We start from the raw sequence: 144,179 nt of genomic DNA, 5'->3' as shown, positions 1-144,179 counted from the left end.
TCAGTCCCTATAAAACAAAAGAGAGCGTGGGGGGAGATTGCGCAAAATTGAGGACAGAACAAGGATTTGTAAAAATGTAACAATACCAATTTATTTAAACATATAATACTTTGAAAAATGGTGCAATTGCATCAGGGGGTTTAAAATGGAAATAAAGGAAAATTGAAAAAGCTGAGTCCAGTATTGGATGTTATCACCTTATTCTCTGGCAAGTGAAGATGGGAGATGGGGACGGTGGAATTGTCCTCCAGACACTGGGACAGGAATCCCTTTGCAGAGTGTCCTCCAAATCTGAACTGTGGTGGTAGATGTCCTTGATTTGGATTCTCTGTAGTGTTGGGTTCCACTTATGACCATGTGTAGGTACCTTAGATAGGTGGCATTCCTTCAGAAGTTGGTACCACAATTGAGTGGTTGGTAGGTAGATGTCCCGGTCTGGTTCTCCACTGATGAATGGAATATTGTAATTTTCTTTGCCAAGGTGATGTCTGGAACAGCAGCAAGGTGGGGGGGGTGGCTGGGTTGCCTGTGCCAACGCGTTTCACTGCTTGAGAGCAGCTTTTTCAAGGTAGCTTTATCAGGCTGAGGGTGGGGGTATATATACACATATCAATTAGGAAAGCATATGCACCTGTGCAAACACAATTATCTAAAAACGATTATATACGGACCTTGGTAGGAGCAGGAGACAGATTTCATTTAAAATACAATCATAACATTAAAAACGAGCAGATCAGCCTGTACCATCAGTTCTCAGACCGATCATCAGGTCCCAGTCCGATATCTACCTGTGCCATTGGTACCCAGCACAATGCCAGCCTGTACCATCCGTTCTCAGACCGACCATCGGTAAACAGCCCGATACCAGCCAGTACCATAGGTACCCAGCTCAATACCGCCCAGTGCCAATAATAACCAGTCCGATAATACCTTGTACCATTGGTTCCCAAAATACCAGTATATAACACTCCTAAGAATAAAGGGAGACTGTGGCAGAGGGCTGAGACCTGCGTGTCATATGCAGCAAATTTCAAAGTTCCCAGTGAAGACCACAGGCCGTGTATAAGTTCTCATCTCCAGTATGCACCACTATATCAAGACTCCACAGTTCCATTACTCATCTGTCTCTGCTGATCCACTTTAGTCACAACTGGGAACACAGTTTTTTTTTTTAAGTGTCGGGACACGGAGCATATCTCCGCCCCCGACACCTGTGAAGCCCCGCCCCCATGTTTTGATTGGCCCACAGGCCAATCAATCAAACACAATTGATGACCATCGATATGTAAAAAATATGCATAGTATAGCACTATAGATGGCCAGTTGCAGAATTGCCATCGATGTGGCAGCTGAGATGTACTAACTCCAGAGAGTATTGCATTGGAGCTGCTGAGTGCTGCTGAATAACAGGGCTGCTGCAGAACTGTCTGGAAGCACCACAGGTCCCAGCAGAGAATTTGATGCTGCTCACAGGAGTGTACCCAGTATCAGGAGCAGCATAGTATCACAGAAAGGTGTGTAGCATGACCACACATTCTCACTCACAGACACACAGACTTTGGCTAGGCAGTGACAGTGTTTTTTATTTTTTTTTATTTATTAGATCTGTGTTTGCTGGGCTGTGTAGTACTTTTAACTTTTATTTTAAAGCACCAGATTCATGAAGTAAAAATCATGGGCCAGATGCACTAAGCTTCAAAAGTGATATGACTAACATGTGCATCGCATAGTACAAAAAGTGCGTTGCAATGCAATCTGCCCGATAATGCGTCACATTGCACGCTGCTATCTCAGCGTGTATGGGGACCTTTAGTACACTCAAGCCGTAAATAAGCATTTTTTTTTTTCAAAGAGAGCCAGCGACTCAACCAAAAAAGAACCGGATCTTTTCACTGAACGCTCATTTGATCCCCGCCCTCTTTAGTGAGTCATTTTGCCTATCTCTAACCAAGAACACCACACAATTTTCCAGGAGAGTAGGCAAATATGAATAACAAACATCTCTCAGTCAGGATGGGAACAATAGAGGGAAGCACATTGTAACTGTGTGCATTCTTGCCACATGTGGGCAACGGATTAATTCTTTCTAAATGTGATAGTTCTTTCCATTCCTCTCACAAGTGGGTGGATATATGTCCTTTATAAGGCTTAAGAGCCCAGATTAGAATGTTGAACTAGGGATTGCCTTCAGTGTACTGTAATTGCCATCGATGGTTGACATAGATGGTAGTGACACAAATGGCTATGGATGGCAGCATACAATGTAATGGATAACAACCATCAATGGTGTGACCTCACAATGGTCATCCCTTTTCTCTTTGACTGATAGAACGTAGGGGCAGAGCTTTGCGGTGTAGGGACACCATCTGGTTCTCCCCCATCAAAGACAAAATTATTCTACGACCATGGATGATTATGAATCATTGATTTTTGATGACCATCCCTATGTTGAGGAAAAGAGTGCCTGTGTTAATTTTCTGCAAAACCTTTGCAGGATCTGGTGCTGTTGCCTAGACCCAGGGCCTGATCAACCAATAGTCTGATCTGGCTGCAGCCTGGATCGCTGGGTCCTGGGGTGTGTGCAACGCGATGGGGGTGGGGCAGAGAATCCATTCTCTGCAGATTTCATGGAGACGGCATGCTGTCTGCAAAAACAGCCTCCCAAAAATGGGTGCCACCTTCTAGGAGGCAGACACTAGAGGTCCTACCAGACTCAAAGGAAGGGTTCTGCTATTCGGAACTGCAGATTCCAGGAGTGATGGTGCGCTTTTAGCATGTAGCTCCCTGGCAATGAGCATATAACCCACTGACAATGAGCAATAAACCCCCTGGCAACTAGCATGTAACCCTAGGCAACGAGCATATGTAACCCCGGGAAGCAAGAGACTTTTGGAAACAAGCATGTAACCGCCTGGCAACAAGCACAAAATCCCTGGCAACGAGCATGTAGGTAAAAAATATATATATGTACCTAATGTATTGAGTGGAGGGGCACTTCTATATTAGCCTGGGGTGGCTGGAATTCTTAATCAAGCCCTGGCTAGAACTAGACTTTATAAGGGAAGTTTACTAAAATGGGAGTTCTATTTCAGATGGAATGTTGCTATGGGCAATCAATCAGAAACTAAACTTCTAGAAGGTGCTAAATAAATAAGTAGATTGGTTGCCCATAGCAACATCCTATGTGAAATAGAACTCCAATCTTAGTCAATTTCACACCTAGCTGTTAATTATCTAATGCAGTCACAAAATAAATAGCTAGAGTCAGATTGGTTGCTATGAACAACAGTGCCACACCTCCCAATTTTTACGCCTGTGTTTCCCAACCATGGCCCTTATTCAGATCTGTGCGGCCGGAGCCGCATACGGTGCTCCGGCCGCACAAACCATACCCCGCCCACAATACGGATCGCCACGGCCGTCCGTACACGGACGGCTGGCGATCCGCATGAAAATGGTGGGGCGTACGCCTCCACCATGGTGGGAGCTGCCCCCTGCATTCGATGGTCTGCGACCATCGAAGGCAGGGCCGCACGCCCCACCAGCTCCCGCAAGCTGAGACCACACGGACAATCGTCCGTGTGAAAGCTTGTATGGGGGCGGAGAACTGACATCCGGCGATGTCACCTTTCCGCCCCCATCACTGGCGTCATAGCCTCATTACCATGCATACGCCCCGCGTTTGCATGGGAACGCCCATGAAACGCGGGGCGTATGCATAGGGAAATGAGGGTATGAAGCCCCTCACGCCCCTATACGCCCCCTTTGCGGCGTAGAAACTTTATGTGCGGCGATGTCGCCTGCACATGCGCAGATTGACCTCTGCGCATGTGCAGAGTGAAAACATCGGCGGTACGGCCGCACGCGGGCCGTACCGCTCAGTTCAGAATAAGGGCCCATGTTCTTTTAGTCACAGTATACCTCTCAACTCTCCCTGATTGTTATATATATATATATATATATATATATATATATCAGATTTGGGGTCGGCACTCCTTACAACTGTAGAAACTTTGCCGGTGCCTTCACAAAAGATTGAAGTTTAGTATCCAACGTGGGTGCGGCACTCGCAGCAGAAATAAACACTATACAAACGCCTTAGTGATCAACGTTTCAATTTTTATCAAATTGTCATCAGGATAATGGTGAGCAAATACAAAGCAGTACATATAGAACAAACAGCAAATCAAAAGTGAGTCTGGCAGGGGAGGTTAAACACGCCTCCTGCTGCTGAAAGTGTATGACATCATCATTCTAAGACGTCTCAACAAAATTACATCATAGTAACCATGGTGATATATAAAAAAAGGGGGAATAAATAAAAAAATTCAAGTGACTTTATAGTACATAGAATGACTAGAGTGCAGCAAAAATATATACAGTGATATAGCAGGTAACGGATTAGGAGAACAGGCAGTAAAGAGAAAACAGCAGTAATATTTTGCAAACGTATTAGTGTACATACATACTGTTCAGCGGAAGATTGAGTACGAGATTTGCTCATTCAGGCCACGGGGAGCCACAACACCCAATCTGTAAATCCATCTTGCCTCACATTGGAGCAATTTCAAGCCCCTGTTGCCCCCTCTGATATTTGCTGGTATGCAATCTATCATGCGATAGCGTAAGCTGGCTAGGGGGTGTTTTAGTTCAGCAAAGTGACGTGCAACTACATGATCACTTTTGGCAGTGGCAAGAGCTTGCCGAATGGTGCTTCTGTGCATACACATTCTATCTTTAAATTTGCATTCAGTCTTTCCAATGTATTGGAGACTACACGGGCAGATCAATTGATAAACGACAAAAGTTGAATTACAGGTGAAGTGATGTAAGATTTTAAATTTTTGTCCAGTATGCGGGTGGTGAAATGAGTCTCCTGTCAGCATAAATTGACACGTAACACAGGCACATCTGAAGCAACCTTTACGTGTTGGACCTAGCCAGGATGGTTCACTCAGGGCAGGTTGGTAAATCACATTAGTTTTGACCAGTAGATTTTTAAGGTTGCTACCCCTTGAGTAACATGACATCAGGCGTTTATTGGCAAATGGTAATTTGTTATCTGATTGGATTATTGGCCATTTACTCTTGATTGTTTTATTGATGGCTTCTGAACTGGGGTTATAGCGATTAACCCAGGGGAGGGTATTATCTGATGCTGGGTCTTTAGTTTTGGGAATCAATAAAGTTTCTCTATCAATTCTTAAGACCCTCTCTTTACATTTAAGCAATTCTGACAGATCATAGCCCCGGGCCACCATTCTGGTAATTAATTCATCAATTTGGGTTTTACAAATGGTAATGTCATTGTTGATACGTCGGTATCTTATCATTTGTGAAAATGGCAGGCCTTTTATTAGGGATCGTGGGTGACAGCTACTGGGTTGCAATAAAGTATTTCTGTCTGTGTCTTTAATGAATACACTGGTCAGCAGTCGGTTGTCGACACATTGAATGTCGACGTCGAGGAAGTGCACCATAGATTGACTGATCTCAAAGGTGAATTTAATTGGGCTGTCAGTCTCGTTGTGTGTCAGAATTAATTCAGTTAATTGCTCTTTTGAGCCAGTCCAAATAGCAAACAAGTCATCAATGAAGCGTTTAAACACTAACCAATTGTTATTAGTTTCTGCAATAGACAGGAAAGTATCAATTTCAATAGCAAACATAAAAATGTTGGCATACATTGGAGCTACTGATGAGCCCATAGAACAACCTTTTACTTGTAGGTAATATTCATTGTTGTAAATAAAAAAGTTGTTGTGTAAAATCAAAGACATTAGGGAAACAATAAAGTCAATCATGGGCTCACCGAATTCACTCTTAGTCCTTAGAAAGTTCTCCAGCGCTTTCAGGCCCATAGCATGCGGAATTGTCGTGTATAAGTTAACTACATCAATTGTAACCAACCAGCAGTCTTTAGGTAGAGAATCAAAGTCTTGTAGTTGTTTCAAAAAAGTCATTGTATCCAATAGGAAGGTTGGTTGCGTACGCACCAAAGGCGACGTTTTTTAAAATAATAAAACTATAGGTGTATATATAAAAGATACAAAGATTTATTATGAGGGTTTAGGAGACTGTACATACAAATACAGTGTATACGTATAAAAAAGGAAAGGGGCAAATGCATATAATACTTTAAAAGTACAATAAGAAAAAAGGGAGAAAAAAATACAATAAAAAAGGATATATATGTTACTTGGTGCAAAAAAAGAGGAATAATAAGATCGCTTATCCTGAGATACATGTTTCGTCACAACTGACTTCCTCAGGGGGCCACCCCCTGAGGAAGTCAGTTGTGACTAAACATGTTGGACAGCTTCTGAATCCATCTCACTTTTTACCAAAAAGCTAAGCGATCTTATTATTCCTCTTTTTTTTGCACCAAGTAACATATATATATATATATATATATATATATATATATATATATATATATATATATCTCCTTTTTATTGTATTTTTTTCTCCCTTTTTACTTATTGTACTTTTTTATTAAGTATTATATGCATTCCCCCCTTTCCTTTTCTATACGTATACACAGTATTTGTATGTACAGTCTCCTACACCCTCATAATAAATCTTTGTATCTTTTATATATACACCTATAGTTTTATTCTTTTTAAAAACTTAAACACAGGTCGCCAAGGTCAAAACCCTTCTTTTACCAATATATATATATATATATATATATATATATATATAATCGGTACATCTGTCATTAGGTCGACCCCGGAAGGTCGACTGGCCCCAAGGTAGACAGGGTTAAAGGTCGACATGACCCAAGGTGGACATGGGTTTAGGTTGACAGTCATTAGGTCGACATGAGTTTTTCACTGTTTTTTTACCCAAATGTCGACACAGCGAATACACTGAGACGCGCGTGCGTCTCACGCGCACGCGCGTCTCAGTCTCCGTCGCCAGCGCGACGGAAACCCTGTCCGTCTCCGCCTCAGGGAGACGGACAGGGTTAGGGGGGTTAGGGGGGGATGCGGGCAGGCGGCGGGGACCCCGGGTTACCGCCGGATAGTGTGTGCTTTTAAGGACACTGATTTACAGACTGTCTTACAAAGGACTACAGGTGTCAGCGCGCCTATATTTTCCCTGTTATATATATATATATATATATATAGTCGGGCATCGACCGGCACTCCTGTAACCCTTGTAATGCTGATGCCGGGTGCCTTCATGCAGGGATAAGATAGAAGGATAAATATAGCGGCACTCTCGGGCTTAAACAAATAATCACTCTTGAAACGAGTTCAGACCTGATTGTTGGGCTGATCATTTTTGGGGCCCTGTGATCAGGTATACGCCGCTCCCCCAGAGTGAAATCCTGCTCCATGTAAGCCTATGATTTGCTTTTCACGGTTAGCTGGATCGGCGATTAGCAGCAAATCCATTCTCGACTCACCATCAAATGATTTTTTAACTGTGTGCAGTTTGTGCGTATCTCAGGACTTACTCGGTGGCTGCCATAGAAACAGGCTGATTGGGGCCGGAGGTGAGGTCAGAAGACTTCCCCTCAAACGCCTGGTATGCCTGCTTTATTCCCTGACACTCCTGGAACATGGGCGGTTGCCACCCACAAACATCAGCTACTAGTAAATCAACTTACATACGGCCAGCCATAAAAAATAAAATAAAATAAAGGAGCAGGATTTTATGGCAAGATGGCATCGTGCATGTGCATTACAATTAGAGATGTGCGGCGGCCACTTTTTCGGGTTTTGGTTTTGGATCTGGATCTCCCTTCATGTTTTGGATCTGGATTGGTTTTGGCAAAACCACCCTTGTGGGTTTTGGTTTCAGTTTTGGATCTGGATTTTTATGAAAAAATGCTAAAAATGGCTAAAATAACTGAATTTGGCCCTGTTTTTGCCCCTAAAGTATTATTAACCTCAATAACATTAGTTTCCACTCATTTCTAGTCAATTTTGATCACTTCACAGCTTACAAAATTGTTTTCATTTACTGTAGTTGGGCCAAAAGGGTATACCGAGGTAGCTGGATGACTAAGCTAAGCGACAGCAGTCGGCATCACATACATGTGGACCTTACACTTCCAACCTGGCAGAGCGGCACTGCAGGGGCAGACAGGGTGGCAGTTTAATAAACCATCCCAAAAAAAGAGAAATGCTCCAAAGAGCAAATACAAAGAGGTTTTGGCCTTGTCATGACTGGTGGTAGAAGCTTCAGCACTTCTATCAGGTTGCTGATCTCCCACTATTTCCTCCTCCATCATCCTCAAAAAATGTGTTTTTATTTTATTTATTACTTTTATTTATTTTTCTTACTTTACACTGGACACAGCCTGTCACACTGGACACAGCCCCTTGGACACTGGACACTGCCCCTGGACACAGCCCCTGGACACTGGACACAGCCCGTCACCCTGGACACAGCCCCTGGACAATGGACACAGCCTCTGGATACAGCTCTTGTACACTGGACACAGCCCCTGGACAATGGACACAGCCTCTGGACACAGCTCTTGTACACTGGACTCAGCCGTCACACTGGACACAGCCCCTGGACAATGGACACAGCCGTAACACTGGACACAGCCTCTGGACACAGCTCCTGTACACTGGACATAGCCTTCACACTGGACACTGCCCCTGGACACTGGACACAGCCCGTCACCCTGGACACAGCCCCTGGACAATGGACACAGCCCGTTACCCTGGACACAGCCCCTGGACAATGGACACAGCCCGTTACCCTGGACACAGCCCCTGGACACGGCCCCCGGACAATGGACACAGCCTCTGGACACCGCCCCGGGACACAGCTCCTGTACACTGGACACAGCCGTCACACTGGACACTGCCCCTGGACACAGCCCCTGGACACTGGACACAGCTCCTGTACACAGCTCCTGTATACTGGACACAACCCCTGTACACTGGACACAACCCCTGTACACAGCCCCTGTACACTGGACACAGCCCCTGTCACACTGGACACTGGATATATGTCGTCCCACTGGACACTGGATATATGTCGTCACACTGGACACAGGATATATGTCGTCACACTGGACACTGGATATATGTCGTCACACTGGACACTGGATATATGTCGTCACACTGGACACTGGATATATGTCGTCACACTGGACACAGGGTATATGTCGTCACACTGGACACTGGATATATGTCGTCACACTGGACAATGGATATATGTCACGCTGGACACAGGATATATGCCGGCACACATTACATGTCACACTGGACACAGGATATATTGTCGTCACACTGGACACAGGATATATGTCGTCACACTGGACACAGGATATATGTCGTCACACTGGACACAGGATATATGTCGTCACACTGGACAATGGATATATGTCACGCTGGACACAGGATATATGCCGGCACACATTACATGTCACACTGGACACAGGATATATGTTGTGACACTGGACACAGGATATATTGTCGTCACACTGGCCACTGGATATATGTCGTCACACTGGACACAGTATATATGTCGTCACACTGGACACAGGATATATGTCGTCACACTGGAGACTGGATATATGTCGTCACACTGGACACAGGATATATGTCGTCACACTGGACACTGGATATATGTCGTCACACTGGACACTGGATATATGTCGTCACAGTGGACACAGGATATATGTCGTCACACTGGACACTGGATATATGTTGTCACACTGGACAATGGATATATGTCGTCACACTGGACAATGGATATATGTCACGCTGGACACAGGATATATGCCGGCACACATTACATGTCACACTGGACACAGGATATATGTTGTGACTTGTGACACTGGACACAGGATATATTGTCATCACACTGGCCACTGGATATATGTCGTCACAGTGGACACAGGATATATGTCGTCACACTGGACAATGGATATATGTCACGCTGGACACAGGATATATGTCGTCACACTGGACACAGGATATATGTCGTCCCACAGGACAGAAGGATATATGTCGTCACACAGGGCACAGGATATATGTCGTCACACTGGACACAGGATATATGTCGTCACACTGGACACAGGATATATGTCGTCACACTGGACACAGGATATATGTCGTCACAGTGGACACAGGATATATGTCGTCACACTGGACAATGGATATATGTCACGCTGGACAATGGATATATGTCGTCACACTGAACACAGGATATATGTCCGCACACTGGACACAGGATATATGTCGTCACACTGGACACAGGATATATGTCGTCAGACAGGACAGGACACAGGATATATGTCGTGAGTGACTCGTGACACTGGACAATGGATAAGATATAGGCCGTCACACTGGACACAGCCCCTTGTATTACTGCAGCCCCTGTACACAGTGTACTACTCAGCAGCACTGCAGCCCCTGCGTGTGAGCACTGCAGTACTGAGTTAGTTAGTTAAATCACAAAAAATACAGGGTTCAGGGCTAAATAAATCACAACACAGGGCTTAGGGCTAAATAAATCACAACAGGGCACGGGCCACAGGACAGCCCCTGGACAGTGGACACTGCAGCCCCTGCGTGTGAGCACTGCAGCACCTAGTTAGTTAAATCACACTACAGGGCTCAGGCCTATAAACAGTCACTGACTCTCAAGTCTACAACACAGGGCAGTGAGGGCACAGGGCAGGTCACGGAGCACAGCACAGCACGGAGCACATGGCACGGAGCACAGCACAGGGCAGTGAGGGCACAGGTCAGGTCACAGAGCACATGGCACAGAGCACAGCACGGAGCACATGGAGCTTCCCAACCACCCTCTTCCCTCTCCAAGATTGGAGTGAAGATGGCGGGGCGCGCGTGCGTCTTTTATAAGATCCTGCTCCCGCGAGAATCCGACAGCGTGATGATGACGTTCGGCCCGGATCCCCGATATTCGGATCTGTCGGATCTCGGGGATCCGGACCCGCTCATCTCTAATTACAATCCTTACACATGCACAGTCTATCGTTAGCTGCCCAGCCTTCAAATTTGCAGCTGTGCAATCAGGTCTGAATTAGGCCCCCAGTCACAATAGCATACCTCCCAACATGACCCTCTCCAGGAGGGACACAATGCTCTGCTCCTGGACTTCCCTCTTAATGTATGATTGCAATCACCTGTTTTGAACAGGTTATCTAAGAAAGGTGTTTTACCACAGGTGATGGCAATCCCAAATTAAGAGGAAAGTCGAGGAATAGAGCATTGTGTCCCTCCTGGAGAGGGTCATGTTGGAAGGTACTGTATGCTTCACTCACTGCAGAGGAACTTTTCAGATATGTGCACGGCTATGTGTGCTTCCTGGATAGTAATTATGGGACACTGTCTCTTTAAAGGGTTGACCAACTATTAAGTTAGGAATAGAAAGTGAAACTCGAGGCACTGATTTCTGGATTTCTGGGTAGGTTTACTTGTGTTAACACATTATACAGAGGACCGCTCTCTGCTTACCTGCAAACATTCTACTAGTTTCACCAAACTGTAAGTAAGAGGGTAGTTGGGCATCCATTGAACAAGATCCAATCACACAATGTAGTAGTATAATTATACCCCTTTGGCATCAATCTTTAGGTAATTAACATTGTTTTAAATCCTAAACTGACAGAATAAACTACAGTACGTATAACTATATGGGAAAATGACACAGGTGATATACATAACCATTATAAGCAATAACAGGTGCCAGGGTTTTTTTTTTTTTTTTTTATATATTTGGAATAAATGACTTTAACAGCAATGATCAAGAAACATGAGCGGGACACTGATCAGGAGTCAGTCTGAAAAATCCCACTGACAGTACATACAGCTAGTTTACTTTTTGTTAGATATTTACATGAGTGTACATTTTTGGTTTTCATCGTTTTTGTTATATATTATCTTTAATGTCATGTGATCAGTAGATAAACATAGGCGTGGTGAGCACTGAACAGGAAGCCCTCTGCCACTGTATGTCTGTCACTGTACAGAATACTAATGCTGCTTTCACACCGCAAAACCTGCTTAGACCAGGTATTTAAAATGTTTTTTTAAAACGGGTCAGAACAAGTTTAACCCCTTTCACATTGCATCTAAATACCTGGTCTAAAGCAGGTTTGCTGTGTGAAAGCGATAGTGAAAACTGTACATTCTGGGCAGCTTAACCCCCCCTCAGGGCCGTCTTAACATGAGGGCCCCCGGGCTTATTCACTGTGCCCCTCCCTATGAATCCGTTTGCTGGGAGGATCCCCGGGCAGCCCCCCCCCCTATTTACCTGACCTGTTGACAGCATACCTCCCAACTTTGGCAGAGCAGCAGGCGGGACGCTGCCTAATTTGGGGGTGTGGCCTAATTTGGGGCGTGGCCTATACTCGCGGCTCTCCCACGAGGCCACGCCCCCATTTTGCCGCTATGGGGGCATGACCCAGAGGCTCTGTGAGCCTCTAGCCATGCCCCCAGCCCCCTGGCTGCGGGAATAGACGCTGTGCGCATGCGCACAGCGTTTATTCCCCGCTGCTTAGCAGCTGACAGGGGGGACTCCCAACAGCCCCCCCACACCGTGGGACACTGCCGCCCGCGGGTGGGACAGCGGGACAGGCCCTGACAATCGGGACTGTTGGGAGGTATGGGACAGTGATTTTGTGGTAAAAACCTGCTCTTTCAGGGACTTAGGGGGGAATTTACTAAGATCGAATGGGTATGAATGCAGTCACTCATACCATTTGATATGTAATATGGCCGGGTCCCGGTGACCGGCTGATTCAGTCGTATGTAATACGGCCAGGTGAGCTGTACTTCGTTGTTACGAATGGCTACACATCTATAGAACACTGCCATATGTGGCCATAGTGTTCTATGTGATCGACAAATTTACCATCATTCATACTGATGAAGTGGAATATGAATTTACCAGTAAACATAAGTGACAAGTAGAACATCTTTTGCAGCGAGTTTTGCATAAGCCTGCACAGATCAGTCAGATCCGTTCAGACTTATCAGTGCAAAAAATAGAAAAAATAAATAATTAAAAAAAACGATGTGGGGCCCCACAGCCCAGCTATAATGAGCCCCAGGCTCATTGTACCGGTCCTGGTTGTAGAAATTCAGGGGGCCAATAGTCAAATAACTCACAGACACCTTAGAAAAAGAAAACTTTAATTCATACTACAATCCCTCATACATACTTACCTACAGGTTCCACCATAGGCCCGTTGTCTTCTCTAGTAGAATCCATAAGGTACCTGCAGAAGGGAATTATAAACACCATCAAATTCATTGTAGATCATGTCCTCTTCTGTATATGTGGTACCCAGGGGTTAAAAAAAATTTGAACTGGGGGGTTACCCAGGGATTTCCCGGATCCCCCTTCCCCCAGCCAATCAGCAGCTGGCTTCGGCGGATCTCCACATTTGATTGGCTATTCGCAGCTAAATAGGCGCCCATGTTAATCTTTAAGTAAATGTCCCCCTTTATGTCTTAAATGAATTTGCCAGTGCAGTATGTAAGTTCTGTGTCGTGAAATATATTGTTTTATGTATTTTTTACATATAAGCTTTTTAAATAAATCGGTACTTATGTATTATCTGGGCTCCCATGTTAAATGCACCCCATTTTTTCATACCCCTACTATCCAAATACGCATGGAGTTGATTTTATATAGTGTGGCGAGCGCAGCGAGCCACCGTGCCCGAAGCGTGGCGAGCGCAGCGAGCCCCGCGAGGGGATGCGGTCTCATAAGAAAAATGGGAGCCCAGATATTACATAAGTACCAATAAATCATAATACATTTTACTCTGTCTTTGTTGCAGCCTCTTGTGACTTCTGAAGTATGTTTTATCATGCCTATGGAAGTGATAATGTATGGGAGGAAGAGTATGACTCTACATGGGAGGAAGAGTGTGACTCTACATGGGAGGAAGAGAATCCCCCAGAAAATAAAAGGTCTAAAAAACATCATCACCAGGTATAGACCTTGTAAGAAAACACTGTAATATTGACAAATATGACCTGTGTGAATGGGAATTATGGTCTATAATCATACTAAGCACTTAGGGTACTTGTGTACTAGCATGGCGCCCATCGCATCGCAGACCATAAGGCATACGATGGTACGCGATGGCAGGCGATGTTATACAATTTTAAATTGTATACCATCGCATTGTATGCCATTGTATCGCATATACAATGGTATGCGTTTTAAAATTGTATAAGCACCCTAATGGGTTTTTCAATGTTAAAAGTGCCCCCTATAAGATAATTAACCGTGATGGGTGCTTAGTATGTTAAAAGCACCCCCAACGGCACCCCCACTATGAACGCCAACCCGAAGCGTGGCGAGCGGCAGCGGTACGCATCCTCCGACCTTTTCATACCCCCACTATCCACGTTGGCTTGGAGTTGATTATATATAGTGTGGCGAGCCCCGCGAGGGGACGCGGAATACATGTAAAGTAATACGCGGCCGCTCGCCGCGCTTCAGGCTCGGTGGCTCGCTGCGCTCTCCACACTATATAAAGTCAACTCCACGCCGACGTGGATAGTGGGGGTAGGAAAAGGTCGGAGGACGCGTACCGCCGCCCCTCGCGGGCTCGCTTCGCTTGCCACGCTTCGGGTTTGCGTTCATAGTGGGGGTGGCGTGGGGGTGCATTTAACATTGTAAGCCCCCATTAGGGTGTTTATACAATTAAAAATCGTATAGGGGGCTTATACAATTTAAAATCGCATCGCCACAGTGTGCATCGGGTGTATGGCATGCAATTATATGTCGTACGACTTAATATCGTGGGCGCCGGGATAATACACAAGTACCGCACTTAGTAAGAACTCCACGAAGCTCTGTATCATGGCAGTGTTTCTGGGTATGGGTTTGCAGATCAGCAGAAAAAAATAATTCTGCTCCCACCTTGATAAAATAATTCTGCTCAGCGCAGTCTGCACCAGGTATACACACAAATGATGATATCTGGACATGCTTTGTTGTACCCGTTTGTCAGTGATTGGACAAGAACCCTTTAAGTGTTACTACATGCAAGTTGGGTAAATAAAAACCTACATTTTAGGTGGCATTGCCCTGTAACAGGTCTTGTATACTTTTACAAGTTTTCAAATCATAATGTTTCTGCTAAGCTAGCTCTTGTTATCATCTAGGTTCCAGTGAAACATGAGCGTTGTTGCTAAGAGAATGTGAATTGGGGAGATTTGTTCCAGCAGTTGTCCAGACCACCAGATTATAGCCTGGGCCAGTGGTATCTTGCTGAACCCTATATGCCACTATTCCTGGCATTACAATGTTGCAGTCCTGCTCTAAAGCTCTGTGCCAGATCAGATCTCAGAGATTTATGCCCCAAATAGTCAGGAGGGAAGATGTCAGGAGGCAGCGATGAAATGCTATCCAATTAAGTGCAGACTGGACCATCATGCTAGTATGAGCCACGTGGCTCCCCCTATTCATGGTTGCAGAGTAACATGTTTTAGCACATAACAAAATAAATTTCCGGGCCACCAGAGGACCTAAGTGTGCCCCTGTATGACTGTAGTTTAGAAACATGGGCCACACCGCTAGAATGATTACTGGCACGTTCTTCATATTCATATTGTGTAGGTGTAATGTACTGTACAGAGGGCATGAGTCAGAGCTGCAGTTAATGCCGCAAAGTTTCGATGTTTGGTACTTTGTGCATATGCCTGATGCTCAGTATGGGTCTGCAACATCGGTCGCACTACGAGGTGGGGTGATGAGGGCGGGACTTCTATCAGAAGACTGAAATTTCCTGGTGGATTTGTTGGTTCTGTAGCAGCTGGCTTATGTGATCCAATCGGTCATGAAGCCAGGTGATGGTGTTGCAGGTAATCCAGTGCTACGTCCCAGTACACAGTGCAGATCACTAATGTAAGGAGGGATCTACTTGTATCAGACACTGTATCTATAGCATCTCCAACCGCATTAGAATCAGACCCAGAGTGTCATTGAACAGTATTATGATCATGTGCAGTGGTCATGTTGGGTAGGTGTACTATACTAAGGGGCCTATGGGACATATTGTACTTTTTAAGAACTTTTTATCGGGTAGATCACAACATAACACTGTAGCCACAAAATACAAGATTTATAAATACAGTTGCATCAGAACTCTATGCAACAGAACACGAGGACATGCACTGAAACTAACGGGAGGAAGATTCAGGGGAAATTTGAGGAAGAATTACTTCACAGAAAGAGTAGTAGATAAGTGGAATAGCCTCCCATCAAAGGTGGTAGAGGCAAATACAGTAGTTGTAATGTGCGCGGGTGTGAGCATGCAGTGGTGGTGGGCAGAGCCCTCAGCTGAAACCGCTGTTTAGAACGGCCACGGCAAAAACCCTACTCTCACTCTATTGGCCATCCCGGGCTGGTGACCGTAGGCTGCGAGGTGCTAGGCTTCTCCTGTAGTCGCTGCATTCGAAGGAGCGAGTTAAGCCCGCTCTGACCCCGATGCAACCAGGTTTTAGGATGGGACAAACCTACGGCGACCGTCAGGGACAGGACCAAGAGAACGATCTAACTAACAGGGCCTAACTGGAAATAACATCCTATCTAACGGCACCGGGCCAAGGACGGGGAGTGTGACCGAGTCACAGGCACAAGAACCAGAAATACCGGGGTGCCACCAAATAAACAACACGCCAACACAAAATGGTACACTAATAATACCGGTACCCCAAAACAGGCGTGAACCCACAGCCGTGGGCCTCTCCAAAACACGGAGAGCTGGACTTGAACAGTAATAGTACAAACTTAGGATAAAGGGCAGCTTGCCCGCAGAAATAGAAAGATAAGGAACCACTGGAGCACTTGCGTGACCGGACCGAACCCACCGGCAGCACAGGATGGTATCATGCACACCGGGAGCGTCTTGGCCCTGCAGGGTGGAAATAACGCAGACCAAGATGGAGCCGGACGTGAACTGGACCACGACAGGAACGTGACCGGACCAAGACAGGACTAAGACCAGGGCAGGACAGGACACAGACAGCAACAAGATGACAGCTGAGACTGACTGGACCAGGACTGCTTGCAGACTGGACTTCCACTGGACAGGACACAAGGAGACCAGGACAGCAGAGTGTGGCATACACTCTGTATGAAACAATATCACCGGCGGGGCTGAGCTGGGCCAGAGCCCTTAAAAGGGATGTGTTGGCCATTCAGCCGCCGCCACCAGACCAGCCCCCGTAATTACTTATTAAGAACAGCTGTTCGGGCGCGCGCCGCCCAGGAACCCCTGGTTGCTAGACAACCTCCGGACGACGCGGCCCGCTCACTGACAGCGTCTCCCTGTCAATCTCCCTGTCCCTGCTGGGTGGAAGTACTCGGTCCACCCTTCTAGGGGCGCCAGGACCGGTGCCGCAGCAGCGATATTGTCAGCGCAGCTGACAGTTGTACAATTTAAACATGCTTGGGATAGGCATATTGATATCCTCACAATAAAAATAAGGATCAAATATGGTTTGAGGGAACATGTTTACAAAGGGGCAGACTAGATGGGCCAAGTTTTTCTTATCTGCCATCTAATTCTATGTTTCTATGTTCAATCTAATGAGTGATCCAATTTTTTGGAGAATTGGAGAGTGAGGGAGTTTACCTCAACAATAACAGTATAGCGAGACCATTTAGAGAAACAGAAAGAAGGATAGAAAACAAAGAGAAAAATATATAGTACCCTTGGGGTGGGACCTCAGAATGAAGATGGCTAGTAAAAATGTTGGGACATATTTTTCAATTGCAAAAAGCAGTCCCCATAGGCTACTCTGGGTACTGATAAAATGCCCCGTTTTTCGAAGAACAGTCCGGTGTGCTGCCCCAATCCCGCCCCCAAAATGCAGCAGCATGTCAGTCATGTTTTTACTGCAAGCCTTATTGCAAGACCTCTTGTGTACCTGAATATTGTATGTGTATGCAAACCATTGGTTTTGCGTACAAATAGAATTACTGTTGGTGAAGGTGACCGCTGGTGATAGCATTGTTACAACCTGTGTTAACCCTTTTATGCATTGGGACAAAACTATATAAAAATCCTTATCTCTAGCAATAAGGTTATTTGCCTTTTTATGAAGCCTCAAAGTGTGTTTATATATTTGACACAAGGGTCAGGCTATAATATTGTCCGAGTTGGCTGCTGTGTGGGTTGCAAGCTGAACATATGTTTTTTTTAAGGGACAATGGATTACAATGCATTGTTTTGCCTTGTAAATGATTGAGTCTTTAAAAAAAAGTCTTGAGTTTTGCCGGCTTCATGACCGTCTGCTGTTCTATTACATCCCGCCCAAGGAAGTTATTGATTTCTGTCATATATTTGTAGACTAAAAATTCATGGAACAGAGCACCAAGAGACATGCAGAATTACAGACATGGTTATGGAAATAAATTCCTGCTTTCTGCAGATGATCAGGTAATTGTGCCTGCAATAGTTATGTTCTTCGTATTTTGCTGGGAAGAAGTGTAACCATCTTCTGCTCAGAAGTTTTGTGGGCTGAACCAATATTAAGTGAATCATGCCTCCGTGTTATCCATAGTTCCTAGTACATTTTTAGGCTGTGTTATCAGGTATTTTGCTTCAGCCACCACTGTCTATAGATGAAAGATCACTTTAACCCATTGGTTCCCAAACTTTTTTGAATCAAGGCACCCTAGAGTATCCAAATTTTTTCACGGCACTCCTAGTATAAAAGTTTCTTATTGAGAAATGTATAAAAAGAATTACTAAATTAAGTCATTGTGTTTAAATGACATCCTTAAGGCCCCCATACACTATGCGAGTTGGGCACGATTTCACCCGATTCGGATTAATCGGGCCGTGAAATCGGCCCAAATTGCACTTGCAGACATCCCGTCCGATCCGATGTGTGGTCCCGTGCGGGGTCGGGAGGTCAGGCGGGCTGCACATAAGATTTGCTGAATCGTATGTGCAGCCCGGCCTCGGAGCTGTGCGGGGGACGGCAGCGGGAGGGGGATGCCGGCTAATAAAGAGCCGAGCAGGGGGAGGAAGCTGTTACGGTGAGTGACAGCAGGTGCAGGGCGCCGAGCAGGGAGAACCTGAAGACGCTGGCTGCCGGGCAGTGGCGGGAGCCGGGAGGAACAGATAACGTGAAGAAAAAAAAAACCCGCCCATACAGATGACTAGGAAGCCATTGATTGGCTGAGACCTCTCTCAGCCAATCAGCCTAGGACAAGTCGGACTAATGTATGGGGGCCTTTAGGTTCAGTTATGTGCTGAGGGACAAGATTACATTCTGTTTGTGGCTCATTGGAAGCCACAAGCTCAGATATTGGCTATCACAATGACCATAAATAGTTTGCATTGGTCCTGGACCACCAACCCAAGGCACCTAGTGTTCCCTCTAAGCTTCTTTTGCAGGGTGCCATGCTCTACCCGTTTGTAAAACCTCAAAATGCACCCTGATCTTTTTTGTGTGACACTGTGCGCCCTTATGCTGCCCCCTACCACACTAACATGCCGCTGAGAACTTTCGGTGTGTGCCATAATGTATAATGGGTATTACGGTGTATGCCTTCATGTGTAATGGTCATTATGGTGTGTGGTATACTGTGTAAGAAGCAATACAGTGTATGCCATAATGTGTAATTGTCATTACAGCAGAATTTGTGATGGGCATAGCAGAGTATGACAATGTTTAATGGGCGTAATCCTAGTGCAGTGTGCAAATTTTTCATATGTTTTTTTTTTTGTTTCTAATGTAAATTTCTGATGTAAAATATGCCCTCCCGATTGAAAAAAGTGCCTTCCCTGGTGGTCAGCACCCTACCCTAAAAAAAATCCTAGAGTGAACACTAGGCCCTGCAAGTGTCCCAAGGTACCCCAGGGAACCACTGCTTTAACCCTTTAAGTGCCAAGTGAATTTGTCAAAATTAGTGTGAAAATTGCCAGGTAAACATTTTATTCACCATAATGACCTGTAATGTTTACCTTTATATAGGAAATATAATCTTTTATTTTTACACAACATAATAACATTATATTTCAAATGTTAGTGACGCTGGCATGTTTAGCCGATATTTTGCACATCCCTCACAGTGATGTTGGCATGTTTAGCAGATATTTTGCACATCTCTGACAGAGATGTTGGCACTCAAAGGGTTAAGGTGGATGCAAGATTATTATTTTATATATCCATTGCTTATTTTATATTAGAATATGTATATTGTTTACAAATGTCTCTTGATGTGTTTTCTCCGTAGTATGACATGCCAAACCTGGAGTTCTACCAAAACAAGAAAGCATTTGAGCCAAATGGTCAGTTATGTTGCTCTGTCCACTGGTCACTTACAGCAGGGTGAGAGGTGACTGACACAGATGTATGAAGCAGCCCCTGGCAACCAGTCACCTTTTGAAGTGATATTTATTCTATAAAATATTAGGTAGCTGCTGAATAGTTGCCATGGGCAACTCCTCCACCAGCTCACTTCTGCACTCTTTTCACTGCTGCATACATCTCACCCACTGAGAGAAAAACGAACACGAGTGGACGAATATATATTCCTTCTCTCCTGTCTTCTGTTCTTTCATGCAATAAGTCTCGGCACAAGTTGTGACACTTAAGTAATCATTAGAGGTAAAATGTAGACACAGTCAAAATGACAACAACCAAAACATATTCCTAATGTTGCCATAGATAAAATAATAAATAATGGTGACAGTCACAATGGATAAATAGACAGGCTAGTGTCCCACTGGGTGCATCTATGTTATGATTATCTATATTTAGAACATCTAAATAATATAACACACCCTTAGGGAAAAGTCTTTCTGAATACACTTCCATCAATTAAAACATTCAAACCAGTTTTTCCAGTGCTGTGAATTTGTAATTATATATTGAAATCAGATCAAATCATGTTTATGGTAAAAAAAAAAGTGACAATTTCTCTTTATTTAATACAGGAGTTAAAATAGAAACACTGCTTAATAACTGGAGGGAAGACTATTACACATTGGAGTCCAACCATTCTTACATCCAGTGGTGAGTGAAGAAGGATTTAAACTGGGAAATTGTTCTAGCGTGGAGAGGTGACCTAAATAACATACATACAGTTCACAAATCAACAGCCAGACATCACTACTCATTGCTGTTTTAGAAACCTCCCCTTCCCATTTCCAGTATGTGGGTGTATCAGCTTGCATCCATTCCCATCCTGTTACCAATAAACTGCACTTGTTACATGCAGTCCTGTCCCTTTAAATATATCCACCTAAGTCAGGGGTGTCCAAACTTTTTGCGACTAGGGCCAGATTTGGTGAGGTGAAAATGCGGGGGGCCGACCATTCAGCCTGACATTCTTAAAATCTTAATCACATCAGAATGGTCCCCCACCCTGTCCCCATTCACTCTATGTCCCCCAGCCTGCCCCTTCACTGTATTTCCCCCAGCCTGCCCCATTCACTGTATGTCCCCCAGCCTGCCCCTCCTTCACTGTATGTCCCCCATTCACTGTATGTTCCCCACTCCTGCCCCCCTTCTCTTAATGTCCATCAGTGCCTCCATTCATTGTATGTCCCCAAGCCTGACCCTCCTTCACTGTATGTCCCCCACTCTGCCCCCTACCTTCTCTGTATGTTTCAGAACCCCTTGTGTGAGGCAGAGGAAGGAGAGGCAAAGCAGGCACTGCAAGGACAGGAGATGCTTGGGCTCCCGCTGCTGCCCTCCTCCACTCTGCATGTTACGGGAGCAAGCTTCCCCCTTGCTGCCCCCCTCCCCAAACACTGCTGTCACTGTGATTGTGGAGTAGGGTGGTATACGATTGCAACAGCAGGGGTAGGACCCAAACACATCTGACTGTGGCGGCCGGCACCTCCTCACTGCAGCAGACAGCAAGGTAAAGGTGCGCTCGCCGGGGCCCCACCTTTAGTGTCCTTTGCTGTGCTTCCCACATCTGATGATCTGCCCGCTTCCAGCTGGAGGCTGCGGGCCACTTGAAATGACAGCACGGGCCGAAATTGTCCCCCGGGCCTGACTTTGGGCATGCCTGACCTAAGTGGTCTGTTCACTCCATTATCTCCTGGAATATTCTGTCCTGGTGTGAACAATAATCTGATTGATTTATTTTGTAAAAGTATGGAAAATGTATTAAATTTAATAAATTACGTTTAAATTCATGCATTAACAAGCAAATATCAGTTTGATTAAAAAATAAAAAAAAAGTCATGATAAAATGACAAATTTCTGCTTACCCCTACCTATGGTTCTCCACGAAGGCTTTACAGAAGATGGGGCATCTACTGTACCCCTGATTATTGTAAAGAGGTAAATGGCTACAGGAGCATTTGAAAGGACCTTCTAGAGCAGGCATGTCCAACGTTGGCCCTCCAGTTGTTGTGAAACTACACATCCCAGCATGCTCTGCCACAGTTTTGCTATTAGATTTGAGGGAGATGCGGGTGTGGACGAGGTGGCAAGTAAAACACCATAAGGAAATAGGGAGTTTTTAGATTTGTCAGAGCCTCTCTAAACTCCGCAGTCTAAATTCTAGTAGCCAGGGATTCTGTGTCTGAAGTACATATCAGGGGTGACAGCAGGCATCCTGCCTTATGCTGATATTATTGAAAGGCTCAGAGACCACATTGGTACCTGACATTCTAGTAAGGGGAATTGAATACAAACCCTGAACCCCTATAAGGTTCTAATGAGTGTATGAGACTCACGATGCATATAATGTGCCTGTCTCCCTGAAATGAAACTTGCTTAATTGCTTAGTATAAGTTGGGGAGTACTGCAGTATGGTGGGCTGCTATCATTTTTGAAGATCATTTTATATATGCATTTAATAAAGAGATGGGCAGGTAAGGGCTCAAGGAGTAGGGTTCTAACCTTCTCTATGAGTTACTACTCTATACCGTAGCTTTAACTTCTAAAACCTGTTTAGAAAAGGGATTGGTATATAGGGGACCGTTGGAGGAAGAGCACATTTTGGAAGCTTTTGTAATATGAAACTGTGAAGCCGCCCAGGCCTGGAGGTTTGTTGGATTTCAACTGTTTGATAGAGAAGGCAATTTCTAAATCTGTAATCTAACCATCACGGTGACCTCATCAGGCGAGTCCCACACATCCCTAATACTGACATATTACATACCTATCATAATACCTATTGTAATATGTGGACAGCAGGTATAGGGATTAAACACACAGCAAATACTGTTATTAAAATCACCTAGGGGCTGGAGGATGGGGTGATAGTCCTGAAAGAAGGGTCTCAACCTTCAAGCATACATACATACATACATACATACATACATATACAATTATTATAATTATTGTGATTACCAGTATTGTTAGTGCATAGAGTCTGAAGCTACATTTTATGGTACTTATTTCGGAACTCTTTACTTAGCACGGCGCCCACGATTTTGATCGTGGTCATCGCAGGTAAAAAAATCGCGGGCATTGAATGCACTAAAATTCGGGTGCGATGCGACCGACGCGATGCCCGCGATTTCCCATAGGGAACAATGTTAAATGTCTCAATTGACCCGATTTTCCTGTTCAATGCCTCAATTGACCCGATTTTTCCATAGGAAACAATGTTAAATGGCCCACAGAGGCCAAATAGCCACCCTGAAGTGTGAAATGGCCCCCACAATTGTTAACACCACCCCACGATCAACGTCAACCCGAAGCGTAGCGAGCCCGCGAGGGGCGGCGGTACGCATCCTACGACCTTTTCATACCCCCACTATCCACGTCGGCGTGGAGTTGAGAATAGAATAGTGTGGCGAGCACAGCGAGCCACCGAGCCCGAAGCATGGCGAGGGGACGCGGATACCTTCACAGGTAAACGCGTCCCTTCGCGGGCTTCACAGGTATCCGCGTCCCCTCGCCACGCTTCGGGCTCGGTGGCTCGCTGCGCTCGCCACACTATTCTATTCTCAACTCCACGCCGACGTGGATAGTGGGGGTATGAAAAGGTCGTAGGACGCGTACCGCCGCCCCTCGCGGGCTCGCCACGCTTCGGGTTCACGTTGATCGTGGGGTGGCGTTAACAATTGTGGGGGCCATTTCACACTTCAGGGTGCCTATTTGGCCTCTGTGGGCCATTTAACATTGTTTCCTTTGGAAAAATTGGGTCAATTGAGACATTTAACATTGTTCCCTATGGGAAATCGCGGGCATCGCGTCGGTCGCATCGCACCCGATTTTTTTAGTGCATTCAATGCCCGCGATGGGCGCCGTGCTAAGTAAAGAGTACCCTTATTTCCTTGCACGGCGCCCATGGCATAAGATTGTATGCCTTAATTAAGGCATACAATCTATGCAATTGAATAGATTTTTAATTGTATGTACAATATCGCATCTTATGGATCTTATCTTATGGATCTCATGGATCTTATGCATCCATAAGATGCATAAGATCCATAAGAAGCCATAAGATAAAAGATCCATCAACACCAACCCGAAGCGTGGCGAGCGCAGCGAGCCCGTGAGGGGCGGCGGCACGCGTCCTCCGACCTTTTCATACCCCCTCTATCCACGTCGGCGTGGAGTTGATTTTATATAGTGTGACGAGCGCAGCGAGCCACCGAGCCCAAAGCGTGGCGAGCGGACGCAAAGGGGGAAATTTACCAATATGAAAAACCTAGTTTTTCGTATTGGTATTTTCCCTACGACTGCATACGACTGTTTAAGTCGTATGCAAAGTCGTGTTCCGGAGGATCAGTTACAAAGCAGTCATATACGACTGCTTTGTAACCCTCCGATGTCGTAGGAATTCGTATTAGCAGCCGTATATACGGCTGCTAATACGAATTATTTGTAGGCAGTCTGCACGGATCAGTCAGATCCGTGCAGGCTGCAAGGTGTAAAAAAATAAAATAAATAAATAAATAAAAAAACGGCGTGGGGTCCCCCCCACAGCCGAAACCAGCACCAGGCTGACAGAGGCTGGAGCCGGTAATTAAAAATCAGGGAACCCGACAAATAGGGGTTCCCTGATTTTTAACAACCAGCCCCAGGCTCCTGCTCTGGGGCTGGTTCCCAAAATACGGGGGACAAAATGAGTAGGGGTCCCCCGTATTTTAAGAACCAGCCCCAGGCAAAACCAGCCAGCAGGGTAATGCCACCGCCGGGGGGAGACTTTTTATGCAAGTCCCCCCGGCCAAAGCATTAACCCTACCGACCAGTCAGCCTGGCCAGGGGCCCTGGGGGAGTGGGGACCCCCCCAATAAAGGGGTCCCCCCCCTCCAGGACTTACCTGACCAGGCTGAAGCCTGGTGCTGTCCTCGATGCCCCTGGGCGGTGGGCATCGAGCTGATAGTGGTGTAAAAAATAGAACAAACTATTGTTTTTTACTGTGGCACTACAAGTGCCAGCAAGCCTCCCCAGCAAGCTGGGACTTGGAGAACCACAAGTCCCAGTCTGCTGGGCATTAAAGGGCCCGCTGGGTCTTGTAGTGCCACAGTAAAAAAAATAGTTAAATAAAACACACTGACACCCATTTTAAATAAAAGTTTAATACACACATTACATACATACTGATACTTACCTTTCTTGATCCCGTAGGTAGCCCTGGTCCTGATGTCCTGTGTCGTCCTCCAGGTCCATGTCGGCTGTCTGCGTCGTCCTCCAGGTCCATGTCGACGGTCCGTGTCGTCCTCCAGGTCCATGGCGGTGTCCGGGTCCGAAGAAATCCATGTTGGAGCTGTGGAAGGAAATCCTACTCACCTGGTCCTGCGCTGAAGAAGTCTTCTCTTGATCCGACGTAATCCAGGTAATCTTCACAGCTGTCGGCGCTCCCCACTGTCTCCGCTGTCTCTGCATCGCACTGAGGAGAGATGCTGAGATGTTTCATATTCGGCGCCTCTCCTCAGACTGAATGCTATTGGCCGCCTAGCAGGCCAATCAGGAGCCGAGAAAGTCGGCTCCTGATTGGCCTGCTAGGCGGCCAATAGCATTCAGTCTGAGGAGAGGCGCCGAATATGAAACATCTCAGCATCTCTCCTCAGCGCGATGCAGAGACAGCGGAGACAGCGGGGAGCGCCGACAGCTGTGAAGATTACCTGGATTACGTCGGATCAAGAGAAGACTTCTTCAGCGCAGGACCAGGTGAGTAGGATTTCCTTCCACAGCTCCAACATGGATTTCTTCGGACCCGGACACCGCCATGGACCTGGAGGACGACGCAGACAGCCGACATGGACCTGGAGGACGACACAGGACATCAGGACCAGGGCTACCTACGGGATCAAGAAAGGTAAGTATCAGTATGTATGTAATGTGTGTATTAAACTTTTATTTAAAATGGGTGTCAGTGTGTTTTATTTAACTATTTTTTTTACTGTGGCACTACAAGACCCAGCGGGCCCTTTAATGCCCAGCAGGCTGGGACTTGTGGTTCTCCAAGTCCCAGCTTGCTGGGGAGGCTTGCTGGCACTTGTAGTGCCACAGTAAAAAACAATAGTTTGTTCTATTTTTTACACCGCTATCAGCTCGATGCCCACCGCCCAGGGGCATCGAGGACAGCACCAGGCTTCAGCCTGGACAGGTAAGTCCTGGAGGGGGGGACCCCTTTATTGGGGGGGTCCCCACTCCCCCAGGGCCCCTGGCCAGGCTGACTGGTCGGTAGGGTTAATGCTTTGGCCGGGGGGACTTGCATAAAAAGTCTCCCCCCGGCTGTGGCATTACCCTGCTGGCTGGTTTTGCCTGGGGCTGGTTCTTAAAATACGGGGGACCCCTACTCATTTTGTCCCCCGTATTTTGGGAACCAGCCCCAGAGCAGGAGCCTGGGGCTGGTTGTTAAAATATTTAGGGAACCCTTATTTGTCGGGTTCCCTGATTTTTAATTACCGGCTCCAGCCTCTGTCAGCCTGGTGCTGGTTTCGGCTGTGGGGGGGACCCCACGCCGTTTTTTTTTTTATTTATTTAATTTTTCTATTTTTTTACACTGAAGCCTGCACGGATCTGACTGATCCGTGCAGGCTAAAACGCAAATACGACATGAAAATGGTGTTCTATTTTCCTGTCGTATTTGCGTGGGTGTTTTACACCACTAAGCAGCCGTATTATCAGTACAGCTGCTTAGTAAATCAGAAACCACCATTCTTTTGAATGGTGATTTCTGTCGTATTCTATCGATGGTGTAGACATTCGTATTTGTAAATACAAATACGAATATTCCATCTTTAGGACTACGAATTGTTGTATTTTTGGGATTGTAAATCCCGAAAATACAAATTCGGAAAAAAAAGGTGTATTTCTCCCTACGAATACACCTTTTTTCTACGAATCCATTTTGGTAAATGTCCCCCTAAATACCTGTGAAGTAATGCCCGTCCGCTCGCCACTATTCGGGCTCGCTGCGCTCGCCACACTATATAAAATCAACTCCACGCTGACGTGGATAGTGGGGGTATGAAAAGGTCGGAGGACGCGTACCGCCGCCCCTCGCGGGCTCGCTGCTCTCGCAACGCATCGGGTTGGCGTCAATAGTGGGGTGTCGTTAACAATGGGGGGGGGGGCATTTCACCCATGAGGGGGGGTTAGCAATTAAAATTGGGGTTTTGGGGGCTTTTTACATTGGAATCAATGTAAAATTGGGTCTCAGGGACCATTTCACATTGATTCCAATGTAAAAATCTCATCCATCGCATGCATCTTATGCCGCACAAACACATAAGATGCATGCAATGCTTGCGATATCGGCCCGACACATACAATCTAGATCGTGGGCGCTGTGCTAGGAAATAAGTACCCATTTTATTTATTTCTATGGCACTACAAGTCTCAGCTAGGTAGCACCTCATCTTTAAAATGAGTGTGTGCAGTTCAGTCCACCCCTATTCTCCACCCCTATTCCCCTAAAATGATGTATGCACACTTGAAGGTGAAGACCCTTCTACCTGGACTAGAACCCGTGAACCCCACCCATCTGCCTTTAAGTATCTTTCATCAGTATGGATCCTTGCATTTGCAGTCTACATATTAGAATGGGAACTATTAAAGATAAGACCTGAATACATTTCTATCATAACTCAATATAAGAAATGTTAGGTACCCACCTGATGAGGTCATTGTGATGTTGTAGATGGCATGTTGGTAGCATGACTGTACACCAGGGTAGAGCTTTGTAGGGTCATTATCATCAAGTCGCAGATGCAGATACGGCCCCCGCAGCAGCAGCCCTCTCAGAATGCAGACTCTAGCACTTTCAGACTTCAGACTAATTTCTAATCCATCCTGAAAAAAAGCCAAATAATTTTGCCTGCCCATCCCCTCAGAGACAGGACATTGTGATTGGGATGCATAATTGGTTATTTTGCAGCAGACCTGACCAAGATGGTAGAGGCCAGGTCTGTCCCTGCAGCGTTCCCCAGCCACGGTACAAATTGGGCAGTGGGGCCATAATAAAAGTAGCACTATAATCCCTACCACTATGACCTTTACTGCGTCTTTCTAGATCTAAGATTACAAGTTAAAGCTTCCCAATCAAATTAGTAATGCCCCTCAGGTGCGAAAAGGGCCATTTTATTGTCCACTGTAAGGCTACATGATAATAGCATTTACCAATATAATAAAATTGAGAGCCAGGCTATCAGGAGTCACCCCTAGATCCTTCTTTTGGCACTACAGGAACCATTATGCCCTCCAAATGCAGGTCCCATCAATGGCTCTGCTTTCTAGATCTATCATCAGTATGGGCAATAAGGAAAATAAGGGAGCACATGCTGTAGCTGAGAGTGGATGACAGGGATGTTGAATCTATTTCCTTTGTTCTGATATAACTAATGAAAATAAAACTCTTTTATCTTGGTGTTTGAAAATATTGGGCTAAATGTAATGTGGTGCAATTTTTTGTGCTAATCCAACTTATTTTGAAAGTGTGAATTTGTTCCCCAACTTGCCAGTGTAAAAGCCCGTAAATTTACAATTTCAAGACTATGAGTATTAAAATATGCAAATCTATGCGAGTAAACGCTCTCATTGTAATGCAGGTTTCAATTCAAGGTGAAAGTTTGACAGAAGCATTCACATATCAGTGAGATCAGTGCATGCTACTCTCTGTAAAAGTGATATAATAGTAAAATAAAAATAAAAAGTGACAACCAGTATTTTAAGCACCAGCACTGGACTCTTGGACCAGTTCTAAAAATCCAGGGAACAAAATGAGTAGAGGTGCCCTGTATTTTTAGAACCAGCATCAGGCTTCATTAGCATTAGGTAATGCTATAGCCAGGGGACGCACTTCAGGGCCATAACTTGGGTGTGTCCCAGCGGTGCCTTGCCCGCAGGGCATTTGCACTGTAGACGCACAGTTGCCACACACCCTTCAGCCCTGTCAGCACTACAGACAGTGACAGCGCATCCCCTCCACGCAGCACTGTTTACAAGCGCCTCACACACACACACACATTTCCCCCATCATTGACTTCAGTGTAGCAGTTCCCATCATTAACGTCAATGGGGAACCTTTGATTGACAGTATTTTATTTTTCAATACAATCTTTTACATTATTTTAAAAATACGTTCTAAATATAATTCAGTTAAAAATATGACAATTCTGAGCATTTTGTGTGTGTGTGTGTGTGTGGGGGGGGGTGTGATAGGATGTAATAAAGTTGCTTATATGCGCATTGCGATATTTCAGTACTTTTTCTGAAAAATATCCCAAGCATGTTATCCCAAGCATGCCACTGGTTACCCCTATCCCCTGCCAGCTACACAATTTGCATCTTCACACTTCATCCGCATGATCCATTCTTCCATTTGTTCATTTTTCCTTTATTATAAGTAGTTAGTGATATACAATTTTCATTACAGGCTATTTCCACTACAGGAGCGTGGTGTGAACCCATATGCTGCCCCCTTGACAATGAATGAGATTAAGGTACCAGAGTTAACGAAAAACTATTTGCTGATTCTATTATGTTAAACACCAGCTCAATTTATAATATTTGCACCTGTTCTAGATTATGAAGGAAGATAAAGATGTCACAAATAGGTTCCTCCGGTCTTACAAACTTATGTTGGGATTTTACGGCATTGATCTCAAGAATGAGAAGACTGGAAGAGTGGCTCGAGCTGAAAATTGGAAGGAGAGATTTAGTAACCTGGACTAGTGAGTCAAGGGGTTCTGCAGCCATAATGGGAATTGTAAGGACAGAAGTATAAACATGCAGCTTATGTCTAATCTTTTCTGTCATTCTCCACAGTCGCAGCCACAACAACCTCAGGATAACGCGAATACTGAAATGTTTAGGGGAGCTGGGCTATGAACACTTCCAGGCCCCGCTTGTCAGGTTTTTCCTGGAGGAAACCCTGTGTAACGGGCAATTACAGAATGTAAAAGGAAGCGTATTGGACTATTTCATGTTTACTGTGAGAGACAAGATCGCACGCAAGAACCTGGTGCATTTCGCCTGGGTACACTACAAACCGCAAGAGAAGTTTATCTGGGGACCTGTGGAAATAGTAAAAGATTACAAACCGGATGAGATAAAAGAGAATAAATCTGAAGGAAGTCACAATGAAAAGGGAGAATATGATATGAAGTTTGATAAGAGACAGGATGAGGAAGAACCAGCAGTTCTGCAGTCTAGTGGAGTTTCCAACATTGGAAATAACGATTACACATACCTGGAGAAAAACGAGAATAAAAATAATCAGAATGATTTAAAACAGGATTCAGAATCCGGGAATGAGAATGAGGAAAATGATGACACAGAAGGAGAAAATAAGCTAGGAATAAAAAGGGTTGGACAGACATATGATGAGGGTGGGAAGGAAGAGGCTGCAAGTTCAGTTATTAACACAGTGCCCGAACAGTTTGCCAGCTCAGGAATTGAGATGGGGACAGAAGCAGCCATGTCTGCAGTAAATGAAAAACAGGTGATAGAGAAAAGAGAACCAGATATTCATTTGGTTCAAGAGGCTGGAGACAAAGATGATGAGAAAATAGCAAATAAAACTGTGATAAAAGAGCATATTAAACAGCATATATCTGGGAGTAAAAATGAGGAACTTTATGACCAAGAAGGAGATAATAAGTACATGGGGAAAGAGGTTGGGCAGGCAGAAGATGCAAGTGGAAAGGAAGAGGATGTAAGCTCAGGAACTGAGACTGTGCCAGAAGCGCCCACAAATGTAGGAAATGAGACAGGGACAGAAGCTGCCAAATTTGCAGTAAATAACAAACAGGTGATAGAGAAAGGAGAGTCGGAAAATAAGTTAGTAAGAGAGTCTGGTGGCAACGAATATAAGGAAATAGCGAATAAAAATGGTGTAAATGAGTCTAGAAAACAGCATCTATCTGGGAGTAAGAATGAGGAAAATGACGACACAGAGGAAGAAAATAGGTATAGGGTAAAAGATGTTGGACAGACAGAGGGTGAGAGTGAAATGGAAAAGGCTGTAAGCTCAGCAATTATGACAATACCAGAGCAGCCCATCTACGTAAGAATTGACAGAGGGATAGAAGTGGTCAAATCCACAGGAAATTTAGAACAAATTGTAGAGAAAAGAGAGTCAGAAAGTAAGTTAATAACAGAGTCTGTAGAAAACGAATATCAGGAAATAGCAAAAAAAAATGGGGTAAATGAGTCTAGAAAACAGCATCTATCTGGAAGTAAGAATGAGGAAAATGACGACACAGAAGAAGAAAATAGGTATAGGGTAAAAGATGTTGAACAGACAGAGGGTGAGCGTGAAAAGGAAGAGGCTGTAAGCTCAGCAACTACGACAATGCCAGAGCAGCCCATCTACGTAAGAAATGACAGAGGGATAGAAGTGGTCAAATTCACAGTAAATTTAGAACAAGGAGAGTCAGAAAGTAAGTTAATAACGGAGTCTGAAGAAATAAAAGAAAATGAAGAAATAGGAAATAAGGAGCCTCAACACTTAGAAAACAAGAAACTGCTTGAATCAAAAAGCGAGCCAGAACGTAAGAATTGTTGTTCTTTTTTGGACAGATTGTCTTTTGGTGGCATTTGCTGTGCATTTTGTTTATTCTTCAAAAATTAATGGAGCAACACCCACTGGTGGCAAAGAACATAAGAAGGAGATAGAAGATAAACATGGGGAAAAATAGGCAAAAAAGGAGAAACTGCTTAAATATCACAGGTGGACATAACATGAGAATTAATGTTCTTTTATTTGTTGTTTATTTGTTGAAAATTTGTTAGATTTTTCTATTGATGGCTTATGCTGTGATTTATGTTACGTTAACACATTGTACTGCACAACATTCAGCACAAGCTTCCTATGACAATATAATACCCCTTTCACATCGCAAACCCGGGTTGGCCTCGGGATCTAGATTCAAATTAAACTTGGGTTGCCCATTATACAGAGGGCAATAGGGGTTTATCTCTTCTTCTAGCTCGGGTCGAAATGTCGGGTTGGTCACCTTGGACACGTCACCAAACCGTTATTTTTTTGTGATGTGAATTGGGTGTAAGAAACTCCCCCTCTTTATATCTGCAAATAGTAACAGTTCTAAAAGTGTAGCCGCTATTTCTCAAAATGTGTTTAAAAGTTATGCCGACATTTGGTTAAAGCCCTGCTAAATCAATCTTTTTTTTCCAGATCTTTAATTGTTGCAGGTCTCATGGTCTCCATGGGCCTTATTCTGATCGGTGCGGATTTTACCACATGCGGACGTCCCGCCGATGTTGATCGTCTGCGCATGTGCAGAGGTCACTCTGCGCATGTGCAGGCGATTTCGCCGCACGTATTCTTTATACGCCGCACAGGGGGCGTAGAGGGGTGTGAGGGGCTACTTAGCCTCATTACCCTATGCATACGCCCCGCGTTTCATGGGCGTTCCCATGCAAACGCTGGGCGTATGCATGGTAATGAGGCCGTGACGCGTGTGTAGGGGGCGGGCATCTGACATCGCCGGATGTCAGCTGCCCGCCCCCATACATGATTTCACACGGACAAGTGTCCGTGTGGTCTTGTGTGGCGTACGGACGGAGGTGGTGATCCGTATGGAAGGCGGGGATTCGCCTGCACGGAGATGACCGCATATTTCTGATCGGGCCGCACCGATCAGAATAAGGCCCCATATAACTTCAACAGAGCTCTACTTAAGCACTTTGGAATCAATCAACACAACCCAATCAAATATCAGGAAGGTGTCTCTAACCTATGTACCTATGGGGATCACATTGGGACCTCCCTCATTTATTATATTTGAAAGATACAAGACTCTCAAATTCTTCAAAGAAAGCCCTGTAATTGAAGCATGAATCCTTAAAGTATTAATAACCATACACATGGAACGGATTCAGTATTAAATCCCAGCAGTCGGGATCCCGGCGTTCAGAATCCCGACGCTGGAATCCCGACCGCCGAAATCCGGACAAGGGGGGGACGTGGATTGCCCCCCCTTGCGGGCTCGCTGCGCTCGCCACGCAGCGGGCACACTAATTTATTAGGGATTTCAGCGGTCGGGATTTCAGCGGTCGGGATTCTGAATGCCGGGATCCCGACCGCCGGGATTTACACTGCATCCCCATGGAACTACACCCCACAGGAAGAGAGGGAAGTGATTGCTTCTGCATGTGCCTATCTCCCCATAGCAGCACACAGAAGGGTGTTTTGGACTGGGGAGGGATGCTGCCGCTGTAGCAGTAACGGCTGCTTACAAAGGAGCAGAAGGGGGTCACAGTGGGACCCAGGACCCTTTAACAGGCTTGGATGAGTACCCAGCCCCCCGTCCCTACTCTGTGCCAGTGTCTTTCACAATTAAATAACATAATCCTCTCTCATTTATAATAAGTCATACAACACCATATTTGCTGATGAATTATATGGAATCTACCTCAAATTCTGAATATAAAGAATGATTGACATTTTTGATAAGGGCAATTCAATTACTTTATGTGGGCAATTAAATTATACAAAAATTGCATTTATTTGTTTGTATGTTCTTTGATTTCTCAATGGTAGATAGAAATTTATACTAGAGGATAAATCCAACTAATTTATTTGAGTTTATGGTAGAATATAATCAGTTAAACTGAAGTACAAAATAATATATCTCCGGTGATTGACCTAATCTGTCTGGTCCCCCCGTCCCCCCCCCCCCGGTTGTCCTCAGGCATAGCACTAATGTGTCGCTGTAAGCATGGGTGCCTCAAGCCGGCTGATTGTTAGTACAGTGATTCGGTGCTGCATCCTAGGACTCGGATCGCAACTGCTTGCGCATGCATCAAGTGCCAGATCGTAAGCGAGCCTCCCGGAGAGCTGCAGGGGGGCTCTGAAGGGCAAACTGGTCCGACTTGTTCTTAGGACTAGCGTATGGGGGCCTTATCTCAGGAATCCTCTGATCCTGTCAGCCAGAAATCAATTACCTATGCATATCATGGACCTGATTGAGTCCTGACCGCATGGCTGCTAATTTTTGGAGCACAGCGATCAGGTATACGGTGCCCCACCAAAGTGAAATCCCACCCCAGGCAGGCCTACGAATGACTTGGAACGGCTTGTGAAAAGTAGACGAGACGAGAAAGGGTCTGGATAACAACCAGCGGGAGTGTACTTATAGTTTGTACACACTGAATGATATGCACGATACTATCATAAACTATATCGTTATCGTGCATATTGTATGCCTTTATTGCATAGTGGGGGTGATTCTGGTTGGTTTGCAAATGTAAACTCCTTTAATGGACAAAACCATGTGCACTGCAGGTGGTGCAGATGTAAAATGTGCAGAGAGAGTTACATTTGGGCGAGTTATTTTGTTTCTGTGTAGAGTAAATACTGGATGCTTTATTTTTACACTGCAATTTAGATTTCAGTTTGAACACACCCCACTCAAATGTATCTCTCTCTGCACATGTTACATTTGCCCCACCTGCAGTGCACATGGTTTTGTCCATTAACCCCTTCAGTGATGTTTTTGGTACTTGTTTCCTAGCACGCCGCCACCGACTTTGATTGTATCCATCGGGTCGGAAAAATCACGTCAATCGCATCGCATGCCAACCAAATCGCATGCGACGCGATCGACCCGATTTTTACATTGGAATCCATGTAAAATGGTCCCTGAGACCCGATTTTACATTGATTTTAATGTAAAAAGCCCCAAAACCCCCCATTTTAATACCAAACCCCCCCTCATGTTTTAAATGCCCCCCCCCCATTGTTTACGCCACCCCACTATTGACGCTAACCCGAAGCGTGGAGAGCGCAGCGAGCCCGCAAGGGGCGGCGGTACGCGTCCTCCGTCCCTTTTATACCTTTACTATCCACGTCGGCGTGGAGTTGATTTTATAAAGTGTGGCAAGCGCAGTGAGGCACCGAGCCCGAAGCGTGGCGAGCGCAGAAAGCCCCTTGAGGGGACGCGGATACCTTCACAGGTATCCGCGTCCCCTCGCGGGCTTCATATGTACCCGCGTCCTGCCGCCCCTCGCTGCTGTAGCAGTAACTGCTGCTTACAAAGGAGCAGAAGGGGGTAACAGATGTAACTCTCCGATACAATGTTTGTGGTAAACATCTGGATTGCTACAAATTTAAAATGCACATAAAGAAGCAAATTTTACCACAATTGTATCTACCACTGGTGAATAATAATTATGAAGTGTTAACAAGCCTCACCATTGTTGTCTGCTATAAATTAATTAATTATTTAAATGTAATGGATGTAACACCAACTATGTGCCACATGTAACTCTTTCACTAACATAAAACCATATGAAATACTGATTAGCAACATATAGTTTCTGAAAGTACATGTCCTCAACTTGTGTTATATAGTACAATAATCCAAGTTTCTTACCCTTGTTTTCAGAAAACAGCAATAGATAATCAGTGGTCACTATCAGTGTCTATAACCATTACTGAAATAAGCCAATATGGCAGCATGCCATGTGACACACTATTACCAACATTTTTTTTTTTTAATACTATAGACTATGAATGATGCACTGGGAAATTCATATTTTGAAAATCCCAATTTTTTTTTTCATGACCCATTTCCATTTTTGTTGGAATTGCCCATCACTATGATTATACTATACTATAAATGATTGCTAGGAGCAAGGAGAGACAAACTAAGGCCCTTATTCTGGTCGGCGCGGATATATCCGCGTGCGTTCGGCCCGCCGATGTTTCGTGTCTGCGCATGTGCAGAGGCGTCTCTGCGCATGTGCGAGTGGGGCGTACGGCCAAATTCCGCATGAAATGTGAACACTCCGAAAAGGGGGTGGAGAGGGGCGTGAAGGGCTATTTGGGCTCATTACCATATGCATACTCCCCGCGTTTCATGGGCGTTCCCATGCAAACGCTGGGCGTACGTATGGTAATGCAGTCGTGACGCACGTGTAGGGGGCGGACATATGACATCGCCGGATGTCAGCTGCCCACCCAGATCCCTGCTTTTGCACGGAAAAATGTCCGTGTGGTCTGAGGTTGCGGGAGCTGGTGGACCACTCGGTCCTGCATTCGATGGTCTGCGACCATCGAATGATGGGGGAGGTTCCCTAAGATGGAGGAGGCGTATTCCGTGAAAAATACACGTGCGGTCCGTTCGGCCAGCTTCTTACCGCGTACGGACGGAGTTGGCGATCCGTATGGAAGGCGGGGTTTCGCACGCACTGTCCTGGCCGCATATTCGGATCCAGCCGCACCGATCAGAATAAGGCCCCCTGTGAGGACACACAACTTTTAGCATTCCCAAAACTGGGACATGAGGACGTGGATGCACCCATATAATAACTGCGGTGGGGTGTGTGTGTAATGCGCCTGTCATTATTGATGCTGATATGTTAGACAACTTGCCCATGTGCTGGGCAATGTAAGAACAGTCTGTGGCACTGACCATCCTGAAAGCTGCAGGTGTTGCTCATTGATAGTCACTGTCACCTGGCTCCTGCTGCCAACTCCAGGCTGCGCACGAGAGATCTAGCAATAGTAGATCTTGCTCATTCCCACTGGTGTCAGCCGGGAAGAAACACACAGCTGTGTAGGCTGACAGGGATCGCCTGAGGGGGGAGTTTCCACATCTTGTCACTGCTGACACAACCTGAAGTCATTCCATAATGACTCTGCTCCTGAACTTTCCTCTTAATTTGAGATTTCCATCACCTGTGTCAAACTAGTAATTTGATATGAAAGGTGTTTCGACACTGGTGTTAGCAATCATTATTTGGTAGAAAATTGCAGGAACAGAGCATGGAATGGGCCATGTTGCCAGCTATGCTTATGGTCATAAATGTAACTTTTATCACTACTATTAGTGACGAAAGTGATAGTGTGAAGAGCTTATGGGGCAGCTGTGCCTTGTCAGGGCAGTGGCAGTAGAGGCATGGGTCTGATCCTTAATTTGTGTGTGCCCATAATATTTCATAGTAAATAGACCCCCAAATAATACGGCACGTGACTAGGGGCGGCACCTGCTGGGGGCAGCACGGCAGCTTCCTTCCCTGCATGATACAGGGAGAAGCACAGCTGGAATGGGTCAATGCATTAGATATGAAGGCAGTGTGGGGTTCCAATTCTCACTGAAGGAGTAGGGATGGCCTTTGTTGCCATGGCAATAGTGCAACTGGCCATCGATATTGGCATACTATGCAATGGATGACCATTGATGATTTTACATATTAATGGTCATCCATTTTCTTTGACTGACTGGTCTGTAAGCCAATCAAAACATGTGGACAGGGCTTCATGGACGGAGCTATGCTCAGTGTCCTGGCCCCTTGGGGATCAAAGAAAACATTGTTTATGCTACATTGATGGAGGGAATCATCTGGTTTCTCCTCCATCAATGGCAAAAGTATTCTACATCGACCATAAACCATCAGTGATTTTGATGTTCGATGGCCATCCCTATAAAGAAAGGGAGACTAATTATATTCTATTATTATATGGGGCGGCACAATAAAGTCTATACTATAAAGAAGACATTCTATTCTAGCGGTTCTCAAACTGTGGGTCCTGATCCCAAAGTGGGTCCCGACCTTCTCAGTATGGGGTCGCGACCCCATATTGCTGAACACCAGTTTGATGACTTTTTCTAATCACAGTCAGTGATTCAAGGAGTCTGAGAAATCTGTTGAATTGTCTGTTCTATTAGACTCCTCCCATCATTTTGTGCCTCCACAATGCTGCTGCCATGTATGTGCTGTCTGCTGCCTACACATGTGATGTGATGACCTTCTGCAGTAACTTGCTGGGGTCCTGTCATTATTTTTATTGTCTGATGTGGTCCCAGAGCAAAATAGTTTGAGGACCCCTGTTCTATTCAATGGGGGGCACAAAGACAAAACAAATATTATTTTTATTGAAGGTGGGGGCGGCTAATTGTGCCTAGGGGCAGCCAAATTCCTAAATCCGCCTATGACTGTAGGGACGGATGATGCTGGCGGGTCTGTGCAGTGCAGAGTCTCCATGGTGCTGCTGCTACATGACCTGACAGGCGCCATTTTACCCCCTTCCCCCCCAAAGTTACAGTCACACTGAAGAGACGGGGACTCGGGCCTGTGTCCTCCGTATGTGACGCCCTCACCCTGCGTCATGCCCGCCTGTGACGCCAGTGGCTGCCGACGTCGGAGATAACGGAGGCTGCAGGCTCGGCCTCCAGACCGTCACCCGGCACCGTGCTCCCCTGTCTGGTGCTGCCCGGGCCCTGGCTCCGAGGCCCTGCTACCACCATGCTCCGGGACATCGAGGAGAAGTGGAGCTCGGAGTACGACTCCACCTGGGAGGAAGAGGAGGAGGGGGACAGGGAGACAGCCCGGGAGCAGAGAGCACGACAGCAGGTACCCACACCGGAGCTTGTGAGAGCCGGACGGACGCTGCGGCGCCTGGCTGGGTGATGGCGGTAGCTGCTGGTCCTCTGCACGGGCAGTGAGAGGAGGGAGGCACCCATCTGGGCCTGTTCGGATGCTAGCGAGGAGGCGGCTGAGGGAGAGGACATGGGGCTGCTGGAAGGGGACTGTGGGGGCAGATGATCCTGAGAGAGAAGGTGCTGCAGCCTGCTGCTGCTATTGACAGGGAAGGGGCGAGTTATTAGGGAGGGAAGAGGGTGCTAGACCTGTGGAGGGACCTGCATGAGTGTAAACACTGTAAACCCCTGCTCCTGCAGACAGGCCACATTAATAAACAGTTGAAACAACCTCTGACAGTAGAATGCATATATACAGAATGAGTCTGTTCTAGATGCAGAACACCCATGATCCAATGGATCCTTATTGAACCTGTCTTCGGTTGTATAATCTATGGCATCATCCCCATAGTATTTTGTTATCCATATACATTAGGTTAAACTAGTAGGATGTAGAGACTGACGCCCCTCCATATTGCAAATATAGGAGAAATCATTAGATGGTTGTCGACCATCAAATGATTTAACCTGCAGCGGTGGCATACGAAGGGATGTGTGTTTCAAATTCAATTACACGTCCCCTCGCATATTAATGAGGGGGGTTCGGGTAGATGGCGCTCGACAAGGGACAGGCTGTCATGTACATGGTGCACCTAAAGACTATTATTAAATACACTAAGATATTCGAATATATAAAACCAATAAGTGAAAGTAAAGAAAGAAATAAGTGATAAGTGTGTTACTGAATCAGCCCCTAAATGTAAATGATTTTGGAATTGTGTAGTATACCTACTGTATGTGCAAATGTTATGTAATTGTTACCCCTTTTTTTCCCCTGTTTTTACTATGTAGCATCCTTCTCGAAAGTGGTATAAAAGGGCAGCCTGGGACCTGCAGAACTACAGACATGGTTATAGTGAAGACACAAATTCTAGTTCTTATTGGGTAATCTATCACAAAACTGCACCTTCTCTGCTTTCTCCTCTCACTTAATGAGTCTGCTGTAAACTAAGCTTTAGGTGTTGTAATTATAAATTGTGTGTAAGACAGATAGTGTATCATACAGTAACCTCAACATGGAACAAAAAAAAGGAAGGGCCTTTATTTGCTTGCAGCAGACTCCGTTTGAAACTTGCAGGATTTCATTTATTTTTCAAGGTTGAAAACGAGTCTGGGTAAGTGTCAATGTTACTGCCAAAGTTCCTTCCTTGTTTTTTGTTTGTTTTTGTTTGTTTATTTGTTTGTGTGTGTGTGTGTAAAGAGGGCCTGCCGATATATTAATTTTGTAACTATGTAGGGTGCCTGTTTTTTTTTTTTGCATGTGTTTCATATACACTCACTATACTGGTCAGCCAATAATGCGGCAGAAAATTAAAGAATAACCTCATGCAAAAGTGGTCATGCGATTTATTTGTTTATAGGATCAAACAAAAGAATTGGGAAGAAATGTTACCAAGTGGAATGATTGTTATGCCCGGTACACACCAGAATGATGCAGATCGTGAGCGGGTCGTAAGACCGTCGTAGAACCTGTTTACGATCTGGTGGAGCTTACGACCCGCTCACGATCTGCATCAGATCCCGATTTGATTGCAACCTGTACCCACTTGAATGGTCATTTTTCAGATCCTACCTGCAGGTAGGATCTGAAAAACAACCTAATGACCCGCGGGGCTGTGCATCGGATCGGGATCAGATCCGAAATGGCCCAAAACATTCCCAGTTTACATACAATCAGTCGAGATTGTATCTAAATTGGGTCATTTTGGGCCAAATCGTTCTGGTGTGTATCCTACATAAGTATAATTCAAAGTAGTACTGCTGATCTCTTGGGATTTTCAAGTTCCACGGTCTAGCCATTACAGGAGAATGGGTCATAACACAAAAACATCCCATGATCTGTTCTGTGGGGATGCGGTCATTTGGTCTACTGCATTATGGTAGAAAGTCATTAGGTCGAATCCATTAGGTCGACATGCTAAAAGGTCGACATGACTCTAGGTCGACATGGGAAAAGGTCGACATGATTCTAGTTCGAAAGGTCATTAGTTCGACAGGTCATTAGTTCGACAAGGTCATTAGTTCGACATTGTCTATGTCGACATTCACAAGGTCGACATGGAGTTTTTCACTGTTTTTTGAGCCAACATGTGCCGACAGGCGGTATTTCATGCCCTACCATCCACTAGGGCGTGGTGGGAGAATAAAATAGTGTGCCGAGCGTAGCGAGGCACCGTGCCCGACGCATAGCGAGCGCAGCGAGCGATGCGAGGGGATGCAGTGCACTTTAAACTGTGTCCATGTCGACTGTGTTGACATTCAGGTAAAAAAACAGTGAAAACCCCCATGTCGACCTTGTGAATGTCGACATAGACAATGTCGAACTAATGACCTTGTCGAACTAATGACCTGTCGAACTAATGACCTTTCGACCTAGAATCATGTCGACCTAGAATCATGTCGACCTTTTAGCATGTCGACCTAATGACTTTCTACCATAATGCAATAGACCAAATGATCCCAACCCGTTCTGTGAACTAAAAGTTTCTTGTTAATGAGAGGCCCAAGGCTGATTGACAAGCTGGCAGGAAGGCTACAGTAATGAGAATATACGTGTATTATTATTTTATTAACAATTATATAGTGGTAGCATAATCAACTGCTGGTTTCATGAATTTTGTGTTCATAATACCTTGATTAGATGCTCAGTAAAAAGTGCTATTGGTTCACATGTGTGTCAATTTCCATAGATTTCAGTAGTTAACTTGAATAAAATGCAAAAAATCATTAATATATGTATTTTGTGTATGTTAGCCGAATGAAATATTATCCTGCATTTATCTTAACAAATCTCTTTCCTAGGGGGAGGCCTCCAACTTCCAACCGAAACAACCAAACCTGGAGTTCTACCAGAAGAAGAGACCTTTTGAGCCAGATGGTCAGTACAGATATAAAAACAATCAATTATAGCTTTCCAAACCTGTTATGTTTTTTAATTTGAATTATTTGATATTCATGTTGCAGAGATTTTGTAATGCTATGGAAATGTGGCTCAGATGTAGTATACTTGCAAAGATCGTACCAGTATAACTTCTTAACTCCTTTTTAGGGAGGTGACTAATGAAGCACTATGTATTGACATGTCAAAGGGTACTAAATAGAAATTGTCATTAAATTAGCATATTTCTTATTCATTTATGAAATATGTCAGTCAGACCCAATTCCCCTTAAGCTCCCCAGGAGGGCTCACTTACAATTTGTCATTTGATGTGCCATTTTTTCAGTCAATAAATCGCATGTGATTTATCGCATGTACTCTGGGAGCTGCAGGAGGGGGGCATGTGATATATCGCATGTACTCTGGGAGCTGCAGGAGGGGGGCATGTGATATATCGCATGTACTCTGGGAGCTGCAGGAAGGGTGCAGGAGAATAAAATATATATGATATATTCAAATGAATGGACGGCTGACTAATTATTTTTTGTATGCCCAATGCTTCCCCGCTCAGCAGATAGGTGTGCGCCAGAGGGGGGGGGCACCGCTGGCACACACTTACGGACTGTATCGGATGTGATACATTGCCGGTGCTAAAAGCATTGGCAATGTGCTGCTGAATCAGGTGAAATCGGGCCCAAATCTCCTTAAAAGTTCATTATGATTTTGATTTCAGGAGTTTTCACTGGCATGTTAGTACTTACCTCTTTCCTACTTTAGGTTAGGTTGGAAATATAATACCTACAGTATGTATTAATGCACTTGGATTTAGGGCCAGATTCAGACTTGCAGTCAAAATCCCGACGGTCAAAATCCCGACAGGGCCGAAATCCCGACAAGGACAAAATCCCGACACGGTCAAAATACCGACATATAGAATGTACAGGTGAAACAGTCAACATGACTTTCCGTCGACATGGATTTTTTCACTGTTTTTTGACCCGACATGTGCCGACAGGCGGTATTTCATGCCCTACCATCCACTAGGGCGTGGTGGGAGAATAAAATAGTGTGCCAAGTGCGAGCTATGCGAAGGGCTGCGGTTCACCTCCAACTGTGTCCATGTCAACTGTGTCGACATTTGGGTAAAAAAAAACTGTGAAAAAACCCATGTCGACCTCGCGACCTGTCAACGGAAAGTCATGTTGACTGTTTCACCTGTACATTCTATATGTCGAGATTTTGTCCTTGTTGGGTTTTTGTCCTTGTCGGTGTTTTTGTCCTTGTCGGTATTATGACCCATTCGGGATTTTAACCGTCGGGATTTCATACCGAATCCGTGTACGCAGCCGTGCACACGGGGAAAATCATTCACCGTAAAATGATTTTACCCAGATCGCAGATCTGTGAGACAGAATTCACTTGGCGCTGCAAAGGCCGTTGGGAGGAGGCCACGGATGACGTCAGCTGGCCTTCCTCCCAGCAGCTGGGGAATGCCTGCGTTTTCTGGGGCACTCCCAGAATATACCGGCGACACACCACAAATGCCCGCAGGTTAAGTCACAATGTCTTCGTGCAGACTGTTCACGTAAGTGCACTGCATGCATGGTCATTCAGTAATAGCTCGGGCTGCGTATTCGCAGCCTGGTGAATGGGTCTGAATGACCCCCCTTAGTCTAGGCTAATTGAGTGCAACAACACTAAGGAGCCAATGCAATTATTAGATGCGAGTGCATCTGAAGACTTCAGGCAATTGCACAAATCATAGGCTACAAGGCTTGACCTATCGCTTGAAGAGATCAGTCGTGTTGAATTGTCCCTTTAGCGTCATATATATGATTTGTGAGTATGTAGCAATTGCTGAACACTTTATTGATTGGTACCACACTTATTAACTAGCTGAGTCTGTCATATGCAGGACTGTACATAGATGTGCTCCTAAAGGATTGGAAGGACAATTTCAACATTCTCGAGAGAAATCACAACTACATCCAGTGGTAAGTGCACTCCAAATAAAGGCCACGTACCAGGTGATGAATAATAGAGGAAGAAAAAAACAACAGCGATACTGATATCGCGCAATGAACAGTTGAAGTCTTAGCTGTGGGCTACACTCTTCAGACATTTTTGAAAGAGGGATGGGCGTGTTTGTGTGTGTACATACATCAAGTTATTTTACAGAAGATATATATATATATATATATATATATATATATATATATATATATATATATATATATATATATATATATATATATATATATATATATACATACATACATACATACATACATACATACATACATACATACATACATTTATTTTAAACTGGTTGTGGATAAGGTGGCCCTCCACATGCTGGAAATATTGTGCTTCGGTGCCCTCTGCATGTTGTAAGATAAAACGCAAGAGTAACTAAAGGCATTCAGAGACTTTAAGCAAAGTTATGTAACTGTGTTTGCTATTAAATGGCTGATAATTTTATATAGTTTTGCTCAAATGCCTGAGTGACGCTGGTTATTCTTTTGCTATAAAAGTCTGTGTGTGTGTGTGTGTGTGAGGTCAGTGTAACCTGTGTAAAGTGATCATTGTCACTCCTCTAATACACTCAAATTAACAATTTTATGAGACCTGTAATAAAACAATAGGGTGATTCAACACTGCTTGGTAAGCAGCAGTCGCTCGCTGCTTATCGGGCTGCCGAATGCCCCTCCCCTATTGAATCTCCTTGATAACATGTGAGGCGATGTACGTGAACACATCCCACCGAATGCTGCCTTGGGGGAGAGAAATCATTCAATGTACACCAACCATTAAGCCGCACAATCGATCCCCTGCGTGAATATGCCGGGGACCGTTTGAACGTGAATCAGGTTTAATATCCACATTCATCTGCCTCTGAGAACTACGCTTTGTTTTTTGTTTCTTAACGTGATTACATTTTAAATATAACTTCCAACAATAATTCAACTAGTAAGGTATCAATTGGGTAGTATCCACTAAAGAACAAACAACCAATCATCTTTAAGCCTTGACCTCTTCTTGTTTTATTAACAGGCTTTTTCCACTGCGGGAGCGTGGAATGAACTCTTGTGCCAAACCCCTGACGCTGTATGAGATTCAGGTACAGGGAGCTTTGGGAACTATGTTCAGTTGACTGTTCTGTCACAGCCGTCTTACTGTTATTCTGTATTTACCTGTACTAGATGATGAAGAAAGATAAGGAAGTCAGGGAAAGGTTCATTGCCGCATACAAACTTATGTTGGGTTTTTACGGCATCAGACTCCTGAATGAGAAGACTGGAAAAGTGGATCGAGCAGACAATTGGGAAGACAGGTTTAAGAACCTGAACAAGTGAGTGTTGAAATTCTCCAGCAGTCAAGAGAGTTGTAGGTACAAAAGTATTAACATCTGGCACATTTCTGATCTACATCTTCTTTGTACCTCTTTCCATAGTCGCAGCCACAACAACCTGCGGATAACGCGAATATTGAAATGTTTGGGGGAGCTGGGCTATGAACACTTCCAGGCCCCGCTTGTCAGGTTTTTCCTGGAGGAAACCCTGTGTAACGGCCAATTACCGAATGTAAAAAGAAGCGTATTAGACTATTTCATGTTTACTGTGAGAGACAAGATAGCACGCAAGAACTTGGTGCATTTCGCCTGGGTACACTACAAACCACAAGAGAAGTTTATCTGGGGGCCTGTGGCAAAACTGAAAAACTACAAAACCCAGAAGGAAAGTGAGAAAAAAGAGAATGAAACTGAGGGAAATCGGGATGCAAAGGGGACTAATGGAAAACATAAAACTTGTGGTTTGGGTAACTCTGAGAGACCGGTTGAAAGAGAACTAGTTGAAGTCCTGGAGTCTGAAGCCTCTGAAAGTGAAAACACAGCATATCAGAATAAATGTAAGACACAAAAAAGTATTAGAAAGGAGTTAATACCTATGAATGAAAGAGAAGATATGCAGAACAAGGAGAGACATGAGACGCATAATAATTTAGAAGATAGGATGTCAAAGAGCAAATCAGGAGACAGTCCTACCAAAGGAGACATAATCTCTAACGATGTATGTGGCAATATGTGTACAAAACAGAAGTCTGTACAAGATGAGAATGGAACTGTAAATGGAAAGACAAAAAATGACCTGGAACAGGGTGGTAAAGAATCGCACCGGAAAAGAAAGATTTCCAGCAGTGGTTCAATAGATCTTTCCATTGACAGCCCTGTGGCAGTAGATAAGGGAAGTCATCAAGTGGATGGAGTAGAGGATAAAGTGAAGAAACTTAAATTGGTTGAGAATGGAACAGTAATTGGAGAGACAAAAAATGACCTAGAACAGGGTGGTAAAGAATCGCACTGGAAAACAAAGATTTCCAGCAGTGGATCCATAGATCCTTCCATTGACAGCCCTGTGGCAGTAGATAAGGGAAGTCTTCGGGTTGATGGAGTAGAAGATAATAACGTGAAGAAACTTTAATTTGTTGAACAGTCAAATACGGTTTGAAATAACATGGTTCATGATGCATCTGAAGCCATATAAGGAGAGAAAGGAGAGATGGTGGATAATTCATAATTACAGAATGAAGAAGTTTTATTGTTCCAGATAGTGGAAGATATTGTGGTTCAGGTGTTGAGTAATCCATGATCCTGTCATGTTCTAGGAAATGTTCTAGGAAATTGGTCCAAGAATCTAGCTGACAGTTCTGCGGCCTTAATTCCACATCCAGCAGGGCACCGTAAATGTATTTTTTGTAATACAATTGATGTTTCTCGATGGAGGAAAGATTAGCTTTTATTAATCGCATTCCTGAATTTACGGACTGGAAAAAAAAGTGTGATTCTTCTTCCTCCTATATTGGTGCTAGTTGATGAATCTGTACCCTTATTCCTTTTCTGTAAAAAAAAAACAAAAAAACTTTGCTACACATCAAAGCTTTTGAATTTATAGTATCCTTGTTTAGTTAGGAAATGAATGTGCCCAAAATAAATCTTCATTAATGTTTGGTTGGAGTTACATTGACCAGCCTTGTTAAGGCCTAACCTGCTGGGAAATGCATGGTTTAAAGATGGAGGCAGTTATGCTTCTTACAATATTTCTTGACTACTCTTGCTGGGTTCTTAATTAAAGTTGACCTTTTTTACTTGTCCATTGTTCTGTACATTTTGGGCAGCATTTGTAAAAAAAATTTGCAATCCACAAAAATATTCTATCAGTTTAACAGCCCTAAAGCTTTGCAAGGAAAAACACATATGACACTAAGGCCCCTCTGACACACACCGTCAGCCGCCGGGAGGTGAAACCCTGCACGGCCAAGAAGCCGTGCTGTACACGAGTATACAATGGTCTAGATGGCCACAGCCCAGCAGCCGTCCTTTCCAGTGGGGACTTCCGGCTGCAACTTTATTGTGAATGGACACATTCCTGTCCATTATTAACTACTGTGCACGGCATGGCTTTTGGCCGTGTGTGGTTTCGCCGTCCGATGTCAGCCGGAGCGCGTGAAACCTCCCTTAAGGTCTTTCAGCAGTGTACAGCCACCCAATACCCCACGAGCTGCCCAGGACCTTCCCGGATGGCAGGGACGCATGCAATGCATCACAATTTGTTGTGATGGATCGATTGCATCCCAGCTTGCCGCCAGGAGGGAGGTCGTAGGTCAGCAGGTCCGATGTGCACGGGATCTCGCATATGTGCCGGAATTGGACCAAATTTGCTCAGTGTTTAGACTGCAATGAGTGTGTGTGTAGATAAATGTCCTTTGACGTTGGAGTCCTCTCATAAAGTGCATGAAGTCTCCTAGGTAAATTACCCTGGGTTTGTTTCCATAATTGGCATAAGAAGTAGATATTTTTTCAGATGAACAATAGAACACCTTCATTTCTTTAAGTGGAGAAAGAAAGCAAATAGTGCAAAACCTTGTTTGTAACCGCAGGATTTTTTTTACATTGCACTCACATTCTAGAGATCAAAACCAGCATATCATCATCACGTGATAGGAAAAGGCTCTACTGTGGATCATTCTCACCTGGACTAACCAAGTTATCCTTCCAAGTTTTGGATTCTTAGAGGCGGGTGCACCAGGGCATGAGTTTGGCTTCACATAGCTTCTCGTCAATCCTGCCACAGGTACACCGGCTTAATGCATTTTGGACTTTATAGTCCTTCCTTAGAAGCCTAGTGTACTGTGTGGCAGAAGGTACTTTTATACTACCTTATTTGAGCAAAAGATGGCACCGGAAAGACTCCGAGGACAGCACTTCTGTATACTACTAAAAACGGAAGTACGTCATTAATTTGCCGGAAGTGAGTTGGCCGCCGACTGTATGCGTTCTACCGTGTGTTCCATCACCTGGTTGGTTGGTCCGGGTGAGAATGATCATGCAGCAGAGCCATTTTCTTTCTTTGCTTAGAGAAATTAAGGTGTTCTATTATCCTTCTGAAAGAATATATACTTCTTATGATGGCAATTATGGTAATTTAACCCAGGGAAATTAAACTGTTGGAATATTTTTGTGGTCTGTTATACTATAGGTTGTGATGAAGCCTAAAACATCAATATTATCTGCTGAGGTATTTTTGTGCAACGACTATATTGTTCTTTCTTTATTGAATTATTTTGACAATGTCAGTGATCTGAGAGAAATGGCAAAAATTAAAAAAAGGACTATTTATTATATTTATTTACAGTTTCTTATATAGCGTAGCACATTGTATATTAATAACTGCAGCAGAAAATGAGTGCGATTGAGGGCTGTCCCAAAGGATCTCTGGCGCACACATGAATTTTTTGGTAACTCCTTTTTAATGGAAACAAATCTGCCTTGTTCGATATCTACATAGATTTGTATCGTGTTCAAATAGCGTCACACTTTTGTTTGTAAATGCAACTAAAAATAAACTGCATTTTATTTGTGTCGTGTTCTTTATTGCATTTATTTGTGCATGTTGTTTTTGAAAGCTAACAATTGGTGTGGAATTTGTATTGAATGTTTATAAATAAATAACCTTGAACATTGTCAGCCCACAGTCAGAAAAGAGAAGAATATAGAACAGAAAAGCCAATATGTGCGAATGACAGGAGGAGGGAAATGGCAGTGTATGCCCAAGTGCGGTATGGGTGTGTCTGCGCAAGAGTGGTCCGATGCAGAGCTGTTGCTGATGACGATGCTCATGGCCATTTCCATGCATATAATTGTGTGTGCCCCCCCCCCCTCTAATCTGCCTCACAAAAAAGTATCCTTCATTATTGTTCCCATCATTGAAGGCTGGTACTGGGAAAGTGGGAGATTTTGTGGGGAGGAGGGTAAGACATGCCAGGGTTTTCCTGGAAAAGTGCTATCTGTACGATTACCTGTGTGGTGTTGTATAGAGTGTATTTCACTTCATTTCTTTTTTTTATTCTGAAAACTGAATTTTTATTAATAATAAAAGAGAATAGACTATATACAGTGGCATGTAGTATCTTGATTACAACATTATCTTTCTAGCATTGTAGTCCCAATAAAATGCTAGTTTTGCAGCCCGTTACACAAAGTGTCCAAAAGGACAATTCAAGTCAGCAGGATTGTCCCATAGTAAAGATAAGGTATAGCCATCATCCAGTCTTTTTCATTTAGCATAATGGTCAAGGGATACGATCACTAAGTCGCCCCTATGAAGGTCGCAATGAGTTTTTCACTTTTTTGGGGGTGTGCCGACAGGTGCTATTTCATACCTTATAGTAAAAAAATATTGTCTTATGTGTACCAAGCTTTAAGCCAGTGAGGCAGGGATGTGCGGCTTTTCTGGGAACAATGTTTCTTTTTTTGATGAATGTTTAGGCCTGCGGTTGTTGGGGAAAAAAATGCACGGTCATGTGATCTAGTGTGTATGGCGGCTGCTGCCCATGATCTATAGCACATACCACAGTTTGCATGGTAGAGACGGTGGTTAGCACATAAAAAAAATGTAATATATGCATTAGCTGCCTATCCTCTGGGATCAACCGCGCTGTGCATTTTACAACCACGGTGGCACCAGGGATCCAACATTTGGCTTTACTTCTCCTTCTAAGCCTGCTTAAAGACTCCTGTGAAACAAGCCAATAGGAGTCTAGGGGACGGATTACAAAACATACAGCCACTTTCTGCTGCATCCTGGGTCCAGTGGTGGCTTTGAAAAGATAGCCAGCACATACATATATTACATACCACATTGCATGTACTTTTATATGTGCTAACCACCCCCCCGCCATGCAAAGTGTGGTATGCTCTTAAGCCCATGGGCAGCAGCTGCCAATGGTAAATATAATTCCAAAGCACATTAAACAAAGTAGCAAGCAATGTCATTTATGTATGGTGAAAGTAGCTCAGCCATTTTATTGGCTGAATTAGTGTTTTGGAGCTCATGCGGATATGGATGTAAACTTATTGTGGTCCTTCATAAAATGTGTCTTTTCAAACTGTGTGCATACCAAATAGCAAGTTAAGGTCTGATGGGTACGAATGTACTCCTTCATACCCATCCAAATGTCATACACGGCCGGGCCCGGCAAATTTACAATTAAGCAGTAAATATGAATGACAAATAGACCACATTTTTGCAGCGTATTTGCCTGAAGCCTGCACGGATCAGTCAGCTCTGTGCAGGCTTCTCTGTGTAATAAAATAAATATATATATATATATATACACACAAAGTAGTACCCGCACTCGCACTTACCGGTGGTCAGCGTGAGGGGTGCCCAAATGGTCACACCGCAGTGTGCCAACTATAGTTCAAGTCTCCAATGAAGGAAATGAGCACTCGCCACCAAGTTTTTATCTAAAAAACTTTTACATTTATTGCAAAATAAAGGATTGAAAAAAAGGTTTTTAACATACCAAGTGAAGCTGTCAGTTTTTTCAAACTGTCCCGACGTTTCGATCCCAGTGCGGGATCTTTATCAAGGGGGTTCACCATAGGTAAAACAGCTCTAGGAGAGAAAAAAGCCAGCTGTCCTGAGGTCCTTCTGCCACAGCGCACAGAGACCTGGTCTCTGATTTTTCCGACCCAATGTCATATAATTGAAATCGATGGCGCCGTGCTAGGAAACAAGTACCAGGCTTTTTTCTCCTGCCAAAGTCAGTCACTCGTACTTTTTTTTTTTTTTTTTACTATGCTAAAGTATATTAATAAACCACTCTAAGACATCTTGACATAATTTGAACTAGATCGAAGCTTCTTCATAGGTTTCGTTGTTTTCACCTAAAATGAAACTTTAGGCCTCTTACCAGAACAGATGATGTTGACTCAGATCAAAATGCATTTGCACGTTTCTTATTCAGGTCAAGTCACAACTTTTCCAGACTAGCCAATTTTGAATTTCTCAATTTCAATTTTTTCACTCCGCCCTAGTGTATAATGCTCATAGTAGTGCCTCTTAAGCTGCCCATACACTGAGCCGTTCACCGGCATCCGTTCTGTACTATGCGAAGCGCGCTCCCGCGCATCACATAGTATGGTACAAAAAGTATGAGCTGCACATACTTTTTGTACTAGGCACACTGCATGCACAAGGGATGCGATCCGATCCGATGTGTGCTGTTTAAGTCCCAAACGGATCCGTTAAACGGACCGTGTATGGGCAGCTTTATACACATAGGGGCCAATTCTGGTTCACTTTTAGTGAACCGAATTCAGCCCCTGCCTTGTTGGTCGGGGTTTGCTCATACGCATTTCTGCACATGTGCAAACCCTGATTCGAAACGGCCAGGGTGCTCATGCGTTGGCCGGGGGACCTTATGTAACTATCCCTGGTTGTGGCATGACACCGCTGGCTGTTTAATGACAGGAGGGTCAAAGGGGACACTCGTACTGGGCCTCAAGGCTCTGGGAGGCTCAATGGCTGTAAGCATGGCTGCGGCAGCCCCAACCATGGTTTATAAAGGTGATGCCTGCCCGCCTGTGTTCCTGGAAGGAAACTTACATGGACCCCAATCCAGTAACCCCCTCGGTCTGGTCACCTGTCCGGCTAACAGTACTAATGCGTTAAGTGACATCACACAACACAATACTGCCCCCTCCCATCTGCCGTGCCCTATTATGTTGCATAGTGAATATTAATTTTTCCCAATAATAAAAACACATTCATTGTAAAAAAAAATATGGGGGGGGGGGGGGGGGCAGAGATATCAGTATAATGGGCCCCAAGATTTCTGATGACGGCCCTGTTTATAGGGACCCCAGTTTTTTTTTTCCCTGTATTTCTGCAAACAGGACCAGCTGAATGAGCCCAGGCTGATAATTGCTGGGCAGAGGTGACGACATGCCGGTTTTTAAAATGATTTATTTATCCTATCTTTTACACAGGGCAGCTTCAAATGTATCTGACTGATTTGTGCGATGCTGACTTTGACATTGGAAAGTACGAATCCTGAGAATACAGCATCTTTCTTTTTCTGTATTCTCCGCTCGTATTTTTGGGACAATCTCTGCCAATCCGGTCATACAGCGGATTGGCTGCAATCGTCACTCTTACTAAATTTATACCCTTGTTCGTAGGAGGCCACAATGGAGGTGTGTGTAGGAGTGTAGACGATTCCAAAATATAAAAGGTATGTATTCAGTCACAATGTATTTTTTGGATGGTGTATCACTTGGGATATCTGGATGGCTCACAGACTGGTGCCGGACGGGGTCCTGACTGTCAGAACACAGACAGCAGGGTTCCCGACGGCCGCCTGCTATTTTCCCTTGTGGGGGTCCACGACCCCCATAGAGGGAGAATAGAATAGGTGGCAATCGTAGCGAGCCACCGTGCCCGCAGTGTGGCGAGCGCAGTGAGCCCGCAAGGGGCTTAGTTGCGCTCACCATGCTGTCTGGGTCCGGACAGTCGGGATAATGACTGTCGGGATCCCGACTGTCGGACCCCTGTACCACACCCTCACAGACATTGGGCGGTATTCAATGAGCCTGATTCGCCATGTTTTTATGGCGAATTTGTGCTGTTTGGCGAATTTTTGACTAAAACGGTGAATCACCCTATTCAATGACCACATGGCGAATACATTTGAAGGTTTTTTTCGCCATGATTCACCGAGTAGCAATCGCTATCTTTTTATGGAGAAGTGGAATGTGAACTTTTAAAATAAAGTGTTTTGTTTTTTACATTTGGTGTAAAAAAATCAGGAATTTTATTCTGAGGAGGGGCATGCTACTTTTATTCATGTGCTGTAAGCACATGAATATATATTTAATTAAAAAAAATATATATATATTTTTTTTTTTACACAGCAGCCAGCAGGGGGCGCCTGAGCCGAGCCGCTCATTACATATTCATATATTCACTGCACCCGATCGTTACGATCGGGTATAGTGAATATAGGTCCCCTGCTGGCGCCCGGGGAGCCCACCTAACCCCCACAAACGTTCTGGGCTAGGCAGAGAGACTTCCATCTCTCTGCCTGCCACCGTCCTCAGGCTCCCTGCGGCATACGCCGCAGGAGCTCATATTCGCCAGTCAGGGGCAGCGAGCCCCTGACATGTTGAATACCGGAGTCCACCGGCTCCGGAACGTGGCGAATGTGCAGCGAATCCTAAAAAGGATTCGCTGCACCTCGCAGGTATTCTCATTGAATACCGCCCATTGTCTAGGTAGTCAATAGGTCGACATGCACTACATTGACATTGGCAAAAGGTCAACATGCACTAGATCAGAGGTAGCCAACTCCAGTCCTCGAGAGCTACCAACAGTTCATGTTTTCAGCTCACCTCACAGGTGCACTCATTAATAACATTTTAAAAGATCCACAGGTGGAGCTAAATACTTCACTTGTGATTCTGTGAGGAGATCTGGAAAACGTTAACTGTTGGTAGCTCTCGAGGACTAGAATTGCTACCTCTGCACTAAATTGACATTGGCTAAAGGTCAACATGAGTTTTTCACAATTTTTGGACTATTTCATGCTTTAACATCCACATCATTGGGAAGCACGGCGAGCGCTACACTAAATGGGGGTCCACCCACTCAGGTGTCAACATTGACACCAAAACTATAGGGGAAAACTCATGTTCCATGTCAACATTTTGGTTGTGAGTGATATTTTTGCATTAATAAATACTTACCAATTAATCATTTTACAAATAAATAGTTGAGTTCATGTTATTCAGTCAAAATGTAAGTGGGGAACCTCAACCCAAACATTTGTCTCAATTTAGCCATGCTGGCACATCTTGGGCTCAATGTAAAACATCTATTTTGTGTGGTATGCCGAATAAAACTATATATTTTTTTTAAAGGGGCAATCATTTACAAGGCATGGTTTTACCCTGTAAATGATTCCCCCTTTAAAAAATCTCAGAGTTCGTCCGGTATCCCACAAGGCCCCCGAACTCTGAGGCTTGTGGTGTCATTATTTCCTAGCTTTTTACTTGGTTAAATATTGGTCCGGCACACAAAATGACCGCCTCCTGTGTAGTCAAAAGATACACTGTAAACTCTTGCAAGCAAGATTGTGGGTATTATTGGTATGGGTTCTTAGGTCAACAGTGTCTAGATAGACAGTTAAAAGGTTGACTACTATTGGTCGACAGTCCAAAATGTCGACACATGACTAATGTTGACATGGAAAAACATTTTAATGTCTTTATTGATACCGTGAGTGTACCGTATGGCTTGCTGCGCTCTGTACTCTATTTTATTCTCCATCTATGCTTACTGGGATGGTAAAGTATGAACAAGTCGGTTTAAAAAAAACCCATGTCAACCTTTTTCATGTCGACCTTTTGCTTGTTTCGACTCTTTGACCATGATGACCTACAGCATGTCAGCCCTTTTCATGTGTCAAATTTTGACTGTCGACCAATAGTGATCAACCTTTTGACTGTCTACCTAGACACTGCCGACCTATTGACCTCATCCCGGTAATATTTATGCGCATGCAAGTGAAGTGTATGTAAACGTATCATTTTCTCCTGTTCACTGAATACTTGTAAATGCCATATTTTCACTAAGAGCTTTGTAATGCTACATCTGAATTCTTGTCAGATGTATTCAGCTTTTGGGAAATTTCCCATATTTATTACTAGTATCTACAGAAAGGTCCTGTAACTTTAGTATTCTATATACTTAGCAATATAATTATCATATATCATATAAAAAAATATGTTTCATTTAAAGTTGTTATTATAAGTTTTTGACTGCCAGGGAATTTGGAAGTTAAATTTGTTTTGTATGAGGATTTTGAGGTGATGTTTCTCTTCCTATGGTCCAGTGTGTGTCTGAGAATGATGAAAGTAGAAGGAGGTGGGCTCTGAAACATCCCAGGTTCCCACCTCTCTCTCTTACCCCTGCTATTCCTTGCATTCCAGTTATTGCAGCTGCCAATCATTAGTGCTAATGAGTACCCTCATTCATAGGTGGGTCCCAGGTTTTCTCCCTCCCTTCATGCATGCTTTCTCCACCTCTACCACTCAGAAGCCCCCTTGCTCTCCACTTCTCCGGACCAGCAGACTGAAGTTCATCTGAAGTCAGACACCCCTCACTCAGGGGCTCCAATCCAGCCGAGAGGGGGACATTAGGTCAGTTCGTAACAGCTGAGGGGAGAAGGTTCCGGGTGAATATGGCCAGGTTCCCAGCTCTTGGGTTCCTTTTAATAATCCATCTAGTAACATCCCAAGGGCAGGTAAGCCATGTTCTGTTTCTGTCTCACTGACTTCACCTTATTTTTTCACATTATACATACTCATTTTGTGTCACTTGTGTTGTCCTTATTCTGATTTGTTCAGGTTACCTCAGAAAATCTTGGTGTCAGATCTTTACTTTTCAGCGAAGACTAATGTGCCCACATGACTGATGTACATTTTTCAAAATTTGCATTAAAGTTGCCAGTATTTCTTCACGGTAGAGCATCTTTATGTTTGTTCTACGATGTGCTATATATCTCAGTGAGGTGTGAATTCAGCACCTCTGTGTCTTCCATTCTTGCCACATTCTGACGCAGAAACCAGTGTATAAGCCCAGAGGGGAGTTTTATGGCCCCATGAGATATATATTTCTTACGGTTTGTCTCTTTCTGGATAGAAAATGTTAAATTAGTTCCCAGTCTAGGATACTTTACAATAAAACAACATGTTAAAGAACCACTGATGTGTGCAATAGTGTGGATTTGACACCTGGAGGGTTATTTATCAAAGCATGAAGGGAGATAAAGTGGAAAGATATAAATCACTAATCCGCTTCTAACTGTTATTTTATAGACTTTGTTTAAAAAGACAGGAGCTGATAGGTTAGTTCTGTATTGCTGATATCACTTTATCTCTCTCAATGCATTAGTAAATAACCTTCTCCCCCTAATATCGGAAATTATCTATTTTTAAACCGATATTCAGCAAAAACAGTATATAGCTTTTAAGATCTTTTTCAATATATGCTTGATTTTGGCTTCTATACAGTCACCTTAGTGCCTTATTCTACCTTAGCCTCCCCTTTTCTATAGTGTCAGTGATTGGACAATTATTCCTCCCTTGATAACAAAGACACCCTTATATTCCTGCCGGTATGCTGACCATTATAACCCACATTCCCTCTGAGAAATCTTTGCCCATCAATAGCTGTATTTCAGCTATGTAAACACATCCTAGGTTTTGCTACACATGAGCTTTATCCTTCCTGCTGCTCAGACACTGCAGCGTTTGTGCGTTCACCTGGGGACATTCTGGACGTCTAATGTTAGTTTATGCTGGAATTCCTCACTGCGCAGTCACAGTCTGCAAACAACCTAAAAAAGTTATCTTATGTATTGCACAGTAACTCTACAAGACTAGAATATCTATTATGTCAAATAAGAACTGAAGTTCTGTAAACGAGGCCTTGGGAATTGGAGCTGTGGTTTTTTCATTTAGTCATAGATTTATTCAATGGTATTACTGGTTTTTTGGGTGTTTTTTTCTTGCTATATTATGGCAGAACATATCCTGAACAGTGCTGATGAGACATGTAGGGGGACATTTACCAAGATGTGAGTTGTATTTCACAGGGGATGTTGCTGTGGGCAACCAATAAGAAACTACTTCTAATTTTTTTAGCACCTTCTAGAAGATAATATATCTGATTGGTTGCCCATAGATATAGATAATCATGTGAAATACATCTCATATCCTGGTAAATTCCCCCCATAGTGTTCAAAGATTACTGTCTATCGCTATAAGGTTCTACCCATGTGCACATACCTTACAATCCAGTATTATAATACTTCAGAAGACCCTTTATTTATGATTATTGATGTGATGAAACTACTAGCTACTGTGGATTTACAAGTTAGTAATGTCATGAAGGCTTGGTTATAAGCCCTGTAGTGTGAGATACTCATCTAAGATTGCATATAGGCAGCAGAACATGAGGAGTAGCAAGTGGGAATTATATATGAATGTATTCATACCAACATACAGTATGGCTTATAATCATGAAAGGTCAGATCAGTTGGGGGGGGGGGGGGTATTTATTTATTGAAGCTTGGAGAGATATAATTTTGTAAGATATAAACTACTGTACCAACCAATCAGTCACTACCTGTACATTTTCAAACAGCCTGCAAAATGTAAAGCAAATGCGTATTGGCTGGTATTTTACCTCTCCCATTGTATCTCTTCCCAAACTTTGATAAACACCCCCATAATGTTTTAACATGGTTGATTTCAGGTTCAAATATTATTATATGATGCTTTATAGGACTGTTAGGGCACAGCATTTATTCTGGAAATCTCATATCAGATGTTCTTTACTTTAGTCACATATACTGTAAGAAACATGGTGACTTGGTAATCCCTCCCAACACTTTGTTATGCAACAAATAATACATCTGTGGAAAGAATTGGGACATTTTAATAAATATTTTATGCCATACTTTCTCCTTTGAACTAATAAGTCCAAATCCAGCAATAAATGAATGTTAATTACAGAATTTATTTGCACGAGTCGGAATATGTTTTTTTTGTTTGCTATGTTGCATATCACTTGGTATACATTAATTAACCATTTTAATTGAATTAGATTAATTAATAATTAAATTAATTAACCATTTGAGTTTTGAATATTCATTTATATATTAGTCTATCTACTCTGCTGTACATACAATTTTTAGAGATATAACCTAGTAGACTTGCAATCTATTTTTTTTGCCTGACATATGAGGTGACCTTAAGGATCTGACTTGAATTAGGGACATTCTTGAATACTCCATTGTGTATTTATTTTGTGCTGTTGTTTGACCCAATCAGAAAACAATTATTGCATCACAAGCAATGTCCTTACATTCCATCCATTGTGATTGTACTCTGACCCTATGTGATATTCCCTGTATCTGTAGCTGTTCTATTTTTAGAACTTTGTCTATAAGTGACACCCTCTCTTTGTCTATCCTTTATACAGAGAGCTGGACCACCAGGACCAGCAGGTCCTCCGGGACCCCCTGGAATACCGGGCAAGGATGGAATAGATGTAAGTAATGGGGAGGGGGGACTGTTTGACTGAAAGGTAGCCACACTGAGTAAGGCAACATCAGTACGCACAGGAGCAATAGAAAGATTAACCCCGTCACAGCTGCAGTGGATTCAGTATGTCCATTGACAATGTGTTGCTGGGGCAGGTAACTGGTTAAATGAATTCCTGTGTGCTAGAGAGTGTGTTTATTCAGTGGAATATAAAGGATGCTCTGTGTGTACCCTGAGCAGCCCCCACCCCTCCCAGCCTCCAGCCAGGAGGGACCAGAGTACGCACAGAGCTTTTTGTGTACTGCAGTCTCTGCATGCCCAGCACTGCTTCCTACTAAGAGCCTCAGTCTCTACCGAACATGTCTCTCATCTTACTGTCATCTGGATCTCTAAAAGACTGTCTGTACATTTATTTATTTTTCTATTTAAACACGGTGCCAAAATGAAGGCAATCAGCTACACAGTTTTTTTCTGAATTTAAACTGCAACCTCAAGCTATTAAATGTCAGTGTGTTTTAGTCTAAATCTAACCAACAGGAAACACACCACTATACAAAGGACAATCCATACTGACACAACAGCTCATACACTATTCCACCCTGGCAAATTACTTTTGCGCCTCTCCAAGTCATCCAATTTGATCTTTATGTTCTCTGGCATGTCTCATTGGTGGTCTCTTATTCCTCATCCTGTCATGACAAATTCTATAAAGGGTTCCTAAACAATCACATTCCTTTTCCTGTGTTAGGATACTGTACTTAGTATGCTGAGGGGGAGGGGTCTGTGTAAAGCAAAACTCCACCCCCATTTACCTCATCATCATCTATTTGCATAGCCACTTGTAAAGATGGGGCAGTCTGGATGAGTGACAGAGACACTCCCCCTACGTAGTGACGTATAACGGATGCAACATATTAAATACATATATTACAATCAATTATTATAATCACCTGTTTTATTTATTATTTACCTTTTAAACAGCCAAACTGGTGTATTTGTATAAAAATGCAACATATTTGAACATTTGGAAGTATTACATACACTGTATGAACATACTCCCAATTCCTAAGTGTAGGACCAAACACAGTCATATGGAGTGCTTCTGCATGAGTTCCTATTGAAAGAAAGACTTGCGGGTTTCACTGTTTGATATTTGGTTACATGCTTATGGTTTGTTTGGAGTTTTGTGCAGGTGTATGTTGGGACACACTATGCAGTTATCTGTCAGATCAGCTGAGAATTCTATAATGCGTAGACAATAACCATTTATTACAGATAGCTCAGTCTCAGTGCATGACTGGATATTCAAGCAAGATTAAAATAGAGATAAATCTGGTCACAGTAATACATTTTACAGTGTGTACAGTCTGACGACCGATATGCTGACAGATCTTCTTCTATTTGTGGCTGTAGATACCTAAATCTCCCTTTCAATAATTAGGACAGATGCATAGTAAGAGTTGGAGCAATTTCATAGTGTGTACACATGATATTGAGGGGTAGAATTATTAAGCTCGGTGAAGTGATAAACTGTCTGGTTTTTATCACCGGTCAATCAGCTCCTACCTGTGAAGTTACAGGCTTGGTTTGAAAAAAGAAAACAATGTGGATTACTTAGTGATCACGTTAGAGTGTACACTCGGCATTAAGGCTGTGTGGAAAGGCTGGTATAGAATATTATCTTTATTATTTCTTATTAACATCTGCTGGGATGTTGGCCATACACTACACAAATGGCATATCCTAGGTAGTATTGGGCAACTGCCACATTGTTATAGCATGTGCAGCTGAGATCGATAGAGCCATTATCGTAAATGCAGGGTAAATATGGCAACTTTAGACTTGTTTGCTGTCTTCTACTGACCACAATAACAAGACCTTAGTAAGGTGCAACAACTAGTTCATGTTCAAATTGACATCCAAATTGTGCTCAGATACTGGGGCTTATTCTAAGTCAGGCACATCAGAAGCAAGTGCTGAGGCTTAAGCACCTGGCTTAAAACCAATGGGTGGGGAGCAATACCAAATTGGGGAGACTTGGCCATACTCCAATAAGCCTATACTCAGGTAATCAGTACCCAACCATCTCGGCTCCTTTGTGTATACCTAATGTGTGTAGCTGTTATACAATTATGTAAGTCGGTTCTGAAAAGAAGTATATGAGGTCTCCATTCATCACTAAGGCTGAATAGGATGAGAGATTCAGAAAGTGAGAGATTTGATAAGAAATCTTCAGGTTTTTTTTAAAGTGGCAATCATTTACACGTCAAAATAAAACTAGTTTTGCAGTGTAAATGATTGCCACTTTAAAAAACCTGGAGATTTCTTATCAAATCTCTTACTTTCTGAATCTCTCATCCTTTTATATTTCCCCCTAGGACTTTTCCAGTTGTCCACTGATTGAGCATTCTCATATAATCTGATTGCATGCAAACCTATTCAGTTGAAATCCTGTGTCAAATTAAATTAAATTAAATGGAATTTAAACTTGTAAATGTATTTAATATGATAACAAAAAGCACTTGGCATGTGTACAAAAAGTATGCAGATTAAAGTTTTCAACAATAGTCGGTACTTGTTTAATAGCACGGCGCCACCGATTTTAATTGTATGCAATCGGGTTGCAATAAATTGGGTCAATCGCATCGCATGCAACCAAATTGCATGCAATGCGATTGACCCGACCGACCAGATTTTTTACATTGGAACCAATGTTAAATGGTCCCTGAGACCCGATTTTACATTGTACCCAATGTTAAATGCCCCCCAGACCCCAATTTTCATTGCATAACCACCCTGATGGGTCAAATGCCACCCCACGATGAATGCCAACCCGAAGCGTGGTGAGCGCAGCAGTACGCGTCCTCCGACCTTTTCATACCCCCACTATCCACGTCGGCGTGGAGCTGATTTTATATAGTGTAGCGAGCCACCGAGCCCGAAGCGTGGCGAGCGGATGCGCATTACTTCAGACGTATTACGCGTCTCCTCGCGGGGCTCGCTGTGCTCGCCATGCTTTGGGCTCGGTGGCGCGCTACGCTCACCACACTATATAAAATCAAATTCACGCCGAAGTGGATAGTGGGTATATGAAAAGGTCAGAGGACGCGTACCACCGCCCCTCGCGGGCGAGCGCGTACCACCGCCCCTCGCGGGCTCGCTGCGCTCGCCACGCTTCGGGCTGGCGTTCATCGTGGGGTGGCGTTAACAATGGGGGGGCATTTCACATAGAAATTACCCATCAGGGTGGGTATACAATCAAAAGTTGGGTATGGGGGGCCATTTAACATTGGTTCCTATGTAAAATCGGGTCCATCGCATTGGTCGCATTGTATGCCATTATAATGGCATACAATGGACCCGATTTTACCTAGGAATTTAACATTACATACAATGCTTACAATGTAAAATCAGGTCGTCGCGTCAGTCGCATCGTATGCCATTATAATGGCATGCGATGGACCCGATATTACATTTGTCTGGAAAAAAAGCCAGAAAATCGGGTCCGTCGGGTCCAATCGCATATCTTAAGTGTAGGTATGCAATGGGACCCGATGGGCGCCGTGCTAGGAAACAAGTACCCAATAGTCAACTAGAAAATGTAAAACAATAGTTAATGTTGAATCACTGAACTCTATTGCTGACATGGGGGCAGATGTATTAAGCCTTAACAAGAGATAAATGCAAGGGTGATAAAGAGAGATAAACGTCCAGCCAATCAGCTCCTTACTGACTTTTTCAAACACAGCCTGTAACATGGTAGTTGGGATGTGATTGGCTGGATGTTTATCTCTCTTTATCACCCTTGCATTTATCTCTTGTTAAGGCTTAATACATCTGCCCCATGATGATGTGATAGGTCACGCTTGTAACAGCACCATAATACTGCTGAATGTGGCAAAATATTATTGCATATGCTGAGCCAAGATTAAATTATTTTAATAATTTGCCACAAAAGAATTTTCCCATGTCTGGTAATTTATCATTACAAAGCAGACATTTGTAACACTTTTGAAGGACATGCAAGATGCTTATAACATTCCATTAGTGCACTCCAGAGCCTCCTCCTACAACAATTTTAATTAATTTATATGTTTCATATGTTTCAGTATGCATTTTTCACAAGTTTTTAATATTTAGTTAAAACATTGAGCCATATGTAATGAAGTCTGAATCCATTGGCGGTGCGGGGTGCTAGTAAAATTGCTCTTGAATCCACCATTTATTGGATAATCAAGAACTTCAAGGAGATAGATTCAATAGGCTTCAGGGCACCCAAGAACGTCCAACAAGAACCAGGACGTTGATTCAGCTGTGGAATCGGGGCACCATCAGTGCAGAGCTTGCTGAGGTATGGCAGCAGACAGGTGTGAGTGCACAGTGAGGCAAAGACTTTTGGAAGATGGCCTGGTGTCAAGAAGGGCAGCTTAAAAGCCACTTATCCCCCCAAAAAATCAGAAACTCATATATTCTGCAGAAGATACAAGGATTGGAGTGCTAAGGACTGGGGTACAGTTATTTTATCTGATAAATCCCCTTTCAGATGTTTGGTGTATCTGGAAAAATGCTTGTCTGTAGAAGGAAAGGTGAGCGCTACCATCAGTCCTGTGTCTCGCCAACAGTGACACATGCTAAGATCATTCATGTGTGGGAGCGCTTTTCCACCAAATGAGTGAGCTCACTCACAATTCTGCCTAAGAACACAGCCATGAATAAAGAATGTTACCAAAACATCCTCCAAGACCAAATTCTCCCAACCATCCAAGACTATCTTGGTGACAAACAATGCCTTTTCTAGCATGACGGGAGCACCTTGTCATAAGGAAAAAGTGATAATCAAGTCGCTTGAGGAACAAAAAATGTAAATTTTGGGTACATGGCCAGTAAACTCCCCAGACCTTAATCCCATTGAGAATTTGTGGTCAATTATCAAGAGGTGAGTTGACACTGAGCTTCTGAGCGGAGCGGGCATCAGAAATTGGTTTAAAAAATCTATATAAATATGTATTCGGCAACTAAACTGATCCTGCAATCACATCGGAATATAAATGACCAATTGCACTGACAACCCAGACAGCCTAGACCCATCTGATAGATTGGTTAATTCAAAAAGTCTACAGGAATGCTACAAAGGAGTGTCAGGGGGAAGATCGGTAAACTGAACCCCATGCAGCTCACACCATATTTTGCTTGAATGAGTAGAGGAGAGCTACCTCTAGAGAGCTTACCACTTAATAAAGCTTGCAATGGAGTGTGCCCTGGAGTCGCCTGTGAAAGTAAAAGAGCAGGCAAGGGGTCAAAGGAGCAGTCCTGTATCCATAGCCGAATCTACAAAAGAATGCAGCTAACAAAAATACTGATAATAACAAACATACTTAAAATATTATTTTCCACTTTATAATCTTTATTTATTTTGGAAAATATATATTTTTTGTATCTTAAGTGTATCCAAATCATTCTCTAATTAAGGGAAAATAAGCCCCATTCATCTGCTAGAGTCAGTAGTACGTATCACCCTAAGAATTTGGGACTGGTGGCAGCTATGTTATTTTATATATAATCCTTAGAATAGCAGTCTGGTGTAATCAAAGTTTGTTCAGGTGTAAAGACCAAAAAAACGGTACTCATTGGGCCGAAGTTGGCTGATTGCGTTCTTGTGCAATCTGCGCATGCATTTGCAACTGCGTAAACTGCGTTGGTATTTCAGAAAATATGACTGCAGTCTAAAGGCTGGCGGGGGGTGTTTTCTGGGCATTGACTGCATTGCAGGGGCAAGGTTTAGACAACAGAGGGGTATTCGAGTGGGGAGGCCATAGTGGCTGCATGACATCACACGCAGCTGCTACGACCAAAAAGATGGCAGCCCTCTACCTGGCTTCATGGCGGAACCCAGCATGCAGGGTGACATTGATCTGTACTGGGCAGCCCCCCACATGCCGCTGCTGCTGAGAGTTCTTGTATTGCGGATTGTCGCCAAACTACAACTTAAACTGAATTAGGCCCACTGTAGACCATTACTGCTTTTAAATAATTCAAACTCTATGACAAAATCTTCATGACCTTAGTGCTCCACCAGCCTCCTACAACTGGATTTCATACTACCGCTAATTACATTCTCTGCTGGATTAATCCTTCACAGGGCACCCCAGATTGCTTCCCCTGATGTTTTTTTTCTTCGATGGGATGAATCACACATGGATCTATTTATTCATTGCAAATCATATAGACACCTCTCAGTCACTTGTGTATGTCTTATTTGCTTGTATAGATTATCTCACACATGGGCCCTTATTCTAGTTGACTCGGATGGATGTGTATTTTCGGACGGCCACTGAGTGTTCTTAGCCCCTCCTACCGTACAGATCGCTCACACCGTCCGAATGAGGTAAGACGCCGAGCGAACGGACTGTGAGTGGATGTTTCATGTGAACAACTCCCCCATTTGTGGAAACCTCCCCCATCAGATGATCGGCCGAGCGGTCAGACAGCTCCGAGTGCTCCAGACCACTTGGACATTTCTCCGTGCGAAAGCAGGGATTTTTAGGGGAACGCCTATGAAACGCGGAGCGTACGCATATGATAATGAGCCCAAACAGCCCTTCACGCCCCTCTCAACCCCCTGCTCGGATTGTTTTTACGACCGATTGTTTTCTGTACAGAATTCACATTGCCTATTCCATCTATTATAACTTCTCTAGCGCACGCAAACTGGCTGGGTTAAGAACTTATTTACCAGAATGGCTGCAATACTATGCATTAAGATCACTGTTTCTGTTATGTTCACTATATTCACTACTTTTTTGATTGTTTTATTCGAATTGTAATTATATGGTTTTGATGCTTGTAAAGTGATTTTAATTCCAGCTGCTTTATAAATTATTATTATTATAATTTAGGGAAACATAAAATTTGATGGTAGATAAGAACCACTTGGCTCATGTTGTTTGACCATGATATTATTATTATTATTATTATTATTATTATTATTATTATTATTATTATTATTACTATTTACTACTACTTCTACTGCTACGTATGCTTTATAATGTGGAGATAGGTGACCAACCTAATACAGGTCAGGTATCCCGTATCCGGGCATCCCGTATCCGAATTATTCCAAAAACCGCGTTTTTTTGGAATAATTCCCTTTTTTTTTTTTTTTTTTTTCACCCTAACCCTCTTTTAATACTTACCAAGTCCTCCGGCGTCCATAGCAGGCCTTCAGCATCCTCTCCGGCGTCTCCAGCGGTCCCAGGAGTGCTTTGCGCGAGTGCGCGTGCGCGCCGTGACGTCACCGGCGCGCCTGGGAACTTGCGCAAAGCACTCCTGGGACCGCTGGAGACGGTGCTGGTGGACGCCGGAGGACTCCATGGACGCCGAGGGACCATCGGGGACCCACCAGGGGCAGGTAAGTATGGCTAAAAAAAAATTATTCCAAAAACCGGAATATTCCCTTATCCGGAATGCTCATGGTCCCGAGCATTTCGGATAAGGGATACTCAACCTGTATTGTCAAGTGCCTATCTACTTCATGGCATTAACTAAAATAGTATAACAACCCTTTAGCTTTCTCTGTGTACAGCACACGCATTTGTCCTTTTCTGCTTAAACCCTCGAACATCTGAAATTATACAGAAGCCAGAGACTCTCATTACCTTTTAAAATCCAACTGCAAATTTGTTTGGATAATAAGTAAAATAAATAAGATAGTCTGGTTTTTTGTCTCCTACACATGGCAAAGAGCACTAACCTGAGATCCTCTCATCCAATACTGACATCCTGTTCACATGGCAGTTGCATGGTTCATGCCGAAATACTCCCTGAAGTGACTAGAGCTGGACATAGAATGGTTCCTCATTTCACGTGCCACGCCTGGATCTACTGATTGTTTTAAACTGAAGTTCTCACCGTTCCGCTATCACCCCCCATTTGGCATAATCTCTGAATATGTCCTCAATTCATGCCTCATCCTAGTTTAATAATGATAACTGTCTGGTGGATGTACAGTTAACTGTCTCCTGTACTTCAATATATGACATGCAGAATAGATTTTTGTTTCCAAATGCACATCTTCAACTATCTCCAGGGGTGTGCTGTATTTGTTCGCCATTCATTATGTTGACATGGGAATGTCAATCTTGAACATACCGACATGTTCCTAATTTTGACATTGACCAGGTTGAAATTACCGTTATTATTTTTAGGGGTATGCTATAGCTCACAGACCATGTCTAGTCAGACAGTCATTAGGTTGACACTGAAAGTTGGACATGCATTAGTCCAACAGTGGCAAAAGTAACGACACAAGTAAAATGTCGACATGGAAAATCAATATGTGTACATGGACACTGTATAAGTGTACAGCAGCGCTCCCCATGCTTCAAGTACAGTACCTCGCTACGCTGTGCACACTATTCTATTCTCCCGCTTTGCCGCTGGGACGGTAATGTAGGAAAAAGTTGTTTATAAAAAAAAAAAGTCGGTTGTAGGGATATTGAGTGTGTTGACATGTCTAACTAATGCATGTCTAACTTTTGACAATATCTAACTAATGCATGTCTAACTTTTGACAATATCTAACTAATGCATGTCTAACTTTTGACAATATCTAACTAATGCATGTCTAACTTTTGACAATATCTAACTAAGGCATGTTTAACTTTAGGTGTCAACCTATTGATTGTCTGACCAGGCAGCCATCTGGAACCCATTGGTATTATGTTGACATACTGTAACCTTGACCCTCCTAGATATGTCAACATTATGACAATGTCAACATTTCCATTATGATTGTCGACGCTATATACCATCTCCACCTGAGACCCGTCATCACCTTTATACAGCAGCCTACTGCATTTGAACTCTGTTAAATATCTATGCTATATTGCAAACCATGCACAGTCTTGGCTCTCACTTTTAACAGTGTTACTTACAACTCCAGGTTGCAGCCATAAATAACCAAATACAATTAATAAAACAAATTCTCTATAGCAGCGTTTTTCAACCACTGTGCCGTGGCACACAAGCTTTTCTCAAATGTGCCACCAGATCTAAAGATGTCAACTCTAGTTTATAGCCACAACTACCACCACCACCAGTTCAACTGTTATTCACTGGTCTCTTGTTTTCACCACCAGTTCAACTGTTATTCACTGGTCTCTTGTTTTCATGTGAGGGCCAATGTATTTTATTTTTGCTACCTGTGGGAACCAGTGTGATTGTTTTTTTTTTCCATATAGGGACCAATAGGTTTGATTTTTTTTCTTTCCTGTGGGGGCCAATGTGTTTTTCCCTGTGCGCGTCTTGGCAATTTTAAAATCTTGTTTGGTGTGCCGTGAGATGAGAGAACGAAAATCACTGTTTCTGTCTGACATTCATTTGGTGTGGGTGTTGCAGGTGCACAGAATGGAGGCATTTCCAACTGTTCCTGCTCTCAGCTGCATGACTCCCCCCTCCAGCTTAGGGCTCCCACACTGTGTGGGGAGACACTCTGTGTCTTCTCCCTTATTGCCGTGGGAGCAGTGCTGATGCTTGGATTGTATGTAAGATGCTCTGAGCAGCAACTAGTCAGTCAAGTTAATGGAACCACCCGCCTGCCCCCTGTGTCGATTAGTTTTGATGGCACAAGTGCCAATATAGGTGAAGCACAGGGCACATTGGACTGATGGCTGCAGTGCACATGCACCACGGTACCTTTGCAATGCCACTCACAATGAGGAATCTGTTTCAGAGTGATCGGATTCAGACAAGACGAGGCCATTTGAGGAGGTAATGGGGTGTGTCTGCAATTACATAGGCAAGCTGTGACTGTTTTTGCTACATGTCTCAGTGCGTGGTTTGCGATCTAGTATGTATAATACAGGGTACCGGCGTTGTAGCTCCCGCAGCGATGGAGGCATTTAGGAAGTCAGTATTCTTTCCATCTGAATTTAATCTAGCTGTATCTTTTTGCACCCTTGCTATTGTCACAAGTATGTATATGTATATTCTCGTTCAGTTTCAAAAGAAGTACACAAAAATCAGTCATTTCTACTATGCTGGAACGAGGGGCATGCTGCGCAATGAGCCATTTTCTTTCGATCACAATGGTCATTATAAAAATGTATGCTTTGACTCCTTAAAGAGAATTTATTTTTTACTCCGCTACTAAGTCAATTACTTTAACCCGGGATTTAACTCTGGAAATATACTGGATGTTGTATTTTCTATGAGCCTGATTCACATATGTACTCAAACCAAATTTCGCACTGTATTGGTTACTTGCAGTCTGTGCATGAATCTAAGTTGCAGGGAGGATTTATTTGCAAAGTAATTGATATTAGAGACCATTTGGGGAGGTAATGGGATGGTTCTTGTTTATAGATCTACAGTGTCTGGATAGACGGTCAATAGGTCTACCCCACAAGGTTGGCATGCAAAAGGTTGACATGAAAAAGGGCATCACGAAATAGGTCAACAGTCAAAGGTCAACAGGGTCAAAAGGTGTACATTTAATAGACACATGAGTTTTTCATGATTTTCTTTTTAACCGGCTTGTTCTTACTTCACCATCCATATCGGCATAGAGGGAGAATATAATAGGGTCCCGAGCCCGAGGTATGGCGAGTTTAGCGAGCCATGAGAGGATACGTGCTACACATTTTTTTACAAAAATCTTTTCCATGTCTACCTTTCCTATGTCAACCTTTTGACCCTGTCAATCTATTGCTTGTGACCTTTTTGGGTTGACTTATTGACTGTCTATCTAATAATCCACACCCTAATGGCGAGTAGCAGCAAAAACACAGGTGTGTCTCTACTGGGAGGTGCTTGAGGCTACAACTGCAAAGTCTCTGGTGCCTTAGTTCCTGCAGCCAGGCTGCACAACTATAGTACTACACAGGGGCCTTTATTCTGGTTGACTCACTCGGGCGCAAATTTGCACCCTTGCGAGTTATCCAGAACTGCGGCATGCGAATGGATGTTTTACATAAACATCCATTTGCATGCCAGTGGAAACCTCCCCCATCTCCAAATCAAATGATGGTGAAGGCACACACATATGTAAGGGTGGTCCAGACCACTCGTACATATACGTGTAGAATTCCAGGGAATTGGGCAGGCAGCTGACATCTGATTATGTCAGCTGTCCACCACCCGCACGTGACGAATGCATTAGCATGTGTATGCCCAGCGTTTTCATGGGAATGCCCATGAAACGCTGGGCGTTCACATATGTTAATGACCCAGGCCAGCACCCCACACCCTTTTCCACCCCCCACTCGAAAGGCAGGGAGCGTGCACTCAGCGAACAGATTTTGCGCCGAGTACCCGAGTACGCATGCTTAATTCGCGCCCGGCCGAATCAACCAGAATAAGGGCCAAGAGAAAAAAGAGGTATTCCTGTTTGGGGCAATTTTGAAACCATTAACTGAGATCCAGATAAGGGCACAAAAATTAGTTAAAACGTAACATTTATTGTCAAAATTATTTTAAAATTATTATGAAGGCCATGAAAGTAATGGTGAAAGTAAACAACTAAGGGGTCACTTAGTCAATGTGGGGTCAAGGCTGTCGAGCTGTTCTCGGTCTGCTCGTCCAAGAAATTGAAGGCGGGATTCAATGACCCACCTGCCGCGAGATGCGAAAGGGGCGTGGCTGCGAGAAGTGGCGGGAATCGACGAGCTGCGTCCGGGAGCTCGTCAATTCCCGGCCATTTTTGGCAGAACGAGCCCGACTGCTTTTGATAGCCTGTTCAATGCTGTCGAGGAAGACAGCATTGAATAGGGCCCCGCAGCCATCTCCCCCGTCGGGAGATTGAATACCCCCCTAAAGGTGATTAAAGTGTGCTAAATAAAGATTAAAATATGTGTATTCTTTTTATTTTTCTCTAATGTGAGTTCATTCTAAATTCAATTATGGATCTGGATCAATAATTAATCTCCTAATGGATTCCTCAACCATCTATCTCCAAAAATCGTAGGGCAATTCCCCATTATTAAACTGATTATTAGTTTCATTTCTGAGGGTCCTATCAATTTGGGTAAGAATACCTAGACACACCCCGTAATTATATACGTCACTATATGAAAGATCTTAGAAACATAGAATTTGACGGCAGATAAGAACCACTTGGCCCATCTAGTCTGCCCCTTTTTTAAGCATGTTACCTCAAACCATATTTGATCCTTATTTTGTAAGGATATCAATATGCCTATCCCAAGCATGTTTAAATTGTACTACTGTATTTGCCTCTACCACCTCTGATGGGAGGCTATTCTTCCTCAAATTTCCCCTGAATCTTTTTCCCTCTAGTTTCAGTGCATGTCCTCTTGTTCTGTTGCTCCTCCTCCTGTGAAGAATGTCTCCCACCTGTACCTTGTTAAAGCCCTTGATATATTTGAAAGTTTCTATCATGTCCCCCCTTTCCCTGCTCTGCTCCAAAGTATACATATTAAGATCTTTTAGTCTTTCCTGGTATGTTTTGTGATGTAGGCCATGCACCATTTTAGTTGCCCTTTTTTGTTCAGTCTCTAATGTATTTATATCCTTCTGGAGATATGGCCTCCAGAACTGAACACAGTACTCTAGATGAGGTCGTACCAATGACCTATACTGTGGAATTATGACTTCTTTCTTTCTATTGCTGATACCTCTCCCTATGCAACCAAACATCTGACTTGCCTTCTTCATTGCTTTGTTACATTGCCTACCTGCCTTTAAGTCTCCAGAAATAGTGACACCTAGATCGCTCTCTTCCTCAGTAGTTTCCACTATAGTGCCATTTATACTATATTGAGTCTTTGGATTTTTGAGACCCAAGTGCATGATTTTGCATTTTTTGGCATTAAACTGTAGTTGCCATGCTCTTGACCATTCCTCTAATCTACCTAGATCATCAATCATTTGTTTTATCCCTCCTGGTGTGTCTACCCTGTTGCATACCTTTGTGTCATCTGCAAAAAGGCACATTTTACCCTCAATTCCAATTGCAATATCACCAAAAAAGATATTAAAAAGCACTGGTCCAAGTACAGATCCATGGGGTACTCCACTTGTAACCTTTCCCTCCTTTGACTGTACTCCGTTTACAGCAACTCTCTCTTTTCTGTCCTGCAACCACGCTCTTATCCATTCAACTATCTTAGAATCCAATCCCAAGCTTTCAAGTTTATTTAACAGTCTGCGATGTGGGACAGTGTCAAAAGCTTTACTAAAGTCTAGATAAGCTACATCTACAGCCCCACCTTGATCTATTACTTTAGTCACCCAGTCAAAAAAGTAAATAAGATTTGTTTGACATGATCTTCCCCCAGTAAACCCATGCTGTTTCGGATCCTGTAAAATTGCTGGTTTTGAGATATTCTACAACTCTTTGTTTTAAGAGTGTTTCCATCAGTTTCCCTACTACTGATATAAGGCTCACTGGTTGATAGTTGCTTAGAGAGAGGGGGTTTTGGGGTCAATCACACAAGACTGTATATTTGATGGACCCCTATATATTTATTGAATTTGTGTTAACAGGGATGTGCTACCTCAGGACAAGGTTTAGAGACGTATAAGAAGAAAGAGAAGAATGTCCTTTTAGTGGGTGCACCTCAAGAAATAAACTAAACTTTAAAATGTAACCTTTATTAATTAATTCCTAAAAGGCTGCGAAAATATTAAAAACATATGACATACAAGGGTGGGTTTACGCACATTAAAATAAGGTGGCAGGCAGGTGTTTGCTGAGCAAATTGTTGTATTTACGTGTGTGGTGATTGCACAGTGTGTGGGGCTACCAAATTCTGTACAGTGGATCGCAATCTGTGTGAAAGCAGATCTCTCCCTGTTAACAGAATATAGGTGGATGCCCTAGAAAGTGAGTAATCTACCGTCTTTTTAGTATCAGGATGTGCTCTCAGGATATTTACTTGCTTGGAGTGCTGTGTTTATGCTAATCACAGGCATCAGCTTGACTATGTCAAATCTGGCTATCTCGGGGTGTCTTCTCTGTGCAAATATCAGAGAGACCTCGACACCGATTGGCCAGTATGTAATAAGCAAGTTTGCTAAGTGGTATCTCTGGGGTGAGACGCTGCCCTGTGTATACAGCAGGGGCGCTAAAACCTCCAGAGAGATCCCCACTATGCAAAAGGTAGCAAAGACCCAATGAGGGGTGTCCTAACTACGAGCACATACGTGGGTTCAAGCCCTTATAAGGGCTATAGAATCTCCACACTGCGAATACATAAATCAAAATACAATGTAAGAAAAATAATAAATTAGCAAACAGAACTGCCTGCGCACCGCTAGCAGGCACGCGCTTCGCAGTTAAGCTTCCTCAGCTTCCTGATAGTTGCTTACCTCTTCCTTTCTTCCACTTTTGTGCAGTGGGACTACATTCGCTGGTTTCCAGTCCTCTGTTATTGGTTTTACCAGCTCCCCTTTAAGCTATTTTAGTATCCTTAGATGTATCCCATCTGGACCCATTTATCTACTTTCAGTTTTGAGAGTTCTGTGAGGACTTTCTCCTCTGTAAATGTACTTGTTTCTCCCTCAGTTTTCTGACTATCCTTGCAACTTAACTGTGGCCCCTTCCCCTCTCTTTCAGCAGTGAAAACTGAGCAGAAATAATTATTAATCTTATCTGCTATTACATTGTCCCCCTCATATATTCCTGTTGGTGATGTATCCTCCTAAAACCATCCCTATTCAAAATAATTGATAGGAGAATGGTAGACTGGTTGCATGCTTACCATAGAGTGTTTCTGTATGAGTTGATTTCAGTTCTATAATGCATTCACATCACAGTGCAATGACTTGATACTGTTGCGATACTGTGAAACAATGTTTCATCTTGTCATTACCGCCCAATGCTGGAAACAATTACGTTGTTTAGTGCTGTGTTAAGCCAGAATGTTGATAGATTTACAAGAGTGTGTATTGGGAGGGTTGGGATCATTCAGCAAGTTGGTCGACAACCATTAGGTCGAAACTGTTAGATCGACATGGGGAAATGTCGACATGGTTCTAGGTCTACATGGGTCTAGGTTAGGTCGACAGGTCAAGCATTAGGTCTAGCGTGTCTAGGTAGACAGTCAAAAGGTTGACATGGGGTTTTTCAGTTTTTTTACCCAAATGTTGACACATTCGACATGGACACAGTTTCCAGTGCACCGCATCCCCTCGCTTCACTCACAATGCTTCGGGCACAGTGCCTCACTGCGCTCGGCACACTATTTTACTCTCCCGCCACACCCTAGTGGATGGTAGGGCATGAAATACCGTCTGTCGGCACATGTCGGCTCAAAAAAAAAGTGAAAAACCCCGTGTCGACCTTTTGACTGTTGACCTAATGCTTGTGTTGACCTAATGACCTGTAGACCTAAACTCATGTTGACCTTGACCCATGTCGACCTAACGGGGTTGACCTAACGATTGTCGACCAACTTGCTTTAGACCCAATGACTGTATCCCTATTGGGAGTGATAGCTATTTTAATTTATTATTTGGTCATAACATTTCCAGACAACAATGATGATTATAAATAATTTTCATAAAACAATCACCATCAATTATTTTAACTATAGGACTAGGCAGAATTTTGATAATGTAAACTGCAATCGATGCTGAGTTTTTGTATGCAGCCTACAGGATTTGCTAAACTGCTAGTGGGCATCTCAATAAAACTGGTTGGGATAATTTGGTCTACAGAATGATGGTCGACAGTCATTAGGTCAACACCATTAGGTCGACATGGGTCTAGATCGACATGGGTCTAGGTCGACACGGGAAAAGGTAGACATGGTTGAAGTTTGAAAGGTCATTATTTCGATAGGTCGTTAGTTCGACAGGTCATTAGTTTGGCAATGTCTATGTCAACAGTCAAAAGGTCGACATGGGGTTTTTCACTGTTTTTTACCTGTATGTCAACACAGACGACATGGACACAGTTTCAAGTGCACCGCATCCCCTCGCATCGCTCGCTATGCGTCGGGCACACTATTTTATTCTCCCGCCACACCCTAGTGGATGGTAGGGCATGAAATACTGCCTGTCTGCACATGTCGGCTAAAAAAAAAACAGTGAAAAACCCCATGTCGACCTTTTTGACTGTCGACCTAGATATTGTCGAACTAATGACCTTTCGACCAAGAACCATGTCGCCCTTTTCCTATGTCGACCTAGACCCATGTCGAGCTTTTCCCATGTAGATCCTAATGGTGTCGACCATCATGCTTTAGACCAAATGACTGCATCCCAATAAAACTCCAGGCAGAAGAGACATTTGCATATTTTCACACAGCTGCTGTGCACATCTGTGAATGCATTTGCTTCCTCTGTGAATCAAGTACTATCGGTACAATGTAATGCAGTATGAGATCGCAAGACGTGCAAGTTGCCGGACGATCTCAGACATTTTTTTTAAAGAGGCAACCCTTAACAAGGCATGTTTTGTTTGTTTTGTATGTGATTGCCTCTTTAAAAAGTCTCTGAGATCGTCCAGCATCCCGCACATCCGGTGATCTGAGACTGCATTACATCCTGCCCACAGTGTGCATGAGCTTTTAAATTATATTTTTACCAACTGCAATGGGGAGGTGGGCTCAATTTAATCATGTGTATATTGTTCATATGTTTCTAATATTATTTATTAACACTAATTTATATAGCGCACACATATTCCACAGCGTTTTACAGAGAATATTTGAACATTCACTGCCCCAGTGGAGCTTACAATCGATATTCCCTACCACATGTACATGCACACACATTCATCGAACTCATCACTTCAGTGCTGTGAGGCAGTAATGCTAACCATTACACCATACATACTGCCCTATTATATATCATTATAGTCTCGTATCTGTATTTAATCAATATAAATTATTTTGAATTATTCATTTATACATTTTTCTTTATAATACTATGTTTACTGTGCCCCTTGGGTAGTTTTACTAGTTGAATATACCTTTACTGTCATTATGGAAATTGTATTCAAGCATTTGACACCACCTATTTATTTCTAACAGGGTGAATTGGGTCCCCCTGGTTTACCTGGACGCCCGGTGAGTATAAAGAAAGAACTCCAAAAACAGTTGACATGGTAAAGTAGCAAAAGTTCCCAATAAATGTGGCACGATTGCATTAAGTATTATACTAAAGCTGACCACACAAGGATGATCTGCCGAAAATAACAATGTCAGATGTTTTGAACAAATATAGCGAAATTGGACAATTCGAGTCAGGCAACCAGAACACTTCTAGCATCATTAGGCCCTGATGACAACATGCATACGATAAAAGGAGCCATCTGTTCTCTCATGAGCATATTAACAAACACATCCAGTAATTTTCCTATTAAGTATGACCATAATTGCTGTTAGGCCCTATTGTGATCTATACGCACTGATGGAAGATACGGTCACCAGATGGCCAAGAGTCAGTAAGGTTCACAGGTCCACATGGACTTAGGTTAACAGGGTCAAAAGGGTGACGTGCAAATGGTTGTCACATTGAGGATGACATTGTTTTTCAGATCTTTTTTAGATTTTTAAGGTCAAGCTTAGGCACTGTGGTAAGATTAAGCATTGTGAGAGGGAAAGTGTTAGGCTATGGGAAGGGGACAGTTCGGGTTAGGAACATGGAGGAAGGTTAGGTTTATGCATGAGGGGGTGGTTAGCGTTAGGCACTAGAGAGGGAAAGGGTTAGGCACTAGGGGGAGGGTTTTGATTAGGGCTTAAAAAAAGGTGTCTATTTTTTTTTTCATGTGTTGACTTTTGGACCATGTTGATTGTCAACCTAAATTCATATCTGCCTTTTGACCCTGTTTACCTTTTGGTTTATTGACTGTTGAGCTTCTGGAGTTGGCCTATTGACAATTTAGACCAGGGGTGGACAAACTGTTCCACAAGATCTACCAACAGATCACCTAGCTGATGCCCAGGTGTAGCCATTTCTAACTGTCACATTTTTAAATTTGTGCTGCATTCATTCCTAACTGACACATTCTACAGATCCACAGGTGGCCTGGAAAGCGGTTGGTTGGTAGCTCTCGACGTCTGGTTTGACCACCCCTAATCTAAACACTGTTGCTATTTTAAACTGTACCTAGCATATTTGTTTAGTATTAATTGCGTTGATTATGGCCAGCATAAAGCAGAGGAAGGCAACATACAGTATGCTAGCAGTCAGGTTTAGGATTAGGCTGTGTCTTCGGCAGAAGGAAGGTAAGTATGCTTACTGGACCCCTGTTAGAATACCCTGCATTGGGATGCTGATGTCGGTATTCAGACCAACGACATCCCCAACGCCGCTCATCCATATGTATTCCATGTGTAGACCTGCTGTAAAGTGTCTGGTAAAATACATCTTCAGAAAGAAATCTTCTGACGTTTTGTAGATTACTGAATATCCAGGTATTCCACATATATTCTCGGTGGTTTGTCAAATTGTTATGTGTTTTACATTTATAGGGACCAAAAGGAACCCCTGGAAAAGCAGGACTGGCTGGAAAAGCAGGGCTCTCCGGATTACCAGGAATTGATGTAAGTATCTTAATCATTTTTACTTTATTTGTAGGTTAAGGGCCCCATACATCAGCAATTAATTGTGACAATTTTCAGATATGGAGATGATTGCCACAATTAATTTTAGATGTGTGGGCTCACCCTTTTGGCAATCCCAATCAAAATTGTCAATCAGGTTTTTAAACATGTTTAATATTCTGGTATTATCTGCAGATCTTTTTTATATGTGTGGGCATTCCCAATTCGTCTTCTTCATCTATTTACATTATGAACAGCTGAAATGACAATCGATTGGGCAATTTCCAGATATGAAGATGCAATCTTTAGATGGAAAAATCTGCCGATCACTGAAATAAATCTGTAATGTGTGGGCAAAGTCAGATAGATTGTAAAATCCATTTATCTGGCCAAAAAATCCCTGTATCTGGAAATCCATAAATTGTGATTGCTGATGTATGGGGCCCATTATTCCTGATAAGGGCTAGATCACTGTGACATATGGATTGATGGATTTGTCAGGTTGTAATTACAGGAGGGAAAATAGATTGTGTAAGTTGGGATCGCGACTGTCGGGCTTTCAACAGTCAGGATTCCGACGCCGGTGTAATGATCATCAGATTCCCAAAGGTCGGGAGGCCACCCAGCACCTGCAGGTGGGGCAAATGTAACATGTGAAGAGAGAGTAAACTGCAGTGTTTAAATAAAAAATAAAGCAGCCAGTATTTACCCTGCACAGTAACAAAATAACTCGCCCAAATCTAACTCTCTCTGCACATGTTACATCTGCCCCACCTGCAGTGCAGCATGGCTTTGTCCATTTGAGAGAGATTTAGCATTTATGATCAAGTCTGAATCAGGGCTATAATCCAAAAGAGAATTAGAATTAAAAAATAATGTGCAAAAAAAATATTTTAGATTTGTTTTTCCATCTTCATGATATATTTTCTTGTACTCTTTACCACTTTATTCTTTTATATTCAGATTTGTTTTGTAAAAATGGACGGTACTTATGTAATATCTGGGCTCCCGTTTTTCTTATGAGACCGCGTCCCCTCGCGGGGCTCGCTGCGCTCACCACACTATATAAAATCAACTCCATGCATAGTTGGATAGTAGGGGTATGAAAAAATGGGGTGCATTTGACATGGGAGCCCAGATAATACATAAGTACCAAATGGACATATTGATGTGATCAATGTTAATATCAGAAAATGTAATTTATGGAATGTGTGTACATGGGTAACTATTCATCTGATGTTCTCCAGGTGACCTATTTTTGTTGACTTGCTTTGTATGGTAATAAAATAGCTAAAATCCTGTTGAACTCTGCCATAAAGTCATCCTCCTCATGGGATCATCATGGCAGTTAGTTTTGTTTCCCTTTAACACAACAATTAAAGGAAACAATAGTTATATTACAACAGAGTACTTGGTTCTAATTGTCACAATTCATAATTAACCTTTTTAATTATTATTTTTCTTTTCTAGGGGCTAACAGGACCTGATGGGAAACCTGGGCCTGATGGACCCCCTGGGGAACGGGTAGGTTATTGGTGCAGAATCTAAAGAAACACCAGGAGCCAGGCCGTTACCACTTCTAACATTTCTTGGCGGAATCCTAATTTCGGCATTACATTCTCTGAGATACACAATGCTATCTTACAAAATGGTAAAGATGTGTACAAATTAGACGATTTCTTAAACAATAGGCACAATAATGTCATACTGTAACAAAATTTACGTGTATATCCAGTTCGATATACACTCCTGTGGGTTGTTGGTGACATCTTCCGTCATCTGTATATGCAGCTTAATCTGAGGATATCATCTATGACAGCATACTCCTGGATGTGGCTACTGATGATATTGTGTGTACAATTGTGCATGTGTATGCACTATATTGTTTTTCAGGGAGTTCCATGCAGTTCAATGGAAAGTATGGATGACATTGCGTCGTTTGCAGTCTTGTCTAATGTGTAGATAGCTTTAGAACACGCATAAAGCGTTTTTTTAAATACAGGGTATTCCAAACCCACAAATACTATGGTTAATATATTTTAGATAGTTTAAAATAGACAGAAGTGGTATAAATGCCCTAGGTTCTAACTGGTAGGCCCAAAATAAAGTGCAGTGATAAATAAATAAATCAAGGGTAAAAACATACTTTACTAAGTCGGTGTTTTAGAGATGTTTTGGATACCAACAATATGTGAGGAAAGGGAAAATACCAAAAATAGTGTGATACTTTCTAATCATAAATTATATCAACAATTAAGCAAATTTCCGACAATATACAATGCAAATGATAAGTATATAAGTGAATTGATATCCATATTACCTCATAAAGAGCAATAAAACAAATAGTTTATGTAAAATAAACAAATATTGGTACTTATATGTTAGTTGGGTGCCCACTAAGCTATTTTGCTTAGTTTTACGCGTACGCTCACCACGCTTCGGGCTTGGTGGCTCGCTGCGCTCGCCACACTATATAAAATCATCTCTACACCGACATGGATAGTGGGGGTATGAGCATACTAACTATAGTTGGCGCCCAACTAACATATAAGTACCCACATATTTATATGACAATGAATTGGAATGATACTAGAAGCTTGATTTGCAAAGGGTGTTTCTGAAAACACTGTTGTTGAAAGAGGAGTTTGTTACAGTGCAGACTCAACTCTTCCTGTAAGCCAGGCTTCTAGTAAGCTTCATGTTCTGTCCCAAGATGGTCACCTAGATGACTGCTGATCATGTGCATGAGAATCTTGAGACTGTAGTGTGACATGACATGATACAGAAGTCTCCACCTTAGCTCCTATGAGAGAACTGGTTAATACATGTTGGAACCAGGGCCGCCAACTGGGGGGTGCTGTGGGTACAGCTGTCCAAGGCCCCAGCCTCAGGGAGGACCCGGGGATTTCATTTTGCCCACCGCAACCCTCCACTGTGCTGCCTGCGCTGCGCTTGGTCCTAGGGACTCAGCAGGTCCCGGCACAGGCTTCTTCAATGCAGGTCGCCGGCGGCCAATTGAAATGCTGCACCGGCTTTTGAGCCAATCAGAGCTAGTGTACTGTTAGCCAATCAGAGTGGCTGCCGGTACACGAGCTCTGATTGGCCCATCAGCCGGTGCTGCATTTTAATTGGCCAATGGCATCCTGCATTGAAGAAGCCGGTACTCTTTACCTAGAACGGCGCCCGCGATTAGCATCGCGGGCGTCGGGGGTAAAAAATCGTGGGCATCGCGGGTACATAAAAAACAGGTGCGACGCGATGCTCGCGATTTTCCCATAGGGATCAATGTTAAAAGTCAGATTGGACGCGATTTTAGTGTTAAATGCCTCAATGCCCGCGATTTTTACATAGGAAACAATGTTAAATGGGCCACAGCGTGGTGAGCGCAGCGAGCCCGCGAGGGGCGGCGGTACGCGTCCTCCGACCTTTTCATACCCCCACTATCCACGTCGGCGTGGAGTTGAGAATAGAATAGTGTGGCGAGCGCAGCGAGCCACCGAGCCCGAAGCGTGGCGAGCGGACGCGGATACCTTCACAGGTATCCGCGTCCCCTCGCGGGCTTCACAGGTGTCCGTGGCGACGCGGACACCTGTGAAGCCCGCGAGGGGACGCGTTTACCTGTGAAGGTATCCGCGTCCGCTCGCCACGCTTCGGGCTCGGTGGCTCGCTGCGCTCGCCACACTATTCTATTCTCAACTCCACGCCGACGTGGATAGTGGGGGTATGAAAAGGTCGGAGGACGCGTACCGCCGCCCCTCGCGGGCTCGCCGCGCTTCGGGTTGACGTTGATCGTGGGGTGCCGCTAAAAATTGTGGGGGCCATTTCAGACTTCAGGGGGACTATTAGGGCTCTGTGGCCCATTTAACATTGTTTCCTATGGAAAAATCGCAGGCATTGAGGCATTGAACACTAAAATCGCGTCCAATCTCACTTTTAACATTGGTCCCTATGGGAAATCGCGGGCATCGCATCGCACCCGTTTTTTAGTGCATTCGATGGTCGCGATGGTCGCGATGGGTGCCGTTCTAGGTAAAGAGTACCAAGAAGCCTGTGCTTCGGGACCTGCTGAGTCAGGTGGTAAGTGAAGGGGGGGGGATGGAGGGGCTCGGACTTGAAATCAGTCCCGGGACCCAAAATTCCTAGTGGCAGCCCTGGTTGGACAATGTCATGTGACGTCAGCAGCCCGCCCTCGGCACACTTCGTCATGGCCACATTTGCATGGGAATGTCCAGTATTTGCATGGGGATGCCCATGAAACGCTAGGCGTTCCCATGTCCCAGCGCCGCCCCTGCCCCTTCCTGTTCCCCCTGTGCGAACATCACGCCGGCTGTGCAGGTTGGCGAAGATGTCCAGACAGAAGCCCAGCACATATGCATATAAGAATATGTATATGCACAGTACTTCACCATCGGTACCCCGTGCAAACACGTGGGGGACCGAAGGAATTAGAATCAGGGGCCACAGTGTGTGCCAGCTATTTTGTAGACTGAAACAAAACAAATAACTCCCTTTACACCCCTGATTTTTGGGTACGAGAATGGAGATAATCTGTTCAAAATCATTGTTCTCACTACATATGTTTGCTTCATGAACCAGAGTATTGAGTTGTTTCCACTAAAAATTAATTCCACCACATTGTTCTGTAACCTCCAAAATGATGTCTTTCTCATGCCCCACACCATCCATCTTTCCTATACATGTCACCATTCATCTTTCCCGCACATTCCCCACCACGCTGCATCTTAGCCACATTATTAACTCATCTCATCAATCTTGCCATCACCACCCTTTGCCTTTTTAACACACCCTTTCTTATCCATCTTCTTCCCCACCCCCTCCATATTTTCCCTATCCAATCAGATACTTCTTTTCTGCTTCTTAACCTATCTATCTTTTTCCATAATCTCATACAATTCATCTTTTTGGTGTGGATGGTGGATGGCTTGCATAGAGTTTGAAGGAGAAAATCCTATTGACCCAGTTATCTGCCATTGCAGAAGCAAATCACTCACAGTATGCCATCTGTCCCCTGCCCCATCCTCTTAATTTTTTTCTATCCATGTTTATCCTGCCTCATCCTGTTAAGTTCTTCCCTGCTCCATCCTATCAATCTTTCTCTGTCCATCCTATCCATATCTCCTCCATCCCATATTATCCATCTTTTCCCAGTCCTATACTGTTCATCTCTTCTCCACTGCATCAAATCCATCTCTTCCCTGTTCCATCCTATCCATCTCTCCTCCACCCGTTACTGTCAAATCTCTTCCCTTCCCCAGCCTATCTCAAAAGTTCCATATTATCCATTGCAAATTTCTTCGCCGCCCATCAGATCCATCCAATGCGATCATTTCACATCTATCACATTGGATGGATCTGATGGGGTTCGGAAGAAATTAGTGTTAATAATAGCAGGATTTCTCATACTGGTCCAATATTTAGGATAGGCTAACTAGACAATTATTTACTCGAACCTGAGAAACTCTATAAACTATATGGTACCAAGGATATGTAGAGAGAAATGGGGGAAAATGCTGCTGGTAGAAAATAACGGTGTAATTGCGGAGTTCCTATGAAGTGACCAATCACAGTGATCCCATTCATTCCTATTAACAAGATCTTGCTACAGGTAGTACAGTTTTATCTCATGGGGTTTATATCAAGTATGAGGGTCCTTACCTATGGATCTACTGGGCCCTACACACGTATCGATATGCTGGTGTTTTCTGAGCAATTTTACGTAATTTAACTACATCGCTCAGGGCCAGTGTTCTCACAGGAGCACGCTAGCCCTGACAGAACAGTCAGCACACATGGCTAGAGCATCGATTTGTGTTGAGCGATCATACTGAGCATTCTGAATCATCTAGCATCAGTGGGTTGCTACGTGTGTACGGCCCATAAGCAGTGGCGTAGCTACATATGTGGCAGACCCGGCGGTGGCTTGGGGGAGCAGTGCCAGCGGGGTCTGTGGAGGGTGCCGCTGGCTGAACTGACAGTCGACCCAGGGGTCCCGCTCATTACATATGCATGGGGCAGGGACCTGCTCATTCAATATACACTGCACTGGGTCCCTGCTCATTAGATATGCACGGAGCGGGACCACTCACTGCTGCCTGGGTCGCCAGTCAGCCAGAGACGTCCATAGTACATCTTGGGGGGGGGGGGGAGAAAAATTTCTAGCTACGCCAGTGCCCGTAAGAGAGTGCTAAAGATGGGAATGAGGGGTGTCTGGGAGTTGTTATTTCATAAAATACCTATATACATATATATATATCATAATGCTTTATCAGAAAGGAGGTGGAGAGAACTCTTCAATAACAGCTTTTATGTTGTTTCTTTTTAGGGAAGTATTGGACCACCTGGGCCAGATGGACCTGCAGTGAGTACACACTCCAAACCACAGGAACTACTAGAGACTCAAAGTCCTAACCCTCAACTCATAGAGGCTTTTATCAAATTCTTATTGAGTGCTATATTTTTACCAACTACACCATACATAATCCTGGACAGAATGCACACTGCAGTCCTCAACTCTCTGAATGCATATTATAGAAAGAGATTAGTTGCTAGAAACATTCCCTAGATATTCTGGTTGATGTTGCCATGATAAAGTCAGCAGTTGGATAAGATTTGTGGCTGTGTATTCATGATGAACATATCCTGTTCCACCATCATATAGTCCCTCTATTGCATTAAGGACCGGTGAAGAGCACTAATCCCATTGTCATTTAAAAGGGACTAACCTGATAGGATGTGAGGTTTGCGATATGTGGCTGGAAGTATCCAATAGAAGAGGGATGCTCATGGTTAGCAGCTAACACTCAGCCAGATAGGCTGTGGCACTTCATCAATGCTATATTGGTTTTATGCAGCCTAATCTGTAGCAAGAAAACATTCCCAACACCAGTATCATCTGTTTATAAATGGTAGGATGGATTCTTGTAGTTTATTTTCAAATCTGACCCTACCAAGCAATGTGATCATATTCATCAGTTCAGTTTTGGAACGTTTATACAGAAGTGCTGAGAGGTGCGTAATGTGGGTTCATTACCCAGGCGTAGGGTCCCGAAGCAGCATCACATGTGAAGTAGAATACACATCTTAGTAAATTTCCCCCATTATCTCCTGACACTAGTAGACTAGCCTGTATTTAGTGTCAAGAAATGGAAGTTTTCAAAAAGGTCTAGGGGAGAGAAGTATCGACTAAGATGATTATGGTGCATAAAGTATGCTTTTATCTGCATTGCAATAATACTCGTCAGGGCTATCAGTTCTTTACTTATATGGAGTAGCCCAAAGATTTATCTGAAGAGCTATTTTCAGTCTGCACTGCATTTGGAGGTTAGCTACAGTACACGATAAACAATGTGACATTTCATAGCTAAACTGTAGGTCTGGCCTGGATGGCATGGATTCTAATAGTTTTTATCAGTTTATTATAAATCTGCTTTAATGGTTTTGTTTTCTTTTAACTTCACAGGGACGAGGACCACCAGGACCTCCTGTAAGTCTTAGAAGTGAATTTCCTTCTGCATATATATTACACACACACATATATATATATATATATATATATATATATATAAAATGTATTATGTATATTATATTATATATAATGTATATTATTTGGTATTTGTTTCCTAGCACGGCCACACCGATTTACATCGGGGTGGTCGTGTCGGAAAAATCGGGTCGATCGCATCGCATGCGATTTGGTCGCATGCGATGCGATCGACGCGACCGACCGATTTTCGACCCGATTTTTTTATTGAATGAAATGTAAATCGGGTCCCTGGGACCCGATTTTACATTGGATTCAATGTAAAATATTCCCAACCCCCCCAAATTTAACGCCGTAAACCCCACCCCACGATAGACGCCAACCCGAAGCGTGGTGAGCGCAGCGAGCCCGCGAGGGGCGGCGGTGCGCGTCCTCCGACCTTTTCATTCCCCTACTATCCACGTCGGCGTGGACTTGAGAATAGAATAGTGTGGCGAGCGCAGCGAGCCACCGAGCCCGAAGCGTGGCGAGCGGACGCGTATACCTGTGAAGTTATACGCGTCCCCTCGCGGGGCTCGCTGCGCTCGCCACACTTCGGGCTCGGTGGCTCGCTGCGCTCGCCACACTATTCTATTCTCAACTCCACGCCGACGTGGATAGTAGGGGAATGAAAAGGTCGGAGGACGCGCACCGCCGCCCCTCGCGGGCTCGCTGCGCTCGCCACGCTTCGGGTTGGCGTCTATCGTGGGGTGACGACGGGGACATCTATAATGTGAAATGGGTCATATTGGCCCATTTCACATTTTCTCACTATTTCAATGTTAAAAAATATTTTAACATTGAAGCCTATGGAAAAATCGGGGGCATCGCGTCGGGACCAATGTTAATGGTCCCGACCGACGCGATGCCCCCGATATTTTACCTTTCCCGACACGATTTCAATGTTAAAATATTTTTTAACATTGAAGCCTATGGGGAAATCGGGGGCATCGCGTCGGTCGCGTCGGGACCAATGTTAATGGTCCCGACCGACGCGATGCCCCCGATATTGTGTCCTAGCCGGCAAAATGGACCTGATTTCAAAGGAAATCGGGTCCATCGTATGGATCGTGTACCTTAACTTAAAGGTACACGATCCATAAGATTGTGGCCGTGCTAGGAAACAAGTACCTATTATTTATATTATATATAAATCCTGTAATTTGTCTAGTGTGGCATGTTGTGTCTCCATTTTTCCTCTATGGCTTTTTGCCTTCATTTTTACCTCCATTGCTTGCCTACCACTTATCCCACCTCTGACCAGTCTGCCATTTATCCCTCCTCTGAGGCCTGTCACTTTATACTTCCTCCGTGGATTCCCCATATCTCTTTCATGTCTTATTTGACTCTCTCCCAGCTTGCATGCATCCCTCCTCCATGCTCTGGCCGGGGTTATGGTATACTGCATTGACAATGTTTAGGTCAACATTACCATGATTTACCACTGGAAGTCGATGGCGTCTAGTTAGACGCCTATACTTAGTCGTCGGCATTTAGATAGACAGTGATGGGAGAGCAATGGAAGCACAGGTTTTTCATCTTTTTTTGGTGCCGAATGTCAGTGGTGTGCCCGTGGACACTGTGTCCCCTCGCATTGCTCACCATGCTTCAGGCGCGGTGCCTCGCTACACTTGGCACATTATTATATTCCTAATCTATGTCCACTTGGATAGTAGAGTAGGATCCAAGTGGACCAGCACCCAAAAAATTTGAAAAACTTGCGTCGTCCTTGCTACTGTCGACAAGGATCCTGTCTATGCTTACCTACTATTAATCATTCGTCTCTGTCTATATAAACACCGATGATCAAGAATAGGCATCTAACTAGACACCGTCTACCTCTAGTGGTCGACCATGGTATTGTCGATCTCCACCCCGTCGATCCGCTGTCCGGATATCCCGGGCAGGTATCCCTCCTCCGTGCCCTGCTCACATCCCTCCCCAGGGACCAGACCACCTATTTCCTCAGTGGCCTGCCTGTATTTCTCCTCAGTAGCCTGCCAGCATACAGATGGAGCCTTCTTCAACTAGCCATCTATGGATAGCCATGGTGAGCCATGGCTCACCAAGGCCTATTGTTCTCAGCTGCAATACAATACATAGAACAATACAGTAGGGGATTAGCATATGATTAAGTCCGACGGCTCTGGCTCACTTAATCCTATTAAAGGGCTAGATGAGGATGGCTCTATCTGTATCTCCTCAGTGGCCTGCCTGCACTCCTTCTCGGCGGCCTGCCTGCACTCCTTCTCGGCGGCCTGCCTGCACTCCTTCTCGGCGGCCTGCCTGCACTCCTTCTCGGCGGCCTGCCTGCACTCCTTCTCGGTGGCCTGCCTGCACTCCTCCTCGGCGGCCTGCCTGCACTCCTCCTCGGTGGCTTGTCTGCACTCCTCCTCGGTGGCCTGCCTGCACTCCTCCTCGGTGGCCTGCCCGTGTCTCTGCTCGGAGGCCTGCCCGTGTCTCTGCTCGGAGGCCTGCCCGTGTCTCTGCTCGGCGGCCTCCCCGCGTCTCTGCTCGGCGGCCTCCCCGCATCTCTGCTCGGCGGCCTGCCCGCATCTCTGCTCGGCGGCCTGCCCGCATCTCTGCTCGGCGGCCTGCCCGCATCTCTGCTCGGCGGCCTGCCCGCATCTCTGCTCGGCGGCCTGCCCGCATCTCTGCTCGGTGGCCTGCCCGTATCCTTTCTCATTGGCCTGCCCGTATCCTTTCTCATTAGCCTGCCCGTATCCTTCCTCATTCGCCTGCCCCTATTCTTCCTCATTTGCCTGCCCGTATCTCTGCTCAGTGGCCTGCCCGTATCCTTCCTCATGTGCCTATTTGAATCCTTCATCATTGGCTTGCCTCCCTATCTCTTCAGTGGTCTTCTTTTGCTACAATTGCCTGGAAACCTAGCATCATTTTTACCTGTAGTCATGTAATAGTACTCGCTGTCACCACTTAAACATCTGATTTGTATGTGAGGTCTCTCCTGCTGTACCTAATATTTATTATCCTTTCAGGGTCTAGCTGGACCCAGTGGATTACCAGGTGGTAAAGGCCCCCAAGGACCAGTGGTAGGTGCTCTTTTCATGAACCTTTGGCCATAGAGTCTTCTGTTTTATGAGAAGATGTGTAATGTAACTCTGAAAGAAAACAGTACTTAGTGCTGCACAGGAAATGTACACATTACAACTTCAGAGTAGACCAGTAACTGAATTGTGTTACCTCTGTGTGTATTGGAGGTTACTTATGATTAGTTTGAAGAACATTAATCCCATGTTATATAGACAGGGATTTAATAAAGCTTGGAGAGAGATACAGTTCTAGTTAATCAGCGTATGTCATGTTGCCGACTATTTGAAAAATGACAGTTTGGAGCTGATTGGTTGGTACTTTATCTCTCCCCAAGCTTTGATTAATCTCCCCAGTGGTCCTTTATATAAAGAAGATACTAGTAACTTTTTATGAATGCCTTTGAATTTAAAATCTTTGACTTGTTATGTGTGAGGCATTGTTCCATTGGACATCACACATTCTGTCACACATGTGTTGGGTTCACAGAGGTCATCAACCTACTTTACAAAGTAAATTTAAATACTGTATTGCTCTATCTGAAGTCAGGCCGGCATTTTCCAATTGGGGTAATTGTTTTCAACTGTGGATTTGGTTGATGAAGTATAAAAGAAGTAATAGGTTTTTAACTGAATTTTTTATAATGGATCAGTCTTTTCTATGAAGTGAAATTTATGGTTACGTCACTTATATTCCAGTAGCTGTACCTCTGAAACATTCAATGTAAATTGTCTTTATATTTTATTTCTGTTGACATTTTCTTTACAACCTTTTTTTTTTTCTCCAGGGACCTTCTGGCCCCGCTGGTCTGCCCGGACCCCCTGGCCCACCAGGCCCTCCAGTAAGTCAAAACAATCCGCACACATACTTTCTTTGTTGATATTATAAACATAACATATGGTAGTCAATGATTATTATTAGAAGATGGGGCCAGTGATACCCTTTCTGTCACTCGACAACATCTTACACATACCACATTTACATACACTAACATGCATGTACGTTCCCTTGCATTCATGTATTCTGTGTACCATTGCACCCTAGGGTCTTCCTGGAGTTGTTCCTGATGGCAATGGAGACCTGCAGGTAAGCACTTCTATGGGTTGGATTTATGCAGCTCTGTGTAGAACATAGGAACAACTATTCAAAACAAATGTCTGTCTGCATGTATGCTATGTGGGTCTGCCACTTTATACCTGTAGCCAATAAGATTTTAAAATGACACAGGTCCACCTTAAACTGTAAAGGTCAAAGAAAGACAAGACAAAACAATACCTCTGCCAGTGGTCAGTTTTATAGCTCTAGAAAGGAAAGTATAAAGTTTATCCCCCACAAAGTGTGCTTTGAGATTTTACTCAGTAACCAGGGACAGCAATAATACAAATCTTACCAATAAACACAATGATTGCACTGAACTAGTAGCAATTGGTGCTTTCACGCATGACGACTTCTCTGGAAAAGACAGAAGCTTGTCAATCCAGTCACCAAGGGGAAATAGTGCATAACTGTAACCAAAAATTATAGTATCTTTGGTACTTGTGTATTAGCAGGGCGCCCATCACGTAGTTTGCGTAGTGGTGTATTGAGAATACCAATACACCACTATGCTGTAAGTTACGTAACTTGTTCAGGAGCTGTGCTAATACACAATGGTTCTTATCCCCACTATGCATGTCATACCCCCAGTATCCACGTGAGCGTGGAGTTATTTTAAAAAGTGTGGTGAGCGCAGCGAGCCCCGCGAGGTGATGCGTATCCGTGTCCCCTCGCGGGGCACGCTGCGCTCGCCACGCTTCGGGCTCGGTGGCTCGCCACACTTTATGAAATTAACTCCACACCCACGTGGACACTGGGGGTATGACGTGGATAGTGGGGATATGATTGTGTTAGTGGGTGACATGTGTGTTGTGTGTGTGTGTTGTGTGTGTGTGTGTGTGTGTAGTGCATTATACTTACCCTCAATGATGCCAGTGTTCCCCTTCTCCGGCACTCGCCTCCTCCATGTCACTTCTAGTTAACGGTGTCCCCGGCGCCAGGGTTCCCCTCCTCCAGCACTCGCCTCCTCCATGACACTCCCCGGCGGCAGCAATGTATGCAATTAGCGTAGTGCCGCTGGGGGAGCAGGGAAACCATGTGATGCCCCCCCCCCCAGCGGCAGTACGCTGAATTACGTACATTGCTGCGACCGGGGAGTGTAATGGAGGAGGCGAGTGCCGGAGGAGGGGAACGCTGGCGCCGGGGACACTGTTGAGGGTAAGTATAATGCACTACACACATATTAGCAGGGCGCCCGGCTACACTACGCTGACAACATAGCCTAAGGTACGTTGTCAGCGTAGCGTAGCCGGGCGCCCTGCTAATACACAAGTACCGTATCTTTTCCATCTGTGTTGGAAGTTAGGCTGAGCATTAACCATCCCTTTGTTCTTTTAATCAGTGCCCAGCTATTTGCCCACCAGGACCACCAGGCCCTCCTGGAATGCCAGGATTTAAGGTATAATTGTATTTTATATATTCCTATAATGTATTTTATTGTTGTTACATTTATTATTGTTACATTTGTGGTGTTTTAGGTTTTCATGTTGCACTCCTATTTAGATCTTCATGAGCTCCTTGTTCTATGTTTATTTTAATGCTGTTGCTGTGCTGGGATGTTGGCATGCAGCATGTCAACACCAAATAAATGTTGGAATGATTAGAATGTTGGCTTGTAGGTTTGTTTATGAAATATTTTAAAACAACGGTCATTTCATTGCTTTGTTTTTGTAATTTCCACTGATCTTATTGATTTCATAATCTACTTAGGGCCTGATTCATACTTGTTTGCTAGATTTCCTGTAATGGCAGCCTAGCGAACAGGTAAACACCCCCAGCCGAGTGCCTGCCCCCCCCCCCCCCATCCCTACATGGCGCCAGAATTCTCTATGCGAGCACATCCCCTCACATGCAGCCAAATGAGAGAGAAATCATTTGAAGGTCGATGAACATCCACCCATTTTTCTTCCCTTCGGTAATAAGTCAGTCTAGACTGACTTTTATTCCATCCGTTATCCGCCAATTACGGGGCAGGTGCTGACGTCTAGCTGCCTGCCCCAAGTAGGCATCGCCACACTTGCATTCTCAAGGGAACGCCCAGCGTTTTTATGGGGACGCCCATAAAACACTTGGTGTTCCCATACCTGCCCCCGGCCCTCCCATCCCAGAGCGAATGGCTCGGTGAGTGTCAAACTCGCCGAACCCGTTCGCTCCTGGGATTTGCACAGAGGTTCGGATTCTAGATCTAGTGAACTCTGATAGAAAAAACACAGAATTTGTGTTCGGTTCCTTCATATTATGAACTGCAATCACTTCATTTAAAGTTCAGACATGATTGGCCTAGTCTCATATGTTCCTTCTTTTCCTTGAGTTGTAATATAATTTATTGACTGTTTGCACTCATTCAGTATGTTTGGATTCCTCATTATACAAAAATGTTAGTTTCCCTGACATATCACTTTCACATCACATTTGGCGGGTCGGACCTGGGATCTCGTTCTCGGGTCCAACCCTGCTCCGAACCGAGTCCGGCTCTTTCACAATAAACCAGTGTCGCCCATTATACAGAGGGGGGCTGAGTTTAACCCTTTTTATAATCTGGGTTGGTGGTCCTGGGTTATAAGGCATGGTGTTTTCACACCGCATCTCGACCCACCAAAAACCTGGGTCTGAGGTGCGGTGTCAAAGGGGGTAATAGTGGAAAATATGTCAGGGCAAATCTGTTAATCACTCTGCAACTGATTGCTCGCTGCGAACAGCATACCAAAGGTACCTTGGTGCGTATATGGGCCCTTATTCTGGTTGACTTGCAAATCTGCGAATTTCGCAGCCCATTGTTATTATTATAATTTTATTTATAAGGCGCCACAAGTGTTCTGCAGCGCCGCAGCCCATGGGAACACCCATGAAACACTGGGTGTTCCTATGTGCAAATTGCCCGGCTCCGCGCCCCTTGCCCGGACTTCTGTGTGTGAGCGTTGTGATACATACCAGAACGATTTGGGTTCAATTCCCCCAATTTCGATGCATCTTCCGACCGATTGTATGTAAAAAGAGCAGAATTGTGCATGTTATCAATGCGGAGATTTTACCTGCTGCACTAAAGATTCATTCTTTGCATTGGATTGGGTACAGATCCTTTGCAGATCGTGTGCTCCAATCCATCGTGCAACCATTTCAAGGAAATCGTTTCAGGGAAAACGATCAGCGTGCAATCATAATCGTTCTGGTGTGTACCCTACATTAGAATTGATGTGCCTTACATTGCTCTTTGACACTGCTGAATGTTTCGATCCACTAGATTCTTTGTTATTGAACTGTAACATAATCTGCAATATTTACTGTCTTTTTTTTATTTTACATGATGTGATTTGTTGAATCTACTTTGCTAAGCTTTATGTGATTGCTGTGATTTCTTGTCTTAAATTACCTGTATTAAATATAGTGCATATTTCAGGACTGAAATATGAACTATTGTCTTCCTAATAGGATTATACTTTATTTTGAAAGCATTATTTATTTAGAGAACTCTGTCCCTGCTGCACTGTAGCATAGATTCTATATTGCCCAACACACATACAGTCACACATTAGGGTCAATTTTTTTAAGCATCCAATTGCAGTGCTATAAGTAGATGCATAGTGAAAACAGGGACAGTGTGTGGCGGAGGCGCTCGGCAATTTTTTTAAGGGTGTTTCATGGGAAAACGGCATGGCCACATAATGGTACCAATTTACATTACACCATACAGTAGTGTCCGATATTCACATTATGCCACTTATACACACTGCACCAGGTACAGCCCCTAAGACACACTACGCCAGGTAGACCCACTGCATAATACTCACAAGAGTAGCACTAGGGTGGGATCCCGGGATTTGGCCCCCAAAATGCCGGGATTTCAATCCCGGGATTGGAGATTCCAATTCCGGGATTAGACTGCACGATGCCGGGCAGCGTCTGAACACCCGCTCAGACGCTGCCCGGTTTCTCCCATACCCGGCGTGCCGCCTGCGCAGCGTGATGAGGTCAGCTGTCACACAGCCGCCCACACACCCAGCAACCCGGTTTATCAGCACAGCACACAGTGCACGCCCGCCCAGCTGCCCACCCGACCAGCTACCCGCCCAGCTGCCCACCCGCCCGGCCAGCTGCCCACCCGCCCGGCCAGCTGCCCACCCACCCAGCGGAAATACCTGCAGCCCACCCGGCTCCCAGCAATATCTGCACGCTCGCCCACCCAGCACCCGGAAATGTAAGTTCTGTGAATGTGCAGGGTGGCCGGGGCGTTTTTTTCTAATTAGGGAAGCCAATCCCGGGATCCCGTGATTGAGCATTTTTCAATCCCGAATCCCGGGATTGAAAAAATGCCTCGGGATTTTCTTCCCTAAGTAGCACCCCCCAGTGTCAGCCATGCCCCCGATCCTCCCTTCCCCTGTGTCACATCTCCTCTCTTGTGTTGGGTCACATACCAGTGCCCACTTGTGTTCCTGCTGCTCTCCTGGCAGCACATCCTCTCCAGCACGGCACTCTGTTTGACAGCCTGCAGATACTCACTGAATCGACAGGTCCGGTCACAGTGTCGCCTGCCGAGCAGAGCGTTGAGTCTAGGACACAGGGATCACAATCATCGCTCCCCCTCCTCGCACTAGACTCAGGGATCCGCTCAGCAGGTGGCTTGGAAACACAGCTCAGTGCGGAAGTGACTCGCTGTCACTGTCTGTAGCACTGACAGGGTTGGAGGGTGTACACCAGCGGTGCACCTACAGTGCAGATGTGCTGTGGGCAAGGCATCACTGGCACACACCTAGTTAATGCCCTGTCCAATTGGTTACTATAGCAGGTCACTGACAAGCAATTTACAATGGGTAAATGTCAGAGAGCATGCTTGGAGTTTATCCAGCAAATACTACTGCACCCAGGGCCCGATTAAAGGTTCCAGTTGCCCTAGGCTAATACACATGTGGCTCCTCTTGTAATGTCACTAAACACATGTGTATGGGCACTCTGGGACTCCCCATTCATACTACATGTAACATGTATACAACTGGCATGTATGATCTAATGCTTGTGGTGGGCGAAAGAGACGTTGGGTGAAATTTAATAGGAGATGGAGGAGAGAGTTTTTTTAAAAGCAGCAATCATTTACACTGCAAAATCAAACTGGTTTTGCAGTGTAAATGATTGCCCCTTTAAAAAACTGCACAGAAACAAAATAACTCCCCAAATCTGACTTTCTCTATACATGTTACATCTACCCCACCTGCAGTGCACATGGTTTTGCCCATTTTGAGAACAACTTTGTACTGCAATCAGATCTGAATACGGGCCATGGAGTACATACAAGTTTAGTATATTGCTTTGCTGTCTTATAAGGCAATATTTTGGTATTCTGTCTGGAATTAATCTTCGGCTACAGAGCCTTTTCTCCTTATGCTGCCACATGCTCTCCTCAATTTGGTAGCATGATTTCAGACAATTTGCTGCTCAATAGCTCTGTGATTCCTCATTCATTCCAGCGGCAGCTGTGGTTCTGCACAGTTCCCATATTCTGCTCAGAAAACACCCAGGGGGAAATTTAATACAATGAGAGATACAGGTAGTTTAAAGTGGCAATCATTTATACTGCAAAGCCAGTTTGATTTTGAAGTGTAAATGATTGCCTCTTTAAAAAAACTGGCGATTTCTTGCCAAATATCTCATTCTATTAAATTTCACCCCCAGTCTCCATCTGATCTCAAAACACAGACTTTTATCCAGTCTCTGGTTCCTCCTTTCCATGGTGGCACCATTCTGTTGGATCCCTGATTTGGGTATGGGTCCTAGAGTTGACATACATTAGGTCAACCACTAAAGGTTGACAGGGGTAGGTCGATACATACAATAGGTTAACAGGCCCAGGGGCGGATCCAGGAGAAAATTACAGGGGGGGGGCACCATGAGAGGGAGGGGATGGGGGTTGGCAGTATGCCCGTGGAGAGAGAGAGTGGAATGGTATTATACATAGACCCTGGCCTTTAAAGTACACAGGCCCACCTTGGCATCAAAAGTGAAGAATGTAGTAGTGCGCGCAGGGCAGGCTCTCGGGGAAAGGGGTGTGACCATGCAGAAGGGGGCGTGTCCTTGAGTGTAGTGTACTACATCATATACCACTTCTACACATTATGCAACAAAATAGTAGACCCCATTATACTTGCCCCTTACACATGATGCCAAACGGAATGAGCCCAAATTCCCATAATGCCACACGGATTGAGACAAAATTCACATAATGCCACATGGATTGAGACAAAATTCACATTATGTCATGCGGATTGAGACAAAATTCACATAATGCCACATGCATTGAGCCAAAATGCACAATAAATTCAACAAACAGGGACATTGCGCTCCGAAGACGCGCAGCAAAAATTGACACCGTAATGCACATTACACGTTAACCCACACACCATCATGTCCATTACGTATTATGCCAAACACCGTAATGCCTATTACAAATTAGGCAACATTCATGCTGCTTACTACATGCTCATTGCCAGGGGTTCCATGTTCATTGCCATGTGGGATTACATGTTCATTGCCATGTGGGATTACATGTTCGTTGCCATCTGGGATTACATGCTCATTGCCAGGGGTTCTATGTTCATTGCCATGTGGGATTACATGTTCGTTGCCATCTGGGATTACATGCTCGTTGCCAGGGGTTCCATGTTTGTTGCCATGTGGGATAACATGTTTATTGCCAGGGGTTCTATACTTGTTGCCATATGGGATTACATGCTTGTTGCCAAGGGGGAATACATGCTTATTGCCATGTGGGATTCCATGACCGTTGCCATGGGGGTTACATGGTCATTGCCATGTGGGAATAAATAAATGCTCGTTGCCAATGGGGAACATTTGCTCCCAGTGTTGGGGGACAGCCACTACCTCCAGGAAGAATTGTATGCACTGACAGCGGGCAGAGAGCCAAGGGCTGCCCGCCTGTAGTATTCAGTGCTGCAGTCCCCTACTCCTGGCTATTTCAATTCCCCCAGTGCACACAGTGCTGCACACAATGTGCAGCACTGTGAATAAAGCCGGGGTGTCAGTGCATAGAGTTACAGTCCTTCCCGGCGGTAGCGGCGGCTGTCCCTGTTAGGGAGAGGGGGGGCATATGTGTGTCAGGAATGACAGGGGGGGCACGTAAATCCGCCCATGGACAGGCCTAAGGTCTGGGTTAACCCCCAGCAGTGCTGAGCAGCAGATTATCATGCTTTTGGAGACGTGATTCTAGTGCAACCATGAATTGCAGTTAATAACACACAGAATTCATCCATTACATAAACCATGGTTAATAAATGTACTTAATGTAATGCATAGGTTTAAAAACATAAACAAAGAGTGGAATCCAGCAGGGCGCTAAATGGCTTACATAATACTCATGTCTACTTTCTGGGGGTTATTTGCAAATCACCCAGTAACGCGGGTGCGGGCAGCTGACATCAGCAGATGTCAACTGCCCGCTTGCTTCCCACACAGGGTGCTCGCAGATCAGAGACACCATAGAGGTGTCTCTGATCTGCGAGTACTGGAGAAATCACTTGATGGTCGCCGACCATCAAATGATTTCTCCCCCGCACCCAAGGGGGATCACGGGTGCGAGAGGTCGGTCAGGACCATTGTTCTCACTAGAGAACACTCACCCTGACAGATCGCTCAGCACACAGCGCTGACACATGACTGCGCAGCGCTGAGCGATCTGAGTGATCTACATTGCTCAGATCACTCAGCAGTGTCACGCGGTGAGTAGGCCCCATTTTACTGTAATGGATCTGTCATAGTCTCTGTTATTACCCTGATATGAGTATTACACTGTGTTTATGTGGACTTTATTCCTCAATATGTTCTCTACCTAAGCCAGGTATTAATCTCTCTGTACGTGTATTACAGGGCCACACAGGCAACAAAGGAGAGCGAGGGGAGATTGGAAAGGATGGACAAAAGGTAATGCAGGATAAAACAATAAGGGCCACGTGTGGGATACTGCCTGTACGTTCAGGCCTATCAGCAAATTGGCTTTATGCAATATTTGTATGCTCCACTTATACAGACCTGGCAACACATTGCTCATTTAGGATCTCAGACAGTAATGATAACCTTTTGAAATCTGTAGGATCATTATAATACATGTTGGTGTATGTAGCTATAAGAGGACCATCCCCATCAATTGTGTATAACAGACTACAGTGTACTCCACGTTGTGTGGCCTTATTAGACAGTGATCCTATGGCTCTGCTGTCGGGATGACACTACGCATGTAGCCAGCCTTAGGACAGCATAAACCACATGTAGTAAGGAAGCGTCTGATCATCAGAGATCATTTGTTTCTGTTGTCATGGTCTTAATTTCATTATTGCCTTAGAACTGGTATTTGCAATTGCAGCATCTCACTGTGAGCTGGTCAATCTGTCTAGTTATAACATGCTCTGACTTGGTATCCTTATCCACAGGGAGAGGCAGGCCCACCTGGGCCAGCAGGAATCCCCGGGAGTGTGGGCTTACAGGTAAATAGAACTACCGCACATCATTGTCTGTGAGATCAAACATGGCTGTACTGTATATAAAGCACTATTCAATTAGAGGTGATATGTGACTTCATTGCTAATTAGGCCAATTTTCTTTCTAGGGCCCAAGGGGTCAGAAGGGCTTGGTTGGTGCTCAGGGACCAGCAGGCGACAGGGTGAGTGCTCAGCAGTCACATTTATATTTATAGTATGCATCCAATTTGTATTGTGTTTTAATGTATTATGCTTTAATATTTCTGTCTATAAGTAATATATTGTACCAGACACATGTGCATATAACATCTCATCATACATTTATTACTGTCTTTCCTTATTTGTGCAGATACCTTTCTTGTATTTATTCTCTTATCTTTTCTTTTCAGGGACCCACTGGATTTAGGGGACCCCCTGGTCGGCCAGGACCTCCTGGGAAAGCTGTACGTATGAACTTGAGGCATGTTCCACATCATGTAACTGATTATTTGCTCCAACACAACTGTAGCCTTTACCTGGTGGGACTCACAGCGGCCAGCTGACCTAGTGACTGCATATTAGCTAGAGCACCAAGTGTACATAATAATATTCTCCAATATTTTCTTACTCTGAATGCTGAAAAAAGACATTAGTCCATCAAGTTCAACCTATCTAACTTGTAACTACTGACTTGAGTAAGTCATATCTATAGGATTCCCTTAGTGGCCAAAAATGCACCCAGTTTTTATTTAAATTCATTGACAGTAGTTGCTGTAATCACCCCCACCGGCAATGAGTTCCAGAATTTTACTGCTCTGATGGTGAAGAATCCTCTTCTCAATCCTCTTCATGATTCAGGTGACACAGGGATCAGAAAGGGAGAGTGACAGGTTACATTCAGGCTGAGGCAAGAAAACCTTTTTAATGAGATACAGCCCACCACAGAGACCCAATGTAACTGGAATATCTTTTATTGTAATAGAAATAATTTGCAAAGGTTTAGCTTCCTAACCACCAGCAGAACAAATACAGGAACTATCTTGTAGTTGCAAGCAGAAACAATACATTTAGTTGTTTATTTTCAATGCCTTTTGATATGACACAGGAAAGCTTTGCCCACACATTTGTATCCATTGAGCCATTTGGTTTGTGATCATCAACATAAGCAGCACTGCTGAGATTACACAAATAATTAAGAATGCAGTAAATGGCTGGCTAACTACATAGCTATTGCAAGTTATATCAACACCACTATTTAGGGCAGGGGTGTCCAATTTTTTTGCGACGAGGGCCAGATTTGGTGAAGTGTAAATGTGTGGGGGCCGACCATTCAGCCTGACATTTTTTGAATCATTAACCACATTAGAATGGTCCCCCACTCTGCCCCCATTCACTGTATGTCCCCTAGCCTACCCCTCCTTCAATGTATGTCCCCCATTCACTGTATGTTCCCCAATCTGCACCCATTCACTCTGTCCCCCAGCCTGTCCCCCTTCCCTTAATGTCCATCAGTGCCTACATTCATTGTATGTCCCTAAGCCTGACCCTCCTTCACTGTGTGACCCCCATTCACTATGTACCCCACTCTGCCCCCATTCACTGTATGTCCCCCAGCCTGCCCCTGCTCCCCCTTCTCTGAATGGCCATCACTGCCTCCATTCAATGTATATCCCCCAGCCTGACCCTCCTTCACTGTATGTCCCCCACTCTGCCCCCTCCCTTCTCTGTAGGTTTCCCAGCTCCTTGTGTGAGCCAGAGGAAGGAGAGGCAAAGCAGGAACTGCAAGGACAGGAGATGCTTGGGCTCCTGCTGCCACCCTCCTCCACTCTGCATGTTACGGGAGCAAGCTTCCCCCTCCCCAAACACTGCTGTCACTGTGATTGTGGAGTAGGGTGATGTGTATATATATATATATATATATATATATATATATCTGTCTGTGGTGGCCGGTACCTCCTCACTGCAGCAGACAGCAAGGTAAAGGCACGCTTGCCGGGGCCCCACCTTTAGTGTCCTGTGCTGTGCTTCCCACATCTGATGCTCTGCTCACTTCCAGCTGGAGGCTGCGGGCCGCTTGAAATGACAGCATGGGCCGCATTTGGCCCCCGGGCCTGACTTTGGACATGCCTGATCTAGGGCCTTGATGGCTAACCTTGACATTCCAGCTGTTGTTGAACTACACATCCCAGCATGCTCTGCTTCAGATTTGCTATTTGGCCATGCTAAATCTGATGCAGAGCATGCTGGAATGTGTAATTCAACAACAGCTGGAGTGTCAAGGTTAGCCACCAAGGATCTAGGGCATTATGTAATGGTTAATATTTATAAAGGTCTTCTGCCCAGCAATCTATCTATTTGTCATTTCAGGGGGATCAAGGAGTAAGAGGACATCAAGGATACCAAGGACCAAAGGGTGACACTGTAAGTGCCATACATTACTTGTTTTGCAATAACCCATTTGCAGTGGCGGTTGTGGCTCATACATATAGTGGGAGGGGGGCTGACGCTGGCCGCGATGCCACCCCCCCCCCCCCCCCCCCACTGCTGCTGCTCCTGCTTCCGACCAGTTCCCGCTAATCCTGGATGATCCCTGCCGCTGCTGCTTTTGTTCCTGGCTAGTCCCTACTGATCCTGGGCAAAATCCGCTGCCGATGCTTCCAGGCAGTACCAGCCACCACTGAGGTCCTGGCACTTGGATGATGACAGGCACTTGCGCAGGGGTAGCCAACACCAGTACTCAAGAGCTACCAACAGTTTACATTTTCCAGGTCTCCTCACAGAATCACAAGTTAAGTATTTATCTCTACCTGTGGATTTGTGAGTAAAGAGGGCACCTGTGCACCTGCTAGGTGGTCTGGAAAACATGAGCTGTTGGTAGCACTTGAGGACTGGAGTTGGCTGCCCCTGCACTAGCGCATGCGCAGTACTGACCTCTGCCTCCATCTTCTATGGGCTGCTTCGGCAGTAGCCCATACAAGTTAAATCACTGTACTGGCGTCTGTACAATACAGATGACAGGCATCGGGACAGCACATGGGCAGTACTAGCCTAGGAAATAAGCATGCCCCTGGTTCTATTGGTTGCTGCGGCTGCAACCCATAGAAGCCAAAGAGGCAGCCCCGGAGGGAGGGAACACCTCCCAAAGGGACTGCCTTTGTGACTGGCAGGTCAGACTTCCAATAGGAAGTCACTGCCAGTCATAGTGAAGCCAGTGCAGTCTCACAGACTGCATTGGGCTTCACTTAGACTGAGCACAGTGGTGGATTTTACCTGGGGGGTTCTGCAATCCTGCAGCCTATAGGTAAATACCACCACTGCCCATTTGTCAGTGATAAAGTGGATAGACACGAATACACTGTCTTGGTTAGCTGCACTTGTAAATAAACGTTTTCCTTTGGACGGTTTCTATCCACTAAGTCCTGCTGTTACTGTAATCTACTACTCTGTTGTGATAATTATAGTGATAACCAGTAGATAATGTTATATAGTATGACATAACACCTGCAGTGTATATAGTCAGTAATTGTCATTTTTATAATTTAGTTTAGAAAGTGAAAAGCATAGCAGCGTGCTGGCAGATGTGTATTACAGCGCATTGTTCCACTTTATGTAAGCTCATTACTGTATATATTGCCTGCTTTATTTCTAATGCATCTGGAACTTTAATATTCTACTATCTCTTGAAATTAGTACCCTTATAGTGTTCACTAGGATGCAATTTATATTACTGTTGGCAAGAGCGTTTTACTGGGATTATATAGTAGTGAGAAACAGAAATGACCTTGTACTATGTACCATAAGTGCAGTATATTGGTAAAAGAGACACCAGTTATATTTTAACAACAGCATAATTCTGGCATGCAACAATATCACAGCCATTATATTTGGTTAAAAAAAACTCTCCCGAAATCTCTCAATTTCTAATCCTCACACCCTATTTCATTTTGCCCAATAAATGCTAATACAGATATTCCACATCCAACTATATTATATATAAACCATTCAGATCAGGGGCATAACCAGAACTTTGGCCCATACTTAAGGGGCCCCTGTCCCAATGCTTCTAGAAAGACACCTTTCTGCAGCTGTTGTCAAGGGTCCTAGTTTATTTTCTGAATCATAGTAGCACCTTAGTTAATATTATGCCGCAAACTAGTTAATATAATGCCCTATAGTAGTGCCTAGTTAATATTATGACTAATAGTAGTGCTCTAGTTTATTTTTATAAAGCATTGCAGTTCCATAGTTTATATGTCGTCACATTGTAGGGCTGCCAGTACACATTATGCAACACCATATCCCTAATTCACATGCAGTGTCCTCAGTTAATATTATGCTATATTAGTGTCCATAAGTTCATATTATGCCACAATGTAGTGCCTCCATTACATAGTGTGCCACATTAAATTCCACAGCTCATATTATGTAACATTGTAGTGTCCTCCACATTACAATGAACAGATCAGATGACACATTACAGTGGCCTCCAGTTCAAATAATGCCACATTACAGTTACCATTATAACATCCACTACACACTCCTCTTGCTGAAAATGAAATGTCACACAATTCAAGCTGGGCAATAGATCATACCTACTTTCTTAGCAGGCAAAGCTGAGAATTGGTATGCAATTTTATGACCTGGCCACCCCTAAGCAGGGCCCCATAGCAGTGGCATGCCTTGCACCCACTATAGTTACGCCCATGTTCAGATCCAAATGATTGGGCCTATACCATTTCTCTACTACCCTTTATTTGCTGTCATTGTTTTGTGATAGGTACATGACACACATCTCCCTTTCTAACCACTGCACATTTTCTAATCACCATTATATTTTAATATTTTCACTGGTTGTACCTTTTTGTACAATTTGAATTCATCACATACAAATTACAATTCAATAACTATATACATATATACAAGAGATTTTTGTGTGCAAATCAGCGTGGTAATGATACTATACAGCAGCCCGATTGGGCACAAAGTGTTCATTGCCCCATAGGGTAGTGAGCAGTTTGCATGAAGTTTAGTCATGATCAAAACTGTAATAATCATTATCTTACATAGGGTCAGTACAGCTAGCTCAAATGCTAACTCTGGTTTGTCATTGTATGTGCTTTTCTGCTTGGCAAATTTAGTTTATCCTTTCAGAGTAGACATGCTTTAATGTCACATGTTGAATATTAATTGTTCAGAATTTTAGGAAATATGGGGGTAATTAAGCATATCTAGGTGTCATATTTACCAGCATCCTTAGTCAGTGGTAGAGGGAAATCTATTCCTAATATGTTGCAAAGTCTGAGAGACAATTCTAGTGTATCCATCCTCTGAAACATATAACTTCTGTATTTATCTAATCGTTTGGTGTTGCTTCTCTTTTAGGGTAAAGCCGGTCCTAAAGGAATGCCAGGGGGTTCTGGCCCTCTAGGAGAACCAGTAAGTAATAATACCCTTTACAAATGTCTGTAGGAAGTCAACCCACCTAGATGAAATTAAAGATGCAGACACCAGTTTTCAAAGGAGTTGTGTGAAATGGTCTAGCACAAGTGCTCTGATTGCTGCAGATATGTGATTTGCACATAGAGCTACAACAAACATCAAAAATGCTTAATTCTAGATGATACACCAGGATTAAAGTGGTCCAGGAGAGGTGGTGGAACTAATTTCCTCTGCCATCTATTCCCCCCTCCCCATTAGAAAGAGCAAGGGCATGTGCTAGGGTTTTTGGCACCCCCCCCTGCAATCTATAAATTTGTTAATGCTTCTTATACTTTATAAAGGGGCAGTGGTCTCACAATAGAATGCCCAAATCAAATTATGCCACAATCTTATTCACATTACACAGCATGTAGTGCTTCTGATTCCTATTACACCACATTGTAGTGCCCCTTATTCACATTACGTTGCTCAGTAGTGTCCCTTATTCACATTATGGTATACAGTAGTATCACTTATACATGCTGGGGCCTGAGGAATTGACGAAGGCTGTCCAACAGACACAGCATGTGTGCGTACCAGGAGGGGTGGGCCACATGTGGAGGAGAGCCATGGAGCCCCCAGGACCCGAGGAAGGGGGAGGTGGCCGCAGCTTGTCAATGACACTAGTGCCAGCTTAATCATCTATTGATGTGGGTTCAATAGATGAAAAGTTCCTTCCTGTTCCCCTTCACTTTAATCCTTGATGATACATGTCAGTATATGTCAGTATAAACAGAAAAGGTACAATTCAGCATTAATGATTTTTTTTGTAATGCCATTGGCGTCCTACATACAGCTGCTTCAGGCAGTTTTACATGGATTTGGAGGCAAAACAGCATTCTAGTTATATTCCCGTGAGAGAAGAACATTGTAATCATGATAATCGAGGTGCAGTTTCCTTATAGATGTTGCAGAACCTGTTTCTGAACCTGATTAACTCTGTGCTTCGAGGTAAAATGGCTGTGCAGTGCACACAAGCCCCTGGGAACAGGGGGGCCCATACTGAACACTGTGCACCCATATAGTTATACAGGCACTTACCCTCTAGAGTCTCAAGGCTGCTGGCGCGACAGACATTTAGTCTAGAGGATTGGGAATGCCAATGCGGCCACTGCCAGAGAGGAAGGTGCTTCCTCCTCATATATGTATGCAGGTGTGACCATGATCCAGTACTAACCATGCCTATATGGTGTTTCTAGGGAATGCCTGGGAAGGATGGACGAGATGGAAATCCTGGCCTGGATGGTGAGAAGGTTTGTACTGGTGGGCTGTTATGGGTTTACACACATGGAGCAAGATATACTTCACACAGGATTTTTGAGCTATCTTTGTTATTTAAGGTATACATCCAGAAGTGCAGCAAAAGGGCAAAAAGTCACCTGATCTGAATTTTGAGTATGAACACAAAAGCGGAGCCTCTTAAATCTTCTGACTTTTTAGTTCTTAACTAGGAGGTGTCAGAATAGTTACCTCATGTAGTACATAAGTTGGGAGTAAGGAATCTACAATTTGCTGGGAGTTGTTAAAACCAGTGAAGGTATAATTCTATTAGCTGATTTATGCAGCTCCCCCTATCTAGTATTTACATGCACCTCAATGCTGATCGCCCTCTAACGCATGCTTGCTGTGTATATACTGTAGCACTATTTTTGTGAAATCTATCTATAATATCTTGGTTATTGTGTTGTAGGGTGATTCAGGAAAGATAGGAGTTTCCGGTGAGAAGGGACCCAACGGACTACCTGTGAGTATGAGACAATCGCACAGCAGACCCAATATTGGCCCCTATTTCTGCACATGTATGTGAGGGAGAATTTTCATTTACCTGGATGTTTTGTTGTTGAGTAAGTAGGTAGTTGTAAATGAAGTGGTTAATGGATTGCAGCAAAATCCTGACAGGGATGAGATCTATATGGCAGAAAAAATGTCAGTGAAATGCAGGGTTTAGACCTAAAAATCAGTGCTACGTAAATAAAAAGTAAAATGACTGAAATTTTGAGTATAGTAACATGACCGTCTACTGCTGGTAGCAGCTAGTTTGTGGGTGTGACCAACATTTGTGATTTTTCAGCCTATTGGTTTACTAAGCATGCAGACAGTCCAGTGACAGGGAGTATCTCAGTGATGTCACTGATTCCTAGTGAATAGGCAGCAGCCCAATGAATACTGGTTTGGTACACAAAAGGAGCTCTTTAAAATAGTTTGAAATGGAAAGACTAATGTTAAATAATAATAAGAATGTAGCTAGGTTTGGAAAGACTAATGTTAAATAATAATAAGAATGTAGCTAGGTTTAAGAAGAAGCAGCAATGTTTCTTGGTACACAGATAAATAGATTGCAACACTGAGGCATTCATATCAGAGACTTGATATTCCTGTCCTCTAGCATTGTGGAGTTTAATGTTTATTCTGCTAGGAAGCCGTGTCAGTGCACCATTGACTTTGGACACCAAAAGTGGCAGTCCCCAATAGCATGTATGTCTGACGACCCAAGTACTCCAAAATCACATTTCTGGAACCCCACTGACAAGATTTCAGTATAACACTTTTTTTGTTGTTGTTTCTGTTCTAATAGGGTCTTCCGGGCAAGGCTGGAACAAAAGGAGAGAAAGGTCAGCTGGTAAGTAGTTACCACATTGGGGAACACTCCCAATGTATTGACTGGATTTGCATTAATATGTCATAGACTTATTAGATAACTGATTGATTCCTCTTTCAGGGCAGCAATGGAGAACTGGGAGAAGCTGGTCCCTCTGGAGAGCCAGGTATTCCCGTATGTATCCCCCAACACCCTACTGCAACAACCTATGCACACAATTACCATGCTGATTGTAGATTTGACATGAAAGTAATTGCCCACATTTGGCCAAACCACCCTTTGTGATGTCCTTCCCCCATATAGCATCTAAAGCAGTGGTTCCCAAACTTGGTCCCCACAGGGGTTCACATTTTTCTGGTCACCTAGCAGGTGCACAGGTGTAGTCATCACTCTGACATGTTTGAAAGGATCCACGGGTGGAGCTAATTATTTCACTTGTGAAACACACACATACACAAAATATGATAATGCCTGTCTGCAAAATCTGTGCCTACAGCACAAAGTTTATTTCCTGTTACAGGGTGAAGCTGGTCCTCCAGGAGAGAGAGGAGAGACTGGACCCAGAGGAGGAGCTGTAAGTAGATACAATGCTATTTACCTTCACTTATTTCATACCTTTATCTCACTCACTGTATTGGTCACCCCTTTCTGTTTTTGGTGCACTTACTCATGCAGAACAGCAGCCAATATGTATTTATTGTCTTAATATAACACTTTTGCCTATACACAGTGGAAGCAGCCATTTTGTTGGCTGGTCTAATATTTATGATAAATGAATTTAGCTGTCGGACCATGAATCAACTACCCTTTAAGTCTTATCAAAAGATGTACTCCTTTAGGGCCTACAGCTGTGGCAATGTTGCAGAGTGATGTGAGTGATGCTAGATCGCTCAGATCACAGCGTTGCGTCAGCGATGTGTGCTGAGCGATCTGTCAGGGCCAGTGTTCTGCGGTGAGAACATTGGCAATCTGACTAGATTGATCATGCATGCATATGGTATGCATCGCCCCGGTAATAGCGACGCGTGGGGCAGAGCATTGCTCTACCTATCGCACACATGGAGCAATGTAGGGTCATTTTCAAAGCGATCTAGTCAAATTAAGTCAGTGTACTTGTATAGCATGTACAAAACATTTCTTTGTACTAAGATGTTTTGTCAAATAGGTTTAAGGTCAAAACAAGCAGTCCAAGAAGGATGCTCAGAAATACAACTAGTGACTTTTTGTTACAATAAATGATATTATTAGCAAGGCATTCTGAGATATGTAGTTCAAACAGAGCTGCATTGCCATCCACTGCGTGTCTATAGTCTAAATAGAGTGTCCTGGCCAAAATGAGGAGCATACCCCACTTTAAAGCCCCTATAATATTATACATGAGAAAAGGAGACACTCAAGTTATCAGTAAGGATCCAAATAGAGCTATGCTGTTGGTGGGACTGGGATCCAGTGGCTAAACTATCCCCATTGTGCTCATCCTGGTATTTGTGTCCTTAGGGTGGTGTTGGTCTACAAGGACCCATTGGAGTACCTGGAATACGAGGATATCAGGTCAGTATTTCATTGCTTCATAATAGTGGAGCAGAATGATTTGCATGAAAAGCTACAACTCAGCATGGGAAAAGTTCTACGTACATAATAACTGACTGACATACAATACTGACAGCAGCACTGCACAAAACACAATTTATTGATCAACTGATGAGGGTTTCTCAAAGGGGGTTATTCTGGTTCATCCCGCCTTGAGAATGTTGGTACATAAACATCCATTGGCATGCCACTGGGAACCTCCCACATCTTTCATTGGTCGCTGACATATACGTGTACGCTCGGGGGAATGGGCGGGCAGCCGACAGCCGGTGATGCCAGCTGCCCGCTCCCTGCATGTCCATCACAGCCTTATTAGCATGAGAATGCCCATCATTCTCATGGGAACGCCCATGAAACGCAGGGCGTTCCCATATGATAATGGACCGCCCCCCCGCCCTCCATTCGCAAGGACGTTTTTTCACCCATGGGTGCACGCACCCAGCACATGTACAGGGCATTTCAAGCATTCAGGTGCAAATAGCTGCCAGAACTGACATCACTAGTCAGAGAGATTTATTATAGGAAAGGATGAAAGCATGACATCTACTGTGTCATTGAGGGGGTGCTATAACCACTGGTAAAATAACTTAATGCAAGGAAGGAAGGAAGGAAGGATGGAAAGAGATAGATTCCACCCAGATAGATGACCGCCAGCCTGCCCCAGCTCAGGGAATCTGGCGATTCCTCAGGCTGTCTGGAAAGCACTTCATCTGTATATAAATGTATGTGTATATATATATATATATATCACAGTCTGTACTGCAGTTCTAATGCTATGGGGGATATTCAATCTCCCACAGCCCTCTTCCGATGGGGGAGATGGCTGCAGGGTCCTGTTCAATGCTGTCTTCCCCGACAGCATTGAACAGGGGATCTCAGTAGAACGAACCTGACTTCACAAGCAGTCGGGCTCCTTCTGCAGGGAACGGCCGGGAATTGATGAGCTTGCGGCCACACCCCCTTCTCGGCCCGCGGCAGGCAGGACATTGAATCCCGCCTGCAAATTCTCCTGTCATTTTGTTAGTGTCAAATATTTGACATCTAAGGTGTATTTCCAGTCAAGGTAGAATGATTGCTGGGATCTAAGATATTTAAAAATGAGTTACTTGTTATATAGGTATACTGTAACCATTAGCTGAATACAGGCAGATGTGTGTTGGTTTGGGGAAACAACGAAGCTGTTCATTTAATTCTGTTTAACACTGACATTTTTTTTTGCCCTGTCAGGGGCCAAAAGGCAACATCGGTGACCCTGGTTTACCAGGCCCTACTGGAATTCGTGGAGGATTTGGGGAACGGGTAAGAAAATTTAATACAGGCCCAAAATTCACATTAAAATCCACAACACACCACTTCACTCTGGTTGAGTCTAAATTACATTTTTGTGGGACAAAGATTTGCATAATAAAGGGTAAATCAGCGGACAGATAATAGTGATATTATCATTTATATTGTTGCTGCTTAAGTTAAAATTTCCTGTTATATAAATATATTTGTATAAATAGTCATTTCAGTGCTTCTTAATACACCAACTGCTACTGTAAATTAAGATAGGAATGTCGAAGAACTTGCTCAGGGAGCTCCTCTGTGCCTGGTAATAGATACAATTTGTTGTAGATTGTACATTAGGCAATATATGGAATTGTGTAGGGTTTTGGTACAATAGTGAATCTATCCAGAGAGCTTGATGTGTTGTATATTTATCCTTTGTGTGGGGAATTTGGAAAGGGGCTGCAGCACCCCTGCTGTGAAAGGGATTAGTCTCTACAAATCTGATTTGTTTTGATCAGTGGAACTACACAGAAATAATTGCATGCCCATTAAATCCCAGCAGACTGTTTTACCATTATAAGGTGTCCTGAACTTTACTGTACACACCACAAATGAGGCCTTTAATCCCACATTATATTCCTCAATTAGTTGGCAATTAGTGGAATAGGTTTTCCTGTTAAAGACTAAGGGATGTGAATGCCGACTGTGGCAGGAATGTGTTCCATGATGCAATAAATTAAGTTATATAAAATACTCTTTTCCAGGGTCCTGTAGGAGCTGCAGGCCCAAAGGGCAGCCAGGTAAGTGCACAGATGTTTTGGATTTATTTATGATCCCCAGTTGATGATACCTTGCAAACATGCTTAAAAATGAAATGTATTGCTCATCCACACGCATTTACTAGAAACATAGCTCAAAATGCATGAATACAATCAATTCTTAAGGCCCATACACACTTGACGATTTTAACCTGAAAATCTGTTAAAACAGCCATTTTGAGCGATTTTCCGCTGAAAATCTCCTAGTGTGTATGCCCCCCAGATTGCCAACTAGCGATGATGCGCACTCCCGCAGCTGTTTCAAAGCTGTCACTACAAGTGGTAAACTCATTAATAGCAGCACAAAACACCTTCCTACCAAAGTTAGCATTGCTGGATACAGACACAGGAAACCAGTAGAATCTGTTGAACATATGAACAGACAACCAGGGCCCTTATTCTGATCTGTGCGGCCGGAGCCGCATACGTTGCTCCGGCCGCACAAACCAATCCCCGCCTACAATACGGATCGCCACGGCCGTCCGTACGCGGACGGCTGGCGATCCGCATGAAAATGGTGGGGCGTACGCCTCCACCATGGTGGGAGCTGCCCCCTGCATTCGATGGTCGGCGACCATCGAAGGCAGGGCCGCACGCTCCACCAGCTCCCGCAAGCTTAGACCACACGGACAATCGTCCGTGTGAAAGCTTGTATGGGGGTGGAGAGCTGACATCCGGCGATGTCAGCTTTCCGCCCCCATCACTGGCGTCATAGCCTCATTACCATGCATACGCCCCGCGTTTGCATGGGAACGCCCATGAAACGCTGGGCGTATGCATAGGGTAATGAGGCTATTAAGCCCCTCACGCCCCTATACGCCCCCTTTGCGGCGTATACATTTTTTGTGCGGCGATTTCCCCTGCACATGCGCAGAGTGACCTCTGCGCATGTGCAGAGTGAAAACATCGGCGGTACGGCCGCACGCGGGCCGTACCGCCGAGATCAGAATAAGGGCCCAGGTGAGGTCCCATTGCTTACTCTTCTGTTGTTTGATGGTATAGGAGGATATTCTTTTCCTCCTCTCTATCTGTTGGGCTTGATTAAACAGAACTCCTAGCAGGAATAGAGTATGAGCCTGCACATATGCTTAAACCATTATACCCATTGTTTCCGGTGTCAGACTCAATGAAAAGGATAATATCCTCTCTTTTTTTCTGCCTTTGGATAAAACAAATAATCTTAAACTGGATATACATTAGATGCCATGTGCCCAGCACAACAACGCAGGTGATGGGACCTGGCATCGGCAAGTGTATACACACTTGCTGATTATGGCTAGCAATATCTCCGGTCGGACCTGCATGCAAGGCCATTGGAGGATGACGCTGACGGTGCGAGCGAGTGCGCTTTGTCAGCAACATAGTGAGTAAACACTGGGCAATTTAAAAATGTTGTTGTTCCGATCTGCCAATCATTCAAAAAGCCGTCTTATGTGTGTATAAGGCTTGAAGCCTGTGTATTTGATGTACAGATGTGTTTGCTTTCTTTATCATTAGCCTCTACAACAGATCTGCTGTGTATCTGAGGGGATCCCTAGTATACGAATAGTCTCTGAGTGAGCTTACATTTCCCGTTTCATTTTCAGGGCCTCGCTGGTTCTGACGGACTTCCAGGAGATAAAGGAGAGCTGGTATGTTATACAATTAATTGTGTAATCACTATATACATTTTCAAATATCATTTCCATTCATACATGTCCTTTAATTATCTACTCATGTTCATGTTAGCAGCAGGTTATATATATATATATATATATATATATATATATATATATATATATATATATATACACAATATTGGTACCAATGCACTCACGGTTTGTGTTTTCTTCTTTGTGGTGCTCCCGTCAGGCACATATAACAAATATATGGTCCAAGTCCATAGAGATTTAGAGCCAGGGCACTAACCAGACAGCAGTTTTTAGTTTATTTATTCTTTCATGTCAAAATCAGACAGTAAGCTGACGTTTCGGACCCAGCATGGTCCTTAATCATGGCGTTTCTGAATCCCACGCAGTTGCACTTTGGTGTGGGATTCAGAAACGCCATGATTAAGGACCATGCTGGGTCCGAAACGTCGGCTTACTGTCTGATTTTGACATGAAAGAATAAATAAACTAAAAACTGCTGTCTGGAAGGTTTCGGAGCTTGGAGGCTCCGTCGTCAGACCAGAAGTTTGCACAGTATGCAGAAGTATGCTCTGTGCTGGCACCCAATTAAGGAACATTATCTGTGGCTGTGCTGGACCTCTGGATATTGATATATATTTATTTACAGTTTCTTATATAGCGCAGCAGATTCCGTAGCGCTTTACAATAGTAGACAGTGATCAAACAAACTGGGTAACAACAGACAGACTTGGAGGTAGGAGGGCCCTGCTGCAAGCTTACAATCTATAGGGACATAGGAGGGAAACACAAGGCTGGTGTGTGTTGCAGATACTGTAGGATTTTCAAGAAATGGAAAGTGGATAGTGTAAATTAAGTGTGTGCTCCATTGCTCTGGATGATGTTCAATTCTTTCTTTTCATTGTAATTTGCAGGGGCCATTTGGTGGTGTTGGACAGAAAGGAGAGGTAAGAACTTTTAGAATTCCATACATTAATACACATTTGTCGAGTTAAAAAAAAAAAACATCTCCACTACCGCTGTAATCTACAATTGTCATGAAAACCTCCAACGTACCACAATATATGCAAAAAGGTTAGATTACTGAACTAAACAATACATTTCTTCTGCATAGCCTAAAAGGCGTAATATATGAAAATAGAGACACAGTAGCGGTAAAGATGCGGTTTTCATGCAGTAGTATTTACCATTCAAGTAAAGGAGGCACTTTCCCACCATTTTCTTAGAGGGCAGAGCCAAGGGTCTGTGTGTCACCGCACTTCCTGACCTTCCAGTGTCCCCCCCCATTCCACACACACACACTTCCATATGCCAGCTGTGTGACATGAGACTTACTCAGCCTCAGGATCCCAGCTTGCGATGTCGGTCACGTTCGCAGCTACATGCAGAAGGAGTCTCTACTTCAGAGACGTCTCCTACATGTTCCTTCTTCAAATCGGACGATAAATTCAAACCACTTTCAAGCGTCTTTGAATTTCCACCCATCACTGAGTCAGGCCCATTTTCTGTAATCCTGCCATATATTCCCGAAAGAGCACACTAATGGAACAGAAGGTTGTGTATCTTCTCTAGAATGGCTGATGCGACAATGAGATTGAAAGATGGTGTATAAAGTTCTTTAGAAGGCTGTATTCCGCCTGCAAATGCTATATGAAGCCAGACCTGATATTGTGTACAGATCATGTAGTGTTTTTGTGTCTTTCCACCAGCCAGGAGTGAGAGGTGAAACTGGCCCTAAAGGTGTTGCTGGGCCTAATGGGACATCAGGTGTACCAGGAATTCCCGGCCCACCTGGCCCAATGGGTTTCCAAGGAGAACAAGGAGTCCCTGGCTTAACGGGAAAAAATGGCGTTCCTGTGAGTATCGCCCTATAAATGTTTGTTTCTTACCATGTATAAGCAGTTACAGTACATTACACAAGTGCAACAAAGTCTAAATGGCCTTGTTAATGTGGCTGCAGTCATTAGGCATCTGGCGGAGCTTTGTACTATCAGCATTCCCGCTCTCCCAAAAAGCTGGCTACAGAAGATTGTTAAGCAGTGTTGTACTGTTCCCAAACATTTTTGGTCCCAAATTCCAGCAGTGGGCTAATCAGTGAGTCCTCTATTGAAATAAGAAATACATTTATATTATAACAAGATTCATATGTTATTGCTATATATATAATCTACATAAAGTTGATATACTATCATGATGGCATTTGGCACAGGAATTTATGCTGATGACATTTTGGCTACTGAGAACATACCTATCAACCATTTAATTATCCCCTTTCATAAGTGTAGATACAACTTAAAGGCACACAACTATGCATTGAATACATTTGCATGTGCTTACTACCAGATTCGCACAGTGCAAACACAAACAGGTCTTCCCCCCCCCCCCCCCCCCCTGTAGAGATGCAGTTATTCATAGAATATAGGTATGCTGCATATAATTTTAATTATCAGATTGCTGCTTGTGTGTCCAAGAAAAAAAAACAGACAAAACAGACAAAAATGGATGTTCAGACATATTAATTAAATACATTTATCCATTTCCAATCATTTCCCGTCTATTGGGAATAAATGGTTGGTTGTCATTTGCTCCCATACATTACCAGATTTTTGCTACAATCAGAAAGACTGGACAGATTATCCAGATAATTATAGTGTGCACCCAGCATAAGTCATAGACTGTTCAGTACTTGTTTCCTAGCACGGCGCCCATCGCATTGTATACCATAAGACTAAATATGGTATGCGATGTTGTACAATAAAAAAATTGTATGCCATACAATGCGATGGTATATGATTTTTTTATTGTACAACCACCCAGATAGGTCCTTACAATGTTAAATGCCCCCCCACTATCAACGTGAACCCGAAGCGTGGCGAGCGTCGGCAGTACGCGTCCTCCGACCTTTTCATACCCCCACTATTCACGTTGGTGTGGAGTTGATTTTATATAGTGTGGCGAGCGGACGCGGAGTACATGTAGAGTAATATGCGTCCGCTTGCTGCGCTCGCCACAATATCTAAAATCAACTCCACGCCGACGTGGATAGTGGGGGTATGAATAGGTCGGAGGACGCGTACCGCCGCCCCTCGTGGGCATCGCCACGCTTCGGGTTCGCGTTAATAGTGGGGGTGCATTTAACATTGTAAGCACCCATTAGGGTGCTTAAACAATAAAACAAATCTTATTGGGGCTGCTTTTAACATTGTAAGCACCCATTAGGGTGCTTATACAATAAAAAATTGTATTGTATTGCATCGCATCGCAATGCCATGCGATGGCATAAGATGAAAAAATTGGGCGCCATGCTAGGAAACAAGTACCGACTTACTTAGGGAAAACTTCAAAGAATAAACTTTAGGGAATGTCTAGAGGATTTTAAAACTCACAAGTTACCATTTTAGTTTAATTTCATCTACCAAGAAAAGTTATTAAAAGATTTTAACAGTTAGCATTTGAATGGAGATTTTGAAAAATGTAGTCCACCAAGGGTCCATTCTTGGCTCCCTTCTGATCTTCTGTGGTTCAATCTTTCTGGTTGGAGCAAAACTCTGGTATTGTATTGAATCAATTAGTGAATTGTAATTTGCTACCATAATTTAGCAGATTTTTCTTCCAATCAAAAAGATTGTAAAGAAAATATTAGTGTGTATCCAGCTTTACAATGAAATGGAAACAAGGCTCAGTTTTGATCGAATTAGTTGTGATCACAGATCACACTAAATGGGGCAAAATTAAATCTGGACAATGTAATTTTAATGGATTTATGGAAAATACTGTTGCTTTTTATGTAGCATACATATGCGATCCTAGCCGCCATGGGCAATTGCAGAGGTACTGTATGTGAGGCTGCATGCGATACCTCTCGCTAGTGTATGGGGACTTTAAAAGTACAGCAAATGAAACATACTTGGGCTAGGCATTAAGACTATGCTTTTTCCACTTATCCACTACTCGTTCTGTTAAGTGATTTTTCCTCAAAATTCTTCTGAACCTCCCTCTGTTCTAATACGACGCTTACTATGTAATTTGATACAGCTGAAGCATCTCAATACATTTGAGTAGTGGATCAATGTTCGCTATAGAACTATTTTACTATATAACAATAACAAACATTCCTTTGTTTTAGGGTAAGCTGGCAAGTGAGCAGCACATCCGGGAGTTGTGTGGGGGAATGATCAATGGTGAGCATTTCATGTATTACGGATAATCCTTATTTGTAAAATGAATAAACAGAAGTGACTATAGCAAGCCACAAGTGTGGAAACCCATGCAGATATTATTGAAGATTGCCTATCAGACGATGGCCATATGCACTGGCTTTTGTATCATCCAGCGGGATATAGCATGTAATCTCCTCATTGGTGATCTGATTTTGATAATTTAACACAAAATTATTTGCCATTTGTGACTGACACAAGGATCTCTTTAAAAACAATACTGTTGTCATTAGGTACTAGCCCATCAAAATGACAGAAAAACATAATATTTTCATTGCTGGCGGTGTTGCGTGTCACAATGGTCAACAGTTGAAGTGCTCCATTGAGCGCCATCTAATGGCTGCTGGTGCATAAAAAACTTGAATTAGAGAGGTAAGGAGCAGCGATAGCCCTTAATTACTGTACATAGGATATTACTTGGCCCACACTATGTGGGTGAACTTGGTTAGCACAGTCACTTTGGATGGACTTATGAAATGGTTCTGGTTGACAGATCTACAGTGTTGAGATAGAACATCAATAGAGCTACCCGAAAAGGTCGACATGCAATAGGTCAACAGGGTCAAAAAGGTCAACATGAAAAAGGTAGACACATGAAAAGGTCAACATGAGTTTTTCATGTTTTTGTTTTTTTAAACAGGCTCGTTCTTACTTTACCATCCACGATGGCACAGCGGAAGTGATATAATAGTGGCGAGCCATGCAAGGGTATGCGTTGCATTGATTGGGGGGGTCCATTTTGTCAGTTGTCGACAATAATACCCCAAAAATGTGAACTCATGCCTACCTTTTCATGTGTCGGCCTATTGGGGTTGGATTAATATTCCACACCCCTTTCCAAAATCCCTATATTATTTTAGTGGTTTTATGATTTTGAAGGGTAGATTGTCATTTTTGTGAAAAACTAATTTCAATGCTATCCTAGACTGACAAGGTAGTGACTTTGTGGTACTTGTTTCCTAGAAGGGCGCCCACGATTTTGATCGTAGGCATCGCAAGGAAAAAAATCGCGCCGGTCGCATCGCATGCTGACAAAAATCGCATGCGATGCGACCGACGCGATTACCGCGATTTTACATAGGGAACAATGTTAAATGGCCCACAGACCACAAATACCCACCCTGAAGTGTGAAATGCCCCCCCCCCCCAATTGTTAACGCCACCCCACGATCAACGTCAACCCGAAGCGTGCCCACAAGGGGCGGCGGTACGCGTCCTCCAACCTTTTCATACCCCCACTATCCACGTCGGCATGGAGTTGAGAATAGAAAGTGTGGCGAGCGCAGCGAGCCACCGAGCCCGAAGCGTGGCGAGCGGACACGGATTACTTAACATACATGTTAAGCAATCCGTGTCCCCTCGCGGGGCTCGCCACACCGACGTGGATAGTGGGGGTATGAAAAGGTTGGAGGACGCGTACCGCCGCCCCTCGTGGGCACGCTTCGGGTTGACATTGATCGTGGGGTGGCGTTAACAATTGGGGGGAGGGGGGGCATTTAACATTGTTCACTATGTGAAATCGGGTCAATTGGGACATTTAACATTGTTCCCTATGTAAAATCGCGGTAATCGCGTCGGTCGCATCGCATGTCATTATAATGGCATGCGATGTACATGCGATGCCCGCGATGGGCGCCCTGCTAGGAAACAAGTACCGACTTTGTAATGCTAATGCAGCCACTTCAGGATTCTATCCACTACTTTATGAAGCATGAGTTCATTTGAATGTGATCGATTCTGAACATGACCAATGTTTTTTTTTTCCTTTATTCTCTGCGTATTTCCAGATCAAATTGCACAGTTGGCTGCTAACCTCAGAAGACCTTTGGCTCCAGGGTCAGTTGGTCGACCAGGCCCTGCTGGGTTACCTGGACAACAAGGTGTTCCTGGACGAGTAGGACATCCTGGTTCTCGTGGACCTCCAGGATACAGAGGGCCAACTGGGGATCTGGGATATCCTGGTCCAAGAGGTGAGGGCAGGTTGTTAGTTCCATGTAGTTGCCAATGTGATTAATACAGGCTTTTAGCCAATTTTACCTCAGTATGCAAAGTCTCTTAAATGAATAAAACATTATTTTCATTTTCTAGGTGATTATGGTAATAAAGGAGACAAAGGACCAGTTGGAAGAGGTATCGATGGACCATATGGTGATCAAGGAGAGCAAGGTAGATTCATAAGCAAATTTAAGTGTTGAAAGACTTTTTAACCATATTTCATGTATTTGAACTTCTTCTGCTATATATTATACAGAGCATATTTTCTCTGTTTTATTTCTAGGTGCACAAGGAGTGCCCGGGATAGCCATAGATGGCCGGGATGGTGCACATGGTGAGCCTGGTTACCCCGGTACGCCTGGTAGAGCAGGTACAGTAGGTGCTCAAGGTACTCCTGGGATATGTGACACATCTGCCTGCCAAGGTGCTGTCTCTGCAGGAAAAACTAGTCATCCTAAGTCCTAAACATCACAATGAACAAAGACAAGGGACTATATTCAATACAGCTCTCTGTTGTATGGAAACCTTCCCATTCAGGGAGGTTGTTGTCACAAAACCAAAGAGCGGATTCCTACACCATTAGCCCAGCTCTGTGAAACTGAAGAACATCTGAGTAAAGTTATCTAGACAATGATCTATTTTGTTAAAGTTCACTGTTACTTTATTTTTTACCTCTGAGCCCCCTCCCCTCCCCAAGGTTGTTAGCCTTCATTTTGGACTTGTTTGCTTGGCATGCTGCTCGCCCTTTTCTATGTCAGTTCCCAAGCTGTTCATCCAGCCTGCAGAGGCTTATGAGAACCACCCCTCTTGCAGTCTAGGTATGCTAGAGGTAAATGTACATAGAAATGTCCACAGGAGAACATTTTTATAATTCCATATTAAAGCCTGGAGAATTTGTTACAAATAACAACTTGCAGTGTGCCTATGACATGTAATAAAACCATTTCCAAGACATAGAATTACTGTATAATGTGTTGTAAAAATAAAGAGTTGTTTTTCTAAATCATGTCCTTAATATGTCCTGTTTTAGCACACTGCGGTTCCATTGGACAAATAAATAACTGCAAACTTGTGAATATCAGTGATTTTAAGATAGTATTTATTTTGGTGACTTGTATGTACAATAAAACCTGTTGCACCATCTGTTGTAATAAATGAATAAAGCCACTTTCACCACACTAAAAATAAATGGTCAAGACATTTGCAATTTATTAAGAACATAGCACTTTAATAGGGAAATATATATTGGATATGTAAATAGCACCTTAACAAGTGACCACTTAAATTATGCTAGCGATATCCATGTAATAATATATTGACCACTAAAATGAAGAAAATGTTTAGTTTGTCTTAAAATAAAATACTGCTTCATAGTTTGTGCTTACGGAACATACAGTACAAAAGGCCTCTATATGGATATTCCTGAAATAAAAAAAAAAAACGCTAGTGTCACATAACCAACAGTAGCTAGAAGAAGGCTGGCACAGATCATGTCTGTGTTCACAGGCACCCAGTGCCCTTCACTATTTTCAGCACTGTTAAAGTTCTATATCCTGTTAAAGCCAACCCCCATTTTAATAGTGATTGTAGGCAGAACTAGAAAGAGCAGTGGTGGTGGTGGTGGCACGCAGTTTAGAGGTGAGAAGATCTTTTTGCCTCCAAATCTCCTTTTCCAGTTTCTAAACTATAACCAATGAAGGTCTGGAAAGAGAATGTGGAACCCCCTTTTATGTTGTGGTATATGTTCGAAATGATGATGAATGCAGCTTCACCACTATATAGTGAACAGCCAATCAAAGAGGAAAGGGTTGGCAGTACTACTTCCACACACATATTGGGTCATAAAAAGAGCAAATTAGATAACTGCCTGTAAAACAAAGGAAAATATTTACAGTGAGTCCTAAATGTGTTCATCCTCTTGTTTACGCTTTTCCACCATGGGATGGATCCAGCTAACCTGTAGAGGCAGTAAACCACTTCAAAACACTACTTTTTTAAAAGGAGGATGTTTGCTAACCTCCGGCTGGTCATGTAGTTAATATTAGCGAAAGTACAGACTAAAATATAGCTATCTATATAGAATTATAATTTACACTGAAAGATCAGGGACCCCCCCCCAACCACAAAAAAAAAACAAAGTATACACACTGACATGTATACTGTTTTGAAATAAGGATGGTAACCGCAAAACAGTGTAGCAAGAAACCCATTTTCTTCATTTGAAAATAGGCCATGGTCTCGTACTAAGCTAGGTATGCAATCCGGGATCACGGCTGTCGATCCCTGCCGACAGCCACGATCCTGGCCCATTTGCGGTCTGATGGACTGCAGAATGACAGGCGGGATTCAATGTCTTGCCTGCCGCTCGGCGCGAAGGGGGCATGGCCGTGAAAACGGCCGTTGATTGTCGATCTGCGTCCAGGACCGCGACAATCCACGGCCGTTATCGGCAGAACGGGCCCGAAAGCTTCTAAAGTCGGGCCCGTTCTGCCGTGATCCCTCTTCAATTCTGTCGCTAAAGACAGCATTGAATAGGGAGCCGCCGCTATTTCCCAGAAAAGGCGGGGGCAGATTGCATACCCCCCTTCAACAGAAAAATGTAAAACTATTGAACAAGATATTGGGCATGCTGTGCTTCATTATTCCACACTGCTAAGGTTACAATGTTGTGCGGTTTCTGGCTAGAATACAGCATGTTACTTTTACCAGCAATATAAATGCATTCTGCGGATTACAGTAATTACTTTTAAGATGTGTGGTCTTGCCAACTTCTGTGGAACCAGAGGTCCCAGCATGTTTTGCCAACCTCTGGCTGATGTTGTAGCATCATGTTAATATTAGCTTAAGTCCCACCTAAATATAGGTTATTGTGCAAGGTGAGCAACAGTATTTCCATTGAACGATAAGAAGATAAAAGGAAGAAAGCGACAATTCTGGATATCCACTGGCCTGTATACTGAGGGCATGCACAGCTCATGGGGAGGGGTATAATTAGTTCTGAACGGAATGCAATAAAACAATCTAAATGTATAAAATCAAGTGCTTACTATGTTTTATGCTACATACATATGGAATGTGTTTATATAGTGTTTTTTTTTTACATTAACCTATAATTACAACAACAGTTTTATAGTACAAAAAAAAAAAAATAGAAAAGCTGGGTTGTTTTTTTCTTCCTGTTCTGCTAATAAATAGTGCATTATCTGCCCTCATTGTATTATACGTATCCTACAATGTGAGCTCTTCCTTCATGGTCCTGTAGCTTACACTCTCTGTGCTGCACTGGGGGTAATATCCTACAGTGAGTTGCTTGAAGCTTGGCCAGTTCATAAACCTTCCGATTTAGCAACTCTTAATCTCCTTCCTGTTTTTCCACAGAAAACCTTTTCAAACTCCTACAAGATAGAAAAATGTGTATATCAATGTTTGTAAAAATGAATCATGAACACATTAAAAGGTAAATATAGGTTGGGATTCTTAGTAGTTTAAGGTGGTTGTATGTGAATGATTCATTTTTTGACATTGTTTGGACCTTCACTTCTACAATTCTTCTATATCATTTTTATGCCATGTTCCTTACTGTTAACTCCCTCCTACCCATACTTGTGTTCTGTCAATGGATCAGGGCCACAACTTGGGGTGTTAAGGGAGCACATGCCCAGGTGCTGATATTGGAGGGGGCAACAAGCTCCTTTGCATGATGATTGATGTGTACCGCTCTTCCATACTGTAAGCCAACCTAAAAGGGAAGAAGAAAAAGGGGCGCACAAGGCAGAATTGAAACACCAAGAACATGCTTGTGCAGAAATTTATATCAGCTGTATGCATGGTCTGGAAGGCCACTTATTTAATTAAAGCTAAAGCATGTAAATTGGCTTAAAGAAAATGAGTTGGACATTGGTGTCCTCCACATAGTTTGACATTCTATGTAACAAAAAGACATGGAGATCAGCACACCCACACCCACAAGGCCCAGCACGGTGTGATGAAAACCACATGATCCATCATCTCTTGATCCTTGTGAGAAATCCAGGAATATGGTGATTGTAGAAATACGTAGCTCTGTAAACAACACTGTCCACCCTGGCACAACTTTGTCCAGCCAAGACAACAGAAGATACCTGGTTCTACATTGTGCTAACTTGAGTCTAATTGGGAAGCACTGAGTATATTAAGATATCGAACAACTGGCACACATCAGCTCTCAAAAATCACCTGATGTGAAGGCTCCTGTTCTCGGAAAAGGTCAGCCAAAAGCCACACACTCCGGTTACTTAAAAAAAAAAAAAACGCCAGAAATTGCAAGTGGTTTTTGACTGTCTAAAAATGTGCACCCTATTACATGTGCAATTTCTTTTTTGTTAGCAGTCTAAAAAACCTCATCGGACAGGTGACCAAAGTCTGCTGGTAACTAGGTTTCTCCTGTAGTTCGAAGGAGCAAGTTAGGCCCACTCCAACCAGGTCTTTCGCGGTGACAAGACTACGGCGACCGTCAGAGGTAGAGACAAGAGGAGGTCTAGCTAACTGGCGCTATCTGGGAGTATCACCCTGCCTAGCGGCACCAGGCCAAGGACGGGGAGTGCGACCCAGTCGCAGACACCGGACACAACAGAACCGGGGTGCCTCCAACCTAAAACACGCCAAAGTAAATAATGAGTACACAAACACACGGTACCCCAAAACAAGCGTATGCCCACTACCGTGGGCCTCTCCACACCTGGAAGAGTCGGACCTAGGGAAATATAAAGTAACAAAGGACTTTATAATTAAAGAAAGAACAGAACCAGGCTCCACTGGAGCACTTACATGACCTGAACTGGACACACAGCGATAGGACCACGACATCCAGCTGCACCAGATGGGAGAGTGCAGGCTGGGAACGACTGGTAGGAATGGACAAGACAGGAATGCTGACCAGGACAGGACCAGGACACACTGCAGGAAGCAATGAACTGACAGATGACCAGCAGGAAGCAAAGGACTGCAGCTCCCTGCAACAGGAAACTATCACCGGCAGGGCAGTGCGGGGGGGAATGCTTTAAGAAGAGCTCTGGTGATCAAGACACCTGTGAAAGATCCAGCCCAACTCCCAAGCAGGGATAACGAGGTCATATGTCTCAAGCTTGTGCATAAATAAGCTCACAGAAGATTGAGCTGTAATGGCACAGACTCACCGTCGGAGGCCACCAGAAAGTCCAATACCAGAAACAGACTGAAAACAACACAGAACAGACATGACAGGACTGAGCCATAATACATGGCTCCTGACAGCGCCAAGGATAAAGAACCTCTACAACCAAGGAATAATACAGACCCACACATTTGCCAAGATGAACTCCCATAGAAATAAAGCCACTTTCAGGGTAGCCTCAGTTTTTGAAACTGTATCCTTATAACCTAGAAAATGCAACGGATGCTAACATCGCCCTAAATGGTCAACCAGGTATAAAAAGCCATCCTGAGGAAAACTGTAGTTGACACGATCAGCCATTCGATCAGAGAAAGGTTGTGCACCCACGTGACAACGAAGACCAACCCAGTTAATGTGTTGTGTTGATACAACCCTGGTGGAGCTGGTATGGGTTCATTTATCTAAAAATTGAGCCACATATCAAAGTTAGGGAAGCTACTGCAGCACCACAAATAGCCTCAAGAATGGCCGCACACGACCTGCCCTACATAATAGGCCATGACATTAATGGTAGAAAGACTGAAGTAAAGCGATAAGCTATGCAGGTAATACATCTGTGAGGTACCATCCCGTCTGTCTGTATCCTTTAAAGCAAGGGAAAAGTAAATGAAAATCTAGAGGGCATCTAGAACCTGTCCATAAAAATCCAGGCCACAGAAGGAAGAGTCTGATTCAACAGGGACCTCGACCTAGTGGATATTGAGATTCTGTTGTACCAGTTGAAGCAGCATTTCCTCGCTGGCTGACAGCAAAATGCTCCTATTAAAACTGGTTCTCAGCCAAATTCTGTCTTGCAGGGGATGGCCATAACCATAGAGAAGCCTCTTTTTAAATTGTCCGACCCAATGGAGTAACTGAGATGGATGTGCCAATTTTCTCAGCCAGAAGAAATAGAAATGGATCTATATGTCATGATCTGGTGTTTGAGAAACTTTTTTACCTAAGTGTTTATCCAAGCATGCTCTGAAGTGCTATAAAAAGTAATGGTGCGGGAAAGAGACTATCAAGGCCCCAGTGTCCGGCCGGAATCTCCTGCGGTCATCTAACAGTGTTGAAAATGTCACCCTGGCATATACAGCCTAGTAGCATCTTAGGATCTGCTTCTGTGATATCCAGTCTCCAGACCAAGTGCTTTATTATCTTCAGCACAGCCCGACTCATAACAGTTTACACTGCATCTACTCATTGGTCCCAGCTGATCTCCTGTGTCTGCTATTTGGCTTCTCATCTAATCTCCCATGGGTTCACAACCATCACCTCACCATCGATAGCCCATCGGTTCTAGACGACTAGAAAAAAAACTCTCTAGCTTCCAAGCTAATCCAAGTGGGTTCCCAAACATCACACTCGACCCGTCATTGGGTCACCATCAATATCTTATTGGTTCCAGCTGACTCTTTGGGTTTCCTGCAAGCTTTCAGCTACTCCAGCAGTCTATATAAAGTCTCCCAAGCATCGCAGATTACCATCGGTTTACCTCTGCCTCCAGCCTTCACTGCTCACTACCTGCTTGCTCATACCAAAGTTCTACCCGCTTTGACCAGTCACCATTCAGAGAATACCATCAATATCAGTCACCATTAGTGCACAAAACATCAATAAGCTGCCATTGGTAAACTCCTGCTTTGTCTGTGTTAGTGGAACTTACCTAAGCTTCCATACTCACCTACAGTGTTGTTCATCATATCCAACATACCATCGATGTTCATCATCGGAGACTCCTTGATCTGCATCCCTGATTTCTTTGCTAAAATCATTCCTCTGGTTCCAGCTGGATTCAGTTAATCTGTTGGTTCCAGCCAACTTCTGCCTGCACCCGGTTGCAATCCGGTCCAGTAACTTCATACGCATTGCCATAAACTCTTATGCTGTGTACACACGGAGGCGAAAGGGGCTGAAATCGCTGAAAATATGGTCGTAGGCGACCATATGCCGTGTGCGCGCTCCCGTTTTCAGCCCCATTCTAATCGCTGGTCGCAGGAACTTGCTCCTGCAACCAGCTGATTACCTCTGCGGCACCGCATCTCTGGTTGCTGATGAAAAGGAGACACTGGGCAATATATTGCTAGCAATATATCTCCCCCCGTGTGTATGGGGCTTTACTGTTACACTCAAGCACTACTCACTTCACTAATACTCCAGTTCTTCTAGCCACGCCTTTGGGTCCTGGACTCTACCTCATTACCTGAGGCATGTTAGGAATCACAATTTAATTTACAAACCAACACCTGGGGTTTATTCTCAAACTACTCAAGTTCAATCCTCAGGTGTGACACTATAGACTTCACTGACATGCTACCAACCAGATAAGCTCTGCTATAGTATTAGCATTGCTGAGATCATGCAGGAAAAGTGTCCTCAGCCAGGTCACCTCCAGACATGTGCCTATTGTAGACATTGATCTCTCAACTTGCATAATAGATATGTGGTTCTGTGTAGATACTAGATTGTTTGATCCTGCATATGCAACAAGGAACATATAAAACAAAGGGGAACAAATGTGTTCAATGTTCTTGTCCCAGTAATAAGTGCAGCTATCGGTACCAATGGATTCACACATACTTTTGTGTGCTGACCCACAGAAATCAGGGTGAGACCGGCCTTTGAGGAGGGGGGGGGGGGGGGGGAGGGGTGTACTGCTGTTGCTTCTACTCCATTTGATCGGCAACTCATCCCCTTAACTGAGTGGTTCCCAAACTGTGTGCAATGGCACCCTTGCATTGCAGGGGTGCCAGGTCCAGGACCAATTCAAATTATATATGGTCAATGTAATAAGCAAAACGAGTGCTTGTGGCTTCCAAATCGTAAAATATGTGGAGAAGCAAAAGCGAATCCAGGACGAGATTTAATGCTGCCCGAGTTCAGCGGCAGTGCGAGATGTCCCCCAAGCTCGGACGTTCTTTTAAAGGGAATTAACTTACAAGGCAAAACCATGCCTTGTAAGTTAATGTCTGAGTTCGGCAGACATCTCGCACTGCCACTGGCAGCATTAAATCTCGCCCCTAGCCTCTTACCATCTAAATTATCCTAAGGATGACATTTTATTTAATAAAAAAAAATATGCTAAAGTACTAAATAAAAAACTATTGTCCTACGGCAGGGGTAGCCAACTGCAGTCCTCAAGAGCTTCAAACAGTTAATGTTTTCCAGGTCTCCTCACAGAATCACAAGTGAAGTAATTAGCTCCACCTGGGGATCTTTTAAAATGTGTTAGATAGTAAGGAGTGCAGCTGTGTACCTGCAAGGTGAGCTGGAAAATGTGCACTGTTGGTAGCTCTCGAGGACTAGAGTTGGCTACCACTGTCCTATGGGGTGCCATGAAAAAATGTCTGATATTCTAGGGTGCCGTGATTTGAAAAAAAATTACAAACCACTGCCTTAACTGGATTGATCTTAGAAAATGCTTTAGGTTTGCATTAGAATGGTTTCCTTTTTTAGACATGAACACAAAGGGAGAAATGTAATAGGGTGAGAGTATCAAAAAGTGAGAGATTTGGTAAGAAATCTCCAGTTTTTCTACCTTACCAAATCTCTCACTTTCGATTCTCTCACCCTATTACATTTCTCCCACTATAGCCCCGTACACACTGGGGAGATATATTGCTGGTCGCAGGAGCTTGCGATTAGAACGGGGCTGAAAACGGGAGCGCGCACCTGGCGATTTATTGCCGGGGCACACTCCCATCACTGGCAATATGGTCGCCTGCGACCATATTTCCAGCGATTTCAGCCCCTATCGCCCCCGTGTGTACACAGCAAATGTCTGAAAAAGCACAGTAACCTGAACGCAGGTAATGCCTATACACTCAAGTAAGCAGAGACAATGGATAATATGTATTCAAATAAACACATATCATATACACATATTTCTACCTGTATACACTTACAAGGAGAGTATAGAAAATGACTAGCAGCACTAAGTTAACAATTAACACATTACATAAACACAGTTATAAAAGTTGTTGTCCAGCGGACCATATCTTTTCACGGTAGAAATAAGTTACCTTTTTCAGATTATCGCTGTCTCGCTCCTGAATATACTTTAGAAATGCAGTTGTCCATTGCAATGTTGTGGCTTTATCGGTCTCCACATTACAAAAAGGAACTAAAAGGTTTAATTCATCACAGCAAATCCTTATTCTGCGCCTGTTGTAAGAAATGACTGTTCTGTGATCAGCATCTTCACTGAGCAAAATATGTAATCTTCATTCACACCACATGAGATGGTTAGGACATATGCACAGCACTGAAATAATGTATTACTAAAGGTAGATACACACTGGGTGATTTTGCCCAGAATGTATGGATAGCGATGATTTCCGTCATAGCTGGGGGGAAAGCCGCTCAGTGCATACACACTTAGCGGCTTTCCTCCCTGCCCGGTGCTGTCAACGGGGACAGACAGCTTTGCATAGCACTATGCAAAGCCATCCCCAAACCTGCTCATCTGTTGATAATACAAGCAGATGAAAGGCTTTCCCAGCGATGATGCTGGAGCGTGCCTTACCACTCATCACCGGGCCATACACACTGGGCGGCTTTGGGCTGAAAGCCGCTCAAAACACCAAGTTTGAGCGGCTTTCAGCTCATAATCAGCCAGTGTGTATGGTCCTTTAGCAACAAATGAATCTTATTCTAGTGCAACAAAAGTCTTAATATTAATGTTTGTTTCTACCTATGATGAGAATATATGCCGCTTTGATCGCTATCAGTCTGCCTAATAATAGAAATGTTAACTACAGTACAATAAGGCAAGTTTTTGCTCATATACAAATTTGTAGGGAACACCAGACTTGCCTCGTTTCTGCTACCTCAACATTGCTCTAATACTGAATCCACCTGACAAAGTCTGTCCAATCACCTATACTGAATTTATGTTTTATGCCACATGCTTGTGCAGTCTTTTCATAATCCAAAAGGTACAAACATTCTTTCAGGTAGTTTTGCGGCTGTAACCTCCCATTAGTCCAACAATGGCCCCGTGGGATTTGGATTTAGTTTTGGATTTCCTCTGCTCTTCAGTGTTTGAACCTTTGGAAGAGGTAGACCTGCGATACTTAACCTGGAAAACCGTTCTCCTATTGACCTTGGCATCCGCAAGGTTTGTGTCCGAATTGGGGGCTCTTTTATGCTGTTCCCCTTTTCAGGTCTTCAATGCAGACAGAGCCGAACTTCGGACAAGTTTGTCCTTCCTCCCGAAGGTTGTCTCTTCTTAACATATTAACCAGCCGATTGTGGTTCCTGCCTTTACGGGAGACCCTGAGGCGTTTTTTCTGGATGTGGTGCGAGCACTTAGGATTTACGTGGATAGGACGGCATCAGTGAGAAAGTCGGACTGTCTCTTTGTCACTTACAAACCTACGTGGCTGCGGCCCAACCACCACCCCCTTTTCAATTTTGGCGCATGCTACACATTCCGTGGGACCCTTCTGGGCGTCGATCCGGGGGGTCTCTATTCAGCAGCTTTGTAGAGCTGCCGTTTGGTCAGGTAGGCAGACATTTGTCAGGTTCTATAGGTTCGACACTTCGACCTTTCAGTTTGGCTGAGCGGTTTTACGGGGTTCTCAGTGCCCTCCCTCCCATGTTGTGTGTTCTGGGACATCTCCACTGTCTTCTCTCCAGTGACACCTAGTGGGCTGAAAGAGAAAACGAGGATTTTGTACTTACCGTAAATACTTTTCTCCGAAGTTCACAGGTGTCACTGGACGCCCTCCTCTGCGCTGGAGGTATGGTTATGACTCTTGCTCCTACCTGACCTCCTTGGAGTTCTTTTCCTGCCAGCACTGTTTTCAGTTTTGTGTGTATGTGGTTTACTGATTGTTCAGGTTTTCACGCTGTTTTCTTCTCACTATCTTGTGTTAGTTGGTTGGTTGAGTGGTTACCTCCTCTTCCTCTGAAGTGTGTTTTTATCTTCCAGCTCCCTCCGGGCACAAACCTAGACTGCCGGGGGGAAGTAGAAGGGAAGGAGTTGGCCATATCATTAATTTCCATAGAGTGCCCGTGCTCCCACTGGTCGCCCTTCTTTTCCCCACTGTCTTCTCTCCAGTGACACCTGTGGACTTCGGAGAAAAGGATTTACGGTAAGAACAAAATCCTCGTTTTTTTACCAGCATGTTCTTACTTCACCATCCATGTCGGCACAGAGGTAGAATAGAAGGTGAGCGCAGCAAAACATGTGAGGATACGCGTTACATTATTTGGGGGTCCATGTTGACAAAACTCATGTCTGAGTGTGAAAAACTTATGTCTACCTTTTCCAGTCAACATTTGACCCTGTCAACCTTTCCCATGTTGGCCTTTTGACCTTGTTGACCTATTGCATGTTGACCTTTTGTGGTAGACCTATTGACTGTCTATCTAATAATCCGCACCCTCACAAGACACACACAGGGCCTTATTCTAGTTCTAGTCCTTCTTAGATGGACAAAACCATGTGCACTGCAGGTGGGGCAGATGTTACTTGTGCAGAGAGAATTAGATTTGGGTGGGGTTTTACTTCAAAGTGAGATCTATATTGCAGTGTAAAAATAAAGCAGCCAGTATTTTCACTGCACAGAAACACAATAACTCACCGAAATCTAATTCTCTATTTACATCTGCCCCCCCTGCAGTGCACATGGTTTTGTCCATCTAAGAAGGATTTTGTCAGAAAGAGTGAACTAGAATAAGGCCTACAGTCTCACTACCACCAGAATTGTACTTATAGTGGCAGTAGCCAGAACATGGTCTAAACAAAATACATTGAAACAAAAAATAATAATGTTAGTAAGGGATGTCAAAAGTAAGGTTTAAACAAATTTAATAAATAGTCGTTAGTGATTGAGCAACCTTTTATTTTCTTTGCACATTTCTCTAATCCAGCAGTTCCCAACCTTTTTTCTATCCCATACCCCTTGATTAGGCTTTTCATTTAGTCCCTCTAACCCCTTTCAAATCGCAAATGCTGGGTCACACCCACGATTTGGACACGGGTCCGTCCGTGAACGACCCGGAATTTGCAGTGTTTAGCTGCTCACAGCGACCTGGGTTGCTGACGTAATCCGGGGGGCAGGGGCGACGCATCAGGTGGGGGCAGGGAGAGGAGGCAGCACTGAAGTAACGCCGCTGCCTCCTTCATAGAAGTGAACAGGACCCGGGTTACCCATTCACATTGCCCAGCAAGCCGGGTTCGACCTGGGAATAACATTTCTTTTATCACGGGTCGAACCCGGCAAGAACCCATGTTTGTTTTGCGTGTGAGAGGGGTTTCTTCGTCTGGCCAATGGTTTAAGATTGTAAGCTTTCTTTAAAGGTATGTTAATACCCAATTTGTGGTATCACTGTTCCTAATTGTTCCCACTGTTCACAAAGGCATTTGCTGCCCTATATAAGATACTGCTAATAAATAATACTGTCTCCTGGGTACCGGCTAACGCCCTGCAATGCTGGGCTGATGATCGCTGATGTCTGAGGGCAGAAGCACGAGGAGACGCTGATGACCAGAAGTGAGGCAACATGGCTCATCTCCATGGCAATGGGAGACTTTTTTGGTCTTCCACCATTACCATATAATTTTCAAGTACCTCCAATGAGACTGCACAGTACCCCAGATTGGGAACCACATAGGCATAGGCAGATGTATTAAGCCTGGTAGTGATAAAATTGTGATAATGGGGGAAATAAAGTAGGAGGTGATAACGCACCAGTCAATCAACTCCAAGCTGTCACCTTCTGCTTTATCACCCATTTACCAGGTTTAATACATCTTCCCCACAGTGTCCAGCACAAATATTACATACCATTTGTTTACATATCTAGTTATAGGTCAATACTTCTGTTTTTATTTTTCATTATCAAGGGGGGTATTCAATCCCCGCTGCTATTTCTGATGGGGGAAATAGAGGCGGGTGCCTATTCAATACTGTCTTTCCCAACAGCATTGAAGAGTCAGATTGACTAAAAGTGTCCAACTTTAAAAGCTGTCGGGCCTGTTTTGACGAGAACAGCCATGGATTGTCGCGACCACGGCTCGACAATCCATGGCCATTTATGCGGCCACGCCCCCTTTTTGCTGATCAGCAGGTTGGACGTTGAATCCCACCTGCTGATAAAAAGGTGAACGGCCCGAGAACGAGCCAGGGTCACGACTGCCAAGATGTCCTGGCAGTTGTGACCCGGAATGGAATACTCCCATAATTATCTATTGTAAGATGCATACACACCGGGCATTTTTGCCCATCAAGTGTGCACAACGATGATGGACAAAATCGTTGAATTGAAAATCACTGAGCAATTTTTTCTCGGGGGTGGATGACTTTCCATAGCAGATAGTACCAGCAGATGAGCCGGGCCATACACATTGGGTAGCTTTTTCAGCTGAAAGCAGCTCAAACAGTAAAAGTGAGCTGCTCTCAGCTTAAAATCACCCAGTGTGTATGGACCTTAAGCCTTGTATTTTTAGCCAAATGAGAAATGTTGGCAGCCTCACCTTCTATCTCTCTCCATGCGGTTGTGTTTCTCCCTTCGCTGGGAGGAGCCGCCCTGCTTGGTATAATTAGTCTTCTGCTCATCAGGGTTAGTCTTTATAGGTGAGCAGGACATCCCCGAAGCTCCTGAATTCTGCAAGTCTCTTACATTTTGAATGTCACGTAATGGTTTCCGTTCCATACTAGCATCTACTTGTCGTATGCTACTTCGGCTTCTTTTATTTAGTGCCTGCTTACACATTGTTCCTTTGGAAAAACAAAAATATATTAGTACAAATTCACCAAAACTTTGTTATATCCAAAAATAGTTTTTCCTATTTTAAACATTTTATAGTAATATACAGGGAGAGATGTACTAGGCCTTGGAGAGAGACAAATTGAAGAGATAACAGGAGTTGGTTGGTAGTTCATCTCTCTCCATGTAAATCACAACAGAATTGTCTGCGCTATGTAAGTATAAAAACTATATATGTATACTGTTAATAAATAAAATAAATAATCTTGTCGTCTCCAGAGTGCCTGCTCATGTCCTGGGCTTCCTCCACCTGTGTCAGCATGGGGCAGATGATCACTGATGTCTGAAGGCAAAAGCACAATGACACGCTGCAACATCAAGAAGGTGGCTGAATGGCTGCCTGGGTGCTGTGCAGCTGAGTTAATATATGTTCCCCATGTCCCTGCCCTCCTCAGGATACGTCTAGTGCAGTGGTTCCCAACCTGGGGTACTAGTACCCCTGGGGGTACTCTGCAGACCAGTTGGGGTTACTGGAGAATAATATTGGTAATGGTGGAAGATGAAAAAAAATTATTTTGATGGCAGAAGAAGACCCATTGCTATGGAGAAGAACCATGTTGTGTCATTTATGGTTCTGTCTTCAGCGTAATCAGCGTCTCATTGTGCTTTTGCCTGACCAGTAATCCAATTGGAGCTTCCCATGCTGCCCTCAGACATCAGCGATCATCTGCCCTGCACTGACACTGGTGGAAGAAGCAGCGGCATTAATCCTACAGGTGTAAGTGGGAACCCTGGAGACAATACACAGCCAGCGGCCAGACACGGAAGAGCACGATTCCTGTCTGCTACATGCATAAGGACACACATACCGCTCACTTCCACTCCACTCCACTCATAAGTACTGTCTATATTTTAAATTGAGAGGAGGGGGTACTCATCAATGAAACGCCTAATCAAGGGGTACGGGAGAGAAAAAAAGGTTGGGAACTACTGGTCTAGTGCATATCTGTACGTATCCTATTTCTGTACTGTTCTTTACTTGTCTACCGATCTGGCTGGTGCAGTCACCACGTGGTGCCGCTGAATGGCTGCCTAGTTGCTGCACAGCTCAGTAAATATATGTTCCCCAGGTCCGTGTCCCTCATCAGGATACGTCTAGTGCATATCTGTACGTGCCCTATATCTGTACGGTCACTGTTTACTTGTTCCCACCCCGGCTGTTGCACAGCAATCCAAATCCAATTCCTAGTATACTCAAGAATACCTGGCCAATAAGGCTGATTTTGAAGACGCTGCATATGTAACCAGAAGTGAGGCAACGTGGTAGTCTCCATGGCAATGGGAGACTTCTTTGACTTCCACCATTACCAATATTATTTTCAAGTACCTCCAAACATCTGCAGAGTACCCCCAGGGGTACGCAAAGGCTTGGTACATCTGCCCTGCAATGCTGAGTGCTCTGCAAGGAGAATACATTTGTTGCTTTGTTCCATAATTCTGTTTTTCATTCTCATGGGTGCACAGCCACTTTAATAATTATTTAATACCTGTAATGGCTTTGTTGTCTCTTAATAGTGGTATTACCTAACTACACTAATATATACACCACTGTTTGTTCTAGTGCTCAGGTTTTTTTCTCTTTACCACAAAAGAGGGACAAATGAACCACTTCTCACCTCCAACTTTAATCCAGACCTGTTCATGTAGGGATTTCTTTTTGTCTCCTAAAGTCTGCTTTGTGGATTCCATTTCCTGCTGGTAACAAAAGGAAATGGATCTGGGCTGTGACATCTCCTGGTGCTTGGAAGCTTCCAGCAAGGGGCAAGAATTTAGGCAACCAACAGAAGATTTGGTCTGAAAAATTAAAGTGCAAATCAGGGAAGAGCTTACATGCATTATAAAACATAAAGTGATGGCAAGAACTGGTTACCTGTTTTTGAGAAGAGACAAAAGTGTCCATGTCCATTAAATTGATGCCAGGATGTTTACACTGAAGTGATGTTTTAGAGGAAGATGCCTTGTTTTGTGCTAGAGTGCCACACTTGTTCTGCTGTTGGGCTCCTACGAGCTGTGAAGGGTGGCATATAAAGGACACCACACTGCAATGTAAAAACAAAAAAAGCTTAGATGGCAAAAGTTAGCTTGTCAGTTATAATAGCTGTGACATCACTGACCCTACATCTAAAAAAAGGACTGAAGCTATGGGTTCAAACCACAACAAGGCAAGGCACCGCCCCACAATTAGGGTTACCGCCCATCCGGGATTACTCCAGACAGTCCGGCAATTAGGCTGGGTATCTGGAGTCCAGACGGTTGGCGTTCCCGCCGGACTATACAGTGTCCAGGAACTGGAAAGAACTGGAGACAGGAGGCGGGAGACGCACGCCGCTGCCAAGAAAGAGCTGTGCGGCTATATCAAATATTGCGCCTGCCCTGTTCGCGGTCTGTCAGCCAATCGGGAGCGGTGGCTCCTGATTGGCTGTTTGACTCGAACAGGGCAGGCACAATATTTTAAATAGTGCCTCAGACCTTCTCTGGTGTCGGATACAGCAACACCATCAGGCTGCGCAGCAACGCGCTATCCTATGCCCGGCTCCCTGCCACTGTCCGCCATTAAATTCCCCCTTGGCAATGAACATTTGCACTACCCTTTGCAACAATGAGCATTTGCACTCCCCCTTGGCAACAGGCATTTTCCCTAACCCTTGGCAACAGGCATTTTCCCTAACCCTTGGCAACAGGCATTTTCCCTAACCCTTGGCAACAGGCTTTTGCACTGCCCTGTGGCAACGAGCGTGAAGGCCCTGGTATCAAGCAAGAAACCCCTAGCAATTAACATGTAGGTAGGCGGCACTTTTATGGCATAATATGCAATAGCCATTATGGTGTGTGGTATATGTAATGGGCATTACGTTGTGTTTGGGATAACGTGTAATGGTCACTAGAGTGTGTGGCATAACATGTCTAGTCATGGCATAACATGTAATGGGCATCACGGTGTGTGGCAAAATGTATAATGGGCATCACTGTGTGGCATAATGTGTAATGGGCATCACATGTAATAGGCATTGCGGTGTGTGGCATAACATATAATGGGCATTACAGTATGTGACATGACATAACGTGTATGTGGCATTACAGTGTACAAAATCAAGAATAGATTTGAAGCAACTGTAAAAAACAACAAAAAAAAAAACATGATAAGGCAGGTCAAGGGATGGGGCAGGGGTGGGTCAATGTGCGGGCTGTGGATGTGTCAGGGGGTGGACAGCTGTCCACGGATCTCTCAACACAAAGGTGGTAACCCTATCCACAATGAAAAAATTTTGCTGGCACATCGTGGGTGTCTAAACAGCCCTTTTGATGTCATTGTAGTTGTATTATCAAAAACTTGATATACAGTAGGGCCTGACTCAGAGTGGATCACAAAAGCAAAATCTTTTTCAAATAGGCAAAACCATGTACACTGCAGGTGGGGCAAATGCAACATATGCAGATAGAGTAAGATTAGGGTGGGGTGTGTTCAAACTAATATCTAAATGGCGGTGTAAAAATAAGGAAGCCACTATATAACCTGCACAGAAACAAAATAACTCACCAAAATGTAACTCTCTCTGCACATGTTACATCTGACCCACATGCAGTGCAGCATGGTTTTATCCATTTGGAAAACAATTTGTATTTGTGATCAGGCCCATTTTCTGCTGTAGATGCATCTGGAAGGAGTGGCACAAACAAAACTACCCATGGGGCCTGATTCTAGTTCACTTGCAAAAGCAAATTCTCTCTCAAATGGACAAAACCGTGTGCACTGCTGGTGGGGCAGATGTAACATGCAGAGAGAGATAGATTTGGGTGTTATTTTGTTTTTCTGCAGAGTAAATACCGGCTGCTATATATTTACACTGCAATATAGATATCAGTTTGAAGTATAAAACCCCACCCAAATCTAAAGGTCCCCATACACTAATGGATTTGGGCACAATTTCACCCGATTTGGACGAATCCGGCCGTGAAATCGGGCCAAGTTGCACATGTAGACATCCCGTTTGCTAAAGCTCTTGTGCAGCCCGGAGCCGGGCTGGGAATGCCAGCGACCAGAGAGCTGAGTGTAGGGAGTGGGGGCGGACTCCGGCGAGGGGCCCAGGGAGCGGCAACGGGCATGGATGCCAGCGACCAGAGTGCCAGATGGAGCGGCGAAGTGAACCGGGGAGCTGGGCAGCGGGTGCACTTAAAAAAAAAATAATAATTACAAATGAATGGGCAGCCAGAGACCTCTGTCAGCCAATCGCTGATACCAGCTGTTACATGGTGCTGCTATTAACACTCTTCTCTCTCTTAAGCCCCATACACATGGCAAGAATCGCAGGGGATATGGTTGCTAAGCGACCACAACCCCTGTGCACACGACCAGCTCTGCATGCTCCTGCGACCAGCGGCTTCCCCCAGCAGAGTGCGCCGTTTTTATCAGCAACCATCGCTGGTCGCAGATAAAAAAACAGGACACTAAGCGACATATCGCTCAGCATTAATCACTCAGTGAGCATACCGCCCTGTGTGTATGCAGCTTTAGACTGCTCTTTGGCATGCACCCAGGCCATTTCACTCTACTACACATGCTGGGAAATACACTTGCAGACTATAACAAATTATCTTTGGTTCCCATTAGTCTACAGGGAGCATCAGCAGATACTATAGGGGCCCATTTGCTATGGGATCGCATATTCAATGCAATCTGGACAGGATCTGCCTAGCACATATATTACATTCATGATAACATGTATGTTTTTATGTGTTGACTGGTTCCCCCGGGCTTAGCTGCGCTGAGTGTATCTGGAGCCATGCAGCACCCAGGATGGAGCATCTCATAATTCTTATAAAGGACTCCCACTGGTTAGTTTCACATGAGTTGGGCTTTGGGGTGTGTGAAGACTTATGATGAGTCCCAGGTGCTGCATGGCACTCGCTGCATCCAGCATTGCTGATCCAAGCAAAACCATCCACCACTTGTATTGCATAAATGAGAACCTGTATGCTAATATTTGCTAAACAGTTCTCCCCCACACTACATAGTCTGAACTGCAGTCCAGGGTCTACAGCTGCCATTGGTAATTACTTTGTCACCAACCTCGGCATGTTCTGTCCCAGTCATTGTGTCCCCCTCCCCAGCATTCCCTGTAGCTTGTTGATTGCAGCTTCCCCATAAACCTACAGGTGTGGATTATTAGATAGATAGTGTCTAGGTAGATGGTCAATAGGTTTGGCTATATTGCTAAGTTGACCTGCACGTTTGGAAGACTTTACTCATAATGATATTGAGTGTACACACTAGACTATATTGTGAAAAATATCGCTCAGAATCCCCTTTGAGTGATAGTCACAACCTTGTAGACCCCGGGCTGCAGTTCCGACTATGTAGAGCAGGCGAGTCCAAACTTTTTGCGACGAGGGCCAGATTTGGTGAAGTGTAAATGGGTGGGGGCCGACTATTTAGCCTGACCTTCTTTGAATCATTAATCACATCAGAATGGTCCCTCATTCACTCTATGTCCCCCAGCCTGCCCCTTCACTGTATTTCCCCCAGCCTGCCCCTCCTTCACTGTATGTCCCCCATTCACTGTATGTTCTCCACTCTGCACCCATTCACTCTGTCCCCCAGCCTGTCCCCCTTCTCTTAATGTTTATCAGTGCCTCCATTCATTGTATGTCCCCAAGCCTGCCCCTCCTTCACTGTATGACTCCCATTCACTGTATGACCTCCATTCACTATGTACTGTATGTCCCCAGCCTGCCCCTGCTCCCCCTTCTCTGAATGCCCATCACTGCCTCCATTCACTGTATGTCCCCCTGCTCACTGTATGTCCCCCTGCTGCCCCCTCCCTTCTCTGTATGTTTCCCAGCCCCTTGTGTTAGCCAGAGGAAGGAGAGGCAAAGCAGGCACTGCAAGGACAAGAGATGCTTGGGCTGCTGCCCTCCTCCGCTATGCATGTTACGGGAGCAAGCTTCCCCCTTGCTGCCCCCCTCCCAAAACACTGCTGTCACTGTGATTGTGGAGTAGGGTGATATACTATTGCAGGGGTAGGACGCCAAACACATCTCACTGTGGCGGCCGGCACCTCCTCACTGCAGCAGACAGCAAGATAAAGGTGCGTTCGCCGGGCCCCACCTCAAGTGTCCTGTGCTGTGCTTCCCACATCTGATGCTCTGCCCGCTTCCAGCTGGAGGCTGTGGGCCGCTTGAAATGACAGCAAGGGCCGCAATTGGCCCCCGGGCCTGACTTTGGACATGCCTGATGTAGAGGATGGTTTTGCAAATATAAACATGCATGTTATCATTTATATAAATGGTGGATGGTTTTGCATGGTGTGCTGTGTGGCCTTCCTGCGGCCCATGTGCACCACACATCCTAGGTACGCCACTGCACTGAGGTTAGATGCTGACACACACACACACACACTTAATTCCTCTGAGCTCCCCTTGCCTTCATTGGGACAGAGCTCAGAATATTCTTTTTCCTAAAATCTAGGAGCCAGATTATCCTTCTCAACCATGTATTACACATTTTATAGACTAGAAAACTTGCCACTAGGCCTTCCCAACATTCCCTTTCAATGTTCATTATATCCAGCCATATGCCCACATCTAGCACCCATTTTAATATGACCCTCAATTCATAGTAATACGCACAGTAGGACCTCCGTTTCACAATAAAATACACAGTAGGGCCTCAAATTCCTAGCACAATGGGAACCCAAAATCATAGTAAGCCACAAAACAGGGACCCCAATTTGTAGTAAGACACACAGTAGGACATCATGTTAAGCCACAAAGCAAGGCTACATGAAGTGTGGAAATCTGAGGATGACACATTTTAGTTTAGAAGGGCAAAACTGTAAACATGACACAATACTAAAGCCGTTATATAACATAATAAAAATAAATATATATCCAGTTAATTTTAAACATTATATAATGTCCCAAATCTTTATTTCACACAGTATTGCCAATTGTTACTATGTATGTGTTTAATAGACAAAATATAATTTATAAATACTTATTTATCAGCACCCTAATTTTCAAAACCAGCAGAAGTTCAGTATAAATAGCCATACCAGCATAGGAAAATACAAATATTAAAACTTATGAAAAAAAATATACCGTACATAGTATAAAAAGCATATGCAAATTTTCAAGGCAGCTCTATAGTGACAGCCATGTACATAACACATAGTAAAGTAATATAGATGCTATATTCATCATTGTAAGGCCCCCATACACTATGCGACTTCTCCTATGCGAGAAGTCGCATCCAATTTCCCCCCAATTATATTGCATGTAGCCCTTCTGCCGCGAGCAGATCTGACCCGAAGATCTGACATGCAGCAAGTACAATCTCCGGGTCCTATCTGATGTGAACGTGACTATCAGATACATGCTTATTCGGTGGATTTCACCCTATTTCTCACCACGATCCACCAAAATCGGGTGGAATCGGGCCCAAATCACATAGTGTATGGGGGCATTTAGGTAAAGATTTCTCAATGCTTAAGATGGGTACACACATTCAGATTTATCTGTCCAATCTGGTGGGAACAAAAACCTGGTAATGTATGTTAGCAAATAACAATCAATCTTGGTAACGTAGTAGTACCAATTCACATTACACCACACAGTAGTGTCTGTAATTCACCCTACACCACTTGTACACATTGCACCAGGTAGAGCCCCTGAGGCATTTTGCGCCAAGTAGAGCCTCTTAGACACTCTGTGCCAGTTAGAGCCCCTTAGACACACTGCGCCATTATGGGCGAAAGCGTGCTACTCCTGCAATGCATAAGTGGCGCTAGTCCTGGAGGAATTATGTGCATATGCGGCACTACTCCTGTTGGCATTATGTGCATAAGGGACACTACTCCTGTGGGCATAACCAGGAAAACACTGTAACGTAGCACAGCTGCAGTTGGACACAGAATATAGGCATGCTGCATACCATTTAATCAGCAGAGTTTGTTTGTGCATCTTATTCACATGGCAATGTGAATAAAATGTATTATTGTAAAAAAAAAAAAAAAAAAAAGATGCCCGATGTTAGCAGAGCTAACAAGGAACTGCCACCTCACTCATGCCAGGCATCTTGAGGTGCATGGCATATTGAGGCTAGATGTTTGAGGACACATCTATGCAGTGGTGCAAGTAGAATTTTTTTCTTGGTGGTACTGATAGCCTCCACCAAAAATGGGCATGGTCATGTGTCATCAGGGGGCGTGGTCACACAAAGCTAGAGGAGTGACTAAATGACAATAGAGGCGTGGACACAGGAGACAGGGAATGAGAAACTGGGAATGACTGGGGGTGGGTTGGCTCTTGCTTGGGGGAGAGCCAGGCAGCTTGTGCTTACAATAGTGGAGCCTGCTCTTCATGCTGTCGGCGCTGCTGATGCCAGTCAGTGTGACAGGCTAAATCAGCAGTAGCCGGTAGCTGCATACAGCACCAATCATAACGCTGGGTGGGCAGGCTGCGGATGCATTATATTTAGACTTAAAATTAAAATAGAAATGACAGTGGATCAGGGGTAAGTGGTACTGCGTACCTGCAACATATTTCTTACAGGTACTCCGTACCACGCCGTACCCCCTTACTTGCAACACTGCATCTATGTGTATAAGGGTTATCAAAATTCTTATGAACCAAATTAAATAATATTTACTGATACTCCCCATAAAATTTTTACAATTAAAAAGATTCACTTTAACATGAGTCATCAGTATTTATCCATGACTACATTAGAGACCAGCAACAAAGTAGCAAAGAATACAAATATACACACTTGTTCAATGTCACGCCGGCCTCCTGTGGCTCCTGACACTTGTGCACTTCAGTCTGGATACTGTTAAATCTGTCCTCTAAACGAACACAAACTGCAGACTTTGATCTAGATTCATATATACGACCTACATTTTCCTTATTCATTTCAAGGATAGTGCCAGTTTTTCTAGCCCCTGAGGTATCAATGCCAGCATGTTTTGTGTTTTTTTCAGATGTGTTACTACTATTTGAAGGTATGTTAGACTCCTTTAGCATCATCATCTTCAGCTCCTGAAAGTCAATGTGCCCTAAAGTCTGATTAGTGCTCATTATACTGCTCTCTGAGGACACAGCAGACTGGCATATCACTGGGAGGAAATTTAGCAGCCCAGAATTGCTGGTCGTAAAGCTGGTTTGGTTTGTTATATTGGTGGACTGATCCGGGGGCACATTGGAGGAAATACCAGATGGAAAAAAAGCAGAGTTCATTCTTGTATCATTGTCTCCATCACTAGTTTGAGAATCCATGTGCGAATAGAGGATCTGTTGTAATTGGGTGTACTCAATTTCAGTCATCTCCATTATGTTTAGGTCTGTGGTGGTAAAACTCAAGGCCTGTTCATTAGGCATGGCTTCACCTGAGCATTCAGCAGTTGTGGAAGATGCAGAGTTCGAGGATAAGGTCCTCTGATGTGTAGGTGCAGAGCCAAACATGTTTTAACAGGCACAAACCAGCATGTATACTAAATCCTACACCAAAACTTGTAAATTAGTGATCACCGGATTCAACGCACAGGGATAATCTCCAATATTCTCCAAATATTATACTTCAAATAACAGAAACGATGAAACAAACCAAATGAGAAAAACAAAAACGTAGGGAACCTTTCGTAGGGTTACCATTTTCCCCCAAGAAAAACATAAATCTCCCCCCAAAAACGAATTCAGCATCATCTGAAATAACATAGGCAAAAACGCTGCAACGTCTCATGGTTATTGGGGGTTTAAGCACATATAAAGAATTGGGCATTTACTTATTCATTTACACTAAACTCGCTTATATCACTGAACAGAACAACAACTGGGAATGTGTATGCAACAAAACCTCACTGCAGACGTCCAGGGACGCAGAGCTACTAGGGAGCCACAAGCAGGGAGCACAGCGGTACTGACCGGCCTGCCAACTGCGCTGCGCGGGGGCAACACAACCGCCAAAAAACCGCCCTCCTACATCGTTACTGCTTATATACGATAATGCGTCACTCTCTGGCCCCGTACGCCGTCTGTAGCTAACTGCGCACACGCAAATCTCCACTACGCCCTAGGCGCAGCAGGTCGTCGGGTATGGGAGGTGTGCTTCGCAACTATTTCAGACTATCGCCGGCGTTCGTAGTTTGAAAGAGGTAAATAAATGCGAAGTGAAGGACGTCAACGGCACCCCACCCGCCACTGACTCACCTGGCGTGATGTAACGTCACCTGACGTTCAGTCCGCTTTAACGTGCACTACGTGGAGTAGTCGGGCGCCATTTTGTTGGTTGGATAAAGTCAGCCAAGGTTTTACCAGAAGTAAAAAGTATTTGACTGACAGCCTAAAAGCTTGTTAGGTAGTTTGTATTCATGAAACATTAATCAGACATTAATTTTCTGTACTGTATCACACAACATTACATCAGTAGGCAGACTGGATCCTACCTACCCTAGTAGCAGTGAGGCTGCGTACGAGCATGATGCATTACCTCAGCTGTAATGTAACCACTGCCAGTGCTGTCTTGGTTTGTGTAATGCACTTCAGTATTCTCAGTACAGATATAACATTCCACTAGCAAATCCGTGTGTATACACTACCTGCAGCTGCTAATCTATTTAGCTGCAGAATGTTTGCATAAGTACTTAAGGGGATGACTTGACATACCTGGCAAAAGATATAATGTGCAGGATTTCTTTCAGATATACAGGGGCAGTTTGGGATGCAAACTAAACTAGCCTAGGAAATTCTGGGAGCAGCCTTACTGGAGGCTGGGTAGGGATGGCCATCGACCATCGATGATTTGAAATCATCAATGGTTCATGGCCGATGTCGAATACTTTTGCCATCGATGGGGGAGTACCAGATTTTTTCCCTCCATCGATGGAATAGCAAAACGATGTTTTGCTTTTTTTTTTCCAAAGTGCTGGGACACGGAGCATAGCTCCGCCCCCCGACACCCGCGAAGCCCCGCCCCCGTGTTTTGATTGGCCCACAGGCCAATCAATCAAACACAATGGATGACCATCGATATGTAAAAATATCGATGGTCATCCACTGCATAGTTAAGAACTATCGATGGCCAGTTGCCGATTTGCAATCGATGGCAACCATCGATGGCAATGGCAACGATGGCCATCCCTAAGGCTGGGTCGATTGAGGGGGTGGGGTTTGTTAAGGGGGCAGAATAATCCCTCCTTATATGGGGCGGGATGCTCTAAAACAGAATTGTGTTAAAAACCCTGTTATCGGCTTTTTACCGCATTTCCATATGCTCTAACCCCCCTCCACCGGGTCAGCACTGTGGAGGGAATTGACAGCTTTTGCTGGCGATTCCCTATGGAAGCCTATGGGCTTCTTACCGCAGCGCTATGTGAGGGATCAGTCACTGAGCCGCATTGCAAAGGACAGCTGTTATCGGAAGAGCTGTCCTTTGTGTTAATAATCGCATGTTAGAGCATATGTGATTATTAAGAATGCTGTAGTACCTGGTGGAGGGGGGGGGGGGGATATTGATGTAGGGCAGCGGATGTTAGAACATCCCGCCCATGGCCTGATTCTGAATGGGACACAGTTGCAGCCTTCCTTGTGTCTTTTGCTACAGTTGCATAATACCGCAAAATGCAGGGTCGCTCTGGGACTTTGAAACTGTTCATCCCAATGTGACCCTGTATTTTGCTCTGTGGCCCCTTTAGCGACCCAGAAATATTGGGGTGGGGAGAGGAGGCAGCGCTTAGAGCTGACGCTGGTCCAAGCACTGCCTCCTCCATCAGGGTGAAATAAGAATCGGGTTTCTCGTTCACGCTGCATAGCAACCCTGCTTTTTTTACTGGTTCGTAATGCCGGGTTGCTGCCGGTAAGCCCTTTCAGATCACGTCTATTACCGGGTCGAACTGGCAACAAACTGGCATGATTCTAGTAATTAGCTGCGATCTGAAAGGGATATAATCAATGGAGCTACCAACCAATCAGCTCCTACGTGTCATTTTTCAAACAAGCCTGTGACATGGCAGGTAGGAGCAGATTGGCTGGTGGTTTATCACTCTCTATTTTATCACTTTTCAAGCTAAGTACATTTGGCCCTCTATCATCTAAAGCATTGGTTCTCAAACTTGGTCCTCAAGTACCCCCAGCCGTTCCAGGCCACCCCACAGGAACACAGGTGTACTCATTATTCACTGACACATTAAAAGATCCACAGGTGGAGCTAATTACTGCACTTGCGATTCGGTGTGGAGACCTGGGAAACGTGAACTGTTGGGTGTACTTGAGGACCGAGGTTGAGAACCACTGATCTAAAGCATTCACTTATCGTGCAGCCTGTGCTCAATCACAGTGACACACTCCCTCAACGTGTGGTCTGTATATTATCACACTGATGCGATCTCCCGCCATGCAGCCTGTGCTCAGGGGTATAGAGAGGGTAAAGCTCGATCACCGGGTGCTGAAAGTTCTCAGGGTGCCGCGTACAGCAAATGTCCCCCTGCTGTGTGCTGTGCTTCCGACCGCCCCCATCTTCTCTGGGGCCTGACTCCTGCGCTGCCCGGCCATGGCTCACAATAAGAGCTGTGAGCCATGGGCGGGCAGCACAAGAGTCTGGACACTCCCTCCAGGCTCCATCTGTAATCTCTCCTTCCTCTGCACTCCCCAGCGTGTACGTATTATGTCACATGCTTGGAGGAGTCCAAGGAGAGAGACTGGAGGAGCCATTAGTGCTACTACCTGCCTGTAGAAAAGGGTGTGGTATAGGGGTCCGACAGTCATTATCCCGACCAGCCAGACCCAGACAGCATGGTGAGCGCAACTAAGTTCCTTGCGGGCTCGCTGCGCTCGCCACGCTGCGGGCACAGTGGCTCGCTACGATAGCCACCTATTCTATTCTCCCTCTATGGTATGAATCATAGACTGACTCGTCATATGGTCAACCACTAATGGTCGACAGGGTCTAAAGGTGGACATGGTTAAAAGGTCGACATGGTTAAATGGTCAATATCCCAAAGGTCAACATGGTCAAAAAGTCAACATGAGTTTTAATGTGTTTAGGGTGTCTATGTCGACAAAGACACTGTCTAAGTGTACTGCTGTGCTCGCCATGCTTCGGGCTCGGCACACTATTTTATTCTCCCTCCATGCCCTAGTGGATGGTAGGGCATGAAATACCACCTGTCGGCACATGTCGGCAGTAAATTTAGTAAAATATTGCATGTCTACCTTTAGACCCTCTCGACCTATTGTGTGTCGACCTTTAAACCCTGTTGACCATAGGACTGTCTATCATGAGTCAGTCTATGATCAGTCCGGATACCATTTTTAAATGCATTACAAAGTAAGTATCTACATAGAGTGAATCATAGCAGTATAAATGGGGTCTATCCAATTGCGACCGGATCTCTGAATTCTGAATTTGTAGTTTTGTACATAGCTCTGTTGGGCTACTAACAAAATTGTGAACCCAAGTTGCCGTAAAATGCAGCCATTGCCATACCATCTTGTGGGGACGAGAACTTTGCCCACAATTGGATTAACTCAAACAGAGCTGTTCAATTGTTGCTCCAATCACATGTCCATTAGCCATTGCAATCACATCTCAGCTTGTACCCAACGGAGGTGGTAATTTGAAATGTACGAAGTCAGCTGTTTGGGCACCCATTAGCTTAGTCGTATTTAGCTGCTTTACCCACAATAAGCACAATTAAGAGGCGCCCAAAACAATAGTACTGGAATAATGAGTACCCACTAATTATCATGCTTAAAAAAAAACAATTGAAATCACCCCCAAAGGCCAATATTCAGTTGT

General features: G+C 44.1%; 4 protein-coding genes across 5 annotated transcripts; 3 read left to right on the top strand and 1 right to left on the bottom strand.

Annotated features, from left to right (window-relative positions):
• Positions 1-11,410: 11,410 nt before the first annotated feature.
• On the top strand, positions 11,411-33,875 carry LOC146007972 (uncharacterized). Of its 2 annotated transcripts, XM_083146791.1 has the most exons (8): positions 11,411-11,486; positions 13,790-13,944; positions 18,320-18,409; positions 20,218-20,272; positions 20,921-20,999; positions 29,785-29,851; positions 29,934-30,082; positions 30,177-33,875. In XM_083146791.1, exons 2-8 carry the CDS (start codon positions 13,810-13,812, stop codon positions 31,981-31,983), a joined length of 2,382 nt encoding a protein of 793 aa, XP_083002917.1. In that variant the 5' UTR covers positions 11,411-11,486; positions 13,790-13,809; the 3' UTR covers positions 31,984-33,875. The 2 variants fall into 2 exon arrangements, with proteins under 2 accessions (XP_083002917.1, XP_083002918.1); XM_083146792.1 differs by lacking the exon at positions 18,320-18,409.
• Positions 33,876-38,126: 4,251 nt separating this feature from the next.
• Positions 38,127-48,652, top strand: LOC146007971 (uncharacterized). The gene is made up of 7 exons (XM_083146790.1): positions 38,127-38,732; positions 39,650-39,742; positions 41,660-41,735; positions 43,651-43,729; positions 44,790-44,856; positions 44,939-45,087; positions 45,190-48,652. Exons 1-7 carry the CDS (start codon positions 38,625-38,627, stop codon positions 46,214-46,216), a joined length of 1,599 nt encoding a protein of 532 aa, XP_083002916.1. The 5' UTR covers positions 38,127-38,624; the 3' UTR covers positions 46,217-48,652.
• A 5,643-nt stretch (positions 48,653-54,295) lies between these two features.
• COL9A3 (collagen type IX alpha 3 chain) lies at positions 54,296-117,621 on the top strand. Its single transcript, XM_083146788.1, has 32 exons — positions 54,296-55,382; positions 58,127-58,195; positions 75,186-75,221; positions 76,629-76,700; positions 78,171-78,224; positions 83,044-83,079; positions 84,181-84,204; positions 87,237-87,290; positions 88,076-88,129; positions 88,333-88,374; positions 89,726-89,782; positions 96,256-96,309; positions 96,816-96,869; positions 96,992-97,045; positions 97,253-97,306; positions 99,210-99,263; positions 102,225-102,278; positions 103,520-103,573; positions 104,011-104,064; positions 104,896-104,940; positions 105,040-105,093; positions 105,440-105,493; positions 106,417-106,470; positions 107,737-107,808; positions 108,546-108,581; positions 110,186-110,230; positions 111,142-111,174; positions 111,937-112,083; positions 114,354-114,408; positions 116,232-116,414; positions 116,533-116,610; positions 116,723-117,621. Exons 1-32 carry the CDS (start codon positions 55,320-55,322, stop codon positions 116,902-116,904), a joined length of 2,031 nt encoding a protein of 676 aa, XP_083002914.1. The 5' UTR covers positions 54,296-55,319; the 3' UTR covers positions 116,905-117,621.
• On the bottom strand, positions 117,521-140,583 carry TCFL5 (transcription factor like 5). The gene is made up of 6 exons (XM_083146789.1): positions 139,158-140,583; positions 132,261-132,429; positions 132,007-132,184; positions 130,098-130,341; positions 125,635-125,776; positions 117,521-119,834 (listed from the first exon to the last, which is right to left on the bottom strand). Exons 1-6 carry the CDS (start codon positions 139,847-139,849, stop codon positions 119,766-119,768), a joined length of 1,494 nt encoding a protein of 497 aa, XP_083002915.1. The 5' UTR covers positions 139,850-140,583; the 3' UTR covers positions 117,521-119,765.
• Positions 140,584-144,179: the final 3,596 nt, after the last annotated feature.

The sequence above is a fragment of the Crinia signifera genome, chromosome 6 (assembly GCF_055691185.1).
Source record: "Crinia signifera chromosome 6, ASM5569118v1, whole genome shotgun sequence".
NCBI classification, from domain to species: domain Eukaryota; kingdom Metazoa; phylum Chordata; class Amphibia; order Anura; family Myobatrachidae; genus Crinia; species Crinia signifera.
This window is presented reverse-complemented; position numbering and strand designations above follow the sequence as displayed.

What these genes read in the sequence shown, in the direction of transcription:
- LOC146007972 (XM_083146791.1), top strand. Translation starts at nt 13,810, where the DNA reads ATGTTTTATCATGCCTATGGAAGTGATAATGTATGGGAGGAAGAGTAT. An exon ending in TGCTTTCTGCAGATGATCAG is followed by an intron (nt 18,410 to 20,217) that starts GTAATTGTGCCT and finishes TTTTCTCCGTAG; the next exon opens with TATGACATGCCAAACCTGGA. An exon ending in GAAAGCATTTGAGCCAAATG is followed by an intron (nt 20,273 to 20,920) that starts GTCAGTTATGTT and finishes TATTTAATACAG; the next exon opens with GAGTTAAAATAGAAACACTG.
- COL9A3 (XM_083146788.1), top strand. Translation starts at nt 55,320, where the DNA reads ATGGCCAGGTTCCCAGCTCTTGGGTTCCTTTTAATAATCCATCTAGTA. An exon ending in CTGGACCCAGAGGAGGAGCT is followed by an intron (nt 105,494 to 106,416) that starts GTAAGTAGATAC and finishes TTGTGTCCTTAG; the next exon opens with GGTGGTGTTGGTCTACAAGG. An exon ending in TGGTGATCAAGGAGAGCAAG is followed by an intron (nt 116,611 to 116,722) that starts GTAGATTCATAA and finishes TTTTATTTCTAG; the next exon opens with GTGCACAAGGAGTGCCCGGG.
- TCFL5 (XM_083146789.1), bottom strand. Translation starts at nt 139,849, where the DNA reads ATGTTTGGCTCTGCACCTACACATCAGAGGACCTTATCCTCGAACTCT. An exon ending in GGTCTGGATTAAAGTTGGAG is followed by an intron (nt 130,342 to 132,006) that starts GTGAGAAGTGGT and finishes GTTTTTCCAAAG; the next exon opens with GAACAATGTGTAAGCAGGCA. An exon ending in CGCATGGAGAGAGATAGAAG is followed by an intron (nt 125,777 to 130,097) that starts GTGAGGCTGCCA and finishes TTCTTACAACAG; the next exon opens with GCGCAGAATAAGGATTTGCT.
- LOC146007971 (XM_083146790.1), top strand. Translation starts at nt 38,625, where the DNA reads ATGCTCCGGGACATCGAGGAGAAGTGGAGCTCGGAGTACGACTCCACC. An exon ending in AGCAGAGAGCACGACAGCAG is followed by an intron (nt 38,733 to 39,649) that starts GTACCCACACCG and finishes TTTACTATGTAG; the next exon opens with CATCCTTCTCGAAAGTGGTA. An exon ending in GAGACCTTTTGAGCCAGATG is followed by an intron (nt 41,736 to 43,650) that starts GTCAGTACAGAT and finishes TGTCATATGCAG; the next exon opens with GACTGTACATAGATGTGCTC.